Source organism: Ambystoma mexicanum, chromosome 11 (assembly GCF_040938575.1).
Source record: "Ambystoma mexicanum isolate Mex_15411 chromosome 11, UKY_AmexF1_1, whole genome shotgun sequence".
Taxonomy (NCBI): domain Eukaryota; kingdom Metazoa; phylum Chordata; class Amphibia; order Caudata; family Ambystomatidae; genus Ambystoma; species Ambystoma mexicanum.
The window spans coordinates 226,781,528-226,925,706 of record NC_090934.1 but is presented as its reverse complement, the minus strand read 5'-3'; the positions used below and the strand labels follow the sequence as shown (position 1 = coordinate 226,925,706).

At 47.9% G+C, this 144,179-nt stretch overlaps 1 long non-coding RNA gene across 1 annotated transcript; it reads left to right on the top strand.

Moving 5' to 3' along the window:
* The first annotated feature begins 50,018 nt into the window (after positions 1-50,018).
* On the top strand, positions 50,019-143,000 carry LOC138504688 (uncharacterized). Its single transcript, XR_011279901.1, has 3 exons — positions 50,019-50,154; positions 88,336-88,457; positions 142,663-143,000. It is a non-coding gene; the product is annotated as an uncharacterized lncRNA (long non-coding RNA).
* The last annotated feature ends 1,179 nt before the right edge of the window (positions 143,001-144,179 follow it).

The following is a 144,179-nucleotide window of genomic DNA, read 5'->3' as shown; positions in this document are numbered from 1 at the left end:
AATGCATGAAGGAACAAGGGTACACCCAGAGAAGTTAAAAAGTACTCACATGTCCCTGGTGTTGGCCACCATCTTGGCAGCAGAAGTAAGCAGGTGCAATCGTCTAAGGGGAGCTTTGCCCCCTATCAATGTGACCTTCTATAATTAATATTAACAGGCTGGATGTGGCCCATTTTAACCACAAGCCAAGTTGTATTGTCTTTTTTTGCCTGCAAGTTTAATTATTTCTGTGTGTATGCTTGTCACAGATGGCTTCAAAAATACCCAAACGCTAATGATGATTTCAAGGCAGGCTCAGACTGGCCTATAGGGCAATAGGTCCATGGCCGAACCAAAAACACAAAATGCTGGTGTGGACCTGTTTTTTTGGTCAAAATGGCCCACTTTTCTGGGCAATGTGTGCCAGTTTGATGAGTTACTTCACTATGCAGCTAATTATTGGACCAGTGTTGCTGAATAAATATTCTTTAAATTGCACAATTCGCATAACATTTTATCAAACAACTCCCCCATGGATACTTTTCAAACAGTGTCACAAAAGGAGTGAAATGCCATTTGCAACTGTGGGGCACTTTTTCATTGGTGAACGAGACAATTTTATGGCCCAGTCTGACCCTAGTTCAAGGGTGTTTATTTTCAATTTGATCAATTAGATGAGTAGGATGCAATGGTAGCAAGCTTGAGTATGTGACACTAAAGGCTGCCTCTCTCTCTCCTGTCCCATAGGGGTCCGCAACCCTTACCCAGGTGTCCTGTACCCCAGGTTGGATGCTAGCATTATGTAACACCTATGGTCTAAGGTTGTAGGTGTGGTGCGGCCAAAGCTTCTCTATCTGTCTCCCTCTGGGCATTGTCTATGTCTGCCCTGACCTACCAATTCCCAGGATTCTCAAAACAAGACCGAATGGATTAAGTGCCAGATCTCAAATGCACTAGGTTAGCACTCCTCAATTGCTCTCTTTCTCCCCCTACCTTGATCTCCCTATTCCCTCTATTCTACTCTCGCTCTCCTTATCCATCTTCTGTCCTTTCTCACTCCATCCGATATTCTTCCCACTCTGTCTCTCCTCTGTCCGGCTGATGTCCACTCTCTTCCTTCTCAACTTTACTCTGCTCTCCACTCTGCTCCACTCTTCCTTCTCTAATCTGCTCCACTCTCCCTTGTCTACTCTGCTCCACTCTTGTTCATCTACTCTGCTTTGCTCTCATCTCTACTATCCTATCTCCTCTCCACTCTACTCTCCTCCCTCCACCCTCCTCTCTGCAACCTACTCCTTTCTCCTCCCTCCTACTCTTCTCTCATATACTTCTTTCACCCTCTAAATTACTCTCCTTGCTCGCACTCACTTGTTTTAGCACACTAGCCAACTCTCTCGCCTCACAACCAAAACCTCAACTGAAAACGCTCCACAATATTCTCTGAATTGCTCTGCTCTGCCGTCTTTACTCCACCTAGTCTCTCAGTCGACCTCTGCTTAACTTGACCTCACCCATACCCTGCTCACCATGTGTGATTCCTGTGGGGGGTTTATGCCCCTACCTTCTCCTGTGACTGTTTTCCTCCCCTCCCGGGTGGTTCCTTTGATCACATGCTTCCTGGATCCAATCTCTCTTTCTGGTTTTCCCAGAAGTTGGGCCACACCAGCTGGAAGGTTTAAAAACCCTTGGCAGCCCTGGCCACTTATTGCACGCAGCGCGTAATCTAGTCTCTTTAATGTGGTCTCTTGGACGTCTGCTGCTAAAGCATAGATGTGAAGAGCCTGGTATTAACGATTAATTGCTTCATTGGGCCAGCATAGAGATCCTCTTTCTTCAGCAGAGCCGGTGGTTGTTTCCCATAGCCCGTGCTTTCTTTTAAATAACAGGTGGTTAAGATGGTGCATTTTACAGCACTTTCTGTGACAAATGGGAAAAAAACACACAATTTGCAATGGATTTGTATGATATTGCATGAAAAACCCAATAGATGCAAGTCACCAACAGTGCACAGGATCATGTTCCAATGCATTTTCATGATGCCTTTGCCCACAAAATATGCTAGTATATAAAGCATTTTCTGCAGGCTTCACCAATATATGCCTGTATTGCCATGCAAGAACACCCAGCCAGTAGAAAATGCCATTCCACATAAAGAAAGTACCAGACTGGCTTTACCAACATAGGCCAGTGTACCACATAATCACACTTATGTTTGCGTTTACCCTTGATGCCAAGTACTACAATGTCATGACACATAAATAATAGATGGCCAGAATTGTGCCAACAATCTGTATAGTGAGCCAATCAAGCACATACAACACTTTTTATGTTTCCTTTGACCTTGATGCCAAGTAAAAGGTACCAAATGACATGCCACAAGAAAGTAAATGGTTATCAGCACAAGAACATGTTCCCTACACGTTAATTCACAAACCAGATAGTTGTTTAGATAGTATATGGGCAATCACTTTACCTGAACAATTAATGAAGCTCTTCTTATCAACTTGAGAACTCAGGCAAATACATTTTATAACACATTCATTGAGTAAATCAACAATCAAATTTATTAACGTCACAAATGAAACTGAACAAAATAATAACTAGAGCAATATGAAAAAATATAAAACAGTCCAAAAGGACATTGTAAGACAAATGTACATCGTCGTTTGATGTTAAATGACACAAGGATAGTACCACTACATGCTGTCCTTTACTGCTCCTAACCGACCACCACCTGAAGGGACAAGGTCCCCTACTCTTGTTCTAGTATAAGAGGTAAAGATGGAGGGGAAAGCATAGAGCTAGTAGACAAATCCCAAGACCTGTGCTGATGACCTATTGTTCTCAGTTCCCAACAGTGATGGAGTTTTCCCTCATATGTATATTACAAGAAAGTAAATACACACTGACACCACCATTGTAGGCAAGGATAGCCAAATATTAACACTTATCATGTTTGCTTTAGTCTGGATGCCAAGTAAAAAAAGCCATGCCAAAGTAGGAAAGTACATGGAGACTGGCACCACTAATGTTACTGTGCATCAAGGTTAACGCCAACATTTATTTACATGATACATGTTATATCATTGCTAGATTGACAGTCTAGCAAAGTTATAATATTAATTATGTTTGCTTTACTATTGATGCATAGTTAATGTGCATCAAGGGTAAAGCAAACATACGTGGCATTAAGTGGCTAGAATGGTTTACATTTTATTTTGCCAGTGAAGCCATGTCGACACACTTGGCATGTTTGCTTTACCCTTACTGCACAACAATCAAGGGTAAAGCAAACATGATAAATGCTATTATGTGGACACCCTGACCTATGTACAATGTAGGCCAGCCAGCAATGTCATACCATTTCTCATGTTTGCTTTACCCTTGAGTGCTGTGCAGCAAGGCTAAAGCAAACATGCCAACGGTTTTGACATGGCTAGAATGGTTAAATTGAATGTAGACCAGTCTAGCCATGTAATAACACATATGTCTGCTTTACTCTTGATGGACAATACTGAATGGTAAAACAAACTTGATAAATGTTACTACGTGGATAGATGGGTCTACATTGAATGTAAGCCCGTCTATCCACATAACACTTATTTGTGCTTTGCCCTTGATGCACAGTAAAGTAGCTTTACTGTGCTTCAAGTGTAAAGCAACAATGAAACCATGCCACAACAGCCCACACCCCTTTATTTAGTTGCTCGGGCGTGGGGATGGCACACACACTTACATAAAACACGCCCATGCAGTCACACAGTATTCAATCATGTCCTTGAATGCACGCATATATAAAAACAAACACACCAATATGCAAATATACTGTCAAGCACTTTATCAAGCGGTATGGGATACCTGACCTCCCCTCCCCCCGGGCTGCCATTTTAAAGCCTTGACTTGTTAATATTTTTAGTTAGCTCTTACTGAATACTGCATTGTTAATAAATCGTGTTGCTAACGCTTTGTGTGTACATATTGTATTGGTGTTACTTGTGCATTTTACTGATCTGGACGCCGTACTATGGCTTAGTCCTCTTTTCACTTCTGAAGTGGGCGGTCTTCTGCCTCACTTCCTGATTCCATCCGGCCTGATTAAAGTGCTGTGGGATCGCCCACGAACAGGTTAAGGTGAGGCTTCCCCCCGGGCTGCCATTTTAAAGCCTTGACTTGTTAACCTGTTCAGTTAGCTCTTACTGAATACTGCATTTTCAATATACTGTGTTGCTAACGCCGTGTGTGTACATATTGTATTGGTGTTACTTGTGCATTTTACCGAACTGGACACCGTACTACGGCTTAGTCCTCTTTTTACTTCTGAAGTGGGCGGTCTTCTGCCTCACTTCCCGATTCCCTCCGGCCTGATAAATGTGCAGTGAGATCCGCCCGCACAGTGGATGGGCGCAGCGGACACACCGACAGCGTGCCAAAGGCATGCTTAAGGCAAGCCCGTCTGTGCCCATCAGGGCCAAGGGCGGGCTGGGAGGGCGGACTGACACTTTAGATCGCCTAGCACTTGTGTCCTTGGAGCCTCCTGAGACCATCTGGCCTTAGGCTTTCTCAAAATTCATAAGGTGTCTGCCACTTCCAGCACTATTAATAGACAAAGTGCCTCTTCCACATCCAGCAAACGTTTGCTTTGCTGTGGTCTGCTCAATACGCGTTCCCTAGTTGCGCATGCCTTAGACTGCCATGATCTTATGACTGCAACTCAGATTTATTGTTTCTAACCGATACTTGGCTAAGAGACTCCTCTGGTCCCTCCATTGTGCAAGCTCTTCCGGCCAACTATAGCTTTGTCCATGTTGACAGCCCCTCTGTCCATCCCGGTGGCGGCCTCGGAATTATGCACAAATCCTCCCTCAAAGTCTCACACCTAGTACCAGTACACTCGCTGAAGATGGAGTGTCTTCTTGCCACTATATCTATATCGGCAGTGACTACACTAACTGTCCTGCTGGTATATCGCCCCCGTGGGGCTGAAGTTACATTTTATACCGATTTCCCCAACTTGGTATCTGCTCTTCAAGTTAACCATCCCAATCTTTGTGTGATAAGGGATTTCAACTTACCTGCTAATTCTACGTCTGCTAGACAGGTTGAATACTTTCTTTCTTGAATGATGGACTTAAATCTTCCACAACTAATCCACGGACCCACTCCTTAGCTGGGGAACATACTGGACTTCATCTGTGTCCTAAGTCACTTATTGCTATTATCTCCACTTCCCCTGTACTCTGGTCCGACCACATTTTTATTTCATTTACTTTTGCTCTCCTGGGCCCTGCCCAACGTCCGCTCAAGCTGGCCACTCTGAAAAGGAATTGGCGCAAGGTGGAAACTTCTGTACTGTCTGCCTCTCTCCTCTCTCACTGTGCTTCTCATAATCCTTGCACTCTGGAGACATTGGGTAAGTTCTTTTTAGCTGTGGCCAACCAGCTATCGCCGGCCAAGCGCGATAATGAAAGAGCCCACACGTCCGAACCCTGGTTTTCAGATGAGTTTAGAACATTAAAGCTAGGCTGTCGTCAGGCCGAACGTAAGTGGAGAGCCAGTTACACGACTGATACTAGAGCCGCCTTTCGCTTGGCTCTAACAACTTATCAAAAGGCAATTCGAGCAGCAAAAAAAATCTTCTTTGGTGGAATGATTGAGAATGCTGTCATTAAACCCAAGGCGCTCTTTGAGTTAGTGCAGTCTATCTCAATCCCGACTAAATCAGGCTCCTTCATCGAGCCCTGACAAGTCCTCTGTGAATCTCTCTCCTCCTTTTTTCATTCCAAAATTGTAATTATATGTGAGGACATTAAAGCCAACTCTGCTGGGACTGTGACTAAGCAAGTCTCCCCTGACCTACCCACCCCTAATATGTCATGAGCCTCTTTTCCTGTTGCTTCTGAGCAGGATATTTTGAAAGCTATTCATGGCCTCAAATCAGCCTCTCCTGCAGATGCCATCCCTCTGGATGTGCTCAAAGCTGTCTCAACTGATATTATCACTGATATTACAACGGCAGTTAACTTTCAAGAAGGGCTAATTCTGAGGTCCTTGAAACACGCTCATGTGCTCCTCCTATTGAAGAAGCCCTCATTGGACCTTGCTGTCCTGGCTAATTTCCATCCCATCTCCCTTCTTCCATCCCCGATGAAATTCTTGAGGCATTGGTTTCTTCCCTCCTGTCATCTTTTATGGAATCTTCTGGCTACTTTGATATATTACAGTCTGGCTTCCGCCCTGGGAGAGGCCCCGAATCAATTCTCAATTCCGTATTTGACGATCTAACCCGCCTAGTCGATCAAGGCGGTGGGGGAGCCTTGCTCTTACTGGACCTGTCGGCCGCGTTCGACACGGTTGATCATCCTACACTGATCTCCCGTTTGTCGAGCGTGGGCCTGGGAGGCCAGGCAATGAACTGGATTTTTGATTTTCTGACTGACCGGTCCCAATCTGTCTTCTTGCCCTCTTTCTGCTCGGAGTCTATTGCATTTTTCTGCGGTGTTCCGCAAGGATCTGCGTTATCCCCTATCCTTTTCAATATCTATATCTGCCCTCTACTCCTTCTTATCATGTCACATGGTTTCTGTTTTTATTCATATGCAGATGATACGCAGATCCTAGTACGTCTAGATCTCTCTCATCCTGAAAATGCCGCCCGGCTGAGGAGCTGTCTCGAGGACTTGGGTGCCTGGATGGCAGCCAACTCGCTTAAACCTAATGGCAGTAAAACAGAGGTCCTGGTAGTTGGGACAACAAGACTCCTAAACTACTGGACCCCTGACTTCTGTCGTACAACTCTCGTCAAGTTCTCATCTTCACTGACGATGACTGAGCAGGTTGGTGCGGTCTGTAAAGCCGGCCACTTCAAACAGCGCACTCTGAGGAAGGTTCTTCCCTTCATCCCTGGTCATCTTCATGCCCCCGTGGTAGGAGCGTTCATTCTTACTACAGTTGATTACTGTAACTCGCTGTACTACAGCCAACCACGATATCTGCTGAATCGAATTCAAATGCTCCAAAATGCAGCAGCTCAAGCAGTACTGCGCCCTCCAGCACGCACTCATATGACCCTACTCTTGAAACAACTGCACTGGCTTCCGATCAAACAACGGATTTTGTTTAAATCTATGTGCCTGGTACACCGAGCCTACTAGAAGGTAGTATTTTCAGGACAACATTTGTTCACTATGTCCCTGCTTGTTCCCTTTCCTCACAGGCTGTTCTACTTCTCCAGGTTCCCCGTTTTAAACAAGCTTGTACTGGCGGTCGTGCCTTTTCTGTGGCAGCCGCTAAAGCATGGAACCAACTGCCCTGGGCCCTTCGTGCTACCTCCAACCATCTGGCTTTCAGGCGTGCCCTGAAGACTCTTCTCTTTTAATTTCAGTCTGCCTCACCTGCTCCTCCTAGCACCAAGATGCCTTCAGGCATATGTGTGCTTTATAAGATCATATACCATAACATAATATAACAATTACCACCTTAGGAAAAGATCTGTGGAAATAATACTGGAAGTGTAACCTGTTTTGGCATCCTCTTTTACTGCAAAACATACTGCATGCTCAGGAAAGGAGCAATTCATAAGAGTAAAAGTGGATTACTAGCACAATAGGGCCAAATAATCCATGGTAGCACCCATAAAAATGGAAATAGAAGAAATCACTAATTAGGGCATGGGGACAGCACATAATACAGACAGCCAATCAGCATGCACCTAGCCTCCCACCCAGGCAACCTATCAGCCTGCACCGCAGCACACACCCCTGGAAGCACATGAGCATGCACCCCTACATCAACCGCAGAAGGCCCAGACATATGCACCAAATCCTTCAATCCAGGCAACCCAGCAGCCAAAATGCAGGCAGGCAATGAACCTGCATCCAGCCCCCACCCCAGTTGGCCCGTCAGCCTGCAACACTACTGCCACACAAGGCAGGCCTTCAGCCTCCATTCAGCCTCCATTGCAGACAGCCCATCAGCTTCCATTCAGGCCTTCAGTCAGGGCAACGCATCAACCTGTATTTCGGCTTGTGTTGAGGAGTCACAATTGACTGTTCAGAATCCAGCCTGGGCAGCTCTAACTGTATGCTGCAGTGCATCACACCCTGCTTCTACCATGTATGGTATCATAAAAGCCACTCGGAAAGGTGATCCGAGGTTACCTGCGCTGTGGGCGGAGGAACTGGGGGAAGATGTGAACTTCAGATGTTGGCGGAGGTGCTGTGAGAACACTCGGTTGGTGAGTTTGGATTGGACCCTCAGAGCTTCTCAAATGAAGTTGTTGTTTAGGGCCTATTGGACACCAGAGAAGCTATTCAGAAGACAACTATTGGACAACAATCTTTGCTGGAAGTGTAAATGTTCTAGGGGATCTCTAAGCCACTTGATTTGGTCCTGTCCTAAAACAATGCAGTTCTGGGAAAAAGTATGTGAGAGTTTAAGTTTGGTCTTAAACATTGCAATCCCTATGAATGCCTCATTGCTGATTTTGGGCGATGACTCCTTGCTGGAGGAAATTGACATTGGTAAGAAAGTTTGGTTGCTACGTGCAGGTATGGTTGCTAAAAAAATCATTTTAAGGTCCTGGAAGTCAAGTAATTCTTTCAACATTGATGATTGGATAGAGGAACTTCTTACAATTTCAACATATGAAAAAGCCATTTACAAACTCACTGGTGATGTTGAGAAATTTTGGGACATTTGGAGCTGCTTTCTTGATGCCTATGGGTAGATCTGAACTCTTGTCTGGGACAATATAATATATGCCTATCCTTGTTTGCTAATGATCTGTATGATACCTATAGACTGTGTATTGGTTGTAACATTCTGTGTTTGTTGTTTGGGTTCATGCAATTAGAACTTTTGGTCTTTGTCTCCTGCATTGGCTCTCCTTTTTTCCTTTCTCTTCTTTTTCTTTTCTTCCTCTTTTTTCCTTTTTTCAAACTGTTCTATTTTTAATATTGATGATTTCTTTTTGAATTGGTTATGATGAATGTTTACTGTTTTGTAATAATTAACTATGTGTAGATTTAATGGATTATTGCTGTTCTTGTTTCTTTATGTGCAAATAAAATTTTGAAAACAAGAACCCAACCCAAACAGCACACCAGCCTGTACCCCAGCACCAACTCCAGAAATCCCAGCGGCCTGCACCCAATCCTTCAATCCAGGCAACCAGTCAGCTAGGACCCAGACAGCCAATGAACCTGCACCCCAGTACCCACCCCATGTGGCCCATCAGCCTGCACCCCAGCCACCCACCCAGGCAGCCCATCGGCCTGTACCCCAAAACACACCACTGAGAGCCCATCAACCCAGACCACAACCCCAGCAAGCCCAGGTCCGCCAACAGGGAGGGGCTTGTGAGTGCAATCTGCCCCATTTGTTCAAACTATATGCATATATGTATTTCTATATTTTCATTCTTTAATAATGCCTCATTGTACCTCCCGCAAAATTATTTTCATAACTGCTTTCTAAATATGGCATTCATCTACACAACTCTTCAAATAAGCTATTTTAACCATCAGCACCTTACTATCTATTGGTCTGTATTGTTTAGTCAATGAGGTTGATTCCCCCAACAGTGCTGCCGTACTGGGCAACCTCCACCACTAGGGCAGCCACCATTTTGTCTCCAACTGCTGTTTTCCAGTTTTGATTACCAACACGAACCAGTGCAGACCACAAAGCTATCCCTTCTTTTTTGTAAAAATGCATCCATTAACCAGGTACTTCCATTCAATGTTTCCTTTCATTGTCCCAATTACCATATTTTAGCAATTTATTTTGGATTCATCTCCTCATGGTTCATTGTGGTTTTCTATATTTATATATATGTCGCTGATAATTACTCATGGCCTACTCCATCCTTCTGCCTTTGTATTCGCTGCCTCCATTTGCTCCCCCTCAGTACATTTGGGAAATTACATTTTCCTATCTCAGTTTACCAGTAGCAGTTGTTAAGACGGATTTCTGAACTCTGTCCTGGTGGCGCAGAAGTTCAGCAGGCCAACCTAATTACTTGGAACAGGGTAACCTCTGGACGAGCCAGACCAATCAAGGTAGCGATCGCGGCGGTCAAGACTAGGTCTCAAGAGGGGTGAGGGTGACTGAAAGCCCGCAATGAGCACCCAAAGCAAGATCACTTACAAACTACTCCAAACAGTTGTTATATCAAAAATATATACACATTTATTTTTAGGCCTTTAAAACAATGACCGTAGCGAGAAAATCACAGTATCACAATATTAAACCAACACATACCATATCAACACAATATATATACAAATACGACAGTCGCAAGCGTTATATGCACGAAATGTGCAGTCCACCTGCAAGGGAAGGAAAACAGGCAGTGCGATACAATGCTTTAGACTCAGTTCGCCTTCAGAGGCACCTAACTAGATGGAAGTCCGAGCCCTGCGAAGAGTGGAGGCTTGTGCTCAAAAGTACCTGCACACGCTGGTGCCAACGGGCAAAAGGAAAGTCTCTTCTAAGGAAATCAGGCAGTTCAGTTCAGTGCACAAATGAAGGAGAACAAGTTCCGCGACTCAAGCGCAGCCTCCACAGTGGGCAGGAGCAGAGCGCGAGTACGGCAAAAGGGTGCTGTTTTACACAGCGGGGAAAAGCAATGGGCTCCTGCAGGAGGGCGACCAGATCCTAGCTATACTACTCACCGGTCCCCGATGCAAGCAGACCCAGGCTTCTCCGCGTCGGTTTCAGCAGCTGGCAGGTTCAGAAGAGCAGGGAAAGCCTCGTCGTCGTGTCGAGTAAAAAGACGTCCCAATCGAAGAAACCTGCACAGTTTTGTCACCACAGCAGGGCAACGGAGCGGCCGTGTGTATCTGAGCCAAATGTACACTACTCACCTCCGACCTGGGAACGCCAAGTGTACCAAGCGTGTGAGAGTGACAAGGACTCGAAATACTACACAACCTGGCAGCGGTTACAGAGCAAGACTCCCGTGTAAGCTGGTCAGTCAACTGGATGGCCAGAGACGCTTCCGAAGGCTTACTGGCAGGAGATGGTGAAGATGCCGAGAATAGCTGTTCCCGCTATTCCAAAGGGTCAAAGTACCAGTTCAGGCCTTCTGGTTCGATCCAAGGTGAAAAGGGTTTCACAAGGCGACAGCAGTGCAGAGGAGAAGTCCTTCAGCGGGTCACCAGCGATTCCTCGGTCCAGCCTCTTGGTTGCAGGATACTTGGCTCCTGTATTCCTTCGTTCGTGAGAACTCAGGAGATCGACATGGTAGTGGTGTTTCCAGCCCCCTCTAATCCACGGTTCCCTTCGCGCCAAAACGGAGGGGACCCAATGGGAGATCCGCTCATCAACACTCACACCATTCGTGGACCAATCACGGACCACGGTGGTCCCAGGCATTCACACCACCCTAGACTCTCTGGCACCCAGGATGTGTATTGGGACCAGACATCCCAGCCCACATCCTGGAGGCACACACAAGACATGTAGAAGCCCGCGAAAGCATCCGTGTTTCGCGGGAAAGTACATGCCCAAATAAGGAAGGCCCCGGGTCGGCTCGACCTGGGGAAGGTGAAGGGAGCAAGACAGTCAGCGGACAGGACAAAGGAGCCTCGTGGTCTGGCCATTTTGGGAGCCAGGCCACCATTTTGGGTTAAGCGCAGAAAACGCGCTTAGAACGCCAAAAGGAGCTCAAAATACAAAGAAACGATCGCTGCCACCATTCCCGTCCCTGAATTACTTGCACCGATCAAATACAATCCTAAACGAGTATCTAGGGCCTGTAGAAGGCTAGAGACCCAAGAGAGCTGTAACTTAGCTTACAGTGCCCTCTTGTGTCATGTTGCACGAAGGCCGCAACATGATAAAAGAAACTACGGGAAACAGCGTTCCCCGGTACTGACTGTCTTAAGGGCATGTCAGTTTCCCCGTAAGAAAGGAGCAAAAGCCCAGAGGAGTGCGGCAGAAGGCTGCACTTCTCTGGCAAAGTCAAGAACAAGGTGAAAAACAACAGCAAAAAGTTTAGGGGTTGCCACATGGAAGGAAAATTACCTACAATTACGAAATCTTTCCTAACACTCGCCCCTCCCAGACTATGGACAGGGGGAACTAATCCACCCCTGGATGAGTCTCTTGTTCAGGTCGGTTAAACATTCTGGACAACCCATCAGCATTGCTATGTTGGACACCTGGCCTATGCTCAATAGTGAAGTCGAAGCCTTGTAGACTTATGGACCACCTAAGCAACTTTGGATTCTCCCCCTTCATGTTCATTAGCCACTTTAACGGCTTATGGTCAGTTTGCACAGTGAAGTGGGTCCCATAGAGGTAGGGCCTCAGCTTCCTTAGGGCCCACACAACAGAGAAACATTCTTTCTCTACCGTGGACCATCTGAGCTCTCTGTCCTTAAGCTGGCGACTAATAAAACCGATAGGGTGTTCCTTACCCTTCTCATCTACTTGTGATAGTACAGCTCCTATCCCAGTGTCAGAGGCGTCCGTCTGCACGACAAAAGGTCTTTGATAATCAGGGGCCCTGAGGACAGGGGCCTGGCACAAGGAGTCTTTTAAGCCATTGAACGCCTTCTCACACTCGTCGGTCCAAGTTACCTTCTTGGGTTTCTTCGGAGTTGTGAGGGCAGTCAGAGGGGCAGCTATGGTGCCATAGTCTGCCACAAAATTGCGGTAATACCCCGTGAGTCCTAAGAAGGCTCTCACTTGGGTTTGCGTAGTGGGGGTAGGCCAGTCTTGTACTGCTTGTACTTTACTGGGAAGAGGCTGTATCCTCCCTCCACCTACTTCATGTCCAAGGTAAACCACTGAGCCTTGTCCAATCTGGCATTTACTAGCCTTTATGGTCAGTTGTGCTTTCTGAAGAGCCTGGAGCACAATCCCGAGGTGTTTCACATTGTCTTCCCAGGTGGCACTGAAAACTGCTATATCGTCCAGATATGCAAGACAGAATTCGTCCAACCCATTCAACACATGATTCACAAGCCTCTGGAAAGTGGCAGGTGCATTCTTCAACCCGAACGGCATTACCCGGAATTGGTAAAGGCCGTCTGGAGTAGAAAATGCTGTCTTCTCCTTGGCATGCTCTGCTAAAGCTATTTGCCAATAGCCAGCAGTGAGGTCAAACGTGCTGAGGTACTTGGAGGCACCCAAAGTATCCACCAGCTCATCTGTTCGAGGCAAGGGGTGTGCATCTGTCTTGGTGACAGCATTCAGAGCCCTGTAATCCACGCAGAACCTCAATTCAGAAGTGCCTGCCTTTGGAACCAAAACCACAGGGCTGGACCACGGACTACTAGAGGGTTCAATCACCCCAAGATCTAACATCTTGTTGACCTCGGTCTTAATATAAGACCGTACTTTGTCTGACATCCTGTATCCCCTACTTTTGGTAGGTACACTGTCTCCTGTGTCTATGTTATGTTTGCACCAAGGTGTCAAACCAGGCGACTGTGAAAACAGGGGGGAAAACTGCCTAAGCAAACTTTTCACCTCAGCCTGCTGATCAGAAGTCAGGTGAGGGGCCACTCGGACACCCTCAAAGGAGCTATCTGAAGGACCGCTTTGGAACAGGTCGGGGAGAGGTTCAGACTCCTCTTCCTCAACATCTGAAGCCAGTAGCAGTGCTGCGATTTCGACTCTTGGGACGAAAGCCTTCAGCCTATTCACGTGAAACACTTTTGGAGCCTGTCCAGGCCTTCCAAGGTCCACTAAATAGTTAACCTCACCCAGGGGCTCCACCACTGTGTAAGGGCCTGACCATTTGTCCTGTAAAGCTCGAGGCCTTATGGGATTCATGATCAGGACTTGCTGACCAGGTGTAAAGTTGATGAGGGAAGCTTTCTGGTCGTACCAATGTTTCACCAGCGCTTGTCCTGCCTTCAATTTATCACTAGCCAAGCCCATCAGAAGTACCATCCGTTTTCTGAGCCCTAGCACATAATCAACTACGTTGGTAGTAACAGGGGGAGTGGGCATCTCCCATCCCTCTTTGACGATGGCTAAGGGTCCCCGTACGGGATGACCGAACAGAAGTTCGAAGGGGCTGAAGCCAACACCCTCCTGTGGTACCTCTCGGTAGGCAAACAGTAAGCATGGTAAAAGAAGATCCCATTTTCTTCTCTGAGGTTCCTCCAGAGCCCCAATCATGCTCTTTAACGTTCTGTTGAAACGTTCCACCAGACCATTGGTCTGGGGGTGGTATGCAGAAGAGAACTTGTAGGTGACCCCACATTCTTTCCACATAGCCTGCATATACTTCGACATAAAGTTGCTGCCACGATCCGACACAACTTCTTTAGGGAAGCCAACCCTAGTAAATATGCCGAGTAAAGCTTTTGCAACTGACTTGGCAGTTACAGTTTTCAATGGGATGGCCTCAGGATATCTGGTTGCATGGTCGACCAGCACCAGGATAAACCTATTGCCTGAGGATGTTTGCGGGTCAAGGGGACCAACAATGTCGATCCCTACCCTTTCAAATGGTACCCCCACAACTGGGAGCGGTACCAACGGAGCTTGGATTGTCGCGCCAACCTTACCAGACAACTGGCAGGAGGCACAACTCCTGCAGTGACTTTCTACTTGCACCCCCATCTTGGGCCAGTAGAAGTGCATGGATAACCTTTGCTTGGTCCTCTTCATACCAAGGTGACCAGCAAGGGGAACTTCATGCGCCAACTGCAGGTGGAAGGGCCTAACAGCAAGGGGAACCACCAACCTCCTATGGTCTCCTTCTGTAGACTCTGTGGGCTCACTATACAGGAGTCCACCTTCCCAATAAATCCTATGCGTCCCAGGAGGTTCACCCTCAAGCTGGGAGCAGGCCTGTCCCCTTAGGCCTTCCAGAGATGGGCACTCACGTTGGCCTTTACTGAATTCGTCCCTATCAGGACCTCCTTCAACTAACAAGTCTTTTAGTTCAGGATGATCGTTGGGGTCAAATACTTCAGGCATCGCCACCTCCTCATCAGGCCCGGGCGATTGACCAACTTCCTCCACCGCAGTGGTAGGCGAGCTCGGGGGAATATTCTCTTTCCCTCGTCTTGACTTGTCGACTCCTTTCGCCTTGGGTTTCCCCTTCGGCTGGGGCGGCGTATTGGACTTGGCCAATGCTGCCCGTGCTTGAGACCGTGTGTAGGGTCTTTCGGCAGTGTCTCCTACGAGCCCTAAAGCTCTGAGATCATTACCTAGCAAGACCTTTCCCGGGACGTTTCTCTGAATGCTCACTGGAATCCTGACTGCTGTACCATTTAAAGTAAGATTTACAGGTATTACGGGAAACATATGGAGGGGGCCGTCAGCCAACTTAGTGGGCATCAGAGTAGCTCTGGCAACTTCCTCTGAGTCTACCAAGGTAGAATCCACTACAGTGCGACTGCACCCACTATCCCTAAGAGCTGGAGTATCTACTCCATTGATCAGCACACTGTCTTTAAAGTAGTGCTTGGTATTATCCGGAATCCTAGCATAAGCCTCTGCGACTTTAGGCTTCCAGGAACCCAGGGACACTAAAACTACCTCAGCCTCTATCCCGCTGGGAAATGAGTCTGAGGAGAAGGATGCTCCTGTAATCTCTTCTTCCTCGTAGGAGGAGAAGGCCAGATTAGCGGAGTGGACCCCCAAAGGTCTAACCTTACAACGGGGATCCCCCTTCACGTGGTCAGTTGCTCCACAAGCAAAACAAGATCCATTGGGTCTGTTTACATAGGGAGGCTTATGGTAACCAGAGTTTTGTTTCGGAGGCTGACCTCCACTACCCTGTGAGTTCTCTTGTGTCCTACCCTTATTTTTCTTTTTGTGGCCCTTATGGGAAGAAGATTTAGCAGATTCTCCACCCTCCATATCTTTGGACTTTTTCCCTTCCTCCTGCTTACCAGGATGAGTTTTGTCCTTATGGGACACTCGATGTGACACCCATAAGTCTGCTGCAATGGCCAGCTTCTTAGGATCTATCTCCTTCGAATCGGCCAAATGCTGCTTAAGCTCCGGGGAAGAAGAAGCAAAAATGTGTTCCAGCATGACAAGATTTATCATGCCTTCGAAGGTAGAAACCTTATAACCTTCGACCCAGCCAGTTAAGTTTTTCAAGGATTCAGTGACATAAGATACCCAAGTACCACCTTCCTTTTTCTTATACTCTCTGAAACGTTTCAAATATTGGGCCGGAGTCTTCCCAAACTTTAAAATGAGAGTTTGCTTTAACATTGCGAAATCAGCTCGCTCAGCCTTCGACATTTCCATAATGGCACTACAGCCAGAATGGGGCAGTCTGCTGAGTAACCAGGCAATCTTATCAGCATTGTCAACTTGTTGAACTTCGCATGCATACTCAAACGCATTCAGCCAGTCCATAATGTCATTCCTTTCCTCATACACACTGAGCAGATCTTTCGGAAACCGTGGATGAGAGGAGGCCCCAGACCCATGTCCAGGACCCTTGGACCCATTTACAACCTGAAGCTTGGCCAGTTCCAACTGGTGATCCCTGTCTTTCTGTTTTTCTGCCTGTTCGATTTTGAGTTTGGCTATGCTGAATTCAAGCTCCTGCTGCCTAAACCGCAGCTCTTGCTTCTTGAATTCAAGCATAGCATCCCCATCAACACTGGCAGAGGAAACATTAGACATCTCGTCCTCCCTGTCCTTGTGGTCGCGATGGATCAGTGCAGCGGCAGAACCGTCGATTCTACCAGTGAGAGCAGCCCCACCACCTTCCGCACTGTCCTCAGAAGTTATAGCGTCAAGCTGCGCTTCTTGCCACACCACGATTCTTTGGATCATTTCCAATTTCGTGCCTTGAGAGGAAACACCTCTCTCCGCACACATCTTCTTCAATGTTTCTGATTTGGAAGCATTTAAAGTTAACAAGGTATTTGTTTCCATACTGTTAGATAGGACTATGGCCTTTTTAAAGTTATACTACAACAATTCACTACGTGTCCTGGTTGGAATAACCTGAAATGCCTTAGTTCGTGCGCAACACTGGATACCTTCAGTCGTATCCCACCGCTGTACACCAATTTGTTAAGACGGATTTCTGAACTCTGTCCTGGTGGCGCAGAAGTTCAGAAGGCCAACCTAATTACTTGGAACAGGGTAACCTCTGGACGAGCCAGACCAATCAAGGTAGCGATCGCGGCGGTCAAGACTAGGTCTCAAGAGGGGTGAGGGTGACTGAAAGCCCGCAATGAGCACCCAAAGCAAGATCACTTACAAACTACTCCAAACAGTTGTTATATCAAAAATATATACACATTTATTTTTAGGCCTTTAAAACAATGACCGTAGCGAGAAAATCACAGTATCACAATATTAAACCAACACACACCATATCAACACAATATATATACAAATACGACAGTCGCAAGCGTTATATGCCCGAAATGTGTAGTCCACCTGCAAGGGAAGGAAAACAGGCAGTGCGATACAATGCTTTAGACTCAGTTCGCCTTCAGAGGCACCTAACTAGATGGAAGTCCGAGCCCTGCGAAGAGTGGAGCCTTGTGCTCAAAAGTACCTGCACACGCTGGTGCCAACGGGCAAAAGGAAAGTCTCTTCTAAGGAAATCAGGCAGTTCAGTTCAGTGCACAAATGAAGGAGAACAAGTTCCGCGACTGAAGCGCAGCCTCCACAGTGGGCAGAAGCAGAGCGCAAGTACGGCAAAAGGGTGCTGTTTTACACAGCGGGGAAAAGCAATGGGCTCCTGCAGGAGGGCGACCAGATCCTAGCTATACTACTCACCGGTCCCCGATGCAAGCAGACCCAGGCTTCTCCGCGTCAGTTTCAGCAGCTGGCAGGTTCAGAAGAGCAGGGAAAGCCTCGTCGTCGTGTCGAGTAAAAAGACGTCCCAATCGAAGAAACATGCACAGTTTTGTCACCACAGCAGGGCAACGGAGCGGCCGTGTGTATCTGAGCCAAATGTACACTACTCACTTCCGACCTGGGAACGCCAAGTGTACCAAGCGTGTGAGAGTGACAAGGACTTGAAATACTACACAACCTGGCGGCGGTTACAGAGCAAGACTCCCGTGTAAGCTGGTCAGTCAACTGGATGGCCAGAGACGCTTCCGAAGGCTTACTGGCAGGAGATGGTGAAGATGCCGAGAATAGCGTTCCCGCTATTCCAAAGGGTCAAAGTACCAGTACAGGCCTTCTGGTTCGATCCAAGGTGAAAAGGGTTTCACAAGGCGACAGCAGTGCAGAGGAGAAGTCCTTCAGCGGGTCACCAGCGATTCCTCGGTCCAGCCTCTTGGTTGCAGGATACTTGGCTCCTGTATTCCTTCGTTCGTGAGAACTCAGGAGATCGACATGGTAGTGGTGTTTCCAGCCCCCTCTTATCCACGGTTCCCTTCGCGCCAAAACGGAGGGGACCCAATGGGAGATCCGCTCATCAACACTCACACCATTCGTGAACCAATCACGGACCACGGTGGTCCCAGGCATTCACACCACCCTAGACTCTCTGGCACCCAGGATGTGTATTGGGACCAGACATCCCAGCCCACATCCTGGAGGCACACACAAGACATGTAGAAGCCCGCGAAAGCATCCGTGTTTCGCGGGAAAGTACATGCCCAAATAAGGAAGGCCCCGGGTCGGCTCGACCTGGGGAAGGTGAAGGGAGCAAGACAGTCAGCGGACAGGACAAAGGAGCCTCGTGGTCTGGCCATTTTGGGAGCCAGGCCACCATTTTGGGTTAAGCGCAGAAAACGCGCTTAGAACGCCAGAAGGAGCTCAAAATACAAAGAAACGATCGCTGCCACCATTCCCGTCCCTGAATCACTTGCACCGATCAAATACAATCCTAAACGAGTATCTAGGGCCTGTAGAAGGCTAGAGACCCAAGAGAGCTGTAACTTATCTTACAGTGCCCTCTTGTGTCATGTTGCACGAAGGCCGCAACATGATAAAAGAAACTACGGGAAACAGCGTTCCCCGTTACTGACTGTCTTAAGGGCATGTCAGTTTCCTCGTAAGAAAGGAGCAAAAGCCCAGAGGAGTGCGGCAGAAGGCTGCACTTCTCTGGCAAAGTCAAGAACAAGGTGAAAAACAACAGCAAAAAGTTTAGGGGTTGCCACATGGATGGAAAATTACCTACAATTACGAAATCTTTCCTAACAGCAGTTTAAAATGGTTCCCCTTACATTTTGTATTTCTGTTTATTGTTAGTTACCTAAATCTACCAATTGTGTATACAACGGTATGCAGTGATTATAACGAATCACAAAATAACTAATCCAATTACAACAAAACGAAAATAGGGGTTAGGAGTAGGAATAGTGGTTTTGGGATTGGGTGAAAACTATCAGGACCAAAACAAAACGGGGAGTTTTGGGGGGAACCCTCCCAAAAACAACGAAAAAGGAATTTGCTATTTTGGAATTCATTATTTTGGTATTAGTTGTAATGGGATTAGTTATTTTGGATTCGATTAAATCACATGTAACCACATCAACAATACAGCACGCAGAGGTGACCGGACACACATGGCTGTCACGACAGGGATGCAAGTGGACCTTAATATATATATCCCTTGTTCTCAATGCTGTGTGCCAACTATAATTATATAAGTAACATGTGAAAATGTTTACACATTGGAGCAACCCTATGGTCTGCGAAACACTTTCTTTATTATGTGTCTGTTAATAACTAAGTGCAGTAGTGAAATGCCCACCACAGTAAAGCTGTGTCTATTTACATGAGTCAACACCAAAACAATAGGAACGAAAGAGATGACATTACAGTATGTGTTTCTTTTACAGAATAACATGTACACTATTTTCCAGTTTTAGTGAATAGCAAGCACAACTTGTGTCGGTGCTCATGTGGGTGCATAGCCTTCCTCAATGGGGAGTGGCAGTGCGGTGGTCTGAGGGAGAAACAAACGGGACAACTGTGTGAAGACTGTCAGAGGCAAAGCTCCGGAGACCAGCACACCACCTAAAGCAATAACCTCACCAAACTAGAAACAAAGTACCAGGGGGATACAGGCATTTTCCTGATGTGTACCCAGGTAAGAATGGTCCACTCTAACCTATACTTCAGAAAGGACTGAAGACCCTACTGTTCAAAGAACATCTTACCAATCGCGCCACTCAACCCTATTTCTCCCCTAGTGGATTTCCCCCCCTCCTGGATCCCCTACCCATCCCAGCTCCTCTTCTTTCCTGGCACCCTACTTGTAACCCCTGCTAACATTCCCTTTGTACAACGCTCTGGTATGCAGCAAGGAGGAGGAATTGTGGCTCCCGTACACAGGACACATCAGGCAACTGATGGGTCTTACGTAACACTGTGAGTTTCTGGTGACACCCTGCTTTGGCAAGCTCATTGACCTGTATGCAATGCATCCAGGAAATAAAGAATCGCCATTTTTGAGAAAATAACAGATATACGGACTGAAGAAGGTGGCAGCTAATAATGCCCTGCAGGTCCCCAAGAGTGTTGTGAGACGACACAAGGTCGATCTCTGTTTAGGTCCTGAAGAAGGTGATGTAAAATTGTTTGCTTGTTCACCGAAACCGGTCCACCGACTTACCTGCAGATATACTTTTACAATAAGCTGTATACAGTGTTGGATTTGGCAAGCCTTTAGGAGTGCCGTACGTGGGTGGCACTTCCCAGTGGCATACTTGAATAGACAGTGTGGTACACACTTAAGAAGGGGGAGAATAAAGTAGAAGACATATTCCTGCCTGACTGTACCTCTTTTAGTATCTTTAGTCTACTTTTGCTATTGCGTCTTTGCTAATTAGCAATTTTGATCACACTTTTAAAGTGGCGTTTAGCTGTAGGAACCCTCTTTTCGGCTATCTCTATGAGACAGGCAGCACATAAGCTTGTTCTATGGATAGCAGTCTTCAAAGGGGCAGTTGAGTTCTTCTTGAGGGACTTGTTGAGTTTAGAAATAGGATTTTTTTTACGTTTATGTGAATCCTCCCCTTTTTTGTGAAACTTTATAAATTCCATACATACATACAAATACATTGCAGCAGTGCTCACATTGATCAGTTAAACATTGTCTGAAAAGTAAAACACTCTTACCTCGTGAGTTACTGATAATCTTTAGGAAAAGTCGTCTCATATTTTAGCCCATGTAAATTAGGCTATATGAGGAGAAAACGGAAAAACTGGTTTCCCAACAACACGAATATCTTTAACCAGGGTAAAACATCTTGGTCCATTCTAGAAGAGCCTGCAGATCTGCAATGCAAGGTGGGTGAGTTGTTGAGGTAACTAACAATACAAAGAAATACAAAATGTAAGGGGAACCATTTTGAGGACACAGAGATAAACTGCTAGTGGTAAACTGGGAATGTAACTTCCCAAATGTACTGAGGGGGAGCAAATGGAGGCGGCGAATACACGGGGAGAAGGATGGAGTAGGACATGAGTAATTATCCCTAGAGAGACAGAAGTATAAATATAGAAAACTACAATGAACCATGGAGAGACGAATATAAGATAAAGTGCTAACATATGGTAATTGTGACAATAAAAGGAAAAACTGAGTGGAAGTACATGGTTAGTGGATGAATTTTACAAAAAATAAGGGATAGGTTTGTGGTCTGCACTGGTTCGTGTTGGTAATCAAAAGTGGAGAACAGCGGTTGGAGAGAAAATGGTGGGCGCCCTATTGGTGGAGGTTGCCCAGTAAGGCAGCCATGCTGGGGGAATCAACCTCATTGAATAATCAATACAGACAATAGATAGTAAGGTGCTGATGGTTGAATTTGCTCATTTGAAGAGTTGTGTAGATGAATGCCATATTCACAAAGCAGGTATGAAAATAATTTTGCAGCAAATACAGTGAAGCATTATTAAAGAATGAAAATATAGAAATACATATATGCATATAGCTTGAACAAGTGAGGCAGATTGCACTCACAACTCCCCTCCCCCCGCTGTTGGGGGGCCTGGGCTTGTTACAGGACGCGTTGCTAGGAAGACATCATGAGCAATTACGGTAACTCATACTTCAATGGCCATCTGTGAAGGGCAAACAGTGCCCCGGGGAAGCAGGAGAGTGGTCATAAACCACACTAGGTTAGCACCACAACCCACTCAGCTCATGGGCGGGGGGCCTGTACCTCTGTGGCATGGAAGCACTTCTGTGTGAAGCTTCATGACTGGCTTTGACTATGGAGGTGTCATCTACTTTTAAAGACTAAATTGCATGGAGGAGACAACTTCTAATGGCACTTAAGTGCAAAAGGTCACCTGTGAACAAAGTACCCCCTTGCCGCCATGCATGGGATGGCAAAGTGTAACACACAGGTAGAATGTTCCATACAGCTATCTTTTCAATAACTTGCGAGGAAACGTGTGTTGCAGTAACTTTTTAGGTTCATATGGAGTGGAAAATATGGTGGTAAAAGTGCACCGCATTGGTCACATGAATGTCTGCGTGTGTTGGGGCAAGCTCATTCACACAACAGAGAAAAGGCAGAAACGCATGTGTCCGACCCCACACAAGCCCAGGGAGGCCATCAGAAGTCATGCCAAGCAGCAGATATATTGACACTATACAGCACAGAAATAAGGAACTCATCCTATTGCGGCAATGTGTACAGGGACGTCATTTCACCAAAATGCCTGGGGTAGCGGAAGTGACATCACACGACCCTTGACCCCCTGGTGACATCACAGGAAGTGATGTCATTTGACCCCACCCCGAAGTGATATCGCGGGATGCGATGGAACGTGACCTTTCAACGTGACCTCCTCAACACCTAGCCCATCACATCGCCAATCGCGCCACCTGACTGGCTAGATGTCGCCCTCCTCTATTCCGCTCTGTATCCTACCCCCTTTTGTATATCTGTTCTGCTGTTACCTCTTGAAAAGTGCTCCGTTATGCATCTGTACTGTTGTATATCTCTATAAAGCGCCCTGTTATGTATCTGTATTGTTGTATACCTCTGCAGAGTGCTCTGTTGCTTCTCGAAGCTAGGTCTGTGCTTAATAAATATAATAATAATAATAATGATAATAATAATAACACTGCAATGGTGATGTGACAACACTGCAGATGTGATGCCTATATCATACACATCATGGCTACAGCATGCAAAGAGGGCACGTATTGGCCCGCTAGGTAATGACATGACTACAATACTTGGAACTCATGCTATTGCACTTCTCCATTGACATGTGTTTCATAGGGCATGCTCATGCATCAATGGTTCGTTGTTGGATTTTGCAGCGAGAAACAATGCCTGCCCATGCATAATCATGCTCATGCTTTCCAGTACCAGAACACATCAATTTGATGGATGGTGACAGTGAACTGCATTCACGCTGCGAACACAAATGTCTCCATATGCACTTGAGGGATGCATGTAGACTTCCATGCTATTTCTATGGTGCAATCTTTCTCTTGTTATGCACCCACCCTATGTAACTCAATCCGACTGTTGGCTCGGAATACCCCTGCAATTCTACAATTTTGATAATTTCTCAAAACATGGCTCTTTCAACAACACCTTTCCAAGGACTAATTCCAATGGACGCACAGACCTCACAGTACTGCGCTCCCGTTAAAAGATGCCAGTCCAGATACTGGCTACACACTCTGTACAGCGCTCCTCTGCTCTCGAGCTAGGTCTGTGCTTAAAACAATAACATTAAGATAAAAAAATACACATATTTATGCTATGCAACATTTATTTGCTTCCCATTGACAGCTGTGAAAAGGTTGGGTGTTCCATGGTATCTGAAGGTAATTGACTCCTCATGAGTTTCAATGGTGGGATGCACTGACACTTTTGTCGACATCAACATGTTGGTGTTGCAGTGAATATAAATTCTGCCTGGTCTTATAGGCCTCATTAACTCTTCATGGTGCTTACAAGGGCTGAGGGGGGTGCTGTGTATGTAAGGTCTGGTCTAGGCAGGGGTCTCCAGACAGTGGGCTCATGTACATGCCATGGGTTCTGTTAAGTGTGTTTATTCCACCTGTGATATGGTCATGTCTAGCTCTCGGGTTCAGAGCAGTCAGATGGGACCCATTACAGTCAGATGGCATTGTACCATGCTATTGTGTTTAGAGGGCTGTCATAACAATCTTAAATTACGTGAATAGACTGTGATACAGATCACAGAGGCGTTCGCTTGGTTGGGTGCAATTGCAATAGTTAGGTGGTTGAGTGGAGGTGAGCAAACCAGTTGGTGGAAGGGTAGCATGGAGAAGCCCAGCCCTGGGCATATGGACTTCGCACAGACATGAATAGCCTATTTAAAGGGGGACTGGTGCCATTACAGGTTGTTGTACATAAATACATTAAGTGCATTCCTGTGCGAACCCATGGTAGGGATGTGTTCCAGTAGGTGTTGCTCTGTCCAATAATGTAAGGTGCCTGTTCAGTGGTCAGGGGGGGGCGAGTAAGGAGATGGAGATGGTGCATTATCTGTAGGAGCCACGGGAGATTGAAGACAGCCAGTGCCTGCTCCTCCCCCAGCTGTAGCTCCAGAGGCCCTCCCTGCAGTGTCTTGAGATCAGCTTCCAGACACATCCCCATAGATCCAGCACTTCTGGACCTGAGTCATCCTGCAAGATGTCATCCACACAGCACTTACATTCTGAAGGATGGCTTTCGAGATTATGCTACATAGGTGGAATAACATCTTGTGGCTCCACACCTAGGAGACCGGTCACTTCCCCCATGACACCACCCACCAGAACTGTCAGCTCAACATCAGAGAATTGTGTGCTTCATGACTGCGGTATGGTCCTGATGGGTGCCTGTTAGTGGGGGGCTACCTTTGTGGCATGCTGGTCAGGCAGGGAGGGATGCTCCAGATTGGTCTGGGGGTGCAGGGCGCGGGCAGGTAGGCTGGGGGTTCCAATGGAACAACTGAGGATGGGAAGTAGTAACACTGGGAAAACGCTGGAGGTTGGTGCCACGAGCAAGGGTACGATTGGCGAATATACAGGGCTAAGAGGTAGTGGGCAGCAGCAGGTTAATGCTGTACAAGGAAGCCATGGGGGCAGCAGCAGTCATGTGGGAAGAGCACAAAGGGGGTAGCAGGTGTTTTGAGGTGGACAGGCATAACAGGGAGGTAGCAGCAGTAAGGGGCACAAAGGGTGGGCAACCTCAGTCAGGGGGCAGAAGTGCACAAAGAGAAGCAGAGGAGTCAGTGGGAATAAGGGCCTAAAGGGGGACAGCAGTAGTAAGGGAGTAGAAGGGCACAAATTGGGGGAAGCATTCAGAGCACAACAATGAACAATGGGGAAGCAGTGTTCAAGGGGGGCAGAAGGGCGTGAAGGGGACAGCGGACATCAGAGGGCACAATGCGGGGGGGGGGCAGCAGCAGTTAGGGGAGCAAAAATTAACAATTGGCCAGGATCAATCAGGGGGGGGTGTGAAGAATCCTACGGACCCCTCACTGAACCCCTGACTAAAGTCTCCTCCCAGGTGGGCAGGGAAAGGCAGATGCTTCCTGATCCTGACCGAGGGGGTGGTGTACTGCGGGAGGGTCACCTGGAAGGAGACAAGGCCCAGGGTGGTGAGGGGATCCCGCGGGATGAGACACAATATGTGTCCTTTGAACGGGAACACTTTTCAAGATTGCCAAAGCAGGCAATGGCTTATTGACATTTTAATGTATCTGAACCACACATACAATATGTGGCTCTGGGCACAAATACCATGAAACTGGAACAAACGTTAATAACTTTCAAGGGATCGCAGGATAAAAACTCTCCTTACTCCTAAAGGTATAAGCTAAAAGGATCTAGCAATATTTCCTTAAGTCTATTGTCTTCCTCTGTAACAACTAATTCTAAAGGTTCCATTTTTCATGTTTTTAAGGGGAATGCATCTAGCCTTAAAATCACGAAATTCCTAAAAAAGAACTAACTTTCTTGTTGGGGACTACGAGTCCCATACTCCCATGAGTACTTGGACGAGCAAGAGGACTGAAGAGGCATGCTGTAGCAGTAGTCATGCAATTAAAGGGATAGTCCAGTAAAAAAATGTATTTTAAAAATAGATAGGGAACCGTGTTGTTTTTCTGCCTGCCTTGGCTTTCAATTTGGGTCTCCGGTGCTCCCCTGGGGAGTACCGGAGACCCAAAGTGATAGCCACAGCAGGCAGAAACACAACGCGGTTGTGTTTGAAAATGCTGCGGTTTTTCTTTCCGAGTTTCTCAGGCTCCTCCGAGCGTTTTCAAACACAACGTTGTATTTATGTTTGCGGTCGCTTCAAAAGCGACCGCAAACATAAATACAATGTTTTTAAAGCTGCTCTCCAGCCCGGAAAACTTATAAAAAAAACCGCAGCTAGTGCTTATTTTTTTTTTTAAATAAATAGCACTTACCGAGATTCAGCTGCAGCTTTCCTGCTCTGGTCTCCGGTCCCCGTCCTCCGCGTACAGCACCAATGAAGGAAAAGCCACCCAGCGGGAGCTTTTGTTTACTACAGCTGGCTGGCTTTTCCTTCATTAGTGCCGCAAAAGCAAAAGCCAGCACAGGTGGGCATCCATTTCACAAAATGGATGCGCCCATGTGCTTGCTTTTGCGAATTTTGAGCTTGAATAGCTCAAAATTTTACATAGGAAGTTTTTTAAAAAAAAGTGCTAGTATTATTTTTTTAATGTTGCCTATCTATTTTTAAAATAAACATTTTTACTGGACTATCCCTTTAAGCCTCACAGCCCACACCTAAAGGAACCTGGGAGGCATAAAAGGAGCTGGAACTGTGACTGGAGTGTGTGCTGTAGTAGCAGATACTGAAAGACGAAGACACAGTGTTGTTAATCCATGCAGAAGTGGGAGAACCTTAGGGATGCCAGAACGTTGATGCAGCAGATTTCACATGCTTGTTCTGTGAGTGTCCTTTTCCCCCAAACTCTGAGTTGAAGAGGCTGCGCAGCGGAAGGCATGCAGGAAGGCTACATTTCCCCATGTGAGCCTGTGCCAGAAGTATGTCGGAGACCGAGGTGAGGAGCTGTAGGCAAGCCATGGTTCTCAGGAGCGAGAAGGGCTCCTTTGTTGAGTGGCCGGATCAGAGACACTTTCAGAGAGAAAGGGTGCGGATCCCTGTGAAGCCAGAAGGTGTAGAAGTTTTGCCCGAAGTCGTGGAAGTTGTGCAACCCGCAGAACAAGGATTACAGACAACGGTGAGTCAAACCTGGCATTCTGATTCCTTGTGCGAGCACTGCCGGCAAAAGTATCCTGTCCTATCTTCACTCACTTATAGACAGAAGTGAGCTGAAGTTGTTCGTTGATATTTTATCAATGGGCCAATGAGAAAGTAGCACTCGCATGTGATCAGTAATTTCTTTTTACACTCGCATGAAAAGCAAACACTGCAGAAAGCCATTATTGAATGCTTTACACATTGTAAACTATATGAAGAAAGGTCACGTGTGCCTGATTTCACTTTTCCAAGAAAGAGTGCCCTTTACATCTTTATTCATTCAAACATTGAATGCTCATACAAGAAGTAAAGCATTTAAACCCTGTATCTACAATTGGTGGGAGAGCAAGGATTGTCCAAGCCAAGAGTATTCCCCTATTAAGCCTGAAAGCAGCCTTTCTTAAAGTCAGAAAACCATCTAACAAAGACTGTGAGCCCAAATCAAGTTTACCCTTGCCTAAGACACAAGTGTGCAAGAATTACCTGGAACTAAAAGAGAGCACCAAGGCGTCTTGGTAATTATTTGGGCTAACAGTTTGCAGAGAGAGGAAGGAAAAGTTGGGGAAGGGAAACTTGCTGTTCATGAATATTATTTGATGCAATCTATATTGTCAAACACTTTAAGCAACAGTGAGAAGTGGGTCATACAGGCAAACCTAAGTAGTTGTTGTGGCAGACAGACAAGCGAGGCAAAGAGTCTGCCCCTTTTGGAGAGAGAAATTCAGAGGAAGAATGCCTTACCTGTTGGAAGGTGTTGAAGTGCTTTAACCTACATTGTGTCAGAACTAAAAACTGTTTTGAATTACAAAGTATTGAAGCTGTGATAGCATTACAAAGTACTGAGACTGTGGTGGTTTATCTGCTTGTCAGCAGATGCAACATTTCAGTGGCCCAAGTGAAGTGAAGTACTATGAGACAAAGGAGAATGTTCTCATGGTAAACGTGAGTAGGATTGAAGTTTTTGAAGTAGAAGCAGCAGTACTGTGAAGTCATTCTGACCTACATACCTATTGTGAATCTTAATCTTGTGACTAATGGCATACTAACTGTTAACCAAGACCTGTGTCTCACTGACAGTTGTAGAAGTTGCAATTCTACTGAACTTTTGAACTGTGGCAAGGCTTCTTGGATTACTGGAAGAGGTGACAACGCATTGTGGCTGGGAATACTAATCGATGCTGTTCTGAGGAAGTGGAAAGTCCACATTTCACCAAGAAGAAAAGATGTGCTATTGTTGGAAATTGGTTAACAAAACTCCGCCTTGACATTGAACTATCAAGAACTTATCAGAGGCTATCTTACCTACAGGGGTTTCTTTGTTTCTTTCTTTTTCTGAACATTGGAGTTGAATTCACTTTGAATCCTGGGGAAGGGAACTCGCCCAGGTTTTTGAGAGGTTATCAAGAAACTGTGAATGTTGTTGATGTTATTTGAATTGGCATATATTTTCTTTGTATTTGATCTTTAGTGTGAGGATCAGTTATCCTGTGTTAGAGTGTTTCCCTTTAGTTTTGTTTAGGCAGGGAAATCCTCAGCAGAGTAATGATAATGATAATGATAATGATGTGTTATTTATATAGCGCCTTAATCCAAAGAGTAGGGACAGTGAGGCGTTTTATATCATTTATACTTTAATAAAATGACATATTTTGAACAATCATCAAACAGTTGTCCACCTCACATTGCTGACTCCTCACAGTGGGTAAAAATGTGCAGGGGTCAGCTTCTACAAAAGGCGGCTGAAGGTGTCAAGATCTGGGTGCAGTGGGTGTGAGTGGTTGCTGGTTCTTTGGCAGTTCTGGGTCTTGTGTGCTTTGCATGACTTATCCAGCACAATGAGATGCTCGTGCCATCTCTGCTCCGGCATACCATGAGGCTCGATGCGGAAATGACACGGTGCGTCCTGCATGCATGGCATTAATGCAAGCCATATACACCTCATTTAAATGCTAGATGCAGATTTCTGAAGAGGATCGTTATCCACGTCAGACATTTTTCAACTAAAATGAGAAATATATGCCACAGGTGGAAAATGGCAGAAACAGAGGCAGGATCCAGCATGCTATTTCTATGCTTTTGAACTTGTGAGGAATTTGAGCATTCGCATGTTGGATGTGCACTCGCCTGAGCTTTTAGAAATTTTTTATAAATGTAATGATGGTAGACCAACCTCAGGAAAATGTGTGGGACTAATCCACACACATTTTCCTATGCTCACACCTCAACAAATGCATAGACCTGTGTAATCTGGGTGGACACAACTTACAGGCATAGTCCGCCCTATCATATTTAGTTGAAATGTGACAGCCAGGAGAACACTATGTCATCTCCACGAAGGTGAAGCACCAAGCTCCCCCCTGCCCTGGCCAGCCTGATTAACTAACAAAGCCTCCATGGATCTGCCCTGCTCTTTTGTTAAGCCCTGCAGCTGGTGGCAGCGATGAAGATACCAATTAGATGTATGTCAAACAGGCCAGCAGGGGGCCTGGCTGCAGAGTTTAACAAATGAGACAGAAAACCCAACAACCTTTAAATATGTAACTGTGTCAACCTGAAGCCAGCTCCCGCCCTCAGTATCAATAACAGTGAGCTGTCATGTCTGGGACTCTGCTTTTACAGCAGGCCACCCCGTTAGGGGGACCGCATTTATAAGGTATGAGAATATGGTTTGCAGGAGCCAGAGAGTCTGGTCTCACCGCAGCTTCAACTGAGACCTGCCGCTTAAATCTAGAATCACATTAACCAGAGAGACTCTTTCATTCACAATAGGCAGGAAGATGGGTGGGACTTAGTATCACAGGTTTTCATCCCTTTACCTTTCCTTTGCAAAGCACTCCGGTTTTGACCTCATGCATACAGGAGATTATTAATAGGGAGCCAATATTGGTTCATTAAGGTAGGCATAGCCTACACCAATCACTGTGCCCACTTGGCTTTAAAGGAGGGCTGAGCCCCTCCTTTGGCAGATCATGTGACAACTTCACCAGAGGTAACAAAGAAGAACTCAACCTTGGACCTATGCTGAAGGTACAGTCTGCCGTACATCCTCTGCCAGTGACGGAAGGGCAGGGTTTCCTTAGAGGGAAGCAAGATCCCTCCCCTAAACATCTCCCAGGGAACAGAGGAAGATCCAGAACTCAGAGGACCATCAACCCATCCAGAACACAGCGTGCGTACCCTGCTAGTCTCTGCAGCAAGCTTCCTAGGTACAAAGTGCCAGAAGGTCTCTGAGCCTACAACAAGGACAAGGCAGCTGCCTGCAAAACACTCCACAGCTGTGGGCCGTCCGCCTTAAAGGATGACACAAGCCCATAGAAGAAGTTGGGAGAAGTGCCTCGACAAGCATCTACCGCTGTCCACTTTAAAAAAAGAATTTGAGCAGTTCAAGTTCCTCGAGCTACAACGAACTGCACAGCTGACCGTTGCCAAAAGACATCTCAGACATCTCGACCAGTGCTTCAGAACGCAGATCAGCACTGAGACAACGATTCCTGACCCGAGCCATTGTGTAGGCCAGCATGCATCCATTCGTCTAGCTTCGCTCGCTGAACCGTATTGCCGCCTAATACCCGCAGCTGACTCCCATCTTGAACTCTGTCAAAAAAGCCTGCAAAGTGCCCTAAAGCCGACTCAAACCTGTCGAGCACCAAGAACACCTACAGAATAAAATACAATGGGCCTCATTACACGGTAGGCGGTGGACCAAGGTGCTATTAACACCTTCGTCCATGCTGGTAAAATACCGGCTCCGCCTTGGAGGAAAGGGAAATTACCGCCCTATTCCAAGGTTGGCGGGGCGGTAATTCCCGTTTCCCCCATTGCCCTTCCCCATTCCCATTTTTGCCCCATAGGGCATAATGGGAATGGGGAAGGTGCTAATTACAGTACCGAAAATTGCGGTACCGTAATTAGCACCCTGGTCCCTTTGCGGGTTGGTTTTTAACGCCTGCTAAGAAGCAGGCGTTAAAGTACCAACCTGCAAAGGAACCTCGTAATCAGGCGGTAAGGGTTAACGGTCACCGGTACCATTACCAGTGACCGTTAACCCTTACCGCCTTCCGTGTAATGAGGCCCAATGTGGTTCTGTCCTCCTGGTCCTTCTGGAAGGCTCCTAGAAACATATTAAGACCCATTTTTCCCTTTTTGCTGAAGCCAAGTAAACGTAAACTGTTGTAATTATTAACCATACCGAATACCCTCCCGTCAGTATCCAGAGTGCATCTCCTTTCCTTCTTTGAAACTGTCTCTGTCCTCTGCATTCCTTTACATGGTTGGTTGTATTTCATAGTGTTGCTAGAACTGTCTGTTGTGATATAAATAAAGTAGATATGTTTGATACACCCTTGACTGGACAGTCCCTTTCATCACTGGGTATAATTTCGGAGATAAGCCTGCTGTTCCATCTACTTTACCAAAATTGGACAAGGAGGTTTATAATTTACTTGTTATTCCAATCTGTTTGGATCCCTTCAGGTGTATTAGAGTTGTGGTGCTGATTGATGGTTTAGAAACCGATATTCAACCCTGGACCACTGGTACCCCAGAAGTTGATTAATTGCATTAGTGGCAGATGGTTGGATCGAGTTGGAGCCTTGTGCACAGTTTAGCCACCCAATGATAAAAGTATTGTCCCAGGCAATGTTTAGACGCTCCTAGGTATTTGTTAAGAATCATGGATCTTGACATATAGACTGTGAAAGGCATGAGCAAGGATGTCCTGTGTGTCCTATGTCAAGAGAGGGGACTTCTCCACAGCCCCAAGATTAATAAACCCGAGTTGCTGACTAGCCTTCAAGCTTGGGTAGAAGCGAGGACAGCTGGAGAAGAGACCCCAGGGGACGTGCTAGGCCCTGTGTACCCCAATAAAGGAGAACGTCCAGGAGGGGTAGGGGAAGATGATGAGGAAAGCAGCATGAGTAGTGTTTCTCGCCAACTATCCCACCAGGTGGCAAATGTGATTTCTAAACACTCCAGAGTGTCTCGGAGGTCCGGGGCTAGTACGGCATCCAACAGTCCCAGACCTTGGCACACCCTCTAAGTGACCCAGTAATTGTTCTGGCTGTTAACAATGTAGCGGCTAGAAATCTCCTGTTGGAGGAGAGGAAACTAGCACTGGAGGAACAAACTCAGCGGGACAAGGTCGCCATAGAGCTGGTCAGAGCCACCACAGAGCTGGAGGCCAAAAGATCCACCTCTAGCGAGAGCAGCAGTAGTGGCTCACAACAAGGTGCCTGGTATAAGCCCAGGTGCAACATCCATTTAGTGCAGGCTTGTGAAGTGGGGAAGGATATTTTTGATTGGTTTAAAGTGCTTGAGCTGAATTTTCAGCTGCAGGAGGTGGAGGAGGTACTGTGGGGTGCAGCCCTGATGAGTCGCTTGCTGACCCAGGATGTCTGATGCAATGCTTCAGTTAACTCCTGAGGAAAGGCCCGTTTATGAGAGCATGAAGGTGGCCCTTCTCAGGAAGTTCTGTAAGACCCCAGAATAGTATTCCAAGATCTTTGAGAGCTCATAAGGAAAACTGGGCAGACATTTGAAGCGTTCACACACTTGTCATTGAAATATCTGAGCGGGTGGGTGTCTGGTGACAAAGTTGAAGGAGAAGAAGGTGGGCACCACAATGGCTTGATTACTAAATAATTTTGCTGCTGTCGGTTCTGCACGTGGTCCGAGTAAGGAGGAGCAAACTGAAAAAAGACCAGACACCTGGACCCAAAAACTGCCACAGAAGAAAACTGAGTTGAGAATACCCAGCTGATCAGTCGCTCACATACTGTGCCCCATCAGGGGTTACTGTTAGGTTCTTCACAAAATCGTGAGGTGTACATATTCATTCCAACTATCTTTCGTTTGCTATTATGCTTTGAAGTAACTTGCAAATTCTTAATCTTTTTCAAACATATAAGTAGCTTAATGTTTCAATAGAAAGGGAAGCACCTTGTAGCCTCTATATATCATGGGCTCACAAATAGGCCCGTGATATATAGAGGCTACAACGGGCTTGAAGGGCCTGTCCAAGCTAAATAAGTTTGCATCAGCTGGGGGCCCAGATCGGACTGACTTCTTCAAAGCCCATAAAGAGTGTGCAACTCTGTCGGGCCTGCGGAATCGGCCGTAGGAGCAGGCTAAGGGCAAGGAGCCCTGGACTATTCAAAGTGTACTAGAAGGATGGACTCCTGTACAGTGCCAAAAAGACTCTGAGGATCAGGGCCCCAGAAGGTTGGTGATTGCCCAATGCCACAAAGTTCATTTTGGATTTCGCTCACCAAATTCCTTTAGCGGATCAATTGGGGGTGACTACGATATCAGACTGGCTGCCTGTGCACTTTTGCTGGCCCCAGTTAGGCGTAAAAGTCAAGGAATTTGTCTGGCCCTGCCCACTTGTCAGACTTCTGGAAAGTCAGGCAGTGCCACAAAGGCCCCCTAATCGCACTACCCACAGCTGGGTGGCCTTTCGAGAGAATAGACATGGACATTGTGGGTCCTTTGGATCCCCAAACCAGCTCAGGGAACAGATACATCTTTGTGGCAGTAGACTACACCACTAGGTACCCTGAGGCTGTCCCTCCGAGGAGCATCAAATCGCCCATTCTTGCGAAGGATCTGATTGGGATATTCTCCTATGTTGGTTCCTCCAAGGAAGTTGTTTCTGACAAGGGAACAAACTTCATATTAGTGTATATGAAGGCTATGTGGGAAGAGCAGGGAGCCAGCTACCGGTTCTCCACATTCTTCCATCCATAAATGAACAGGCTTGTTGAGCGGTTCAACAAGACCCTGAAAGGCATGATAGGTGGCTTGGAAGTGCACCTGAGGAGAAAATGGGTTATTCTCCTGCCATGCTTACCGTTGCCTACAGGGAGGTGCCACTGAACAGAGTAGTATATAGCCCCTTTGTGCTTCTGTTTGGACACCCATACGAGGCCCCCTCAGTCTAGGGAGAGAGAGATAGGAGGATGAACCCTCATCTGCAACACAAGACGTGGTGGAGTATGTACTTGGCCTTCGGTCTACAATGACAAAGTACATGGATCAGTCAACAAGGAATCTTAAGGCTAGTCAGGAGCTGATGAAGCACTGGCATGACCAGAAGGCCACAGTGACAGTTTATTATCCAGGCCAATGGGTGTGCATTGTGGAACCTGTCAAACCCAGTGCCCTTCACGACAAGTAGACTGGGCCTTAGTGTGCGCTGGAAAAGGTCTGTGAGGTAAATTATCTCATTGATGTGAAAGGACCTAAACGGATGTGCTGGATCTGTCAGGCTAAACCCCCATTATAGCCGGAATGAGTTGGTCATGGCATTAGTGACAGATGGAGAGACTGAGGAGACCAATCCCCTCCCAGAACTCCTGCACACTGAAGCCACAGATGGGTAAATTGAAGGTGTTAACCTTGCAGCTAACTGGTCAGAACAGCAACTGACAGACTGTCGCTGTTTCCTGGGACAGTTTGCCTGGCTGTTTTCGCTGACTCCAGGTTGCACAGATTGGTGCACCCATGATGTGGACACTGGAGACAGTAAGACGGTGAAGAGCAGGATTCACTGGATGTCCCATAAGGTCAGGGACACCATCCAGGAGGAAGTCTGCACGGTGTTTGTTGTCGTGAATCATCACCCCTGGTTCTTGTGGTCTTCCTGGAGATTGACGCAACGGTTAACCAGTGCCATTTTCACTCCAACATGGCGTCCTCCTGTTCTGTGTGTAAACCCACAGTGCGCTCTATTCTTTTCAGTAGCCTATGAGCACCGGCTTTTGTTTCTGTTTTTTGCAAGATAAACATCACTTGTCTTGGATTACCAAAGGAAGATTCAACCCTCCAACATCAGTCTCTCCTGATCACTGCTTCTCCTGGTTTTCTCTCCTGGTGAACTGCAAACATCATCGCAGGGTTTATTATTTCCTTTTTTTATTCGGGAGGTTTTTCCCTGTTTATTTGGCTTTCTTCTCCGGAGGTCAACCGGCTTGGGTAATTGCATGACAGGCAGAGTGGCATCAGGAGAGTCTTGCCCTTACCTGCACGACACCGCTCCAAGCAGAGGACCCATCAAGAATTACCTGCAAGCAAGACCCCAGAGAAGAAGCCTCAGGTGAGCTCAACCTCAGATTCTGACAGTTCGAGACCAGCCGATCACAAAACCTGAGACCACGGATCCAGTTCAAGATCTTTTGTGAGTTATTCAGGAAAGAAAAGCAGAGAAAAGACAACATCGGGCTCCATTCCCTAGACCATCTTCAAATGTTCCTTATCCTTCTAAATCAGAAAACACTGCCACTTCCGAACCAAAACCCATGCAACTGGGTTCTCTTTGTGTTCTTTTAACCTGAGAAGAGAGAAGCAGCAGAATAGAGCAGAGCCTTTGTATATACTGCACCTCGCCTAATCGCACAGTGCGAAATTGTCCCATCATTCAGCCTCGGCGAGCTGGAAACGCAAGCTCCCGTTCCTAATGGAACATCCGAAATGGGAGATTGATGTCAGCTCCACTTCTTTGATTTCAGTTAAAACCACTTTATGGACTTCCTTAGTGGTATTATAGGTTCTACTGGTGCCGGAAGACATGGAACCCATTTCAGTGCAAGCTCTAGTAAATTGCAGAGCTATGGGTCTGTTCATAGATGATGAATGGGCCATATGGAACAAGATCCCTCGAGAAGCCAAGAATCAGGTTCAAATGGTTGAAAGAATGGATGGTAGACTTCTCTCTTCTGGGCCTACCACTGAACAGACCAAACCTGTGAAGCTCATGATCAATCATCATAATGAAGTCTTACGGTTTGACTTTATAAAGGCTGCCCATTATCCTGTGGTTCTAGGGATGCCTTGGCTAGAACACCATATCCCCTACATAATCTGGTCAGCTGGAACACTGTTTCTCGGTTCAGAACTTTGTTTATCTCATTGTCTTCAAGACACTAATGAAGTAGTGGCGAACGCTTACGTGGATTTTTATTATTATAAGTATTATAATTTCTTTTTTTATAACAAGCTTAATACCGAGATGGTTTCTAAGCACGGACCTGGAATTCGAACCTTTGTTGATCTGCATCGTTTTGCTTCCTCCATGAGCGCGTTGTCACTGAGCTACACTACCCATAGGATGTACAAAAGACCCAGTCCATGTCTCTTTCCCACGTAAAACAAGTTCTTAAAGACTACCAGGATTTTGCAGATGTCTTCTCTGAAACTATGGTCAAATCTCTTCCACCTCATCGCTCCAAAGACTGTGCAATAGACATTCTGTCGGATGCCATCATACCGTTTGACAGGATGTTTATTATTTCGGCACCAGAAAAAATAGCGAGTACCTTGACGCTAATATGAAGAACGGCTTAATTCGAGTATATAAATCTCCTGCACGTGCTTCCCTCTTTTTTGGACCTAAGAAAGAAACTACAGTTACATTCATGTCTTGTACCATTGCATCCGAATTAGATCAGGAGATGAGTAGAAAACAGCATCCCGCCACCATTTGGACATTTTGAATACCTTGTTATGTCGTTTGGTCTGATGAATGCTCCCGCTGTCTTCCAGCGGTTTATGGACCGGCTTTTTTCGACATGTTCTTCCAATACGTGATCATCTACTTAGATGACATTCTTATCTACTCCTGTAAAGCTGAAGAACACCATGAGCATGTGAAAAAGGTTCTAGCCCGCCTTTGTGAGAACCATCTGTTAGCTAACCCCCATAAATGCCAATTTAATTGCACTTCCATTCAGTATCTAGGATTCGTAATCAGTCCATCTGGTATAGCTATGGATCCCCGCAAAGTATCCGCCATCACTTCCCTGCCACAAGCCATGTTGGTGAAACAGATACAGTCTGTCCTGGGACTAGCAAATTTCTTTAGGAAGGTTATTCCAAACTTCTCAGCTATAGTTCTTCCTATTATCTATCTTCTTAAAAGGAACAGTCCCTATGTTTGGTCACAAGAGCAAGAAAAGGCCTTTCAACACAACGAAACAATTCTCGGAAGCTCCTATCATTTGCCTGCCAGACACTTCAAAACCTTTCATTGTGGAATTGGATGCTTCAGTGGCAGCCATAGGGGCAGTATTAAAACAAACCCAAGAAAATTGTGAAGAGCATCCTGTAGCATATCTATCAAGAACACTTTCAGTTAGAACAATACATTACTCTGTCTTGCAAAAGGAGTTACTCGCAATATGACAGGAGTTGCTTGATTGGTGCCATCTTCTCCTTGGTACAGTATATCACGTTCAGATCAGAACTGATCATTGTAATCTACAAGTACTAAAATCCATGGAGTGTTGTAACAGTCGACAAGCCAGATGGGCGTATTCTTTTCTCAGTTCTACTTCACTATCACCCATATACCCAGGGTCGGACTGGAACAAGAAATAGGCCCGGGCACCCAAAATAAAGTGGCCCCCACCTCGCCTCAAAAAAGTGCCCACCCCTCGCCTCACGACCCTTGACCTCTGATGACATCACCAGAAGTGATGTCATTTTACCCCACCCCAAAGTGACATCCTGGGAAGCAATGAAACACAACTTTTCACCCCTTGACAAAACAGGAAGTGGCATCAAATAGAATTGTACCTAAGTACACTAAATTACTGTGAATCCAAGCAGACGTCCATGGCCAAATGATAATATGTTATTGTATAACACTTACGCTTAAGCTCTTTTTTATAGAACAAATATGCACACAATATCACCCAACCTGTGTTGGTACGAAGGATGAAAGGCTTTTTGTAAGAAGGATGAAAGGCTTTTTGAAACAAAACAAAAAAGATTGAAAAAAAACAAATATATTTTTTTCCTTCCAAACCAGCCCAGGCATGGCCAAAAACCAGCGCCCACTTCCCAGGGATGATTTTGGCCCAGGCACAGGCCGAAAGGCTGAGTGGCCAATCCGACCCTGTACATACCTGGAACACAGAACATTAATGCAGATCTAGACATCCCAACCATCTGGATTCTGTACCTGTTTCTTATCCTACCATTCCGTAGAAAAAGGTGTTTCTTTGCCACGTGGATCATTTTCTTGAACAGGTTCACCATGACACTGTGCATTTGCAAGTTTGGCAAGACCTACATCTTTCTAAACCCTAGAGTTTGGAGGAAAAAAGATGGGTACATGTTCAGAAAAAGACGACTATATTTACCTTTGATAGCCACTTGAGATGCCACCCTTGGGATGTGTCATGATTATTTGCCTGCTGGACTTCAGGCAATAACTGCAACCCTACATAAACTTCAGAGACAATTTTTGTGGCCTGCTTCTGCGTGGTCTGTACCCAAAACAAATCAACCACAGACAAACCCATGGGACTATTGCACCAACCCTCATTCTCTACAAGACGCTGGGAAATCGTAGCCACGGATTTCATCGTGGACTTGTCCCCCTCTAGAGGTTGCACAACCATAACGGTTACAATTGACTCATTTTAACATATGACTCAACTCACGCATTTATCCAAGTTACCTTCCACAGCTGAAATGGCAACAGTATAATTTACTGATGTCTTTCGATTATATTGATTGCCTTCCTCCATAATATCTGACCGTGGAACTCAATATGTCTCAAAGTTTTGGTCACATCTCTGTCGGTTACTGGGAATAAAAAGAGCTATGTCTTCTGGATATCATCCTCTGAGCAATGGCATCACCGAAAAAGTAAACCAAACCTTAGAACGGTTCTTCTGTGTTTTTCTACACAAGTGGATGATGACTGGGTGTCATTGTTGCCTGTTGCAGAATTTGCATACAACAACACAACCCACTCTTCCTTCAAAACCAGTGCCTTCTATTGTTTGTATGGATTCCATCCTTTCAGTTTTTCCCTCTGTCATGCACAACAGATGTGAGATACCCTCAGAAGACAAGTGGGCAGCTGATCTAACTTCCATACACAAACAAGCTGAAGAACATCTGGAACAAGCAAGGGAGATTATTTTGAAGAATGCTGTCAAGAAACGGAAGGACAATTCTTTGTATGACATTGGAGATTTGGTATGGCTATCCTCCAAATACCTTCTACGACATCTTTGTCCTTCAAAATTGTCTCCTCAATATTTTGGTCCAGTCTCTATTGACAAGAAGATCAATCCAGTAGCATTTCATCTCTGTCTACCTGAATCCTGGAAGTGAATTCATCTGGTTTTTCATGTCTCCCTCTTGAAACCATACATTGCTTCATCTTCTACAGCCCACGTCCCCCCTCCGGTGGTATCCAAGGATTTACAGCTAGAATACAATGTCTCCCAGATCTGTGATTCCAGTTACCGGAGAGGCCGCCTACAGTATCTGGTGGACTGGAAAGTGTATCCACCCAGTGAACGCTTCTGTTTCTGGTTTTTGCAAGATGAACATCACTCGCATACGCCAAGACCCTGCATATCTACTCAAGGTAAATATTTTGCCTTGCTCAATGCTACTTTAGTAAATTCCTTGTGATTTCCTTGTTCTGGGTACTAATTACCTGTTTTTCTATGCTCTGTCTCCTGGACTGGACTTCTCCTTTTGCTACGCTCTGCCTCCTTCTAGCAATACTCTCCTCTGCAATTCTGTCTGTCTTTGGACAATATTCTCTGTTATTTCAAACCAGGGTTATCTTGGATTATCAAAGCAAGATTCAACCCTCCAACATCAGTCTCTCCTGATCACTGATTCTCCTGGTTTTCTATTCTGGTGAACCGCAAAACATAATCACAGGGTGTTTTCTTTCCTTTATCAATCGTGAGGTTTTTCCCTGTTTCTTTGGCTTTCTGCTTCGGAGGTCATCCGGCATGGGTAATTGCTTGTCAGGTAGGGTAGCATCCCGAGGGTCTCACCCATACCTGCACTACACCCGCGCCAAGCAGAGGACCCATCAAGGATTACATGACCCCACAGAAGAAGCCTCAGGTGAGCTCAACCTCAGATTTTGACAGTTGTCCCTAGGAGTGATAGAGCCATCCCACAGCCCCTGAGCTAGCCCAGTGGTATTGATCCCTAAGAAGACCTATGGCGGGAAGACTGAAGTCTGCTTTTTTGTGGACTAGAGGGGTGCTCAATTCTGTCATGAAGATTAATGCTCACCCCATTCCTCAGACAGATGAGATCATTGACAAGCTCAGCGCTGCCAAGTTCATGAGTACCTTTGACCTCACAGCAGGGTACTGGCAGGTTGGCTTGACAGATCGGGCGAGAGAGGGGTCAGAATTCTCAATCCCAGAAGGACATTATCAGTACACTGTGATGCACTTTGGATTGAAGAATGCCCTGCCACTTTTCAGAGGATGGTGACCCAGGCTTTTTCTGGACTGGAAAACTTCAGTGTCGCCTATTTAGACCACATTGCTGTGTTCCATCACACCTGGGAGGATCACTTATCCCACCTGAAACAAGTGGTACAGGAGCTACAGAACGCAGGTCTGACTATCAAGGCCACAAAGTGCCAGATAGCACAAGGCAAAGTGACTTACCTAGGCCACCTGGTCGGTGGAGGTAAGAAACAACCTCTGCAAGTTAAAGTACAGACTGTGAAGAACTGGGACTTTCCCACCAGGTCCTACCGGTCGTTTTTTAAGGGGTGTGGGACCATTGCTATGCCCCTCAATGAGGTAACGTTGAAGAAAATGCCTAAAAAGGTAACTTGGACCCCTGCCTGTCAAACCTCCTTTCAGAATTTGAAGGATTGATTGTGCAGGGCCCCAGTTCTGAAATTGCCAGACTATGGTCGGGAGTTCATTATCCAGACAGGTGCTGAACTCTCGAGAGGTAGAGCAAGCTGTTGCCTATATTAGCAGGCGATTGACAAAATGGAAAGGAACTGGGCCATATCGCTGAAAAAAAAGTTTACGCAGTTGTGTGGGCAGTTAAGTAGCTGAAACCCTACATCTTCATTATCCAGACAGACCACCGGCCTCTTAGATACTTAATGGCCATGCAAGAAGAGAATGCTAAGCTTTTGCATTGGGCCATATCTATACAGGGTTTAGCTATGGACATCCAGCACAAGCCAGGTTCCCAGCATGGAACTGCAGATGGCCTAAGCCAGTACTTTCACCTGGATGATAAACCAGAGCCTCAGTAGAGTGGTGGTTCGCACGTTGAGGCTGGTGGACATGTGAGGAAATTGACCATCCACATGGTGGGCATGCACTTGTCTGGTCTTTGTGACATTTTTCATTAAATGGAATGATGGTAGACCAACCTCAGGAAAATATGTGGTGCTAATCTATAAACATTTTCCCAGGCTCACACAACAACAAACGCATAGACCTGTGTACTCTGGATGGACAGAGCCTACAGGCACAGTCAACCCTGTCTTATTTAGTTGAAATTTGATTGGCAGGAGTACACTATATCATCTCCAGGAAGGGGGGAACAAGCTTCACCTTACCGTGGCCATCCTGATTAACTAATTAAGACTCCATGGAGCCGTCCTGCTCTTTTGTTAGGCCCTGCAGTTGGTGACAATGATTAACATGCCAATTAGATGTTACTTCAAACAGGCCCACAGGGGGCCTGGCTGCATAGGTTAACAAAGTAGACAGGAAACCCAAAAGTCTTTTATATGTAACTGTGTCAACCTGAAGCCACCTCCTGCCCTCAGTATCAATGACAGTGAGCTGTCATGTCTGGGACTGTGTGCTTACAGTAGGCTACCCCGCTAGGGGACCCCATTCATAAGGTATGAGAATGTGGTTTGCAAGAGCCAGAGAATTTGGTCTCGTCGCAGCTTCAAGGGAGACCTGCCACTTTAATCAGGAACCACAGATAGATCCATTAATCAGAGAGACTCTTTGATCAACAACAGACTGGAAGATGGGTGGGACTTAGTATTACATGTTTTTACCCCTTTACCTTTCCTGTTGCAAAGCACTCTGGTTATGCCTTCATGCATAAAGGAGATTGTAGGTAGGAATCCTAGGATTGATTAATTGAGTTAGGCTTAGCCTACACCAATCACTGTGTCCCACTTGGCTTTAAAAGAGGGCTAACTGAGCCCCTCTTTTGGCAGATCATCCGACGACTTCACCAGAAGTAACAAAGAAGAACTCATACTTGGACCCTGGCTGAAGGTACAGTCTGCCTTACATCTTCTGCCAGTAAAGTAAGGCCAGGATTTCCAACAAGGGAAACAGGATCCCTCCCCAAAACATCTCCCAGGGAACAAAGGGAGATCCAGAAATCAGAGGACCCTCCAGCCACTCCAGAACCTGTACCCAGCCAGCACACAGCATGCCCTGCTAGGCTCTGCAGCAAGCATCCTAGGTGGGAAGTGCCAGAAGATCTCTGGACCTACTGTTGAGAAGGAGAAACCATCTTCCCATGCCCCCCAGCACGTTGGTAGGAAACAGAGAGCTGTTAATGTGCAGTAGGGGATAGGGGAGGATACAGGGGGTTAGGGGGAAGTCGCTAGAGGCCATAGTGTGGGGAGGGAGGTGCATGTTTTGCCCTGGTATACATGGGGAATCAAATACCATCTTAGATAGTAGCAGCCATATTGGAATCAAGGCCCATTTTTGCGCTGAACCCAGGGCTGCAGGCCCGAGACACACATAGAAATAAAGTGTATGCATGTGGTAATAGACTGTAGCTTAGGTACCGGTGTGGCAGGCCAGAGTTGCAGAGATTCATATACCCTTCATTGTCTCATGTTGCCAACATTTCACATCCCAGAAGGAATGCGCCCTGCAAGGTCACAAGGGGGTTGAGAGATCACTGTGAAAAGCGATCCCACGAGAAGGAGGGCACAAGCCTCCAAACCTTTCTCTCCCAGCTCAAAAATAGCACCCGAAAGCCCCAGCCCCAAGATCCCCTGCATTCCAAGCTACCAGTTAGTCCCAGACCACCAACCATAAAACTCTTAGACCCTCAATCGATCAGAAAGAGATATGGAAACAGGGATTGGCTTCCTTTACCATATTTCAAGTGATTTGTGCTGCGAGGTGCCAGAAGGGATAAAACAAAATAGCTAAAAGGAGGGTGGGGAACTTGGTTCAGGGCCCCAACGTGTCAGGAATCGATCTATAGTTTGACAGAAGCGATGGCCTCGGAGTATCCTCTTGGCCCATGTCTGCAGTACCAGGTGCACATCAGGTTAAAGATAACGCTTGTATTGTTTTTCTTCACATAATTGCCAATCAGTGGTACCTTCACGCCCAATGATGCGTAAGGAGGAACCCACGTAGAAGAAGATGGACAGAAGGGACTGGGACTAATGCCCTGGCATCCCTTAAGGAGCAAGTAGCTTATGTATAGTGTCTCAACCAACCAGCCACGTGGGTTTGCACAGTATGTAATTTATGTCACAGACAATGCTGTCTGCCTACATAAAGTATTGTTTGCACTGCTTTTACCAGAACGTTCCGTGGCAGCAGAGTTATTTGCTGGTGCATTTCTATTTTGTGGAAATACAACTTTGTTTTCCTGGCAAGAGATGTGCTGTGGCTTTTTCCCTTGTGGGTTGTATTTTGACTGGTGTGAGAGTTGGGGGGCTTCTCTACACTATAACCAAGGACAAGGGCAGCTGCCTGCAACACGCTCCACAGCTGTGGACCGTCCACTTTAAAGGTTGACACAAGCCCATTGAAGAAGCTGGAAGAAGTGCCTCAACAAGCCTCTACCTCCGTCCACTTTAGAGGACATTTTCGAGCAAGTCGACTTCCTCGAGCTGCAACCGAATGCAATTGTCACGGATGGCACTCTATTAAGAGTAGCACAGGACACCCAGAAAGGGTTTGGGTTGTTGTGCCAAATAAAGTGGACAGACAAGAACACACACAGCGGAAAGGAAAGAGAACGAAGAGTTGGCAAGAGTAGCAAGGGAAAAGATACAGAATGAATACCCTCTTGGGGTGTATGCAGATATAGGAAAAGAGTATTCCATGTACCTTGGAAATACTCTAGCCTTCTGCACAGTTTGCTATAACAGAGGCCCACGCTGTTTGCTCATGACTTGGAACAGCAGCTATGGATGTCTGTAATATAGAAACGAGACAAGGGAAGGGGCAGAGGTTGACTGATGGGAACCAACAGACAAGCTCTGTACAAAAGGGTCTAAAAACAGTACAAGAGAAGATACTACAGACAAATCCAGGAAAGGAGGTGATAGCAAACTAGCAGAAGGAAATGAAGGGAAAGTCGTGTAACAGGATAGGATAGCAGAGGACAGTAAGGAACAAGGTTGAGAGCTCAGAGGAGCAGGGAAGCAATGAGTAAGCCCACAGGAGTAGGACTGTAAGGTAGAAAGCCCAGAGGAAAAGGGCTTAGGGCAGCAGAGTAAAGCAGACTGCACGGCAAGGATCCCGTAAGGGCCAGGCAGTAAGGAGTGAACCCTGAGGGACAGGGCCGCTGAACGTAGAAGGTAGCTGAGGACTGTAGAGGGCTGCTAGGCCGAGAACCCAGCGGAAAAGGTAGGTAGTAGGCAGCGGAGCGTGATAAGCTGCGAAGTAGGAAGGCCCAGAGGACAAGGGCTGTAGGTAGCCAGAGTGAGGTAGGCTGCAGAGCAGGGAGCCCAGAAGACAAGGGCTGAAGGCAGCCGGAGTGAGGCAGGCTGCAGAGCATGGAGCCCAGAAGACAAGGGCTGAAGGCAGCCGGAGTGAGGCAGGCTGCAGAGCAGGGAGCCCAGAAGACAAGGGCTGAAGGCAGCCGGAGTGAGGCAGGCTGCAGGGCAGGGAGCCCAGAGGACAAGGGCTTAGGCTGGAAAGCAGCAGAGCCTGATCAGCTGCAATGTAGAGGGTCCGCAGGGCAAGGGCGGAGGCTGGAAGGCAGCAGAACGTGATCGGCTGCAATGTGGAGAGCCCGGCAGGGCAAGGGCGGAGGCTGGAAGGCAGCAGAGCGTGATCGGCTGCAATGTGGAGAGCCCGGCAGGGCAAGGGCGGAGGCTGGAGGGCAGCAGAGCGTGATCGGCTGCAATGTGGAGAGCCCGGCACGGCAAGGGCAGAGACTTGAAGGCAGCAGAGCGGGATCAGCTGCAGTGTGGATAGCCCGGCATGGCAAGGGCGGAGACTGGAAGGCAGCAGAGCGTGATCAGCTGCAGTGTGGAGAGCCCAGAGGAGCAGGGCTGTGAGGCAGGGAGCCTGGAAGGCTATGGCTGGAGGAAGCAGGGTGGAGCAAGCAACAAGGCAGGGTCAAGCGGGAGTGAAGGTAAGCAGCATACAAGATCCGTAGGAAGATGCAAAAGGTGGAGGAAGGACTCTCAGATGCAAGAGGCTGAGCCACTGCAGGCAGCAGCCTTTATACTCCCTAGCCCAGCACAGAGGCAGGCTAATTGGTTGCACCTGGCTAAACACACCTGCAGGCAATCGGCCACCTCCTTTTCTGTTCCTGGGCTGGTGGAAGCAGGGCAAGTCTCTAGGGCTTCTGGGGGGTGTAGTTCCTTTGATAACCAATAGGAACAGCCAGGAATCGATGCTTGTAGCCAGGTGCATTATGGTATGCGTAGTTTGTTGGAAATAATAATAAAGCAGCAAAGTCTCGCAAATGGGAAATAAAGTTCCCAAAGTAAATATAGATGGATGCAAGAGTCTGTTGTAAATAAATGATAAACAAATAGTCCATATTGAGCGCAAATGGATTCGCCCATGGCGCAGGCATGACAGTATGCCCCTCTCCAGGCCCCTCTCCAGGCTCCCTGAAGACCGACCTACAAGAAGAATGTCTGTCACACCGTACAAGAGTCTTAATCCAAAAAGGCACATCATGAAGCACCAGAAACGGTTTAAGGTTGCAAGGTGAGAGTCTTGAATGACGGAGATAGTACCAAAGTTCTGAACTTTTGATGTAGAAATCAGAATAGACAAAGTCTTTGGAACACAGACCCCAACTGTGTGTGCATGAAGAGAGGAACTGCGAAAAACTGCTGCAGGCTCCATGATAGATTTTGCTTTGACGGGCAACAGTATGATATTGGAAGGTGGAGACATAGTTACAGCAGAGTTGGTAGCATTAGGAAGGTTTTCCAAGACATCCGGAGCAGCCATGACAACGTTAGGGTTAGCCGCTTAGAGTTCAGGAGTCACAGCGGCGGTTTTCCCATGATTAGTAGACAGTTCAGAGGTGAGATCTTGAATGGCTGTAGAGAGTATCGAGGCTGTAGCAACTGGGTGTGTGGGTGCCATGAGAGAACCAGCGGGCTGGAACGCACCTGAGACTGGTAGAGTAGAGTCTGGCAGTCTTAGTGCTATAGATACACCAGCAGGAACAACTGGAGCAGTAGTCTTAACAGGGCAACCCTTCGCTGACTTTGCAACAGTTAGCATGGCGGATGTAGGATCAGGAAGAGAAGGTGCTGAGGGATCAGGTTGTGTAGCAGAGGATTCTGCTGCAGCGAGCACAGCTGCGAAGGAAGTAGAAATCTGGGCATCGGGAGCATCAGAATTAGCAGTAGCTTCAGGAATCACAGTAGCTATAGCAACCTCAAGATTTGCAGCAGAGACCTGAGGAGTCTCAAATGTGGCAGGGAGTTTAGGAACCACAGCAGCAGGAAGATCATGAATTGCAGTTGGAAGTTCGGGTGCTGTAGCAGCTACAGATAGTTCAGGTGTTGCAACTACTGGTAAATCGGGTACCACAACCACTGGCGATTCAGGGGGTATCGAAGAAACTGAAGATGTTGATTGCTCAAGAGTGTTGTCTGATAGCACAGCCACACTTTGGCAAGCCCCGCTTGCCAACTCAGCATGCTCGGTGTGAACTGCGCCAGTCTCTTCAGCTGCCATTGTCATTTCAGAAGAGGTTGTAAGTGTGAGTACTGGACAATAGGCAAGGGTGAGGGCGGAACCATCCTTTGACTCAGAGGGATTTCCAATCAGAAGACCAACCTTGTTTTGTGGTGTAATGGCTGTGTGCGTGATTTGACCCACCGGAGGAGTTCATTCTTTTCTGTCAGTACAACAACCTGAGTTTCTGTGGCTGGAAGGTGAAAGAGCTGTGTCAGTCTTTAGAAGGGCTACATATGCTATATTTAGGTCTTCCATCTGCTTGGTATAAATCTGTATACTTTTCTGCATGGCAATTCCAGGCCTTATCATGTCGATCTCTAAAGATAAGATGTCAGGTGTTGGACATAGTGTCAGATGGTCTGGTGAATTGTGTCCCTTCATAAGATTCTTATAATGCAAATAAACAAAGTCATCATAGAGGTCTTCGGTCTTTCTTTTAAGGCGTAGGAGTTCTTCGTGTAGTAGGTAAGTATAATTAGTTTGATCTAAAGCTTCAGAAGCTGGTGTGGCAGAACATTCGGTTGTAGCAATGGGAAGACTGACCTTAGGGTTATTGTGGTTAGTAGATACTGTGGAAGCATTAAGACAACCGATGGTTAGTATAGGTCTTTTGTACCCAGGACCAGATGCACAAACCTCAGGATAATGACTGCCTTGCCCTGTCAAATAAGGGTTTCCAGCATTCTGGGAAGCTTGCCAAGCTGATCTTGCGCATATCACTCTGGCAACAGCGTATTCTCGTTTAGAGTCTCCCACAATGAGTGCTATATCCTTGGCTGTTGCGGTGTTAGAAGGCTTGTCAGAAGACGCAGGAGTGTTTTTCACTGTTTGGTTTAACAAGATCTGTAAGAATTCATTATCTTGCTGTAGCTCTGCAACAGATAAGGACTACGGATCATAGTCGCAAATGTCATAATAATTGTACATGGAAGAAGGGTCAGCTAGCCAGTGAGTATAGTACCGTGCTTGTAAATCTTTGTTTACTAAGGCGAGACTGTCCTTTAGACTAAGGTTCTTGTTTGCTGTCTTTAGGGAAACCATAGGTTTATGCAAAGGTTTCTTAACCCGAAAGGAAAGCATCTTTGGTCTGTGTGTGCCTTTCCGGCCTATGGAACAAGAACTTTTTGGCTCTTGCATTCTGTCACGGATGGCACTCTATTAAGAGTGGCACAGGACACCCAGAAAGGGTTTGGGTTGTTGTGCCAAATAAAGTGGACAGACAAGAACACACACAGCGGAAAGGAAAGAGAACAAAGAGTTGGCAAGAGTAGCAAGGGAAAAGATACAGAATGAATACCCTCTTGGGGTGTATGCAGATATAGGAAAAGAGTATTCCACGAACCTTGGAAATACTCTAGCCTTCTGCACAGTTTGCTATAACAGAGGCCCACGCTGTTTGCTCATGACTTGGAACAGCAGCTATGGATGTCTGTAATATAGAAACGAGACAAGGGAAGGGGCAGAGGTTGACTGATGGGAACCAACAGACAAGCTCTGTACAAAAGGGTCTACAAACAGTACAAGAGAAGATACTACAGACAAATCCAGGAAAGGAGGTGATAGCAAACTAGCAGAAGGAAATGAAGGGAAAGTCGTGTAACAGGATAGGATAGCAGAGGACAGTAAGGAACAAGGTTGAGAGCTCAGAGGAGCAGGGAAGCAATGAGTAAGCCCACAGGAGTAGGACTGTAAGGTAGAAAGCCCAGAGGAAAAGGGCTTAGGGCAGCAGAGTAAAGCAGACTGCACGGCAAGGATCCCGTAAGGGCCGGGCAGTAAGGAGTGATCCCTGAGGGACAGGGCCGCTGAACATAGAAGGTAGCTGAGGACTGTAGAGGGCTGCTAGGCCGAGAACCCAGCGGAAAAGGTAGGTAGTAGGCAGCGGAGCGTGATAAGCTGCGAAGTAGGAAGGCCCAGAGGACAAGGGCTGTATGTAGCCAGAGTGAGGTAGGCTGCAGGGCAGGGAGCCCAGAAGACAAGGGCTGAAGGCAGCCGGAGTGAGGCAGGCTGCAGAGCAGGGAGCCCAGAAGACAAGGGCTGAAGGCAGCCGGAGTGAGGCAGGCTGCAGAGCAGGGAGCCCAGAAGACAAGGGCTGAAGGCAGCCGGAGTGAGGCAGGCTGCAGGGCAGGGAGCCCAGAGGACAAGGGCTGAGGCTGGAAAGCAGCAAAGCGTGATCAGCTGCAATGTAGAGGGTCCGCAGGGCAAGGGCGGAGGCTGGAAGGCAGCAGAACGTGATCGGCTGCAATGTGGAGAGCCCGGCAGGGCAAGGGCGGAGGCTGGAAGGCAGCAGAGCGTGATCGGCTGCAATGTGGAGAGCCCGGCAGGGCAAGGGCGGAGGCTGGAAGGCAGCAGAGCGTGATCGGCTGCAATGTGGAGAGCCCGGCAGGGCAAGGGCGGAGGCTGGAGGGCAGCAGAGCGTGATCGGCTGCAATGTGGAGAGCCCGGCAAGGCAAGGGCGGAGACTGGAAGGCAGCAGAGCGGGATCAGCTGCAGTGTGGAGAGCTCGGCAGGGCAAGGGCGGAGACTGGAAGGCAGCAGAGCGTGATCAGCTGCAGTGTGGAGAGCCCAGAGGAGCAGGGCTGTGAGGCAGGGAGCCTGGAAGGCTATGGCTGGAGGCAGCAGGGTGGAGCAAGCAACAAGGCAGGGTCCAAGCAGGAGTGAAGGTAAGCAGCATACAAGATCCGTAGGAAGATGCAAAAGGTGGAGGAAGGACTCTCAGATGCAAGAGTCTGAGCCACTGCAGGCAGCAGCCTTTATACTGCCTAGCCCAGCACAGAGGCAGGCTAATTGGTTGCACCTGGCGAAGCACACCTGCAGGCAATCGGCCACCTTCTTTTCTGTTCCTGGGCTGGTGGAAGCAGGGCAAGTCTCTAGGGCTTCTGGGGGGTGTAGTTCCTTTGATAACCAATAGGAACAGCCAGGAATCGCCAAATTACCTTGTAGCCAGGTGCATTATGGTATGCGTAGTTTGTTGGAAATAATAATAAAGCAGCAAAGTCTCGCAAATGGGAAATAAAGTTCCCAACGTAAATATAGATGGATCCAAGTGTCTGTTGTAAATAAATGATAAACAAATAGTCCATATTGAGCGCAAATGGATGCGCCCATAGCGCAGGCGTGACAGCAATGCTGACCGTTGTCAAGAGGCAGTCGCTTAAAGACATATGAGACGTCTCGCCCAGTGCTTTAGAATCGCAGATCAGCACTGAGACAACGATTTCTGACACTGAGCCGTCGTTCGTCCAGCTTTGCTCACCTAATACCTGCAGCTGACACCCGTCTTGAAATCTGTCACAGAAGCCTGCAAAGTGCCCTGGAGCCGACTAGACCCTGTCGAGCACCAAGAACACCTACAGCACAAGGTACACTTTGTTTCTGTTCCCTAGTCCTTCTCAGAAGGCCCATATAGACATATTAAGAGCCATTGTTCCCTTTGTGCTAAAACCAAATAACATTAAACTGTTTTAATTATTAACCATACCAACTACCTTCATGTCAGTATCCAGAGTGCATCCCATTTCCTTCTTTGAAACAGTCTGTCCTCAGCATTCCTTTACAGGGTGGAATGTATTTCATAGTGTTGCTAGAACTGTCTGTTGTGATATAAATAAAGTAGATATTGTTGATGGTATGACGTTATTACAACACCAACCTTTTTTCGTGTGGTTTTTGCTGAAATTGTTCGGCTGAAAAAACTCATTGAAAAATATGGGGGGTGGGCAAGGAGATATAAGGGGAATGGGGGTGTTCGGAATAGAGACTAGATCATGGGGAAAGGGGGGATTGGAGGGGAACTGCCCCTAATATATATTTTTTTTAATTCAATGTTTTTTCAGCTGGAAATATTCACCAAAAAACTCTGCGAAAATAAACTGGGGATGTAAGAACATAGAAACATTTTTGATACAACCTTGACTGGACAGTCCCTTTTATCATTGGGTAATAATTGTATTTTTGCTGTGTTGCAACTAACCAATGATCCATAACCTTTCAGAGATAAGCCTGTCATTATGTCCATGTTACCAAAATTGTACAAAGAGGTTTATAATTTGCTTGTTATTCCAATCTTTTTGGATTCCCTCTGGTGTATTAGGGGTGTGGGGATGGCTGATGGTCTAGAAACCGATATTCACCCCTGGACCACTGGTGCCCCGGAAGAATTGTCACAGAACTTGACCCTCTTAATTTTTCCTTCCCTCGTTTGGGGTTTAGCCTGTGTGCTTCCTTTCAGCGCAGGCCCACATTTACCATTCCCTACAGTATTTCTGTGCTGTGAATAACTGAGAGCAGGGTAATAGACAAATGGATGGATGAACAAGATTGCAAAGAAAATACAGACCATTTACGACCTGTGCCCGTGCTGATCTATATGTTTATCCTTATGCACTATTCATGTCATTCAATGGAGGTAATTTCCCTATGGATACTGTTTGGAGGGGACAGGTTCTGTTGGCACTTTTGTGCTAAAAAAAAGTCCCCCCTGCAATAATAATCCTTTCCACTGAGCAGTGGAAAAGTATAGTGTGAAAGGCAAGCAAAATTGCTTTTGCACTTTGCCTTTGTGTGGAAAAGTGTAAATGCCAATTAACGATCGCGGGAGGCATTTGCAATGTATTCCAATGGAGACTGCCTGCCTCTAACAGGTGTAAAAGTCAAGTGGATTCAATAGGAATCCATTGCTTTAACGCCAACATGAAAGTGCATGCTGGTGTTGAAATGTGTTATTTTGAGGTGCAGCACCAGAGCATGATGATCAAGGTCAGCCCATTCAGTGCTCCCCCCTCCGCCACAAAATGAAAGCTCCACGGGTCGTTAAATGTGACTCAAAGACAGGCATAACACGATCTCCATATCTACAGTTACCCAAACTCTCACCTGTGCATCTCCAGCACAGGTAAGAAGCTCCAAAAAACATAATAAGGATAACCTTCACCCCTTCCTGGAAGGCACTGTCGCCCCCCTTCTCCAACAACCCTAACATTCTGGCAGCCATCTACAAGGACATCCTCACAAAAGCTATCGATGCCATAGCCCCACTCGAATGCAAAAAAGAGAAAAGGTCCTTGCATTCCAACTCTTGGTTCACTGAGGAATTACAGCTCTACGTGCTAGCAAATGTAAGGCACTAAATAACTGGCACGCAAACCCAAGTGACATTGCCAAGGAAAGCTTCAAACAGATCTCCTCCCAATATAAGGAAGCCATCACTAAAGCCAAATCGAATTCCTTCAACGCACGGATCACGAATGCCAACTCCGAAACCAAGAACATTTTCACCATCTTTAATGAACTCATCACCCCTCCCACTAACACAGATGAGATAATTAAAGATGAGGCTTGGTGTGCAAGTATACAAACGGCTATGCTCAATAAAATTGACTTACTACAAAATAAAATTCTGGATCACTACAAAGCCCTACCTCACCAGCACCTGCCCCCTCAGAAAGTCCTCAACCCCGCGAACCACAATGACCTGCTATTATCCTTCCGTGACATCACAGAACCAGAAGTTATCAACCTCCAACACCTTAAACCATCCATGTGCAAAGGTGACATTTGCCCCCCTAATATCATTTAGCATCGTGCCAACTCTCTCGCCCCTCTCCTGACGGCCTTTATTAATTCTTCTTTCAAAACAGGCACCGTCCTGACAAGCCTTAAAGAAGCATGGGTACACCCCCTCTTAAAAAAACCTACTCTAGACCCTGCCCTACCTAATAACTACGGGCCCATAACCACTGTCCCGTTCCTCCTAAAACTTTGGGATAAAGCGGTCCACAGCCAGATTCAACATTTTCTTGAAACTAATTCCATCCTAGGGAAAAGACAATCGGGTTCCGCAAAGGTCATGGCACAGAACCCGCCCTGGTTGACCTAAAAAACCAAATCACACAAATCATGGACAAAGGCAAGCCAGCACTTCTCTTACTCTTAGACCTCTCGGCTGCCTTCGATCTTGTAAATCACAAGAAACTCACATCACATCTCACCCATGCAGCTAAATTCTCCAAAGAAGCAGCGTCCTGGATTAGTTTGCTCCTTGCAGGCAGAGCTATGAAGGTTTTCTCTAATCAAGCCAGCGCAGCCCTCACCACCATCCACTGTGGAGTCCCACAGGGCTCGTGCACAACTCTCACACTCTACAACCTTCTCATGAAGCCCCTCTTCGACAAACTCAATGCACATGGTATAGCATATACTAATTATGCTGGCGATACACAAGTACTCTTACCACTTTCCGGCTCCTATGACCAAAACACCAAGGCCCTACACCTAATTTACGCCACTATCCAAGCCTGGATGGCGGCGAACGGCCTCTGTCTTAATGGAGACAAGACCGAGATCATTATTCTTGGTCAAAAAGCTACGCGAGCCAGAATTGACAACCAATACTGTAACTTCAGCATTGACAACACCATCATTCCTGAATCGTCATCAGTAAAGACTCTAGGGGTATAGATAGACTCTACGTTATCCATGACCAGGCAGGTCAGCACCATCGCTTCGGCCTCCGCTCATACCACTAAGCTCATTAATGCGTGAAACCCCACCTTTCCAAACCAAACTGTCTGCCAATTGCTAGAGCCACTATTGGGGCCAAACTAGACTATTGCAACGTCCTTCAACAGACTCCAAATCACTCAAAAGAATGCTCTAAGAGCGGCATTGAGTATTCCCAAAAGGGACAACATTACACAAGCCAGGCAGGCAGCACACTGGCTTCCCGTAAGAGACTGCATTACCTTCCAAATTCTCACCATCACGCACAAATGCTTAACTCTCACAGCCCCGTCATACCTATCGGAGACCATCGCACAAACCACCTCTACACGCCCCACAAGAGCCTGCTACTCTAACCAACTGTACCCCACATCAACAGGGCCAAAGCAAGTGGGATTGGATTCCCACACATAGCTGCTAAACTCTGGAACACGCTACCCACAGGTCACAGAGCTGAGGCCTCCATCCCAGCATTTAACACTCTCTCACCTACCTCCACTCCTCTCCTACAACTACCTGCCTCCCTCTTTCTAAGTGTTAAACCCTCACTGCACTGCAATTCTGATGTTCTAAATGTAAAAATGCATTATACTTTGTAACTAAGCTTCAGGTCTGTAGCAAGCGCCACGCTGCCTTTGGGCTGCTGCGCGCTCTATAAATGTGAATAAATAAATAAAAAACACATATGCACCTGCCTTAACACCTTTTTGGAACCATCTCTGGGACTAGCAAAATGAGCCCGGTGTGTTCCAGACCATCAATCCCTTTAAGGTTTTGCGATCGGAGTCTTACTGGTGGCAGGATAAAAGCCCCCTCGCCGTGACAATCCATCCTTGCACTGCTCATCGCTGCAGGGCCCCCACCGTGTGCGTCCAGTGCTCTAGACCCTGTGCCCCCTCCCTGTGCCCTCTGCGTTCTCCATCCTGTGCCCCCCCTCCCCCGCTTCCTCCCCACTGCGCACCTGCGCCCCCTCCCTCCGCCTCACCCGTCCACATCTTTCTCCAGCTCACATCAGCTCTCTGCTAATGCCACAATAGCCCACAGGCAGTTCCTGTCTCTTCAGAGGCTTCTGGCACTTTGCCTTGGTCCAGTGCCTGCCTGCTCCTGGGAGGGCGGCAGTGCTTCTGGAAATGCCTGATGAGAAGGGGGCGGGGGGTGGGGCTCGACTGGTGGAGGATGGGAATAAGGATGACATTGTACCCTTGTCAAAATGGAGACAGTCAGGAAACGGCCTGCGCATTCCACCTCACCGGGCGGCGCTGCGTGCGTTAGTGTGGGGATGGTAATTATAAGAATCTTGTCTCTGTTTGCCTTTCTTCTTCCTCCACCGACTAATGTCTGGTTGTCCCAGGAGGGGGCCCAAAAAGCAATTTTCTGGACAAGGTGCCCACTGCCTAAAGCCACGGCGGTGGTGATTGGCACACGAGGCATGAACGCTTTACAAAGTAACATATAGCTTCTGTATTGCGCTCGAGAAACTGCAAATGCACGTTGCTGTTGCCTAATTCAGCGGTCCTCATTTGAGTTACACCCTCCCAGCTGCGAAGCTGGCGAGGCATACGGGTTCCCTGCAAAGGTGGCACGAAGCCAAGACACACTGCAGGGATGTTATAGCGGAGTTCACGTTGCACCCCAAGCCGTACCAGGTGACCCTCTGATCACGCACCCTGCTAACCAGTAGGGATGGAGAGGCAGTGCTTAAAAAAAATATATAAAAAAAGAAGTGCCAGGGCCCAAATAGTTTCTAGCACTCCCTTGACACTGCAGGTGGGCACCACTGCTGCCACCTCCCATAGCTGCTCCCCACATGTCGACATATTTGGGGTTACACTGCCGCTTGCACCTACTCATTGTGGGTGATGGATGCACTGACTATCACCACTTCATAATTAAAGTGAGTCTGAGACAATAAGTGCTGGGACTCATAAGTAAGTGCCGGGGTGATCCCTGGCAAACACCCCCACAAATTAAGCACTGTATCAGATAGGGAGCAAGAGGAGGCATGGACTGACCCCGTGTGTAGAGCCAGGAGGGTGGAATATTGGCTTGGGAGGTGGGTGAAGGCAGCATCCCTTTGGATTTTCGTTACATGCCTGCCCTTAGACGTTGATGGTATGACCTCTGTCAGGATGATAATGACCCCAGTGAGGAAGAGTTTGCATCCAGAAGCTGTACTTTCAAAATTCTGAATATTTGGTTCCATGTGTGAATATCCCTGCAAAAATTAGGCCATACAAGAATGGCACCATATTTTTGCGGCAATATCAACCCATTAAACCTGCGTGGAACACCCCTGCAACTCCCATATTATTTTAAAGGGAGTGGGGGACACCGCTGCAACCCCTGCTCCCATTTACCCCAACATGATTCACACTAATAATATCGCCTATGGCCGTTCCCGATGACCATATATATGGCGATATTAATGGTGGGGGTGATATTACCTGATACCGAATATTTTTAGCCCATCCCCATTTCCTGCATGAAATATAAAGGGAGTCATTTTGTAAGGGGCGAAGCAGTAAACCAAGGAGTAAAAGCAAGGTGTAACGTCTGGTTTACCACTTTTTGGGGGGACATTTTCCTTCCCTTTGAAGGCAGGGAAGCTTCACGAAGAGGGATGAGCATTTAGACCATGCACTCCTCCCTTCTCCATCTTCCAAGTGCACACCATTACGCCTGCAGGAGATTTTCGTGCAGATTCAAAACAAATCGATTGCTATCAAATTCGCCCCCTTTTAGCACCTGCTGAGAACAGGCAGATTTCATATTAATCCATTGTAAATGCTGTCACCAAAGTGCAATTTGCAGCTGTCCTTTTCATTTTTTACAAATGTATAACAAGAGTAAAGGCGATTGGATGTTGTTCATTCTTTTGCAAGTGCTAACTTTGGCAATCACCTGCATGCAACCTTTTGCAAAATATCCCCCAATGTCTCCAGAGCCCATTTTGGCAGCACTCTCAACGTAGGCGGACATGAGTGAGACATCAGCACTGGTTTCCCCTTCCTTGTCTATTCGCAGTGAGGACACAAAGCCCAATGTGTCTTCAAGAATTGTGTTGACCAACAAAAGATCCACATGCAAAATGTTGCAGCCGTTTGCAGAGAGATGCTCAGAACATGTTTATAGCGTTGGGTAACAGCTGTTGGATTGGCCAAAATGGCAGCACTGCAGAGGAACTACGAAGCTACGTCTTGGTGTTCTGCTATAGCTAGTCCTGCTCTTAAGGTGAAACACCGCTGAATGTTATGTTATGTTAATATGCTTTTAAACTGCACCAAATTACTGCCGTAGCTTCAGAGGGCCAACGCTTATCTGTGGTGTGGCATACTGTGACCCAAAGACAAGGAGCACGGCGACAACAAAAGGATGGGGTAGTGAGAAATACGTGGTGCAAACAACAGTGAAGGTGGGATGCAGCAGGGAAAGAATCTTTCGTGATAGCATGTCCGCCTAGGTGGAGAGTGCTTCCCAAATTGGATCTGCAGACTTTGGGGGCCATTTTACAAAGCGTTGCAAAAGACTGAAAACATGAAATGGCCTTTACTCTTGAGTTATACATTATGTCCTATCTGCAAAAGAGAGGAGAGATAGGTGTCCTTAAATGTTTGGATAATTGGTTGCGTTTACAAGGCAAATATTGAGAATTGTAAGTTAGTAGACAATGGGCTACATTACAAGTACAGCAGTGCGGGTAAAAACAGCAGTAATTGCAGTACTGACACATTAAGCAGCACCATACTACAAGTTTGGTGTTAAGGTGGAGGATCCCTCCAGCTTAACCTTTGCCTTCCCGCCAAAAAGTGGCAAAATCGGCAGAATATGGAGTCGTGTGGACCCGGAAAATGGGGACTACCACTGCCCTACCACCACTTGTAACCCTGTGGTAAATCCGTGGGACCAAGTGGTGGTAAAAGTAATTGAGAAATATACCGCCAAATAACCACCAAACTTGTAATGAGGCCCAGTGTTTTGTTGGAAGAATCAGGGATGTGAGAGCGCACTTAGGCAATCCTGGATGTTTGGTGACTTATTTGCCCAGGCATCTCTATGTGTTATACCCCAGGTCAAATTCCAGAATGTTACTTCTGGGACTGCCAAGGCTGGACCAAGAGTGGCCTAGTCAAGAATAGACTCTGGATAAATGTGAATGTTGTTGGTAACAGAAGTTAAGGGACCGGAAATGGCTAAACTAATACAGTAAAATTGAAAAGGCCTGGCACCATGATATCAGAAAGGTCATTAGATTATTACTAGGTTGAGTTTGTTCCATGTCATATCAGGCTGGACTTTATTTTAGTTCACAGTGAGACAGTGCGATGCCTTACTTGGGAGTTGGCTAGCCAATCATATACAATACCTGGCCATCTATAATGAAAATCTGTAGCCTGAGATCACTTGGCTGGCTGTGTCCATTCCACTGTCTGAAAGGGAATGTGGATGTACGACTATCAGGGTAGGTTAGTAGGGAGGAAAGTGCCCATTTTATGTCCTCGTATATGTAGTGACAGTCTGGCACCCTTTTGTGTGAAATGATGATGTCAGTATGTATTTGGATCCGGGGCGGTCAGGCTTTTAATCCTTTCACAACACCAGGTTGTCATTGTGAGCCTGGGTTTGTTGAAACCAATCACAGGGGAAGAGGAATACGTGGTCAATAAGAGTTTGGGATCAGATAATGCGTGTTACAGTGCCTTGGAGATCTCTAACTGAATCCATCAACTTGGCATGGCCGCAGAAGGCTTCCTGACATCAAGCAGAGATGCTAACCTCAGAAGAAAAGATGGATCTGGCTCATGGAGCAGCTAGTATGGAAAAAATGTGGTGCTGATTCCATAGTTTTTGAGAAAAGTCTAGTTTCCTGCAGTTTTGGTGGGCACTAGAAACTGCGCCATAGTAGGTAAAGTCTTAAGTGGAGTCAGAAGCATTTCCATTTTTAATTTCGGCTATTGGGTGATGTTTATAAACTCAAACTATTGCTCTGGAGTACAGCTAGGACAGAGACAGGAGGAGATGAGGGACACAGATTGTGGGTGTTTTGCTATGCACTCACCCATTGACGGCATATGGCCATGCTTATCCCTTTGGCCATTCCCACTCACTACCTGTCCCTCCTCACTCAAAACACAGTCTCCTGGGATCTGAGTCAGCTAGCTCTTTCAAGCAGTAACATTAAACTTTGAGCATTATAGGGCATATCAGTGTTATTTCTAAGCAGCCTTTTTAGAGACAATGACGGAAATGTAGCTGTGAACCACCTCCTGGTGTAATGAAAATGCCTTAACCAAGTGTGCCTGTTGCTACTCAATTTTTAAGCAATATGCATGTCATTGCATCTGATCCTTGCACGGAGGTCCTGTTAATAAACAAGCATAGGCACTGGTGTCATATGATCAGATACTTGCACCATTTTGTATCTGTTGCCATCTTATGACTAGACAGTACCTTTATGGCATTGCCTGCCAAATGCTCATCCCATGCCTACACAAAAGCCCAAACTGCTGGCTTTTGCAATGCTTGCTGTCATAGTGGGGGCCGCTTGGATTCCAGTGGCGAGTTTTCTAGGCAATTTTGCAGTTAAAGCTTTGCCACTTGCTGGAGATACACAGGTGTTGGAGCAGGCAAAGAGGAGAGAAGCAGAAGGTACAGACGTGTGCGTGCAGTCCCTGTTGAGTTCCTTTTGCCACAGTTGAGTGCCATCAGCATGGCCATGGCATGATCTTAATGGAGTGAGAGAAGAGGTGGATAAGCAAACAGTAGGCCTAGCGATCCATTGAATGCCATGCCCTCCATTCCATGCTGGAGATTAAGTTCGCGCTGCAGCGTGATGCACTCAAATCCAGGCACTTCTTGTCAGCGTACCTGCTGTCTGCTTACCAGGATTGCATTGCTAATGCTGTTGTCCGGGACTATTTTAACATGCCTACATGCATGTTTGTGCAGTGAGATTTCATACCACTTCGCTGATAAAACCACCTGGTTTCAGGTGTTGTCAGTGGAAGACCATTAGCACACTGTGCGGCATCAACGGGCAGTGAGAATAGTTTCTTGAGGTTAGGGCTGTTATGAGTGCAGGGATCTGTTGTGTAGTCCTCCGTGTGGATACAGTGCTGGTAGTGAGAGAATGTTAATAAAACACTGAATTACTCCTACTCCTACAGTAGCGGCGCCCTCTTCTTCTTCTCCGGTGGTAAGATCGCCCTGGCTCCCTTAGTGCGGATGAGAGCATTTCAGGACGGTTTAGGTCTTTTATACGCCAGCTGTGAGGGAGAGGAGGTACAAAGAATAACAAACAAAAGCATTTTATAAGAAATAGTTCTGTCAGAAGGTGTATCACCTTCATGAATAAGTACTGTGACGAGGTCTAGGGTGGAGGAAATGCCTCCCGACCTGCGAGGTGCGTGGTGTTGCTGTAGCTCCAGGATCAGCGGCCTTGGGCTCGAGCTCTATAGGTTTTGGACTACAACTTCCATCAGACCTAGCGCGCACAGTCAATGACGAGGGATCACTGGAGTAAGAGAGACGCTCAGGGGTAGCTAGTTCAATGTAGGGGCCAGGCGAGCAAGTATAAACCGTGAAAGCAAGCTGCTGCTGCATCAGGCAAGCTAATAAACCCTGCTGGGAGAACGTAGACAATTATACATGACAGGCACATTTCAACGAAATACAGGCAACGCACCAGTCCAGGGCAGAGCGGCCTGTCGGATTAGAGCGGCAGACTAAACACAAGGCCGCGAGTGAGGAGCCGGGAACTTTCTATTTATAAGGAGGGGCTGGGCAGAAACATGTATTCTAAGTATAACAGCCAGGTCAGGCGGCCTGCCTGCAGGATGCTGACTCACAACCGCTAAGTATAGATCGCCATGGTGAGCAGGGGAAGGAGCTCGCATGCGCTGCTGGCTTGCGCAGTTTGTATGGCGGCCGGCCCTTTCATAGCAGTGAGGCGGAAGACCAGGGAGGCAGAGAGGAGAGGGGGAAAGTGGGGGAGTGTAGTATACACAACACCAGTACACCAAAAGGTTTGCTCGATATTTCCAACGGCTAATGAATGCCATCTTAGGCGCTGTAGGAGCAGAATAGTGTCTACAATGTATACAGCAACCAGTGCTAGTGCAAGCTCCAGCAATGAGTACACACACTCGAATGAGTACATTCTCTATCGGAAGGCCCGCCTGTGCACGCAGGTTTCCCTTTAATTGGTCCACGGATGCCTGCGTTTGGTGTGCTGTGACGTATGGGAGGCCCATGTGGTGTGCTGTGAAGTATGGGAGGCCGATGCGTGTGCTGTGAAGTATGGGAGGCCGATGCAGTGTGATGTGACTTATGGGAGGCCGATGCGTGTGCTCTGAAGTATAGAAGGCCAATGTGGTGTGCTGTAACGTATGGGATGCCGATGTGTGTGCTGTGAAGTATGGAAGGCCAATGCGGTGTGATGTGACGTATGGGAGGCCGATGCATGTGCTGTGAAGTATGGAAGGCCAATGCGGTGTGGTGTGATGTATGGGAGGCTGATGCGGCATGCTGTGACATATGGAATGCCGATGCGGCATGCTGTGATGTATGGGAGGCCGATGCGGCATGCTGTGATCTATGGAAGGCTGATGCGGCGTGCTGTGACGTATGGGAGGCCGATGCATGTGCTGTGACGTATGGAAGGCCGATGCTGCGTGCTGTGACGTATGGGAGGCCGATGCGGTGTGCTGTGACGTATGGGAGGCCGATGGGGCATGCTGTGATGTATGGGAGGCCGATGTGGTGTGCTGTGAAGTATCGGATGCCAATGCGTGTGCTGGGAAGTATGGAAGGCTGATGCGATGTGATGTGACATCTGGGAGGCCGACGCGTGTGCTCTGAAGTATGGAAGGCCAATGCGGTGTGATGTGACGTATGGGAGGCTGATGCAGTGTACTGTGACGTATGGAAGGCCGATGCGGCGTGCTGTGATGTATGGGAGGCCGATGCGGCGTGCTGTGATGTATGGAAGGCCGATGCATGTGCTGTGAAGTATGGAAGGCCAGTGTGGTGTGATGTAACGTATGGGAGGCTGATGCGGTGTGCTGTGACTTATGGGAGGCTGATGCCGTGTGCTGTGACATATGGGAGGCTGATGCGGTGTGCTGGCCAATGCATGTGCTGTGACGTATGGGAGGCCGACGCGTGTGCTGTGAAGTATGGAAGGCCAGTGTGGTGTGACGTGACATATGGGAGGCTGATGCAGTGTGCTGTGACTTATGGGAGGCTGATGCGGTGTGCTGTGATGTATGGGAGGCTGATGCGGTGTGCTGTGACGTATGGAAGGCCGCTGCGGTGTGATGTGACGTATGGGAGGCCGACGCGTGTGCTGTGAAGTATGGAAGGCCAATGCGGTGTGATGTGACGTATGGGAGGCTGATGCAGTGTGCTGTGGCGTGTGGAAGGCTGATGCAGTGTGCTGCGACGTATGGGAGGCCGATGCGGCATGCTGTGACATATGGGAGGCCCATGCGGCGTGCTGTGATTTGTGGGAGGCCTATGCGGCGTGCTGTGACATATGGGAGGCCGATGCGGTGTGCCGTAACATATGGGAGGCCGATGCGGTGTGCCGTGACATATGGGAGGCCGATGCGGCGTGCTGTGACATATGGGAGGCTGATGCGGTGTGCTGTGATGTATGGAAGGCCGATGCGGCGTGCTGTGATTTATGGGAGGCCGATGCGGGGTGCTGTGACATATGGGAGGCCGATGCGGGGTGCCGTGACATATGGGAGGCCGATGCGGTGTGCCGTGACATATGGTAGGCTGATGCGGTGTGCCGTGACATATGGGAGGCCGATGCGGTGTGCTGTGACATATGGGAGGCCGATGCGTGTGCTGTGAAGTATAGAAGGCCAATGCGGTGTGCTGTAATGTATGGGATGCTGATGCATGTGCTGTGAAGTATGGAAGGCCAATGCAGTGTGATGTGACATATGGGAGGCCGACGCGTGTGCTGTGAAGTATGGAAGGCCAATGCGTTGTGATGTGACGTATGGGAGGCTGATGCGGTGTGCTGTGACGTATGGAATGCCAATGCGGCATGCTGTGATGTATGGGATGCCGATGCGGCATGCTGTGATGTATGGAAGGCCGATGTGGCGTGCTGTGACGTATGGGAGGCCGATGCATGTGCTGTAACGTATGGAAGGCCGATGCAGCGTGCTGTGACGTATGGGAGGCCGATGCGGTGTGCTGTGACGTATGGGAGGCCGATGCGGCGTGCTGTGATGTATGGGAGGCCGATGTGGTGTGCTGTGAAGTATGGGACGCCGATGCGTGTGCTGTGAAGTATGGAAGGCCGATGCGATGTGATGTGACATATGGGAGGCCGACGCGTGTGCTGTGAAGGATGGAAGGCCAATGCGGTGTGATGTGACGTATGGGAGGCTGATGCGGTATGCTGTGACGTATGGAAGGCCGATGCGGCGTGCTGTGATGTATGGGAGGCCGATGCGGCGTGCTGTGATGTATGGAAGGCCGATGCATGTGCTGTGACGTATGGGAGGCCGATGCGTGTGCTGTGAAGTATGGAAGGCCAGTGTGGTGTGATGTGACGTATGGGAGGCTGATGCGGTGTGCTGTGATTTATGGGAGGCTGATGCAGTGTGCTGTGACGTATGGGAGGCTGATGCGGTGTGCTGGCCGATGCATGTGCTGTGACGTATGGGAGGCCGACGCGTGTGCTGTGAAGTATGGAAGGCCAGTGTGGTGTGATGTGACGTATGGGAGGCTGATGTGGTGTGCTGTGACTTATGGGAGGCTGATGCAGTGTGCTGTGACGTATGGGAGGCTGATGCAGTGTGCTGTGACGTATGGAAGGCCGATGCGGTGTGATGTGACGTATGGGAGGCCGACGCATGTGCTGTGAAGTATGGAAGGCCAATGCGGTGTGATGTGACGTATGGGAGACTGATGCGGTGTGCTGTGATGTTTGAAAGGCTGATGCGGCGTGCTGTGACATATGGGAGGCTGATGCGGTGTGCTGTGACGTATTGGAGGCTGATGCGGTGTGCTGTGACGTATGTAAGGCCGATGCGGTGTGATGTGACGTATGGAAGGCCGACGCGTGTGCTGTGAAGTATGGAAGGCCAATGCTGTGTGATGTGACGTATGGGAGGCTGATGCGGTGTGCTGTGACGTATGGAAGGCTGATGGGACGTGCTGTGACATATGGGAGGCTGATGCGGTGTGCTGTGATGTATGGAAGGCCGATGCGGTGTGCTGTGACGTATGGGAGGCCGATGCGGTGTGCTGTGACGTATGGAAGGCCGATGCGGTGTGCTGTGACGTATGGGAGGCCGATGCGGCGTGCTGTGACGTATGGAAGGCCGATACGGCGTGCTGTGACGTATGGGAGGCGGATGGGGTGTGCCGTGACGCATGGAAGGCCGATGCATGTGCTGTGAAGTATAAGGGGACCGTGCGGCATGCTATGGCATATGAGAGGCCGATGCAGTGTGCGGTGAAAGGCACAGCGACCCGTTAGTAACTAGCATTCCTCACCAACTTAGTAATAGACTGTCACACATCAATATAACTTCCCATTTTCCGTGGGACAGTCTCCCATCCGCCTGTGTTTTATTACAGATTCTACTGACTTGACCTTTCTGTGTTCACTGGCCTGGAGTCGAAGACGGGAAGGGGGGCTCATCAGCGACCATGGCAGGTTCACACAGTCACCGCCGAGTGTACCTACAGGAGGATTTGGGATTTTCATTACGGGGGCGAGGTTTGCTTCATTTTGCACTTACGGAATCCCTAACCCGAACGCTGCAAAAGTTATCACAGTGTGCGCCAACAAGTTGTAAACACCTTAAAATCGTTGGTTAAAACATAGAATTCTGTTGTAAGGTGTCTAAACGAGCATAGCACAATGATTTGCATTTCATTCAAGAGACTAGTACAAAGCATTCTGAATATAAAACACAGTTTATTAAGTTACCACTGTTACAGGTGATCTTTCCATGCACGTGTGTTTTCACGTACAGTTGCTGTCTAATAAATGTATCCATAATAGTGTTCATGTCCTAAAAGTCTAGTATATCACAATGACAATTTTAAATCAAGAAATACTGACAACCCACAATGTACCCAAAAGATGGGAATGAGGTAGGCCATAATCCAACCCCATTCAAGCCACAGCCTCCCAGCTGAGACAGCAAACAATGAGGTTCCGCTCTGCACAAATGTGCTGTGATTCAATATAAAGCACAAGCCAACCGCTGAGAATGGAAACTTGTGTCACACATGGAACCATTCCTGAGTTCTGTTCGATACCTGCATACATTAGAGTTAAACCAGTGCTCGTGGGGTGTAAGGGCCAGAGGCTTACGAGAAGTGAATACACGGCAATACAAAACTGCAGGGCATCTGAAAATGTATTATAGCTGGTGGGGTCCCATCCAAAAGATGTTTTCGGAGGCCCATTACCTACAGATAGAAAAAACAGTCCAAAGCACCCACAGCACACTTAACTTATAGTGGAATCAAAAGAATTCAGCAAGGGGGTCAATAGCTGCAGATTATCATGAACAGGCAGCCAGCGGAGAGCTGAAACACTAAAGGTCAATGAAAAGCTATGAATCACTATTTGACAGCAGGGTGCTAATGTAGAGGAAACCACAGTAAAATGAAGCAAGGTGATAAGAAGATTGCTTGATGCCGCAAGAGACCTGAGGGACGTGATGGCCTAAAGGGGTCAGCAAAGGCAACCTGTAATGTGTTCTGTGAAAAGTATAAATGTATTGCCTGAATTAAAGGTCCATGTTGATGTGTCATAAAACTGCCAACATGAACCTCCTGCGGCTCAGGGCTCATTTCAATTGAAAAGGTTGAAAGGCCCTGATGTTGTCCCTGGAAAACATACACAAATCTCTGGCTGTCAGAGTAACAGTTGGGAAGTGGGGTGAACATTACAATGATTGGATGGCCTTTCCTCAGCCCCGTTAAAAACGGGTCTCAGAGTGGCCTTGCACTTCAGAAGGCCTGTGGTTCTGATGCACCGTTTGGAGGGTAGCAAATCTCTTCCTGGATCCTTGCGGCTTCTACAGGAGTATTGATTATTTTTATGTTTTGTACCTTTTGATTCTCAGGGTTTCTGTCCGTGTGTATATGCACCCTGAAGGGACACTTCACATATCTACACAATCCCTGTATTTTCCCCTCTGCACTTGCATTCCCATACCCCCTTCAAACTCACTCTCCTTCCAATATTCCTCCATCCTCCTATTGCCTACACTCTCCCTTCATCTTTTCCCATCTGTCACTCCATCTTCTTCCCCTCCCTTCCTCCATCCATCTCTCCAACTCACACTCTCTGAGTCTCCTTCTCATCCCTACTTCACTCCCATAATTTTACTCCCTAATCCCTCCCTCATTCTTTCTTCTTTGCTCGCCCCAGTTACGTATGCTCTTCCTCATCCCCACACTGCCCTACATCCTTTACTCTCCACATTTCAATCTCTAGATCACTCCCTGCCTTTCTCTCCCTCCCTCTTTCTCTCCATGTCATCACCTACCTTTCTCCCTCTCTTACCTTTCTTCCCCTCCTTTATTTTATTTATTTATGTATTGAACATTTGTATGGCGCCTATACAGAAAAAAGTGTTTCCAGGTGCCACAAGACAAAAGGTGGGGGGCAGCTGAGAAAACAACAATAACGGACCTACTAGGCCTTGTGACATTTGGATCGTGCAAGCGCAGTGAACAAGAAGTGCTGCAGGAGGGGGCAGGTCAGGGCGGGAGGGCATAGGGGCAGGGGGAGGGGGAAGTGCAGGAGAGAGGGAGCCCTAGGGGCAGGACAAATGCTAAGGGGAGCACAGGAGGGCAAGTGCCGGGGGAACCAGGGTTAAGGGTCAACTAGTGGGAGGACAGGGGAGGACCAAGCTCAGTGGCGAGTCAGGGATGGGTGCCCGAGGGCAAGTGCTGGAGATAGGTGTGTTGGGGTAAACTGATCGAGGAGGGCCTGGCCCCTTTAAGACTCATAAGGGACCAGGGAGCCACTCGCTGCTGCAGCAGCAGCAAGGGACGGGAAGAGGGAAGGAGGAGGAGAAAAGGAAAGTCTTGAGAAGCTTTCGGAACGTAAGGAGATCTGGCTCAAGTCTGATAGGGGCAGGGAGGCCATTCCAGTGGGATGCTCGTGACGAAGAAAGAGATCTACCTCCCACTCTCTGCTTGAAGAAACGTCTGACGTGCAGAGAGTTGAAGCTGGAGGACCGAAGGACTCTAACAGGGAGGTATTTAGGGAAAATTGGATGTAGCGAGGTCCCAGTCCCCAGAAAGCCTATGGATGATGCAGAGGGTCTTGTATTTGATCCTTGCAGCCACCGGGAGCCAGTGGAGAGATTTTAGGGCTGGAAAGATGTGGTCCCTGGGCTTGCGGCCAAGGATAAATCTTGCAGTCCTATTCTGAATTAGTTGAAGAGAGCGGAGGGAGGAAAGAGGCAGATTGAGGAATTGGCTGTTGCTATAGTCGACCCTGGAGAGGTCCAGAGCTCTGGAGACAATTTGTTTCTGGGGGAAGGTGAGGAAAGGGAGAATGCCTCTAAGGAGGTGAAGCTGAAAGTGGACCTTCTTGGCAAGGTCAGCAATATGAGGTGAGAAAGAGAGAGGAGATGAAGATGACACCCAGGTTTTTTACATCACAAAAGGGTGAGGAGAGGGGGCCCAAGGAGGGCAGCCAGAGAGTGGGAGAAAAGGAGGGGGCAGGAGTCCCAATGAGGAGGATCTCGTTCTTACTGGCATTAAGGCAGAGATCGTTATCAGCACACCATGCCTGAATAGCAGTCAGACAATCGGAATGGGGGAGGAAGGAGTGGAGGTAGAGGAGGGAAGCTTACGGGAGAGCTGTGCTTTATCACGTTTTATCAACATAACACTGGAAATGAGCAAAGAAAGAGGAGATCAAGTGGGCAAGTGGGGCAAGGTAGATGTTGAAAATCCACGGTGAGAGGATAGAGCCCTGAGGGATGCCGCAAGTAGAGAGTGAGGTGAAGAAGAGAAAAGGGCCTAGTTGAACCTGGGATGGTCGATCAGAAAAGAAAGAGGCCAACCAATCAAGTGCCCGGTACATGATGCCGAGGGTATCACAGAGCAGATTTATGAGGGTGCAATGATTGACCATGTGGTAGGCAGAGGACCGAATGAGGATGAGGACAAAGGGAGAGTTGGATTCGACGTTTGAGAGCAAGTCTTCACAGGTGTTTAGGAGAGCAGTTTCAGTGCCTTTGGCTGCTTTGAAGCCAGACTGGTGGTTGTGGAGACAGCCAACAGATTCAGTGTGATGGATTGGGTGGTGACCAACTCCTCCAAGAGTTTTCCCAAGAAAGGGGTTGTGGAGATAGGGTGGTAATTTGCCGAGCAGGAAGGGTCCGTAGATGGATTGTTTAGGAGGGGGTGCACAAAGGAGTGGGAAGGAGCCAGTGGCAAAGGAATGGTTGCAGAACTCAACCAAGGAGGAAGCAAAGGAGGCACTGTTGTCCTTGAGATCTCTAGAGGAGCAGGGAAGCACCTGTTTGGAGGAGACTTTCATAGAGCAGACTGTCTTGGTAATCTCATCTGGTGCTAAAGGTGAGGAGAGAAGGAGGGAAGGAAATAGGGGGTCAAGGGAGTACTGAACGAATGTGGCAGAGGGAGGGGGTAGAGGAGAATTATGTCAGGATGTCCTGAGTTTTATAACAATTGTCAAATATATTATTTAATTTTGACTTTCAAAGTGTAGAACAGCCGACACGTGTTTCGACCTTTGGTCGTTATCAAGGCTGTACAAATCATTACATTCGTTCAATATATCATAAAAAAGAAAGAGAAAATTCAAAAAACCATACCATATAGTGCCAACATGTCAGATCAGGATATGGGAAAATTCACGCCATAAGCAAGATATAAAATGAAAATTCAAAGAAAAATAAACAAAAGGCAATGGTTTAGTTTTTCCACAAAAAAATATATATTATTTTTTGTAGGAGAAAGCCAATTTTGGATTAAAAATTTTGGAATGTTAAGACCATTGGAACATATGGTATGTTAGGAACATAGACTTTCAGGTTGGTGAACATTTTATTTTTAATTTATGTTACAATATGGGATAAAACGCTTATGTAATTCATATTATTCAATTTTAACCTAAAGGGTCTACTATACAGAGACAGAAGATATAACCTATTGACATAGAGAGGGTAAGTTGCAACTCTATTGTCCAATGATGTATTTGGAATATTCACATATTCTCTGGTCATGTTGGAATGGCGTCACAGGGTGATAACCAGTAATCTGTGTAACTAATATATTGGGGTTGAGTATTACTATATAATCAGATGATAATTGGACACTATGTTGAACACACAGAATTAATATATTTATTTATCTATGTATTTATATTTTTTGTGGAAAAACTAAACCATTGCCTTTTGTTTATTTTTCTTTGAATTTTCATTTTATATCTTGCTTATGGCGTGAATTTTCCCATATCCTGATCTGACATGTTGGCACTATTTGGTATGGTTTTTTGAATTTTCTCTTTCTTTTTTATGATATATTGAACGAATGTAATGATTTGTACAGCCTTGATAACGACCAAAGGTCGAAACACGTGTCGGCTGTTCTACACTTTGAAAGTCAAAATTAAATAATATATTTGACAATTGTTATGTAACTTGAGGAACTTTTGTACCTATTCAGAAGAATTTTAGCACTAGTGATAATAGGTCTTACAATAAGTTGTTGGTGTGAGCGCGAGATATCCTCCCGAACTCTGATTTCTTTGTCTACTTTGTACAAACTTTGTGGGAAGTTTGAGGGAGTGATATTACTTGCTGCCGACCCCTCCGTATTTTCATTATATATATTTTTTGAAATTTGAGAGTGGAAAAGAGCGCACGCAATTTGTTAGCGATCCCACAACTTTTTGTATTTCTGTCCTGAGTTTTGGTTGTGAAGTGGGAGGCCAAAGCCGAGCAGAGGGCCTGGGAAGGAAGAGGAGAAGTGGAGACTGCAGTAGGATTGGCAAGTTCCTCACAGATTTTTAAACATTCCGCTGTTTTGTTGGTGGTCTTGGAGATGCAGGCCTTCTCTCCTTAATTCCCTCTCCTCCATTCCTCTCTGCCAGTCTCTAAAGTAGCTGGAAACTCTGGTTGCACACACCGTTACATGGCAGGTGCATTAACATGCCAGGCTTTCTTATTCGTGTTTAACTGGTGGCCCCCGGTTTGAAACAGCCAAGGACATGTGACCTAAGAGTGGGTGGTAACTGACTCACCACTTAAGAGAGAGAGCAGGGCAGAAGGTGAGGGGACACGCGGGTGGACAAAGTCCACCCACTTTTTTCAGAGGGTGGACTCAGTCCCCCCATCTAAAATGAGAAACATTGAAAGTCTTCTTTGAATTTATGAATTAAAGCCGACATCGGGGATCGCAGTCGTCAGGTTTGCAGGCCGCACACTTCACCACTGCACTTTATAACCTGATGAAAAATAACAAGCAACTAAAGGTGAAATGTCCCATTTCGGTACTGCAAGTTCCAGGGAAAACATTTGTATTAGATCTTGGACTTTAAAACATGCCCATCTTTTAACGTTTTCAAAAAAATATCCTCTCTTGATTTTGTTTTGTGTGTTGATTTTATGAAAGGCAAATGCCATTCGTCCTGTGCAAATTGGGTGGTTATGCAAAGCCAATTTATTGAACTGTGCATATTTCACCTTAATATGCTATTTTCTGGCGAAGACACATCCCATTTCGTTCGTTGATGTGTGCCCCCACTTTTATTTTTAGGACTTTGACCCCTTAGAGAGAGGGAGACAGAGACAGCAAATCATGGGGGTAAGGCGATGCGAGGCAGAGGAAAGAATCAAAGGAAAAGGGAAGGTTGTAAGGTGAGATGGCTGGAAATTAAGCTTCAGAAAGAAGGAGATAACCAGGAAAGAAATAATAGAAATAAAGGTAAATGTAAAAATCAAAGCAAGAATAATTAAACAAATTAAAGCAGAGCAAATAGCAAAAAGAGAGCGAGTGCAGCATGCCCACTGCCCCCAGAATGAATGATGAGGTGATGATGAGACGGTCTTCTTCCCACTTTGAAGTGAGCAGCACTTGATAATTTTGCAAGATGCACGCGAACGCTTCACCAACCCTGGGCACAGCAGGAGAGGAGCCAGTGAGGAGGTAAACAGTCACAACGTGCTCGCCTTTTGTGACTGCCTTCGCTTGATCCCGATGTTTTGTTATTTTGGTTTTTGAATGGGGGCAGCTGTGCCCTTTGCCCCCGTGTACTCTGCGCCGGTGTTCCTGGTCACTAGAAGGCACCCTTGAGTCATAGGAATGAAAGTACTATTTCGGGATAATATTCGGAAGGGTTGTGCTTCGATTGGGGTTCTAAACCTGTTTTCCAGATGTCTGCCCTTGATCATAGCTAGGTCTTCAATAGGTCATGATTTTGCTCCTTGCTTCTCGCGCATGCGTGGGTTGATCTTTCTTCGCCTTTGTTTCACGTCATGTTTTTGTGGTCGAGGGGTTCCCCCAATGGGAATGTACTGGAATGATGCCAATCACCTTGCATGGAAAAGTACTGAGGCTGGTAAACAGCGGTTCGAGGTGTTCAAGGTGTTTCACTACTCACATAAAAACTAATAAATGGCTACTTCCGGTTCAACGTTTTGGCACGACAATTTGTAGTGTTTCCTTGAGAGACCTCATGAATCTTTCCACTTTCCCTTTGGCTGGGGACCACCGAGGGGTGATATTTCAGTGTTTCAGAAACAGTTGTTTTCGGAGTTCCTGGCCCTGAAATGGAGACCCATTGTTAGTTTTGATTTATTTCCTTGGGGAGACCATGGGAGCCAGTATTTGCTAGAGCTTGGCCAGTACAAAGTTGGCTACTAGCGAAGGTACTAGTTCTACATCTGGACATCGGCCACAACCAGGAGATGTCTATCAGAAACTGTGCACAAGTCTCTACTAACCCACTCCTATGGGACCGTGCTCTGTGATTCCGGGATGGCTGGTCGAGGTTTATCCCCACCACCATTGAGCTGCCACAGTGCATGGGCAGCTGTTTCATATTCCATCAAGGCATGTATTCATATTGACATTTTATTTGTATCGCGCTCATAAACGTGTTTCAGATCGCGACGGGGCAAGGGAGGGGAACAAGGGAGTACAAAAACAACGATCTTACTAGGCCCAGTGACATTGAGAATGCGCAAGTGCTTGGGAGAGGGAAAGTGGAAAGTGCATGGGAGGGGGGGGAGAAGTGAAAAGCGCTGAGCAAAGTAATACATATAAATAATAAATAAAGAAAGAAAGAAAGAAATAAATAGTAAAAGGAAACAAACAATGGTAGTGAAGCCAGAATGTGGCAAGTGCTAAGGTATAAGGCAACAGGGTGTGACAGATAAGTGCAGAAAAAAAGGGGTGGCTGTATGGTTACAGATACAGACCCCAGTGCGAGGGATCGCCAGGAGGCAGTGCAGGTGTGTGGCAGGGTGAGTAGGTACCTGGCCCCGAAAGCTGGAGGGTGAGCCAAGTGTGCAGTGCAGAGATAGAGAAGGTCAGCAGGGGAGAGGAGGAGCAAAGGCAGAAGCAAAGAGGAAGGTCCTAAGGTGCTTCTGGAACCAGCGATGGTTTTCCTCAAGCTTCAGAGTGGCAGAGGGGCTGTTCCAGAGGGAGGACGCAGTCGAAGACAGAGATATACCCCCAGCTCGTTTCTTTGAAAAACGACTAACCTTGAGGGAGTTAGAGGTAGAGGAGCGAAGAGCTTGGGAGGGAAGGTATTTACGGAGGGACAGCTGACGGTATTTTGGACCCAGGCCCCAGAAAGCCTTGTTGACAATGCAAAGGGTTTTAAATTTAATCCTTGCAGCCACTGGGAGCCAGTGGAGAGATTTCAGGGCTGGAGAGATACAATCCCAGGGCTTGAGGTCAAGGACAAGTCTTGCAGTCCTGTTCTGGATAAATTGCAAAGGGCGGAGAGAAGAAGTAGGTAGATTTAGAAAGAGGCTGTTACAATAATCCAACCTAGAGAGAACCAGGGCTCGAGAAACAGAGAGCTTCCAGGGGAAGGAGAGGAAAGGCAGAATACCTCTGAGGAGGTGCAATAGGAAGTTAGATTTTTTAGAGACATCAGAGATGCGGGCAGAGAAGGAGAGCATGGAGTCAAAGATGACCCTGATGTTCTTAGCCTCACAGGTGGGAGTAGGAGGAGGGCCAAGGGAGGCCGGCCAGAGAGAGACAGGAAAGGAGGGTGACAGTGTGCCAATGAGGAGGCTTTCCGTCTTGCTGGCATTCAGGAAGAGATTGTTGGCAGCACACCACTCCTGAATGGCAGATAGGCAGTCAGAGATGAGAGAAGGAGAGGAAGTGGCTGAGGGTAGCCTGGAAATGAGTTGTGTCATCAGCGTAGCACTGAAAGTTGGAGCAGAAAATGGCCATGCAGTGAGCGAGAGTTGCCAAGTATTGGTTGAAGAGCCAGAGTGAGAGGTTAGACGCCTGCGGAACTCAACAGGTAGAAAGGAAGGACCCAAGTTGGACCTGGGAGGGTCGATCGGAGAGGAAAGAGGTTAGCCAGGCCAGAGCCTGATCGGTGATACCCAGGTTTTCATGGAGACGGCTGAGCAGGATGGTATTGTTGACTGTGTCAAAGGCAGACGAGAGATCGAGTAGGATAAGGACAGAGGGGATGTAAGAATCAAGGTTGGATCTTCACAGATGTTCAGGAGAGCAGTTTCCATGCTTATGGCAGCTCTAAAGCCAGATTGATGGTCATGGAGACAACCAACAGAATCAGAGAGAAGGTTAAGCTGCGGATTGGCCAGCTTTTTCAGGAGTTTGCCCAGAAAGAGAGTGATGGAGATTGGGCTATAGTTAGCACGACAAGAAGGGTCAACTGTGGGTTTCTTGAGAAGAGGGTGCACAATAGGGTGCTTCAGAGGGGATGGCAAGGCTCCGGAGGTGAAGGAGAGGTTGCAGAAATCATCCAAAGCAGGAGCGAGGGTGTCATTGTGGTCCTCAATGGTTTTGGAAGAACAGGGATGGACCTGTTTTGGCAAGACTTTCATAGATCGGACTTGTGTAGAGACCTTATTGGGGAGAAGAGAGGAAAGGAGGAGAAAGAGGGTGGGGAGTGGCTGGCTATAGGAGGGCCAGAGATCAAAGAGGGAGAGGAGAGGGTGGACAAGATATCCTGGGTTATAGAGATGAAGTGAGAGGTAAGGGCTGTGTAAAGGGTCTGGGAGGCGACAGGAGAGTTAGAGACTGCAGCAGGGTTGGCCAGCTCCTTGCAGATTTTAAAAAGTTCGGCTGTGTTGTTAGATGCCGCAGAGATATGGGCTTGAATGTGGGCTCTCTTCTTAGTGTGGACAGAGAGTCAGTATTGCCTTTGGAGCAGGCGACAGGCCAGTTTGTCACAGGATGAACAAGAAGCCCTCCATTTCCTTTCAGCCACCCTGCACTTACGTTTAAGTGTAGCATGGTCAGAGTCACACCAAGAATTGCACTTGGCTTTGCGCTTCAAACAGACCCTCATGACAGGGGCAAGAGCATCAAGAGTATTGGAAATAGAGGAGTAGAGCATAGACAGGGCTGTGTCAGGGTGTGAGTCAGCTGGAGCAGGAGGGCTGGGAGAGAAGGCGGCGACGAAAGCCTCAACTGACACACGCTTCATGGGCCGGATGTCCGAGAAGGTAGGTGGCAGTGTTGGGGTAGGCATGCCCTGGGGGGAAGTAGAGGGGGAGATGAGAGGAGAGGAGGGAGTGATTGCTCCAATATAGAGGGGTGGTCAGAGAGATGGAAAGGGGGAGGTCAGAGGAGATCAAGACATCAAGTGCATGCCCTGCTGAGTGAGCCAGGCCAGAGGGGAAGATAGAAAGGGAGAGGGAATCACAAAGGTCATGGAAGAGTACAGAGGAGGAAGGAGAGTCTAGATGGATATTGAGGTCTCCAATAAGGAGGAGTTGATTGGTTGAGGCCAGGAGGGAGTAGGAGAGGTCCGCCCACTCAGAGAGAAATGAGGTGATCTGGCCAGGAGGCCGGTAGATAGTAGCAATGGTGAGAGAGTGACTGGGAGAGAGAGGGAGCCTGCAGACGAGGCATTCAAAAGAGCAGTATGTCTGCGTGGGAATGATAGAGGTATTAATCCACTCAGGAAAGTTCAGGGCTACACCCCCTCCGGGCCGGGTGGATCTGGGTACGGAGAGGATCTTGTTGCCATCAGGGAGGAGAGTGTCAAAGCTTGAGGCAGAGCTGGCTGTGTACCATGTCTCAGTAAGACCGAGGACATCGAGGTCGAGTTCTTCAAGGAGGTGTCAGAGGAGTGTTTGACAGCAGAGCAAGAGTTGAGAGTGGCAAGATGAAGTAGGTTGCCAGTCTTAAAGGCCTCCAGAAAGGGGTACAAAACAGAGGTACGCCCTGCGGAGGTGGAGAAGGAGCCTGAGGTGGGGCCGAAGAGGAAGGAGGAAAGAGCAAGGTAGCCAAGGAGGGGACAGCTGCGGATGGAAGGAAGTTGATGAGGTGAGGGAAGCGCCTATCAAAGAGGAGCAGATTGGCCAGAGGGTCTTGGGCCATAACGGTGCCATTATGGTAGACATTAATGATGACTATAGAAGAGTCGAAGAGAGCCATGAGAGCTCCCCAGCGGGTGCCACCATTAATAGGAGAGGAGGAGACAGGACAGAGCACAGAGATCATATGAAGAGTCCATAGATCTGGCGAAGGAACGACAAAGAGGATGTCGGTAAGGGTCTGTCTGGAGGAGGCGCTGAAATATGTATCAGCAATAGGGAGAACAGGTAGGTTTGGAGGCCAGGATATCCTTATAGATATTCCCAGAGACATGTCATTTCATGGATGGCTGCCATGGTCTTTAGAGTCTCCTAGGGTTCTGCATGTGCTAGCTGGACTACCCACCTGGTCATATTGAGAGGCAGTACAAGGTTATATTCATGAAAGCCATTGTCAGTGACTGATAGCTCATGTCAGATGGCAGGAAGTGCCTATAGAGCCCTTCTGGCCTCTGTGTTTTGATGATTCCTTCCCGACTGTACATTCTGATACCTTTAGGTCTGATAGGCCTGTATTGCAGTTTGTACTTGAATTTTCTCCAAGGAAAACGCAATAAACCCAGCAATATCCACCAGCATCCAAACATGTTCTTCAGTGTGAACAGCAATCGCTTGGGTTGTTGCAGGTCTGGGGTGCCCGGATAGTCTGTAGGATTTTGAGGAGTAGGCCGATACTTCACTTTGGAAGTACTCTTGCAGTTGTAAATCCCAATTTTCTATGCATGGTGGAGATCAGAGCCGTGGCATAGAGTATGCTGTTTGTGCTCAGTAATTACAGTAAAGTAATATTCATATCAGTAAAGATGGAAGTGCCAGCACCACCCTAGTACAGATGTGACCTCCTTTTCAGTCTGTGACTATTTTTGTTTGATAGGGGCAGGGCTGATTGGCATATGCAGAGGGGAGGATCTGCCCTGAGTGCAGGGTCGGACTGGGACGTAAAATTGGCCCGGGCACCAATCATAAACTGGCCCTCAATCATGAACTCAAATTCATTACTTTTCAGGAAGGTGGTTTGAGTACTACTCAAAGGGGAGTTTTGGGTAAACGTGATGTAAATAGTGCATTGTAAAGCCTATTTTGTTAGTAGCAGTGGTTAAAATGAGTGCAGTAACTCATTAAACTGACCCACTTTGGCCCAAAAACAAGCCCACATTGGAATGTTGGGCTGGCCCTTCGGGCATTGCCCCATGGGCCAGTCCAAGCAGGTCTGAGCGTCCATTTGAGGAGCCATGCCCCTAGCCTGCAAGGAATAGTGACAGCCACTAGTTCAGTTTCTCTCTTGGGATATTAGAATGCTATGCTGAGCTCACTGGACAAGGCTAGTTTAATCTCCTGAAATCCTTGTTCTTGACCTGGGCCCCCCACCTATTTAGACTGGCCTAAGGTAGTACATTAAGGGGTTCTGTGACAGTGGCTAGGTTTAGCATGAATCTACTGCAGTATGTCGCCTTGCCAAGAAAAGTATCTATTTGCTGAACACTTCTTGGGACAGCAGCAGCCTGAACATTTTTCAGATGGGCACACTCCTCTTACCTGAAATTATGTGAACAAAAAATGTCAGATTAATTTCATAGTATTCACCTTTGTTTCAATGCAAGTCTTCTGTCCCTCAATCTGTTCAACACCAACTGTAACCTTGTATGGTGTTGCTTTTTGTCCTCTGCTTAAATGAGTATGTCATTACACACACTTATAACTCTGAGAAGGTCAACTATGAACTCCGTGGTGGACAGTGTGAAAAACTTTGTCCGCTAAGGGTATTCTGAAATATAGTTGTTTGCTTCAACGAAGACCCACAGGCATCAAAACGGTGGAAATGTACCTGATGACCAGGGGTAATTGCAGGTGCCGGTACATGGCATTAAGTGTTGGGGTTATTTTCACTGTTGACAAAATACTTAATAAAAAGAAAAAAAAAAAAAGGTCCAAAACTATTCGATGTTGCTCAAGTCAGCCACAATTTCAACCATTGTGGGTGTGATATGCCTTTCTTGTTGGATAGCCTTATTCTGCAGTCTCATATCAACACATATTCTTACCTTGTCAGGTTGTTTGGCCTTTCTCGTCACCACCACTGGTGACACCCATGGGTGGGCGATGTACATTTTTAATAATTCCTTCTGCCACTATCTTTTCAATTTTGCTTTCGATGTGGAAGAGTATGCATGGGTGCTGAAGGGCTACAGGTTTCCCAGTGTCATTGACATGCAGTTATATCAATATTTCCTTTAATCAACCTACTTATCTGAACAGCTTAGTGTATTCCTCAAATAAGTCATCCAACCCACAAGCACTGATACTGTTCGCATAGCGTATGAGTTGTAGTTCTTTTGTCATATCATAGCTCATCAGTGTCTCTACCCCATATCAGTGACAAATTGAGCAGAACCATCTACGGTTCCAGGAAGCAACTCAAGACCTTCCTCTTCACTTCCGATTTCTCTCTTCCTCTCCCCTGCTGATGACCCGTCTGTTCCATGCACTGGTTCACCTGGCCACCCTATGAACCTGGGCCCAGATCCCTGCCTGTCCAGTTGAACCTTGCACTGCCTCTTGGCTCCCCCAGCACTTTTGGTCTGTATCTGTAACTCAGTTAAATTAAGGATTTGGAATGGCAACTTGCGCTCAACTCTCAAATAATTATTGAAAAATGAAATTTGATCAATAATAGTACTGGTGACAATTGTAATATTGAAGAAGCATATATTTAATTGCAGATGATGGACAGCTTGTCACCAATACTATTATTGGTCAAATTAAATTTTTCTATAATTATTTGAGAGTTGAGGGCAAGTTGCTATTGCAAATCCTTAATTTCACTGTTTTCCAGATCACAAACCCTGTGGGTGGTTTGTGGGAATAGTGAGCTTGCAGACACCCAACATTCTGTGCGTTATATACACTTTTCTCTTCTCTTCTCTCTCTTGTAACCTTACAATAAATAGAAAGTGGTCACTAGCACACAAAAAGCTTGGTCAAACCCACATTTTCAATACGTTGTATCTGTAACTCTGCAGTCCCCTCTCCCTGCACTTATTAGCCACCTGTTGGCTGCACTTTCTGATTTCCTGCACTGAGCCACCCGCTGGCTGCACTTTTTGATTGCCTCCCCCTTTTGTAGTTCTCCCCATCTCAGCGATTGCGCGATCTGAATGACTCAAGGTCTAGTAAGATCGTTGTTTTGTCCTCCATCTATTTCCCCCTCATTGTCTTGTCACGCCTAGAAACACTTGTGTACAGGCGCGTTATAAATTCCATATCATATCATAATAAATATTTTGGTTATCCCGCAATGCTGACCATGTTTGATTTCAGCTTTGAATGTGCCACTTTGGAAATGGGACATTCTTTCACAAACACCACATGTCATGTTGAACTTTGCCTTTCTTTTTGAAAATATCAACAAGTAGAATTGGGTCAACCATAGTGTCTTTTTTATGAGATGAGTTTGCTTGCTAATACTGTCCCCATGTGGGTAGCTTGTACATCTGAAAATGTGTGAAACCTCTCTAATTTCATAATATACTCTAGGGTCATCCCAGGTTTCCTAAAAAATAGTTATTGTAGTTTAGCAGATCAGCACTGTTGAATCATTTGCGCTCTCACCTCCTCATCAGAGTCATTGGTTGTGCATGGGCTCACCCGTTCTCACAGCTGTGCCTGGAATACCCTAGCAGTATTCTTGGAGATGTACTGACTTCGCAACAATTAACCCAACACACACAACAAAATCATCTGAGACATATGTATGGTGATTCACTTGCGTCAATCCAGACATCCTGGTAAGGACTGAACTGTACCGCGTCGCGCTCAGACAGAGCTAGGGGTATGGGCATGAGTCAAAACTAGATAGATCCGTGGGGACCAGCTTGCATCAGGCGCAGACTGGGATGTAGGGGCTGGCCGGAGTAAGAACAAAGATAGTATTGTAGAGATTAGCTAACACAACATATGGACAGAGAGATTAGAGACAGCCTTGCCATGCTGAAACCAGATAATTGTAAGGAAGAAATCTTGTCTAAATCTCAAAAGACACACAATATGAGTGTGCGTTTCTCCAGACAACAATGCTAATAACCAACCCTACTAAAACCTCACCCCCTCACACACCTCTCAAACTCTAACTAAACACAACCATACCTCTTAAACCACAGCAACCCGCACACACTTCACCACACCACAACAACACACAAACTACACAGAGCCTTACACAACCGCACACAACGGACTACGACCGGACACCATAGCAAAAAGCTCAGAAAACAGTGTTAACCAAACTGAAGCTGCCAAAACACCTCACAACTCCCTTGCTCTTTCTACAAACTTTGTCCTACTAACACGCCCTAACCCACTCCCCTTTCTTTCAGATCCGCCAGAGCGCCAGGGGACCACTACGGTGGTGATAGTGCACAGTATAAATATCCTTTAACATTAACATGAACTCTCCTGCACTTTTTTATGCCTGTCTCATAACAATTCTTCCATAATCAGCATTCACCTGTGGTTGTAAGTGAGTATTAATGGCCACAGCTAGCAGCATTATAGTCCTCTTCCCCTCCTGTGTTGTTAGGAGTCAGGAATAATTTTGGCATATCATCACCTGCCAATTATAGTAGTATGGAGCGTTTGGCTGCTGGCACTGTTTCTCCGGTAGCTCCAAGGTGAGGCCATCCACAGCTTCCACCTTTGTGCATTCCGTGCAGGTACTGCATGTGGTAAGGACAGGGGAATTTGGGCTACTGAGATCGCCTGTATGGATCTGGCCAACCTATCAGCCATGGTTCACTGTATCTTTCTGTTGTATTTTTTTAAATAGTTGGGCCATAAACCCATCAATCGTTGCCAGTGTTGTATGCTTGGAAATATCGCGAATGCAGGGCTGCTGTGAGCTTTGCTAAAACAAAAATGCACTCAATTGTTCTATGTTAGGAAACCTGCACAATGCATGCAGCATTCACTTGTATTGACTTCCGCGCACCATCGCAAGGGATGCACAACCTCCGGGTTTATCCCGGAGACTCAGGGTTTTCATGCTCTTCTCTGGTTCTCCAGGGAAAGAGCTTGGAGTCTCTGGGTTTTCGCAGCAGGCCCAGAGTAGCTGCTGCTCTGAGGCTCGGAACGGCTGGAGCAGTCAACATTGAAGCGGCTCTGGCGGGACTTGCCGCAACTGTGTCCCCGAAAAAGGTGTTTTTTAAATTTGCTGTGTTTTTCTAATTAAGGGTTACTTTTATTTGTTCCTGCCAGGGAAGCACTGATGAAAGGCTTGCTAAAATGTTAAAGAGATGTCTCAGCAGGACTATACAGGCTGCAGGCATTTCCCTTCATTATCTTTGTTTCTTTTAAGTAACCCAATTGGCATGTCTTATTGCAGACATTAGCAGACAAGTGTGTGGGAATGGTCCATTTCTCTATCAAGCCACAGCTCACTGGATGGGCTGCTTAACAGGGACATCATTTCACCAAAATGCCTGGGGTAGCGGAAGTGGCATCACAATGCCACGACCCCCAAAGTGACATAGCAGGAAGTGGTGGCATTTGAGCCGGCCCCCGTGTGATATCACAGGGAGTGGTGTCATTTGACCACGCTCCCACACGCCACCACAGGAAGTAGCATCATAAAGCATTATCCCTCAGTACACTAAGAAAAATACGGTTAGGATATCACTGTATTGTGACATTTCATACAAGAATGGATCATCATATGTAGCAGTGTGTCAAGGCTCATGATGACTTGGGAAGTGCATGAACCGAAATCCCCTCTTTTTGTAGATCTGCCCTGTTATACAGTGCGAAATCACATTCTGGGCAGACAGGGGCGGATAGGCGGTTATAGGGATAGGGTAAAACCAGGATAAAAGGGGAGAGAGAGAATATTTCACCAGAGAACATGTATTCTTGCAGTCGATGGCATCCACAATCTTTAATGATTTTGTCACTTGGACTTCATTACTCCTGCACAAAACAGACAGACGTCTCTGATTTTCATCTCCTTCAGAACCTAAAGCTAAGTTTAAAATGGGTTTGATTAGTGCATTGGCAAATACTGCTACCTGATCATCTTCCTGTATCTCTTCAAAGTGCTACCATAACTCAAGAGGAAAAAACATTTCAAGTTCTTGTTTCTATACATTACTAGCATCGCACTGTCAACCTTTAAAAACAAGTATAATTGGTTTGTTTCAGGTACACATCCTACCATACAAGGTCTGCAGAAGTTTGGAGTGTTACAAAACCTGAATACCAACATTGAAACTAGTCTGGTCCCACCCACTTGGGCAGTCCAGCCCTGGAATGGTAGGCAATTTGCCTCTGAACAAAAGTACCAACAGCAACCCCAGACACATTTTCGGCCTAGTTGGGACTCATCAATGAGGGGAAGCTGAGTCTCTCTATGCACAGTGAGCAAGGGGTCCACGTCGACATTACCCTGGGTAACTTAGGGTGAATCTCCAAGTCCCTAAACGTATATGCAAAAGTCTGGGAGCCTCTGTTAAAGGTGCAGTGAGCTGAAACGTGGTTGTAGACCCTCCTGAGTGGGAGAAATTCCATAGAACAGGGTATTTGACCAATGTTTTTTCTCAGTAGAGGGGCTCCCACACCCTTGTTTAATACACCATGATACCCTGCAAATGTGTACATTGGGTCATTTAGCATTGCCTCAGATGGTATATTTGGCATCCATTATGCATTAAAATGTTATTCTCTGAGATTCTATGATAGTTTTATAAATGGAGGAGAAGTGAGGAAAAGTGTCAGCAGTGCAATCTGAAGTCTGCTGTAGGCTGAGGCTGGAAGTGGAGATTGTGAACAATTAACGCTGGTGAAGGGCCTGTGGGAATGTGCCTATCCTTACAGTGCAGCGAGAGCTCTAGAAAGCAACAAAGCTAGCACATGTAATGTATAATCTGTGCAGCAATAGAATAATGCATTCTGCAGCGCAATGAAGGTGGTCGAATGGTTTTAAAAAGCCTGAGCACTCCCACACCCTGTGTCCCCGCCTACTTAGGGCTAAGCCCTATTTGACGGTCCTTCTGTAGGCATTTGGTCCCTTGAGAACCCTGGTGACTTCGAAGGCAGAGTAATGGATGATACGATCCCCTCAATAAGTGGCCTAACCAGGGCCAAGTCCTTAAAATTAAAGTGGGGGGACTCATCAACAAACGCACTGCTACCAGAAATTAGCATATTGAGGTGAAATATGCACATTTCATTAAATTGGCTTTGCATAACCATCCAAATTGCACAGGACGAATGGCATTTGCCTTTCATTAAATAAACACACACACAAAACCAAGAGAGGATATTTTCTTCTAATAATGTGTTTCTGAAAACGTTAAAAGGTGTGCATGTTTTAAGTTCCAAGAACGAATGCAAATGTTTTCCTTGGAACTTGCAGTACCGAAATGGGAATTTCACCTTTAGTTGTTTCTTATTTTTCATCAGGTTCAATAGTGCAGTGGTGAAGTGTCCAACCTGCAAACCTGACGACTGCGGCTCGATCGCGTTTAATTTATAAATTCAAAGAGGATATTCAATGTTTCTCATTTTAGCTGGGGGTACTGAGTCCGCCCTCTGAAAAAAGTGGGTGGACTCTGTCCACCCATGTACCCTCGACGTGAGCCCTGGCCCTAACCAAAGAAGACATTTTGAAAGCGGTACAGTCACAGACATTACTAAAAATAAGATCACTTCCTTTTTCAGTGTGCTGAATACGGAAAAGGGGACCACAGCACCAACGGCACCAGCCAGCAGAGCATGTCAGTGACTGACACTGAATTAATAATTGTAAGTACGCATGAAAATGTGGAGACTGCTGAAATGGAAGATATACTGGAGGAGAGCATAGCCTCTGATACACCGCTAACCCCGGAAAGGGGGATGGGGGATACAGCACTGTTATCTAGGAGAATGGCTCAACTACAAAATCTGTTAGAAAGGAGGAGTTCAATACATACGTGAAACAACTTAATCCCACTGATGATCAGCAAAATCAACCAGTCCTCCACGCACTAAATTATGTGCTATCCTCTTTTGTATGCTTATATGAAAATATAAAAATGGAAGTTAAGCTACATACAGCAATGTTCGAGTCGGTCACTAGTAAACTGGATTTACTAGCAAAAACAAATGAAATATGTGACTGCTTTAAAAGCCCAGTATTTGTAGCGACTAATATGGGTGAGTTTGCCGTATCTGCCCTAATTCCCCGAAACTGCCATTGTTGTGTTAGAAAGTGCGGAGCATACATCTGGTATACAAGGAGGGGTTGGAATTAATGATATGGCCCTTCACCCTTCATTCACAGCCACAATCAGTAACCAATTGGGGGCAGAGGAAGCAACATTCATAATAGAGTTTGGTGTTGAAGGCTCTTTGTGCGACAATCAGGACTTGCAACAAAGAAGGGACACCCAACTCGCAAGGAAATTAAAAAGGGGTAAGAAGCAGGAAAAACAAAGAACATTTCAGGTGGAGATAATCAACAGCGCAACTCGAGAACATTCTTGAGAATACTGCCTCAACTTTCCACACAAGTAACAACAAATAACGGAAATCCTAAAGGTCTGTTGGTATGTTCCAGAAAGAACTCTGGTAAAGATTTCCCAACGTGAGGACGCAATGATAATGGGAAGAAATCATGAGGAAGGGGCAGTGAGGCAGGACTGGGTCGTGGGCAGTAAAGACCTGCTGGATGGCCTATCCAAAGACTGAAAAATGATTTAGCACACATACTCCATCATCAGTTCAAAGAGCAACAAACTACGATTCAATTGGCCTTGTCTAGCCTAGAGCCAAACAAAGCAATGTGCCTTCAAGGTAACAAGTCTGCATCAACGGGTCCAGTAACAGTAGCACATAATGGGGGAGTCTGTCGTAGGGTGACCATATGTCGCGGTTGTGCTTGGACTGTCTCGGTTTTTGCTGCTCTGTCCCCCTTTCTCAAGAGTATGTCCCATTGGAAACTGCAGTGGTTCTGTTTTTTTGTAGTAGGTCTTCATAGCTGGCAGGCAGGAATGCAAAATATTGCATAGAAGAAATGCTGCATTTTACAACTGGAGATTGTGTTAGTGTCAGGAATAAGGCTGGAGCCGCAGGGGAGTGACAAGGTTTGCTCATTAAGCCGGTGCGGAAAAGAACTATACTTCCCAGCATTCCGTGGGAAGAACTGTAGTTTTACAAGCGCGCGTTGCCAGCTGGAATTGATTAAGGGCAGCATAAGGCAGCAACGCTCGCGCATGCAGGTGTGGCTTATTTTTTCCCGATGGGTGCGGTTGGAGCTGGACGCTGTTCGACTTCCACGGAATGGAGGTCTGATTACTGCTCGTGAGAACGCTGGAGCAAGGACGAAGCGGGGGGGCCGGCTGGCGGATTTCACGGCATTCTCTTCAAACTCCGAGTGGTCCCGTGGGGCCACTCGGAGCTCAGATAAGTACCGGGCACATTACGGGATGACAGCAAAGTATATTTAAAAGTGGATACTTGTTAAGACTTTGAATTCTGAATCCGCGTGTGTTAAAGGGCACACGGCAGATTGCTTCTACGCCCATCTGCTTTGTGTGATCAAACGAGCAATGAGTTTATGGCAAAAATGTTGAGTGCAGTTAACTCAGCAGTACACTGAAGAAATATGTTACAGGACACTCAGTAGTAAGAGTTTTTGGTGTAAAACATTACCCTTGTTCCTTGTCTGGGCATGTATATTACTGCTATATGTGTTTCCCGTGTTGCTTTAGTTTGCCCAATGGGCCATGTGTCATGTATTGCATATATGAAATATAATTCCATTGTTTGTGTTCATCCTTGCTTGCTATATGTTCATCTTGCTACATGTTTACACGTATTAAGGTGTGTTTAGATGATCTAGGAAGTAGGTTAGGAGTTAGGATTAATAGAGTATTACACAAGGTTTCGTATGAGTAATGAACTATATAGGGAGGTTTTTCCCTGTGCTTCCCCCTTCCCTATCCAATGTAGGAGTTCCCTAACGCTCTATCCGGTGTTCCTAACTTCCCCCTACCCTATCCGCAACCTCTCCCTAACTCCTCTTCCCCCCATTGGCTGCCACGTGGTGTCTTGTGTATTATATCAGGTGCCTGTGCCAACCACGGTGGGAGGGTCAAATTCATTCGGCTTCTGTGGTTCGGGGGAGAGTGTTGATTTCTCTCCTCCATTATTGTGTGCATTGTGACATAATAAGCTACCTCCATATTGGGATACTTACAACCACCAAAGCTAAATGGAACAGCCTCCTCCGCCTTTGGCCGATGTGCTAAAAGCTCTTCAAAATATTCAGTTAGAATTAGCACATGCACGTCAAGAGTCTGATGATTTAAAGACACAAGTACAAGGTTTGGTGGCTCAGCGAACCCCCTTGGAGGGGGCTAGTGGGTCTAATGCTAGAGAACCATCTACAAGTCAAAACGCTACAGTTATTGTTCAACCTCCTAGTAGTGTACCGTTAGCAGCACCCGAACGGTTTGCGCGTGATCCTCGGAAGTATATGATGTTTCTTACGCAATGTAGATTGCATTTTCTATGTAAACCCACAGCATTTGAAACCATTCAGGCCAGAACGGCATTTGTAATATCATACTTGACGGGGGATGCGGTGGCCTGGGCAATGCCCTTCGTTCAAAAGGATGACCCTTTGCTCTATAATTGGGATGGGTTTTTGATGGAATTTGGTAGGCTGTTTGATCAGCGGGAGATGTCTTTGGCACAAGATAAGGAATTATTAGGGTTAAAGCAGAACACTAAAGACCTGGTAACGTGTGTCACCCAATTTAATAGATTGGTGATTGAAACAGAATGGCCAGAGGCTAAACAAATGGTGTTATTTTATCAAGGATTAAAGGAAGAACTAGAGGATGCCATTGCTCAAATGGAGGCGCTACCTAAGACATGTACAGCTATGATAGACTAGATCACAGAATGAACGAGAGAAAAGGTGATAGAAAAAGACCGGAAGCTGCTCCGTTTGTGAGACTAGATAAAAGTAGAGGAGGAAGGTTGAGTGAGGTGGAACCCATGCAGATTGGTAGCATCAGAGGACCTCTATCAGCAGCGGAAAAGGAGAAGCGTAAAAGTAACAATTTGTGTCTGTATTGTGGACAGGCAGGTCATTTTATCCGCACCTGCCCTAATACTCCTCAGAGAGGGGTGGGTGGGGACAAGAGCCAGAAGGAAACGGTAAAAGAGATGGACCAGCCTTAGGGGGAACACAGGTGACTGGCCCGAGTGAAGTAAGGTTCCCCAGATGGGTAGCAAACACAGTTGGAAGTAAAACCTCTCACTTGTATATATTGGTGACATTGTGTTTTCCTTTGTCTAAGAAGGAGGTATGGGCAAAGGTTGATTCAGGGGCTACTGGAAAGTTTGTAGACATTACTTTGGCTGAATATTTAGGATTACCAGTACTGGATAAGGACAGGGTGGAAGGAGTGCAGTCAGTGGATGGTTCCCCGTTGGTATCAGGACCAATTTGGAAGCAAACAGAGAAACTAGAGATGGTATGTTCATCAGGTCATCAAGAGGAAATCCCTGGGAGAGACTCTACCAAGTCTTTAGCTCACTGTCCCTTTCACAGAGAAGACATTTCCCCGAGAGGCAACAGTTTCACCTCACTGATGATGCCCAACAAGGCTGAAACACGTGTATGGGGTTACTGATGGTACTCTTGTTCAGAGGAGAATTGCCTAGCATTTCGGCGCTGGACTGCCCCTGGGCAGGACAAAGGCTGATATGCAGGGAAATGTCTTCTCTATGAAAGGGACAGTAAGCTAAAGACTTGGTAGAGTCTCTCCCAGGGGTTATTCACCCAAGAACAGGTCATTGGGCTGTGTTTGTGCTGGTAGAGAGATTCCCAGACCCCCCTTTGTTTTGCATTAATTAACTTTGGGATTCACCCTAAGTTAACAGGGCGATCCAGATATGGACCCCTTGCTCACTGTTCTTAGAGAGGCAACAGTTTCACCTCACTGATGATGCCCAACAAGGCTGAAACATGTGCATGGGGTTACTGATGGTACTCTTGTTCAGAGGTGAATTGCCTAGCATTTCGGCACTGGACTGCCCCTGGGCAGGAAAAAGGCTGATATGCAGGGAAATGTCTTCTCTGTGAAAGGGCAGTGAGCTAAAGACTTGGTAGAGTCTCTCCCAGGGCTTATTCACCCAAGAAAAGGTCATTGGGCTGTGTTAGTGCTGGTAGAGAGATTCCCAGACCCCCCTTTGTTTTGCAATATAGTAGGGGAAGTCAAGACAATTATTGCCCCAGAAAAAGTCATTGGTGCAGTTACTAAACAATTAACTGACCAAATAAAGAAGGTTCTACCACTGAGTCAAATGCAGAAGTGGAAGGATAGTGATTCAACACGAACGGTGCGGGAGGGGTTGCCTTACCATCAGGGGCATTTGTACTTACCCACCAAGGAATTACAGGAAAAGGCATTGTATTGGTGCCATAATTCTCCTTTAGCAGGACATGCCAGGCAGAGGAAAATACAAATCATGTTATAGAAATATTTTTGGTGGCCTACATTGAGACAGTATGTGGAGAAGTATTTGTTACAATGTGAAAATTGTGCGCGTAACAAGGCTGAGCATGTTAAAAAAGGAGGGTTCTTACAACCATTGCCCACCCCTGAAAGAGCATGGACTCACCTGTCAATGGATTTTATTACTGACCTACCGCCTGATAATCAGTTTGATACCATTTGGGTGGTGGTGGATTTTCTGTCCAAACAAGCCCATTTTATTCCATGTGTTGGAATTCCAAGGGCAGGCAAGTTGGCAGAGTTATTTTTACAACATGTGGTCAGATTGCATGGCTTGCCAAAGAGCATTGTTTCAGATAGGGGCTCGCAGTTTACATCCAGGTTTTGGCGTGCTTTCTGTCGGATGTTGGGAATCAACTGTGCTCTGTCTACTAGTTATCACCCCCAAACTGATGGACAGACAGAAAGAGTGAACCAGACTTTGGAACAATACCTGAGAGGTTAGCCGGGGGATGGGAGAGACTCGTGGGTGCAGGCACTGTAGCTGGCAGAGTTTACATATAATAACACTTTTCACAGTTCCTTGGGAATGGCACCTAATGAATGTTTGTATGGGCATGAACAAAACATGATACCTGAACAACTACCGGATATGGAAAATATGCCAGTGTTACAAGAGCGAAAACAGTTGCTTCTGAAGGTCAGACAGAGGGCACGCACAAATTTGGAGAGAGCCAAAGAAGCATATAAGAAACAGGTGAATAAACACTGGCAAGAGAGTCTTCAGTATAACGTGGGGGATCGGGTTTGGTTATCAACATAAAATGTATCCTTGGTGGGATCACGTAAATTCATGCCTCGGTTTATTGGTCCTTATGAAATATGTAAGTGTGTATCAGATACTGCAATGAAATTGCGTTTGCCAAAAACTGTCCCGGACAGCCGGTATTTCATGTATCTTTACTTAAACCTGCAGCTCCCGGAATGAAGACCAAACGGCCCCCACCTATTGTAAAGGATGGACAAGAGGAATATGAGGTGAAAAGGATTTTGGATGTCAAAAGGAAGAAGCAGCAACTATGGTACTTGATTCAATGGGTAGGTTATGGACCAGAAGATTGTTCATGGGAACCAGCAGAGGCAGTACATGCCCCCAGGTTAGTGAAGTTAGTTCATTTGAGACATCCGGCAAAACCTGGTCCTGGGAAGAGGCCTGGGAGAGGAGGTAATGTCAGGAATAAGGGCTGGAGCCGCAGGGGAGTGACAAGGTTTGCTTATTAAGCCAGTGTGGAAAAGAACTATACTTCCCAGCATTCCGTGGGAAGAACTGTAGTTTTACAAGCGCGCGTTGCCATCTGCAATTGATTAAGGGCAACATAAGGCAGCAACACTCACGCACGCAGGTGTGGCTTATTTTTCCCAATGGGTGCGGTTGGAGCTGGACGCTGTTCGACTTCCACGGAATGGAGGTCTGATTACTGCTCGTGAGAATGCTGGAGCAAGGACGAAGCGGGCGGGCCGGCTGGCGGGTTTCACGGCATTCTCTTCAAACTCCGAGTGGCCCTGTGGGGCCGCTCGGAGCTCAGATAAGTACCGGGCACATTGCAGGATGACAGCAAAGTATATTTAAAAGCGGATACTTGTTAAGACTTTGATTCTGAAACCACATATGTGTTAAAGGGCACACAGCAGATTGCTTCTACGCCCATCTGCTTTGTGTGATCAAACGAGCAATGAGTTCATGGAAAAAATGTTGAGTGCAGTTAACTCAGCAGTACACTGAGGAAATATGTTACAGGACACTCAGTAGTAGGAGTTGTTGGTGTTAAACATTACCCTTGTTCCTTGTCTGGGCATGTATATTACTGCTATATGGGTTCTGTGTTGCTTTAGCTTGCCCAATGGGCCATGTGTCATGCATTTCATATATGGAATATAATTCCATTGTTTGTGTTCATCCTTGCTTGCTATATGTTCATCTTGCTACATGTTCACACCTATTAAGGTGTGTTTAGATGATCTAGGAAGTAGGTTAGGAGTCAGGATTAATAGAGTATTACACAAAGTTTCGTATGAGTAATGAACTAGATAGGGAGGTTTTTCCCTGTGCTTCCCCCTTCCCTATCCAATTTAGGAGTTCCCTAACCCTCTATCCGGTGTTCCTAACTTCCCCCTACCCTATCCACAACCTCTCCCTAACTCCTCTTCCCCCCATTGGCTGCCACGTGGTGTCCTGTGTATAATATCAGGCGCCTGTGCCAACCACGGTGGGAGGGTTGAATTAATTTGGCTTCTGTGGTTCGGGGGAGAGTGTCGATTTCTCTCCTCCATTATTGTGTGCATTGTGACAGTTAGTTTGTGATAAGTTAGTTATAATATGTGTTTCTTTGAACAGTAACACTTAAACCCCTTTCTCCTCCAAACGCTACTGAAGTGTAGTGCCTTTAGAGCCACTTTCAAGAATTAGTCCTACTTTTCTGTTACTTGCCCTACCCCGATTTTTCTCTTTTTAAATCTGGTCACCCTGTGACTATGGGAGAAAGCAGTGCGGGCACGAGTGCTGCTCACTCGTGTGCCGGTTTGGGTGGGGGAGCTCAGTTAATGCAACCAGTATCGGGCAGTGACTGAAGCCAAAGCAAAAGATCCCTGCAAACGGGTGTACAGCATTCTAAGCGGTGCTGCTGCTTCTACAAACGTTTGTTCTCTATACTAATCGACCGAAATTCAATAACCCTTGTCTTGGCCCACCACCACGTAACCAGTTAAGCCATCAGCAGAGGATAGAGCCCAGAGAAAATAGGTTGTTGCTGGAAGGCATTTTCAAGGATGACTACCCAGCTGCGATGAATAAAAGAAACATTCTGCTTCTGTTTGCCAATATACCAAACTCTGCCAACCAGATTCATGCCCGCGTTACATCGGTACACAATGCTGATGCTACCTACTCTGCTCGCGCCCTCCTGGTCGCGTCACATGGCGAATGCCCGAAATCCTTCCCTCAGGCTACATGAGCCCCGGCACCCAAGTGCCACCTCTCGTTTCACCAGTTCTACCAGACCACTGCCCCTTGAGGTAAGGTTCCGAACACACCGGAATGTGACCGTCTATCCTACCAAACTCTCTGACCCTGATACCACTGTGAGGCCTGCCTCGGCGGTCACGGCCGGCGCCGCGGCCCTGCAGGCAGGCACAGCGGCCCGTGACCAGCAGCACGCCACACGACGAGGAGAGGAGGACCCACCCCACCCAGCAGAGCACACTATCGACACCCTGCTAGTCTTCTCGCACTCGAGTCTTACCTTTTTTGCTTCTTTTGGAGCTATCTCGCAGCGCGAGGGAGAGAGAACCAGCAGTGAAGCACACAACACGTGCCTCTGCTAGGCGAGGCAAAATGGAGGAACCCACATGCGGCACCATGCTTGCTGTAGTAGCCACGCCCCCTCAGATGGCCTCAAATGTTTGAGTGTGCATATGGTGACAGGTAGGTCCTGCACTGCATCTTAGTTTGCAGAAGAGTGCAAACTGCCATCCATGGTTCTACTATGGATGCCAGTATGCACTCGTCTGCAAACAAAGATAAATAAATGCAGTGCAGGGCCCCCCTGTCTCGATCTGCACACCCAAACAGCACGTGCTTTTTTGTTTTCATCTCGGCAGCATTTTCGTTAAATAACGATTCCCTCGTTATTTAACGAAAATGCTGCCGAGATTCTGCAATCCGCCTGTTTCCATAAGAAACAGGCGGATTACAGGGAAAGCACTGTCGTGCTTTGCGAAGACGCCCAGGCCCACATGAGAATAGCAGTGGTGCCTGGGCGTCAAGAAATGGCGCAGTGAGTCGTGCTATTTAGCACCCTCACTGCGCCATGATGAGAATCGGGCCTTGAGACGCCCTGGGCGATAGACAGCAGCTCCCCGACATTGGCGACGAAGAAGGAGCGGTGGACCCGCTTGTCAGGTGCGGGGGAGGGCTGGTGGGTGGTGGAAGCATGCAGCATATCAATGCACTTCAAAGCAGAAGACCACGAGGAAGAAAAAGACTGTGAGCAGATGCATCAATCCAGGCACCAGGAAATTACAGAGATGCTGGAGGAAGCCCATTGGGCACACGAGCCCACAGACAGAGGCATCAGCCCAGGCAGCAGAAAGGGATGGATACGCTGAGGGAACCCCATTGGACACACGAGCACACAGCAAGAGAAAGACACACACATATCAGGGCAGCTGCAGCGAGGACCAGGACAGGGAGGACCACAAAAACCAGTGACATCTGACCTTAAAATAAATACCGGAAGCTACAGTGGAGCTGACGACGGAAAAATCAGCTCAAAATGGAGGAGGCAGCAGGTTAACCCCTGCGGGGTCATGCCGCCAGGACCTGGGACCATCCTCTGGGGGTCAAAAGGCGAGGGGCGGAAAGGCGCCAAAGGCCTAATGGCCCAAAAGCCCGCGAAGGGCGGAACAAAAGAAAGGGGCGGGGCCATCAGGATTTAAGCAGGCGGGACTGGGGTGCCAGGCATCTCGCTCCTGCACTGGGACCCGGTCGCCGCCTCGCTCGCAGATGGAAGGAATTTCGTTCGTATTTCGTTCGTGTTGCCGTGGTTGGGGAGGAAGTGTTGCTGCGGTCCGTTGCAGAGGGAGAAAGGTTCCGGTGATGTCGGTTTCCAGCGAAGGAGGACCGCCGTGGCAGTAATGAAGGAGTGTGGGGTAAGGAGCAGGACAAATAGAGAGCGGGGTAGCACTCGGCCGAAAGTGGGTGGCTGCGGCGGGTATGGCAGGATCAGGATGAAGTGAGGGCGGGTGCAGGAGCTAATAACGTTAACGTTATTAGAGTTAAAAGTCGGGGCTTGGGTTGCACTAAGGAGCTCGTGGCGCAAACGGTAGTGCGTCCGACTCCAGTGCAGAGGGTTGCGTGTTCAAATCACGTCGGGCTCATATTTGCTTCAGGGCCGGGTGCGTGATGAAAACAGGGGAATGTGCAATGACGTGGGGACGCCGCCTTTATGGCGGTGCTTGTTGATCCCGGGAGGATAGCTCGGCGGCAATGTGCGCGCTTTAAAAACAAAATGACACAAAGCAACACAGGTTCGACCCTCGGGTCCGTGCCTAGAAAATGTAAACTAAATAAATTCCTGGTTTCCCCAAAACTGAAATTGTTACAAATAAACCTTTGGTGGCATAAAGGGTAATTTTGCATCCCGGTTGGATCTGTGTGGGCGACGGTTGTCAGGAAACGCAAATAGGTGGGTCAGGAAATGCGTGCGAGGTACGCGATTATAAAGGCATGGAGGGATTTTTGGGCATCGTTCGCTGTCTCCCTTCGCCAAGCGCCTGGTGTATTAGCAAGCTTCATATTCAGGTGCAGTTAAATGTAAGGATAAGATTTGCGGGGATGTTCGAGTTCAAGCGGCCGCCGTATAGCATCAGAGTATATCTCCATCGTGAGTCCGGTCAAGTGGCTCAGCGAGTAGAGCGCTCGCGTTAGCATCTGTGCAGATCCGGCTAACACAGGTTCGAATCTCGGCAGGGCCAAGGTCAGCCTTTCATCCTTTTGAGGTCGACAAATGAGCACCACACACGGGGGTAATAATAAGCAGCACCTGGATACCCAGATTCGGAGCGTTATATGAACGCAGCAGTATTGTCTTCTCCAGACCGCAATTTTGGCCCGTCTCTTGCCACGTGCAGAGAGGGCGGTTGGGATTGTCCTAAAGTAGTTCCCTGGCACCATACCATAGTTTGTCGAATTCAATCAGGCGTGGGGGGGTTGGTGCAATCACGGCAGTGATGGGACACGTGTTAGTAAGTATGTTTCATTAGAATGACTTGGCGCCTGCCCCCAATTGTTATTTAGGGTTAAATATCCCCTCGTTGGTTGGATAACACACACGGGCAGAGATGCAGGGAGAGTTCCCCACGGGCGTTAGTATGTCGTGGTCGATGCACGCCTGGTTCCCCCAACCTGTGGGGACGCCTAAGCGGGGGTAGGAAGCTCACCAGCGTGGCAATATGGGGGCGGACAACACGCCTCACTAGGGACGCCAAGGGGGGTTATTGCCAGGAACCAGAATGAGAAGGGGCTATGTGCGGCTTAAGGAGGCGTGCATGGTTTGTGGATTGCGTCGCTCAGTGTTCCATCCAAGGTGGTGCACAGGCACAACAATTTTATTCGGCAGGAGTTGGTGCTTCAGGGGCTTCGGCTGGCAAATAGCTCAGTGAGGTGGCCGCCCGCCCGTTTGGGAGGAGAATGTGCATTAAGTGGCACACGAGAGCGGCGCGGGGGATTAACACAAATTAACGGGCTCCCAGCAAAGGAAGTGGTCGCAGGGACCTCCAAGTAGCAGGCATGGTCGTCTCCGAACAACCAACCCCCTAGCAAAGCTAAACGTTGCAACCACAATAGTATGAGAAAAAGAAAGGAAACAATTGATGCGGTCTGCAGTGCGCGTAATTTTGGGAGGAACTGACCAATGGTGGCAAAGGAGTATGGATGTGCAAGCGGCTAGTGGGAGGAACATGGAATCGTAATGTTTAAGTTAATGTTAAATGGGATAATTGAAGGCACAGGTAGTCTTGGAGGAAAAGGGGGTTATTTAAAACACTGGTTGTGTGGACACATGGCGCGCACTTGGGGAGACGCGCATGGCCGCATGGGCGGTTGGAAAGTACGGTCGCCGTTCCATATAGGCGCTCGAGCTGAATAGGGGACAAGTGTGATCACCTGCTTTACAAGCTTCAGTGGCGGTATGGTTCAGCACGGTTGGGGTAGAAGCAGAGAGGCACGTATGGGTTTGTCATAATGCGCAAGGTATTCCTTGGGGGAGTTATGGCCTCAGCTCCACGCGATAGGGGAAACGGGGCAGTAGAGGGTCCTTACATTGGTAAGCGGCAAGGGGGCTATTTGATGCACACTTGGCGCATGGACGGTGCAAAGGGTACTTCTATGGGTGTAGGTACGCCAGGTTACACAACCAGGCCGCGAGAGTTTTGAGGGCAGTCGTGTGGATTAAGGCCTCTTTGGAACACCTAATGGACGGGTTCGTTGGTCAAAAAGGTGTCCTTAGTGCAGGTGAGCCCGGCCTCTGGAGGCACGGAATGTAAAAAAGGTTGCAGGGTTCGCATTACTCAAGCAGGGTCGGGGCTCTCGTACACGGAAAGGGCGCAAGTACAACGGACCCCGAGGGCAGCCGTGGGTGGACCAGCGGCAATGCCACGTTTGAATTGACGAGGAAATTAATTGTTTGGCGGCAAGACTGCAATATTAATAACCTGCATGAGGGCGCGATACCACAAAAGGTCGCATGCTTCAGGACGAGGTCTGAAGCGGGCTGCAGACTTCAATAGCAGAGTCTAAGGACAGAGTCAGGTACGCGCCCCACCGAGCAAAGTAGAGGGTGGAGGGTACATTGGGGTAGAACCCATGGCCCACGCTGAATACGGTAGTGTAAGGAAAGGAGGCAGACCGTACGCGGCTACGAGTTAACGGGCAGGAGGGCTAGTTCTGTGTTGAGTCTTGAAATGACTCTGCTTACTGGGGAGTGTGCGCGAGTAGGCGAGTAAGACAATGACAAACGTGGTTCATTTGGCATTGACGGCTGGCCCGGGGGGCGGCCGGGTTTCCGAAGTGGTGAGTGAGGGCCATGAGTCAGGCATTACCATTACCATCTGGCATAACGTGGGGTACAGCGTTAAACATTGGGAGTGGGGTTTTAGTTGACCTGGGCAGTAAGACCAGCGCAGCCTTCACCCCTCTGGGATCGGAAAACAAGTAGCAATGTTCGTGGTTCATAGGGTAGATAGCAGAGCGGTTGGTAATAAGAAGCTACCTAGATGCCAGAAGGTGGGCCAAGGATGGCTGACGGGAAGCGAGGACAAGTCAGATGGGGGGGTCGGGAACAGCACCCCATCAGCTTGGTATCAGCTGCTGGGAGGCAGGCTGCTGGGTCTATGGCGGGAGAGCTTTGGCCGGCTGAAGGAATGGAACGGTCCCATCCGCAGATGAGGAAGAAGGGGGAAGCGGGCCGGACGTGACAAGGGAATGGGGAACCTCCCATTTAAAGTATCGGGGGACTATATCGTGAGCCAAGCGCAAGCAACCCGTTAAGGAGTAAGGCTCAGGGGAATTGGGCCAACATAAGGAATATGGAAGGGTAGATCCTCCTTTAAAGTAAAGAAAGGGATAAGAGTGAGAGAAGGGGCAATGGAGGCAAAGTGGTTTTGGGAAAGCAAGCAGAAAGAATTCAGCTCAAGCTCACCCGCCAGGAATGGCGCTCTCCCAACAGGGTGACTCTTGCAAGGGCAGGCGGAGCAAGGTTAAATTGGTGGGGGAGCCTTTTGCTGAACAAAAATAGTCAGGAACCTACTACGGGTGCAGTATGAGGAGCAAGTTGGAAAGGTGGCAGGGGCAGGAGTGTCCCGGAGCAGGCTCATCATGGTTAAGGCAGAGCAGGACGGAAAGGTGGCAGGGGCAGGGAAGTGTCCCGGAGCAGGCCAGCCCAGGCTATGGTGGAGAAAGGTGACAGGGGCAGAAGTGTCCCAGAGCAGGCTCATCCTGGGTAAGGCGGAGCGGAATGGAAGGGGGCAGGGGCAGGAGTGTCCCAGAGCAGGCCCTCCCTGGGTAAGGTGGAGCAAGATGGAAAGGTGGTAGGGGCAGAAGTGTCCCAGAGCTGGCCCACCCTGGTTAAGGTGGAGCAAGATGGAAAGGTGGAGGGGCAGAAGTGTCCCAGAACAGGCCCGCCCTGGGTAAGGCGGTACAAGGTGGAAAGGTGGCAGGGGCAGGAGTGTCCGAGAGCAGGCCCACCCTGGGTAAGGTGGAGCAAGATGGAAAGGTGGTAGGGGCAGAAGTGTCCCAGAGCTGGCCCACCCTGGTTAAGGTGGAGCAAGATGGAAAGGTGGTAGGTGCAGAAGTGTCCCCGACCAGGCATGGCCGGAAGGCATCAAAAAGTTGGGGAGATGGTCTTCAGGATGTTACAAACGATATATCAGGCCTGCAAAATATAGTTAACCATGCCGTTCCCTCCTTTTTGTCAGTTCACAGCAGCACGAAGAAGGAGGGAACGTACCGTGTAGGTAGTAGGGGCGCTCATGCATCTCAAAGGCTAATGCGAGCTGGACTCAACGGCAGGAGGCGCTGACGGCCGGCGAGTTCAAGAGTGAGTGGCACGGGGTGCCAGGGATGAAGTTGGCTCAGCTAGAGGGGCAGCTAGGAAAATTGCTGAGTAGGCGGCAGAAGCCGGAGGGTTGGTAAATACACTTGGGAGGGAACGACCTGACCAGCCTGGGGAGGGGTGCCCGGCCAAGGGACATTGCAAGCTCATTGCAGGAAATAGCAGCACAGTGGGGCGAGACTGAAATCGGGTGATCGGAAGATATTCCCCCGGCGCAAGGGGAGGGGGCAGAGAGCCATACAGCAGTTGAGAAGGCAAGGAGGAAGCTGAACAGGGCCGTTGCAAAATTCTGCAAGGGCAGGGGTTTCTGTCAGAATAGGCATGGCTTGATTAATGGGGAAACACCCGAGTACTTCCTATCGGTCGGAGGAAAAACTTGTCCACGAACGAAACGGAGCTCTTTTTCGGGGACATATCTACTGAACTACTGGAAGGGGAGAAGGAGACAGGAAGGGGAGCCACAGTGGGCGAGAACCCACTCAGTGGCGTGGCGGTGTTTGGGCAACCAAGCACAAAGGATAGACTCCGGACGAGCCAGAAGGAAACGGAATGGGTCTTCGCTCTTCCGGACCAGCGCCTCTTGGGGGCCTAAACGGCGGGGGCGTCTGGTAGGGACAAATAAGGCTCAGCTTCCCCCAAAAAACAAACGGCGCTCTCCCCGCCCACGGACACCTGCATGGGCAGGATTGGAACAGGTACAATGGGTCGGGGGAGTTGGGGGCCTACTATACCAAGGATAGGGGGAAGCAAAGGAAATCCGGCAAGCAAGCGCCACACGGACAGAATGAAGTTCACAAATGTGTACAAATAATTCTGTTGTCATGGAAATAAAACTGCGGCCAAGTTTGCCATTTGAAATTCTGTGTCATGCCAGTTTGTGGGGATAAGGAGTAATGCATTGGGGTGCATGCGCAAAGAATAATTGGCAGTAAAGGCAAATGGACGGCTGCAGGGGTTATGGAGCTGACGACGGAAAAATCAGCTCAAAATGGAGGAGGCAGCAGGTTAACCCCTGCGGGGTCATGCCGCCAGGACCTGGGACCATCCTCTGGGGGTCAAAAGGCGAGGGGCGGAAAGGCGCCAAAGGCCTAATGGCCCAAAAGCCCGCGAAGGGCGGAACAAAAGAAAGGGGCGGGGCCATCAGGATTTAAGCAGGCGGGACTGGGGTGCCAGGCATCTCGCTCCTGCACTGGGACCCGGTCGCCGCCTCGCTCGCAGATGGAAGGAATTTCGTTCACCACCCACCCACCCACGAAATACAAGCAAAGAGCAGGAGACCTGGGGGTTGCTGTCGCAGGACACCCAGGCCAGGATATGACAAGTTGGCGGTGTTTGGGCAACCAAGCACAAAGGATAGACTCCGGACGAGCCAGAAGGAAACGGAATGGGTCTTCGCTCTTCCGGACCAGCGCCTCTTGGGGGCCTAAACGGCGGGGGCGTCTGGTAGGGACAAATAAGGCTCAGCTTCCCCCAAAAAACAAACGGCGCTCTCCCCGCCCACGGACACCTGCATGGGCAGGATTGGAACAGGTACAATGGGTCGGGGGAGTTGGGGGCCTACTATACCAAGGATAGGGGGAAGCAAAGGAAATCCGGCAAGCAAGCGCCACACGGACAGAATGAAGTTCACAAATGTGTACAAATAATTCTGTTGTCATGGAAATAAAACTGCGGCCAAGTTTGCCATTTGAAATTCTGTGTCATGCCAGTTTGTGGGGATAAGGAGTAATGCATTGGGGTGCATGCGCAAAGAATAATTGGCAGTAAAGGCAAATGGACGGCTGCAGGGGTTATGGAATGGTGAGCCCCCAGGCCAACAAACGATATCTATATTGTGTGGAAAGAGGAGACTGAAACTCCAACCTAAAGGAGACTCAGCGCAAGGAAGCCTGCCAACTCACTAGGGCATTGCACCAATTACTGATAGTCAGGGAACGACTACTAGCACAGCTGCTGTAAGGATGAAAGTCAAAAATTCAACATTCCGCAGCATTGATATCAACCGCCACACCATGTTAGATCCTGACAACTTTGCAGTACCCGCCACACTGCAGGGAGGCCTTCCATCCAAATTGCCAGACAATTTGTCCATGCAGATCTCTGGAGGATAGCCAGGGGGGTATCTGGTCTTTGCATCTAATGCCTTTTCATCGAATGCATGTGCATTGAGGCATTTGCATCGAACAAAATGCATCGAACGCATTTTTTGGATGCTAAAGGGTTATTGTATTGTGGTGGGTTTTAAAGGTTAAAAAAACGGGGGTTGGGGTGGACCCCTCTGCCCCCTCCCCCAAAAAAAGGAAAAAAAATAATTTCATGCAATTTTTTTCGATGCAAATGTTTTAGATGGAAAGGCCGATGCAATGACTATAAACCATCAGGGGGCATCGCGCTCGTCTTAGAAACCTCTGGTAATTAAGCGCGTTATAAATAACCAATTACAATTACAATTGCCCAGCCATTTTGAGGTCATGGAGACCAGCACCATGGGGTCTAGATGGAAGAGGTGGGTGAGAGATTTTGCCGTTTACATACAAGCCATAGCCCCATTGGAACAATAATAATCACTGCCTATTGTCACTGGCCACAGGGCCCAACGTGAGGGACATTGTGGATGAGCTCCCGGCTGATGCCACGGACTTCTACACAGGCCTAAGGACCAGGGACGTCATTTGGGGGTCGCCAGAGGTCGCAAGTGCGACCCCTGAGGTCTCCCTTGCGACCTCTGTGGTTTTCCATGTAACCCCATAAAAAAAAAGTTTTTTTTTTCTTTTGCAATGCAAGTTCCTGGGCTGTGGCCAGCACCATGTCTCTCTTTAATTCTGGAGTGGCTAGCTTTCTTGTTCAGGCCCCTTACAAAAGAAGAAAAATAAGAAAATGAGGCCACAAGTCTAACACTTTCAGCACTGAACCTAAATAAGAAAGAATAGGAATGGCAAAAAATGTGTCTTTCTGGAATTCTATACAATAATTGCTAGACTCAATAAAGGTTTATTTCAGGCACACTTCAGTCACTGATTTAGTCTGTTCTCAAACGCCTCAACTCAGCTTTTCATCCTTATTTGGTCGATAAATGGGTACCAACACAGGTTGGGTGATAGTGGGTTTATATGTCTTCTATGTAAAGCGCTTAAGCGTAAGTGCTATATAATAACACATCATTATCATTTTGCCTTGAACGTCTGCTTGCAATCACAGCAATTTGGTAATATGGGCCTATACACACTGATCTTAACGATACATATGGCGATCCATTCAGGAATGAAATGTACATCACAGTGATATAGTGATATTGTAACCACATTTTTCCTAGTGTACAATGCTATGCGATGCCACTTCCTGGTTTGTCAACGGGTGAAAGGTTGTGTTCCATCGCTTCCCACAATATCACTTTGGGGAGGGGTCAAATGACATCACTTCCTGTGATGTCATCAGGGGGTCAAGGGTCATGTGATGTCACTTTCGCTACCCCTGGCATTTTGATGAAATGACGTCCCTGCTAAGGACATCACTCACTGACTATTTTACCCTGCACACTAAGATGGACTACAAGCACCACGTGTTCCACACGACTAAACAGAACAAGGGTGAGTGCATGGATGCAACACGACTGAAAAGAACAATGGTGAGTCCATGGATTCGTTTGTAATGTGGCTCTGTGTCTGGATAAACCACTGCGACTTCAACCATTATTAAAGTGAGAAAGACTTGTGATCGCAAATCATTACGGGATGTGAACCCCTGACATTCTGCAAACAACTCCTTCAGAAGCCTCGATCGCTGAATGAAATATTGAAGCTGGCCAGATCCGACACCATGCTGGGGCTACAAGTGGAGGCCACGGTCAACATGAAAGTATCTGCCCCACGGTCGGAGGCTATTCACAAGGTGACCAGGTTCTCGACAAATCAACATAACAGTGACAAGTTCTGCTACAGATGTAGCTATGAATTTCCATGAAGGTGTGTGCCCTACCCTTGGTCAACAATGCGCAGCATGTGGCGGAGAGAACGACTTCAAATCGGTATGCTGCATGTCCCGCAGCCAAGCAAGAGGAGAAGGTACAAATTCTGGGATGCCAAGACTGAAGGATAGTACGAGCACACTCGAGATGGGGGTGCCGACGCCATTCGAACCCCCGCGAAGACGTCCAAAAGACTGAATGGACGAGGGCCGTCATCAAGACAAACCAGTACCAGAATGGCGTTATCGTCGCTCATCTAGCTCATTGCAATAGAGGTGGCCCCAACCCTATGTTAGATACCTGGTAGAGCAATCCGCGCCTCGCACACTGGCACCAGCTACTCCTCGGCCGAAGAATCCAGGAGAAGACACAACTCCAGATAACCAGCACCGGAATAGCAAAAAAGAAAAGGATATCATGTACGCCCTGGGAAACACTACAGCCAAAGAACACAATTCTATTGCTACAGGTGCAAGGGCTGTCAGCGGAATTCCTAGTGGACACAGGGCACCCGTGAATGTCAATAGTGAAGAGGTATATGGCAAGATCCCAAGCGCCCCATACTCAAGCCGTCAGAAGTGAACATATGTCCCTATGGGTCCAAGACTGTCAAATCCCTGTCAAATCCCTGGAGTATCTTACAACTCCTTCCTAGCCACGGAAGCCAAATGTAGTTGACCCCTCCCACCTTGGTTGGCACGGGCTCCTGAATGTTCAGTATCACAGGTATCCTCGAGGCTGCCAATGGGGGGAAGAGAGTTAGGGAGAAATTGTGGATAGTTAGGGGGTTAGGGGGTATTTAAGGTAACCGGGAAAAAGATTTAGGGTTCTTGAATTGGATAGGTATGGGGAAGAACAGGGAAAATCATACCTAGCAGAAGCACACACTCTTGTACCTTGAAGACACCACCTACACTTACTCCTGGCATAGGTCTACACCCTTCCTAATTAGGATATTGCTCCTGGAAATCTTGTATCACACACCTCATCATTCCTAACCAGCAACTAACAGAAGCACATGATGTGTTAACAGGGTAACCTCCTGATATCAGCTTTGGCACACAACATGAAAATAACATAGACATTTGCATGTGGTAATGGCACCCCCAATTATTCTGATACCTCTCGCCTACCACTTGGCAGAGGTTGTTTCTCGTGGATGCATCTTGAATCAGTGACAGGTATTACACATATTCCTCCTTAGTAGGAGATTTTGACAAGAGCAAGCAGCCAAAAACAAACATGTTGCGTCCCTCACTCCGAGTTCACACACAGGGAATGCTCAAGAAAGCCTGAAAAGGTTCACTTCACGCAATGTGCACGTGTGCATAGACAAGTTTGTGAGAAACACTACAGCTAAAACTCACGTGGTTGCAATAAACACACTGTGTACCAGCGTGCCGGGAATAAGCACGTGTGCCTGATCAACATTAGGTTTGTATGCCCAAAAAGTTATAGAGTGTCCCTTCAGGACAACACACCCTCCCCAATTCCCAAGGAGCACTTATCTGAGGCCTGCAGGGGCTTGACGGCACCACCCCAGGCAATGCTGAATACTGCATTGAGCGGTCATGCCGCCATCCGTCTGCCTCTCTTTCCGCGAGAGATGAAGCTTCTCACACCCAGCATCAACTCTGCCACCTCCTTCCTGCCACGTTCTCACCACTGCGGCTTCAGTCCAAATACCTCAGTCACCTGCTCCCCTCTGGCCCTTGCCTGCACGCCAACAATCACCAACAAGTGGCACAGGCAGGGGAGGGGTTTAAATAGTCTGCGCACATGTGCGCATGCGCTGGACACAATAGCCCACGGCTTCATGGGAAATTAAGTCCTCGGGCCATTTAAGCCCTCAAATGCAGTCCTCGGCCCCCTAGTGCCAGCAAACAACCCCTATTCCTTACATTACCCCCTCCTCTAGGGCCCTTCCCAGGACCTGGCTTACCCATATAAGACCGGTGAAAAAGTCTTACCAGACGACGTGCATTAACTGCTTCCGAAGGTTCCCAAGAATCATCATATGGACCACATCCCACCCACAAAAGTAAATACTAAAGCATCTTGCCACACCATTTGGAGTCCAGAATGCGTTGCACTTCAAATTCTTCTTGACCATCCCGCATCACACTCAGAGCCTTCTGTGTCACCACACCAGAAGCTGCGGGTTTTACCAGAGAAAAGTGATCCTCATATGCGAAGGCAGACGCAAGCGCACCGCAGTGTCTGACACACATTTCACAACCATGTAGGGCCCAATAAAACGGGGCAAGAATTTTCAAGGCCCAAACAGCTTGATGTTCTGAGTGGATAACCACACCCGCCCGATCACCCACCACATACTTGGGACTGGATCGCCTCTTTCTGTCAGCATGCCTATTATAGGTCACCTTAGCTCTATAAAAATGTTGGTATGCCTTCTCCCTTATCGCGAGAAGCTCCTATGTGCGTTAGGTCACTGCCGGTATCTTATTGAACTCAGGAACCTCCTTGGGCAACATTTGACAATTTTGTCCATCCAAGCAGAAGTGCGGAGACATCGCCAGGGAATCATGTTTGGCGTTGTTATAACAAAATTCTGCCAGCCATAAGGACCAGATCCATCAGGTTTTATCCTCTGCCAGGAAACACCTCAGATATTGCTCCATAGTCTGATTTTCCTCTCTGTCTGGCCATCCGTCTGGGGATGGTAACTGGTGGAGAGAGAGCAGGAGATTCCAAGCAATTTGCAGAGCGCACGTCAAACCGGGAGGTAAACTTAGAACCCCTATCAAATACTATAGTTCTCGGCAACCCATGCAACCTCACTAGATGTTGCAAGACCAATCCCGCCAATGTGCCTGCATTTGGAACACCTTCACAAGGAACAGAATGAGCCTCTTTAGTTAGATAATCCACCAGCACCCAAATCGTATCAAAGTCTCCACCTCGGGGTAACTCAGTAATAAAGTCCATAGACAAGACACTCCCATGGCTCCTTGGGTGTGGGTAACGATTGTAACAAACCTGCTTTCCTCAAATGGTCCTCCTACGACCGGACACAGGTCTCACACCTAGCCACATACTCCTGTACATCTGCGGTCCATCCCTCCCACCAGAAATATAGCTTACCCATATGCTGAGCCTTCCTGACAGCAGCATGAACTGCCATGGGAGAATCATGGCACCAAAACAAGGCCTTCGTCCTCAAGGTCTCAGTGGGGAGAAACAACTTCCATTCCTGATAAGGGGAGATGGCCATTTGGTGACTGCCTGCACTTTCCTGTCATCCATCACTACTCCAGAGGGTATCAAATTAAATCCCAGGAATTCTACTCTGGTAGTATGAAACTCACATTTCTCCAGCTTTGCTAACAAATGGTAATCCTGTAACCGGGTCAAAACTGCCTTGACATGGTGTAAAGGCTGTTCATCAGATTCTGAGAAAATCAAAATATCATCAATATATACAATTAAAAACAAATCAAAATACTCTACTCTTCCGGGTTGCCGCTCTTTTTCCCCACTTAACAACCCCCGACCACCTGGTGCCTTCCTGGTTGCCGCTCTTTTTCCCCACTTAGCAAGCCACGACCACCTGGTGCCTTCCTGGTTGCCGCTCTTTTTCCCTACTTAAGAAGCCACCCAGCCTCTTTTCCTTTGCCGATGGGGAGCAGGTGCAAGTGGATCTAGGTCACCTGGCCTAAACCCCACCCACTTTTTTAGCCCAGCCTCTTCCTTCCTGCTCTTAACTCTTAGATCAAGGGCGTCTCTCACCTGGGTGTCAGAAGTGAAGGGCAGATGAAGAAAAGGGCAATTCCTGTTTGGACCAGGAGGAACAGGGCCCACACCTCTTATCAGACAGCAGGTAAGCATGCACCAACATGTGTTTACTCCCTCTGTCCCCACAGGCCATCCCTACCCCCTTTTGTCCCCCTGTGAAATTCCCTTATGCCCCCCACCCTTCTCGCACACAGGTGTTGCCTGTTTTGCTTGAATCTTCTACCCTGCTCCTCCTTAGTCCCCCTCCAGCCTACTTGTGCAGGCGTCTGTCCTGATACATTCTGGTTTGACCATCACTGTTTTGTGGCCAATGCTGGACTTGACTTTTATGGACTTCATTTTTTCACGGTGCGTCACCCTTTCTCAACTCTCATGCTGGACATCCTTTGCATCTTGTACTCATGGTGGCCCTGATTCATGCTGTTCCTATCTTCATCTTATAACCTGGCTTGCAACGTTATGTGTGACTACTGACTTCTGCAATTGTATTCGCTCTCCCCACTTGCTGCTCCACTCTTTTTGACTGCTTACTCTCTGTTCTCTCCTCCTCTCCCTTTCTCCCTTTTCCTATCTCCTCCCCTCCTCCCCTTACTTTCTTCTATGCACTTACTCATTCAGAATTGTCCCTGGTTCTGTTTTCATCCCCCCTCCTGTTACTTGTCGCCACCACCCCCCAAGCACTATCTGAAATGGCATCAGGCCTAGTATGCTAGTCGCTTGTTTTGTTCCTCCCCTCCCTTTCTGCACCCCTCTCCCTCACCTTTTGTTTTTCTCCAGCTCTACCAGAAATGTCGGCAGGCCTAGTACCGTAGTTGCCTGCCTGTTTCCATTTCCTTCCCACTCTCCCCCTCCCTTCCTTATCTATGTCTTAGCTCTTGCACTATCTGAAATGACGTCAGGCCTAGTACGATAGTTGCTTGTTTTGTTCCTCCCCTCCCTTTCTGCACCCCTCTCCCTCACCTTTTGTTTTTCTAAGGATCTATTAGAAATGTAATCAGGTCTAGTACGGTAGCCGCCTGTCTGTTTCCATTTCCTTCCCACTCTCCCGCTCCACTTGCACTATCTGAAATGCCGTCAGGCCTAGTACAGTAGTCGCCTGTCTGTTTCCATTTCCTTCCCACTCTCCCCCTCCCTTCCTTATCTATGTCTTAGCACTTGCACTATCTGAAATGTCGTCAGGCCGAGTACGATTTAATTTCACATCCTTAGTTAATTTCACATCCTTACTGTTCATGGCCTGTAAGAATGTCATTATATTTTCCCTTTTTCCCTCCCTTGCCTTGAAGCGCTTGGAAACACATTGTGACTAGGCGCTAAATAAATAAACTATCATATCATATCACTTGTATCACCAAATAAATATCAGTCGCACTCAGATTTGAGTCGCTCTTTCTTATTTACAAGAACATGCATTTACACACCACTCTAGTAGTGTTGCTGGTTGTAATATAACCGTACACGCTCTCCTGCACGGTTCACGGAGCTCATCAGCCTTACTGTGCACAAGCAGCACTGTTCTCTGAGAAGGCAACAAACAATTAAATGAGAGATGCAGTCGGCAACAATTGAAAACGTTATTTATTTAGACAGCTACAGTGGTGACTTTATCTCCGAAATATTGCATGCCACAAAGGTACAGAACATGACTGTTTGACACAGGTTCTGGCAGCGGTGAAGGCACAGACCGGTGCCTTAATTAGGAACAATTAGCAAGGTGAAGCGAGGGAGTGAATTCTTGCCCTTTGCGCAACTCCCATTGAAATCAGCAGAAACAAGGTCTGCAGGCAGGGACAGCGTCAGGGCCGTTCAACCTTTTTTCAAATGAAAGGCGCCCTTTGCCTCAGAAGGACCCCAAGCAACTGCTCCCATGTTGCCAGTCAGCATTCTTATAATACAGTTGTAGATTACTACATTTGCTGGAGACCTTCAGGTCGTTACATGCACTTTGCAACTCTCTGTTACAGGCTATAATATCCGCCGATTATCAATAGACGCTGGTCAGCAGGGAGCTGAAACACTAAACGCCCACTGAAAAGCTATAAATCCTTTTTTGACAGCAAGGGGCTAATGGGGAACTAGTGTTAAAAGGAAACGAGGTGACAATCAGTGGGCATTTTGTGTTGCAGGTCCCTGCTGGCTGTCAGTCTCATGATAATCAGCGGCTAGTAATAGCCGGGTGTATTTCTTCCTCTCTGTTTGACCCAAGCCCCGGTCCGCATGAAATGTGGGACGATAGAGGGTCTGGGAGTTTAGGCGCGGGGTGGGGGAAAACGGCGCGAAAGCGGAGGGAGGGGCGTCCGAACAGCGCCAAAAGAAACAAAAGCCCAGGAAGGGCAGGAAACAGCACCTGGGAAGGTGCGAAATGTAATAGCAAGGGGTCAGGCGGTAACCCGGCCGCCCCCAGGAAGGAACAAAAGGCCGGGGGGGTATAAGTAAGCCTGGAAAAGGAGAGGCGGCACAAACCAGGTAAGAGCTCACCTCTCTCGGGTAGGCTCTTAGTGCCAGGAGAAGGGGAAGGAAAAACGTTTGCTCTTGCGGGCTCACGCATTTTTCTACCTCTCGGAATTCGTCCTAAACACAGTGGCTACGAATCGCCCAACGGTGCCAGAGCAGGAGCGACCCAGAAATACCAGCTGCGAACAAACAAAGGACTTTCGCCGTGGTGAAACGGGAAGCGTGGCTGACAGAATTCAGACGGGAAGAATGGCGGAAGGAAGAGCAAAAAGGGCCCAAGAATTCTCAGAATGGGCGAGAAAGGCAGAGAAGGAATACAGGGCACAATGGGTGCTGGAGATAATGCAGAAAGAAGAAAGGGCGAAGACAACGTCACCTCTGCTGTTCATAGAGCCCAGCAGTAGCGAAGGAGAAGACGAGGTACCACAAGGACAGAAAAGGGAAAGAGCGGAGTCGGAGAGATCAGAGGAACAGACAGAGGCACCAACCAAGAAAAAGAAAAAAGATAAAAAGAAAGGTACTGTGAATAATAATGTGGGGAATAAAATTGTAAAAATGTTTTAAAATTGCGTCACGGTTTCGGGTAAGTCGCCCAGAACCAATGACAAGAAGAGCAGACGGGGGAAGGGATCCAGGGAGGAGCAGCAGGGGAGTTCCTCAACTGAAGCAAGCAGTGACGACGAAGAAAGGGATCATCTAAGGGCTTGGGTAAAATGGAGGGGAGTGGTGAGCAGGGAAAAACAGAGAGGGGTGGGGGGGGCAAGGGCAGAACCCAGGGAAACCCCGGTCCCGGCACCACAAGGGGCACCAGCAGGGCCAAACGTAGTGGCAGGGGACATACCACCGGGGGCAGCACCGACGGTGGCAGCGGCAGAAAATGGGGGGCCACTCATGACTAAATATGGCAGGCCAACCATGGGTAAAGATGCACAAGGCAGGTCAATGAAAGCGATGGCTTGGTACATAAATGACAAAGTAAAGGAAAAAATATGGAGGAAGGAATTGATTGATATCTTTAAATTGTTGGATTGTCAGAAGAGGGGGATGAATGTGGCCCTAGAGGACATGAAGGAGGACGAGAAAAGTTTACTTAAAAAGGGGCCAGTAGCAAGGAATTTAGATAACTGGATGTCGGCCTGCACCATAATGTCTACAATTATATTACAAAAATTCCCGGAAGACGGGGTAGCATTAGTTGCGTATCAGCAGAGGGTGCTGAAGGTACACGCAGCGTTTGGAGGTGACGCATGGCTGGAGTACGATCACGAGTTCAGAAAGGAGATGGACTGCTTTCCGGATATGGGTTGGGATGAAGAAAACTTTAATCTCTACATATTTAATGTGCTAAAAGAGAAATGGGATACCAAGGAGCAGAGCACAGGGGGGCAGCAGGGAAGGCAGTATTGAAGGATTACAAAGCAGATTATAGATACAATAGCAGTAAGTACGAATCCAGCTATGACGGAAATAGAGACCAGAGTTTGCAGAGCAGAAATTATGGGTCACAGAGAGGGTGGCAGAGCAGCCTGCCCCCGACAACACAGGGGGGAGGCAGTGGGAGCACAGGGACAACGTGAGCAGAACCAGGACAATGTAGGAGTTTTGAAAAGGGGGTACCATGTAGCTGGGGATGGAAGTGCAAGTTCAGCCACAAGTGCGAGAGATGTAAGGGTGACCACAGCAGCTCCAAGTGCACAAGGGCCGCAGCTCCAAGTGGCAGAAGCGATGAGACGCGGAAATAAGAACTGGGGCGGGAAGGGGGCCACGCCGGGAAAAATCGAGAGATGGAAAGGTGGCTCCAGAAATACACAGACCAGGAAACGGCTCAGAGCGATGCAACGGTAGCATATTCAGACTTCGAGGAGGCAGTAGAACTGGTCAAGAAAGCGGGAAAAGGTGCATGGATGGCATTCCGCCTGTTGCCAGTCAACATCAGATCACGAAGATGGTTATATAGGCATTGGGAGGGGGAATACTTCGTCGACAACTGCCTACCGATGGGGTGCGCCATCTCAGGCGCATATTTTATCGTGGAAATAACAAGCGAGTGGGGTTTTCCTCTGGTGGAGGAGAAAACGGGGGGCCCAACGCAGATTATCCAATTCCTAGGAAGAGAAATGGACTCAAACAAAGGAAGGTGTCGGATCCCGCTGACAAGATGACGGATCTGCTAGCGACAGTGAGAGAATTGCAAGCGCTGGCAGGAAAGCGGAACGTCGCAGGAAGAGTCATACCACAGTGGAGAGTGTTCCAGAGAAGTATTGAGCCGAAAACGAGAGGTGCTACAAAGGGGGCACCACAGAGTCAGGGTAGGGGGAGCAATCAAGAAAGATCTGGAAGTGTGGGAAGAACTGCGGAAATACTTCAATGGGTCGGTGATATGGCAATCACCGGTGAACGAGGAAGTTAAAAAGGTATTGTTCACCATGCAGCAGGTGGCCTTGGGTTGGGGCAATACTGGGGAAACAATGGTGTGCAAGCGAGTAACCAAAAAACATGGCAGGTGGCGGAATGGACAAAAAACATAACGCTGATGGAGCCCTTCCCGATATGGATCGCGTTTTGCGCATGGGGGGAAGAGCTAGGGAACAGGGAGTTAGCAGTATGGTCAGATAACATGGCGGTGGTGCACGTGTTAAATAAAGGAAGTGCATCAGGCACAATAGTGTTGGAATTAATGAGGGCAATCACGCTGGAAAGCATAAGAATGAATAGATGCATAAAGGCGAGGCATATCGCTGGAGAAGCAAATGTGGTGGCTGATGCAATCTCACGCTTGTAGTGGGAAAAATTTAGAGTGCTAAGAACAGACGCCGGCAAGGTACGAACGCTCACGCCGCGGAAGGCATGGGTCCCGTTGGAGGCACTAGAAAGGAAAGCACGGTTGGCCACAAGGTCGACTCAAAAGAAGTGGGAGATGAACGGAGAAAAGAAAGGGTCATCGACAAGCTGACCAGGAACGCCCTAACGTACAAAACGGGTAAGCAGTACGAAGAGCATGTAAAAGATGGGTTGTTGGAAACAGGTGTAAAAGAGGTGGAAAAAATTGCAATTGGAGAAAAGGTGTGAATTTCTGAAAGGGGCATTTGCCAAAAGGAAAAAAGTAAAGTGGTAAAAGAGGTGTTGCCGGAAACAGGCGTTAAGAGGTGGAAAAAATTGCTATTGAAAACAATGTGTGGATTTCTCAGAGGGGCATTTGCCAAAGGCAAAAAAGAAAAGTGGTAAAAAGATGTGTTGTAAAAGAGGTGGACATTTTTTTATTGATAAAGGTGTGAATGTCTCAAAGGGGCATTTACCAAAGGAGAAAAGGAAAAGCTGGTTGGTGGAAAGGTAAAAGAGGTAAAATTGCAATTGAAGAAGTGTGTGATATTCTTGAAGAGGAATTTGCCAAAGGGAAAAAGAAAAGAATGGCGGCGACGCACCACAAAAGTGTCGGGCATACGGAACCCAAACGACAGCACTAGAATAAAATATGCTATGAGAGGAGGGGCTAAATTAGAAGGGAAGAAGCCAGGTAACAGAAGGAGGGTGAGCTTTGCGAAGTTGATAATTCTGTTAAAAGTATTACGAGAGGCAAATAGCAGCACGGGCGAAGCCGCACGGTTCAGGGCAGCACCTTGTGCTGGCATATTACGGGGATTTCAGGGTAGGGGAGCCGGGGGCCAGTAATACAGTGGAAAAGAGACGGCCTGGCAAGGAGGGATGTTAGTATAGGAGACAAGGGGATGTCTATAATGCTAGAGAAAGCTAAAGAATACCAAACGGGGGAGAGCAACAGACCAAAATTGCAGGAGGGAGAAGGACCACTGTCCCAGAATGCATTACACAAGAATTCCTACACCCCCGACCAGAGGTCGACGGGCAGCTATTAATGCATAGGGACGGCAGTGATTACATCCTGGTGAGGCCTCCCGGGGATGCACTGGGAGGACATTCACGACTGGCTGTCGGACCGAATTGTTTTCAGGGACCTTCCCCCCCCCCCCGAGTACCGGGTTATACACCTCGGAGGGAACGACCTGGTGAGCACAAATAGGGGTAAATTACAGAGGAACATTTGGAGCCGCTGCATAACATAGCCCGCAGCTGGTGTAAAATCGAGATCTTTATGTCAGAAATAATACCAAGAAGGGTCTGGTATGGGGCACAGAAGAGGCATGCAATTGAAATAGCCAGAAAGAAACTAAATAAATCAGTAGAAAAGTACTGCAAGAGCACAGGGCTGCGTTTCATAAGACATGGTTTACACCGGAACAATCCGGACATGTTTCACCAGGATGGGGTGCACCTATCAAGGAAAGGGATGGGGTTTTTTTCCAACAACATTTTTAGGGCACTCCAAGAACGGGGTTGTAGGTAAGGTGCTTTTGGGGGGGGGCCTGAGCGGGCGTAAGGAACACCCGCTCAGGTGTGGCGGCATGTGCCTAGGAACGAAGGCCCAGGGATAACAAGGACTCAGGAAGAGCCTTGGGCATCTTCGCGACTGGACACAATGTGCCCAAAAGCATATGGCAGTGTAATTATTTTGTTGTGTTGTATTTTCTGTAAGAAAATAAAATGCCTACGGCCTACAACTTTTCCATACACATAAATGGTCTGTGATTTATTACTTAGGTAGGGATCTGGTAAGAGAAGCAAAGTGAACCCACACTACTCAGCCTAATAATGTCTGCACTCCACAGGTGCCTCAGAATGTTTTCGGCTCCGGGAGGAGGGGAGGAGTGGGGCGCAAACCATCATGTTGAAATGGGCCCACACACATCTTCAGCCTGGTCTGTTTGCAGGATCTCCCCCAGGTCTCATTCACTTGGATTGAAAGAGACAGCGCAAGACCCCTTAATTCCCTGCCTCTCGCCACTCCCTCGTTGAGAGAGGAAGGTGTTGGACAGCTGATCCCTAGCGTGGAACCAGGCATGTGTTTGCGGAAAAAGTAAGGGGTTTTGACCGGTGGGTGGAAGGGGTCGAATGGTTTTCAATGCAAGCCGCGTCAGAGTGAGCAGAGTTTTGCTGTGAAGAAGTTGTGAAACATCAGCGTAGGCTGATATGCGTGTGAACACAGTGTCATGGCTTGCTAGTTTTGGTCGGTAAGATAGCTGAGCGGGTTCAGCGCTCACTGTTCCAATCGAGAGCTGCAGATCGTAGGTTCCAACCCCACCGAAATCAGCGCAGCCTTTCATCCTTCCGAGGTGGATAAATGAGTACCATCCTCGGTTATGTTGACGATGATGTCTACACTTAGAGGCGTAGCGCCATATGAATAACAAATCATTATTTGGGCCAGTGTGTAATCATGCAGACCGGTTACATGTTAAAATAATGCATTGCAGCTGCCCGAGGCATTCCCAGTGTTTGCGATTAATTAAAAGCTTTTCTTCTTTTACTTTTTGTGTCACACAGAGTCTCTCTGAGAGGCGTTATGGCCAGACACAGTACCCTTGCTTAGCGTGCCTTGGGAACCAAGCAATGTCTCAGCCAGGGGCCAGAGACACGTCTAAAGATGCTTGTGTTTCTTTGTAGAGTGGACGTGGCCTAGCACTTGCGGGTGGACTGCCCCCATTAGCACCAGGGTGCAACCCGAGGGTCTAAGTATGCAGGTATAAATAATGTTTAATTGACATATTTGGTCCCGTTCTAGGATGGTGTATATGGCTTAAAACAGTGGCATGGACGCTGCCCATAAGTAGTCCCATTACGTATGATTAATTCTAAACTTTCTATCCATCAGATTATGTTTACAGCTTCGGTGTGCTTGGGCATTCCTGAAAGCATGGTGTTCTATTTTCCCGGGCATTTCTATACTTGGTACTCCAGGTCAAACAACAGAATCCAAGTTCTGGGACTGCAGAGTCGAGACTAAACTGTGTATAAAAGTGAATTTTGTTAACAGAAAATAAGGGGACAGATTGGGCCCGGGTTTGGTGCTTCTGTAGAAGCTGGGCGGGTTTAGGTTCGACCATAGCAGGGTTTGAAATAGGGTAGGTACGCGAGCTGGCGTGGCGGGAGGTAGTGCCACTGGTGTTGTGGAAAAGAAACAGAAGCAGATGCTCGAGTGTGTGCTTGGCAAGGTGGGTACTGCAGCTATGCCGAGGCGGGTGATTTCGCAGACGTTAGAGCAGCTGAGGTGGCTGGGTAAGTGCCGAGGAAGCTCGGTCCCTCCATGAACTTCTACAGAAGGTCACTGGCAGCCCTCAGCCAATTCCAAGGGTTTCCATGGAGACCGCAGACATGGAGTGCAGGCCCGGGAGACAAGGCTGAGTGCTTAATGTCAAAGGCGAGACACCGAGAGGGGACGAAGGAGCGAGGGAGGACTGAGGGTGAGAGACAGTGGGGGGCGGAGGAGGGGGGCGGTGGGGGAGTCCAGGGCTGACAGGAAAGTTCTGATTGGTGCTCGTTACTCATGGTTAAGCGCGCTTAGTTCTTCAGCCCCTTGTTTCATATGCGACCAATCTCCACCTATGCGCTACTCCGCCCCGCAGGGCCTCGCCTCTCCTGTTCCCGATTCTCCCCTGCAGGGACACGGCAGTGTTCAAACACGTCAACACCTGGCAGCGAGTTTAGGGAGATGGAAACTGGCCGGGGGATTAACAGTAGGAGCTGGCATACCAAGGAAGCAGGCTGCGCTTTCTCTCGCTTCCTGGCTCACTGTTTCCTTACAGACGTCATTCAGAGGGGTCATCGCTAGTCGCAAATGCGACCCCTATGGTTTCCCTAGCAACCTCTTTTCGCCAGAGACACGCAGCTTTCAGAGGAGACGTCATCCTATAACCGCGAGAACAAGTACCAGCACTTTTTTTTGTGCACCACAGGCATAGCTCTCAACCATTTGTGTTGCAAAGGCGGGTGAAATCACCCGATTTTGTTTTTGGCGGGTTAGACGCCCATTAGAATGAATGGGCGTGCAGGAGGCTTGGCGGGTGAGTCAGCCCTTTACAGGGCGGGTGACACCCTCCAAAAGCGGGTGAGTTGAGAGCTATGCCACAGGAATGACACAAGAAGCAGTAATGCACTTGGATGGTAACCGTGGCACTTAAGCCATTTGCCCACGTGGCAGTGGCGGAGTACGACCCGCCAGAACAAGCCGAGGCTCTTTGTGGTGTTATGGGGCCGGCCAGTCGGCCATTGGCACTGATGATGCCCTGGGGTGCAGGGTGGCCCGCTGTGCCGATTGCATTGATAATAATAATAATTTAGCATTTATATAGTGCTACAAACCCTCACGTATCTGAGTGTTGCTTATGAATCCAGCTGGGAAGGATAAAAGGCTGAGTTTGGCCCTGCCGGATTCGAACCTGCACTAGCGGATGTCAAAGCGAGCGCTCTACTCGCTGTGCCACTTGGCTGGCTGATGACAGTGTTGTTAAACGTTAAAGGTATTTGTACCACGCACCGTCACCAACGGAATTGTTCCCCAGGCGCTCAGGCGGATCTGTAAATAATAAAGGTGGGATGGGTTAGTAGGGTGAAGAAGGGAGTAGGATAGTGAGGGGAGTGGTGTTCTGTTGGCAGCTTCAACTCAGTATACACCGGGTGCTGAGCTTTGGTGCGGGTATCAGATCGGAGTCAGTCCGACTGTGCTGTTGTTCCGGCTTATGTGTTGTTGCAGTGTTGTGAAGTACGTGCTGCTTGTTGTGCGTGAGATGGTTGTGTGAGTTTTTTGAGTGAGATAAGTATGCAGAGTTTGAGCTTATATTGGTTAGTGGGTTACCTGACCTTTACCATGCTAACATTCACAATTCTGTCTGAGTGTGGCACTTGCTGGCCCTCACATTCCCATCTAGACACGGCGCAGGCCAAGGTTTAGGACTCCATCCAGGTGTGGGCATGCCAACATTCACAACTCCATCCGAACGCCACGCAGGCTGGTGTTCACAACTCTTAAGTGTGGCACATGCTAGCATTCACATTTTTCTAGGCGCGGGCATGTTATCCTTTAATCAATCCTATCCAGATGTGACGCAGGCTAACGTCTATCTAGGTGCGTCTGCCGGTCTGGATATGTTCATCCAGTATGTACGAGTGGGAGAGTCACTTGAGGGCTTTCGTCTGGGTCTAGGTATGTGGTCAGTCTCTGCAGCCTTCCTTTGTGGCTATTTTCCATGATGTCTTATGCTCTGTCGAGGGGTTGGTTCTTTGGTTTGAGTGTTTGTCCAATTTGAGAGTGGCCGCGGTTGGAGTTATTTTCATCATTGTTTTAATGTCTGGGCATTATAGTGCGTCTCCATTGTGGTTACGCTTTGAAGAGCCATGATTTGAGGAGTTTCCTGAATGCTAGGTGGTTTGTTGTATTCTGTATATTCTTAGGTAGGTAATTCCAGGTTTTGGGTGCCTGGTGTGAGAAAGACGATCCTCCGAGTTTTTTTCTGTTGTAGGGTTTTGGTTCCAGGCGTATGTCGGTGCTTGATCTTAGTGTTCTTGTCGATTGATGTAGGCGTAGTTTGTCGCTTAGGAATTCTGCGCCTTGTTTGTGTATTGCTCTGCACGTGATGCACATGGCCTTGACCTTTATTCGTTGTTTCAGTGGTAGCCAGTGTAGTATTTTTAGCGCGGGTGTGATGTGTTCTTTTCTGGGTAGATTGAGGAGGAGTCTGGCTGCTGCATTTTGTATGCGTTGCAGTTTTTTTAGAAGTCGTTCGGGTATGCCCAGGTATAGGCTATTGGCATAGTCTACTCTGGACATGATCAGAGCGATGATAGTAAGTGTTTTGTTGGCGAACGACAGGAACGGTAGGATCCTTTTTGCTGTTCGCAGGAGGAAGAAACAGTTATGAGGCTGCAATGACCACACGTGACCGTGAACATGTGACACCTCATGAGCCCTGTGGCTCGGCCATTACAGCATAGAATCCCATGCCAAGGGTATAAACCAAACGATGAACACAATAACAACAACGTGAAATAGCATGCATTATGATCACACATGAGAAAACCACATTGGTCATTTGGGGGCATTACTATATCCACAATTTACAAGAGGTCCACTCAACATGTGTAGGTTCAGTGTATTCGCTCGTGATTGAGGTGGTAACTACTCTGCACACAGGCAGTTCTAGCAAACAATGATGACATGGTATCTTGCAGGACCCACTTTAAGCGTAACACGTTTGCGGAATCACAGCTGGGTAAGCACGCATCATTGCTCATTGTCATGGTAGGAGCTTAGGCGCACATAAACATGTGTTTAAGCTACACACATTTAGAATCTTTACACTTTGAACATTTTATGAATCCAGCAAAGAGTCGGGAGCACCCCGCTAGCCGGCAAAGACTCACTGAGGGCACATCAGCAATTTGATCATGGGGACAGTCCCTCATTCGTGTTCCACAAAAGAGTAGGGAGCGCCTCCCTAGCCAGCAAAGCCACACCAAGGCCACATCAGCAATTTGATCGTGGGGACATGCAGTCCCTCATTCTTGTTCCACAAAAGAGTAGGGAGCGCCTCCCTAGCCAGCAAAGCCGCACTGGGGCCACATCAGCGGTTTCGTCATGGGGATGGTCCCTCTTTGGTAGTGCAGAAAAGATGGAGAGTGCTCCTTGAGCCGGCAGAACCACACTCAGGGATACCGGGGGCCACATCGGCTTTTGTCTCACCGACAGGTCAATGCTCAGTCTGGGCTTAGCACGCAGGTCATAGCCCGAAGCAGTGGCAGATTTAAGGAAAAGGGCCCAGTGGGCAGCACCTGACAAAGGGCCCTAATTGGCGGCGGATCATGGAGGCAGAGTTTAAGGTGGGCGGAGTTAATTGCGGTCGCAAGTGCACAATGTTGAACCTTTGGGACAAAAGTGAATTTTTTTAGGTTGCCTTTATTATTTTTACCTCTGTTTAGGGGTCTGACTAACTGGAAACAACTGGGCCTCCTCAGCATGCTTTGCTATCAATGGTAATATTGGATGATGAAGCCTGAAACTAATGCTGGAAATGAACATGTTCAAAGGCTAAGGGTACTAGCAGCTTATCAAGACCACACAATGTCCAAGAAAAATGGCTCTAAGAAGGTTAGTTGGATCCAATGTGTGATGACTGACACACATGGGTACGTAGCAGGGCAAGTCTTAAAAAGAAAAGCAAAGAAAAATGGGGGCCTTATGAACATGTGCAGTGGGAAGACGTCACAGGATGTGACATCACAATATAATTCCTACAGCATGCAGATCCATGCAGCATGCAGATCCAAAGGCGATGCCTTTTCTTTTCTTGTAATCCGAAGAGCTGACAACTGCAGGCAGCTCGTGTAACCGTGCAGCCGCTACACGGGCTGCCTCAGGTGTTAGCACGGCTGGGGCTAGTCGGGGTTGGGCCCCGGCTTGGGAGCCTTTTCTGGAGACTGCCGGGGCTCAACTCCAGCCCACTTGAAGCACTGAGGACGACCTTAAAAGTGAATCGCACTATGAGCTCCATTTGGAAACTGGTGAATTTTTTTCCATGATGTATGCAGGTTCTGCACAATGGCTTGTCTTTTTTTTTTTTTTACTTTGAATGTTGATCGCACCAGGAATAAAAAACTGCAAGTATGTGGGAATGCTAATGAGCAGGTGGCATTATTAGATGCCATTGTGTATCTATTGATCTCTTTTTACAATGTTAAAACTGTTTTTTTTAGCCTCACATCAAGTTTCATTCTGTAACCTGTATTTTTCATGTGTGATACAGTTTATAAAGATACACTCAATCTTTTTGCTGAACATGTTTCTGTAACACATCTGTATATCAATTGTGAGGTTGGGATGAGGAAGTTGTTGCTCTGGGGCGTCCTATCGCTTTACAGTTATGACTTCAACCTCAGCCCCACCTCCACCCATGCTGTCACTCGCATCAGGCCTCGAGTAGTTGAGGGTTCTAGAGTAAATTATTTCCATTCCAGCACTGCTGATAGTGCTGTGGGTTGCCTGCAGTAAATTTCAGCACTCAACAATTATTCTGGTAGACTAAGTCTGGCAAAGCATGCAATGCAGGGTATGCAGAACATATAACTCAGATAAAATAAAGAAAACGGAACATAGAGGTAAAAATAACATTTACTGAAAATAAAGCTACGCATGAAGAAAGCAAGAGAGCCTGGGAAGGGGTGGGGCAGGGCACAGGGGCCCGCTCGCCGTTTGTCTCCCTGGCGAGTGTTAAATCCGCCTCTGGCCCGAAGCCCCCGTTCCTATGGTTCCTGATGCAACAGGGTGATGCTTCTGGTGGGGCCTTGGTGGTTCTTACTACTTGCAGCACATAGTCAGGAGTTGACACCAACGTGTTTGGGCCACGCTGTATTTCCTGGCTCACCTTCTGTCTGACCACACAAGCACTTTCTCAGGAGAGCCGCGGTCAGGCCAACGATGTTTCACCCTTGTCAACTCCCCCAGGCAGAAGTTCATCTTGGCTGCGGTCCAGGTCACACCCTTCTCATCTTACCACAGGTGGGAGTTCGCTGTGGCTGTGATCCAGGTCGCGCCATCTGTGGGCTCCTCTCCAGGCAGGAGCGATTTGTGGTGATGGGTGGGGCACGGGAGAGGTAGTGGTCCAGGTTGCACCATCTCTGGCCCGGGGTCAACCCTTTTTACCCAATGCGGCAGCAGCGACGACGTGCATTGGCCTTTTCCCCCCCAAGTGGGTGAAGGTCCATCTACTGTATCGGTAGCAAAGATTGCGCTCTTGTTGTCTCCCACAGGCTTGAGTTCGCTCTGACTGCAGCCCAGGTCGTGCCATCTGCAGGCTCCCCTCCAGAGTGATTTGTGATGATGAGGGTGCAGGATAGGCAGCGGTGGTGGCTCATGGGCTGCGCCACATGCAGGTGTATCTTTGCTTAACAGAGAGGCAGGCCACTCCTCTGTCTTTTGCCCAGGCAGGAGTTTTTATTCTGTGAAGGCAGCAGTGTTCCTTGCAGCACCACATCCTCTCCCACAGGCAGCAGCATTGTAAAATGACTGTAGCGGAATAGGCCGCTCCTCTCCCCCAGATAGGAGCAGAAGCACTTTAGTCTGATATAGAAGGCCAGGTTGCTCCTCTCTCTTCTCCCCCAGGCAGGAGTGCATTAACAGGCAGCAGACCATACATCATCTTGACAGAGGGGCGGCAGGCCCCGTTCAGCCAAGCCACACGAGCACCCTCTCAGTGGAGCTGAGACTACACTGGCATGGTGGTTTGCCAGGCGGCAGGATGGCTGCCCTTGGTGGTCTCTCCCATCAGGTGGCATTGTTGGAATCCTTACCTCCACTCCCCCCCCCCCCCAAGGCTGGTGTACTTTAGCATTATGCAGAGGGGCAGGCCTCTCCTCTGTCTTCCGTAGGAGAGACAGCAGCATGCAGCAATAAGGTTCCCCCAGGCAGGAGTTAATTACATGTTTGCGGCGGTGGGAACTGTGAAGACTCACTCCCCCAGACCCAGAGCTCCGTGAAATGAAAGCTTAGCATCGGTGGGGCCGGCTGCACCACACCCTCTATCTCCCAGTCGGGAGGAGGTATTTACATAAAAGCAGCGGTGGAGGCCGCGTTTATCCTCCCCAAGGCGGGAGAAGATTCATTCAAAGTCTGCTGCGGAGGCTGTGCCCTCTTACCCCCATTCGGGAGATTTAAATACCTTGATGGGGCACCGCTCCTTGCTGCGCTGCTTCACTCTCTCTCCAAATGGGAAGTTATTTTTCACCGAACGTGGCGGAAGCCACACATCCTCCTTGTCCCGCCATGCAGGGGCTGACCCTGTCAAGCTGGGAGGGCCTCAAGGCAGCGGCACCCCATCCAGTAGCATAATTTCAAGGTTTTTTCGCGATGTCCCGCTGCGCCAGACAACGCTGCGTAGGCTGGGCTCCCCCAGGCAGGAGCTTCCAAGCTTGAGCCGGTGGAGCCGTCAGCAGCGCGTGAGTCATTGGACATGTGGAAGTGGGAGGCATGCCAAAATGGTTAAGGCCGTGTGGGAGACCCCAGGCAGGGCCACAGTTTTGGGCCAGGGAGTTAACAGACCCTGGTGTGGGTGCATTGTGAATGTGGACTGGGTCCCTCCTCTGGCAATAACAGGGAAGCAACACAGAAAAGTGGGAACATAAATGGAGGCGCCAAAGTCTTTGCAGAAATCAGGAACATATTTATTACATGCAGAGAAGTAGACTCATTGCCAGCAGAATCAATAAGACACACTGGCACGGGTGATTGTCTTCACTGGGCTGCAGACACAAAGCAGGGCATTGATGACAGGCATACTAGCTAGGCACACCCACTGACATGGAACCCGGGGGATGCAGAGAGAACGGTTGGAGGGGCAGTAGGAGGAGGGGAATGGTAGATACAATGAGGGCTGAGAGAGGGGGAGAAAGAAAGGAAGAGGGAGAGAAAGGGAGAGAGAAAGGGGGAGAGAGTGAGAGTGAGATAGGTGCACAGTGAGGGAGGCGCTCAACGAGCAAGGCACCTCGTGAGTAAGGTGCCCAGTGAGGAAGGGGCCCAGTGAGGGAGGTGTCCAGTGAGGGAGGCACACAGTGAGAGCGGTGCATAGTGAGAGAGGTGAGAGGCACACAGTGCGAGGCATGAGGTGCACAGTGAGAGAGGCAAGAGACACACAGAGAGAGGCAAGAGGCACACAGTGAGTGAGAGGCACACAGTGAATGGAAGGTTCTTGGTGAGTGGGAGGTTCACAGTGAAGGAGGCATAGGGGAGCAGGCACAGAGAGAAACAAGGATAATTATAGGATGTGAATTGCAGGGCAGTTAGGAACACATTCTCAGGTAATTACAGGGTTTGGGACAAATGGCCTCCCAGAACCCACCTCCCCACCCATGATGGACACAAGTGGAACTCGTTTTGCAGGTCTCAAGGAGGACAGGACAAGGGGAGGTGAAAATTACAGGTACAGGTGGTGGGCAGACATTCTCAGGTAATTACAAGGTGTAGCAGTCAGGGACAACTAGATGAAGAGGACAGGCCAGCTTGTTGGCTCAAGAAGAGATGCAACGGGGCACCTCTAGGTTGTAGTTTACACTGGAGGTGGTTTCTGGCTCAAGGAGGCTGAACAGGTTTTCTGACAAGTGGAGTTGGCCAGGCCTTTGCGAGGAATGTGATCCCTGGCTGTAAACGGTTTGGCTAGGACAGGGGAAACCGTTTTTTGGATGGAGTGGCGTCCCCACAGTGGGCAATGTCCAGTGTGCCAGAAACAAGCAACTATAGGGATTATGAAGGTACAAAATATAGTGATCTGGAAATGTTGGAACCAAGCACAGTGAATCGTTAATGCAATAGTTAAATACAGGACAAAATACACACACAGGGGAACATGCAAGCACTTGACAGAAATAAACAGCAAGCATAAACAGAGCAGAAACTGTAGTCACCGGTGAATGTACAGTGATATGCAGTGCAAGATGGAAAATACATTTGGTATACATGAAAGGCATGCACAGCCATTTTCACAGACCCTTCGTCGGCAGTGTTATGGGGCTGGGCCCATCGCGCTGATGGTTCCCTGGGATGCAGGGCGTCCGCCGGGTCCATTGTGGTGATGGCAGCTATGGGGCTGCAATGACCACACGGGACAGTAGCTTGGCTGCAACTGCTGAGTGGGAGACTGCTCGGTTCTTTTTATTAGCGCGGTTACCTGGTCCCACACGTGACCTTGAACATGTGACATTGCACGTGTTCAGCAGTGACATCATAACATGGAGGTACTACAGTGGTTATTTGATACATTATAAACACCTATTGACATAACATTCAAGGCCTACCAGGGGCTGTAGTGGCGACCCATGATCCTGCTTGCCACGCCTATCCCTGCCTTATATCCACTTCTGTGGTATTGGGAAAAGAGGACTCGGAGCCACTTCCTGTGGTGTTAGTCATGGGTCAAGGTCCATAAGGACATAGTCTGGCACTTCTGGCACTCCTATAGTTTTGGTGGAATTAAGCTAGCGGAGAGGTAGATGCAATTTCCACATTGGGTATAGCGAAGGATGGTTCTCAGCAAGTCACACACAATGTTGAATGCTTCCATAAAGTGTGGCAGGTAGCACATGCAACTAAATGCTGCAAATGCAGATAAGGACCTGCTAAGAAAGAAGCCAGGCGGAGACAGGTGCTTTTACCAGAGGGGGAGGCTTAATGGGACAAAGACCCCCTTCAGGAGCACAGGGATTGCTCAGCTCCCATCTAACGGCTTTCCTGTGCTGCTCTAGAATCCTTGGTGAGACTCTATAACGGCATGGTAAGAGCCATCATCATAACATCTCCCTCCTGAAGGCAGGCGTCCCCAAATAGCACAATCCTCCCCACAATGAGAGACAATAATGGACTCTCCCAGGATGGGAATAAGGCCAGGACAAAGTGCGGGTGAGCTTAAATGGGAGTTTATCAATCAAAATAGGGCATGCAAAGAACTCTGCAAACTCCGAAAGCACTGTGTCTGACAATAGCAAAGACAGGCGTATATATTTACAAAAAACGTCATAAGAACCTACATACTATAGGGGGCACAAGTTTGTGGGGATTGGATGGCAACGACTAGCTATAGGTGCTGTTGCAATGTGGTTTGCCGCGGCTGGAGGACGTCACTGGTTACCCTCGTGGGTTGGGCTGGGCCTGGCAGGTCAGCTGGGCTCATCCGGGCGGTGTTGTTGTGCCAACCGTGATCAGTGTCAGAGATGAATGTCTTTCCTGACTTTCTGTCCTAGGGCCACGCACACCGCAGTCATTCAACATTGCATTATTATCTTCCCTGGTAAATCTTCCAATAGGTTACTCTACAGGTTAACGCAACACAGGAGGAATGCACCTAGAGTGGGGTCTGTTGGCGATTCATCAGTACATGGTTACCATCGTCCTGTTGACCGGGTATCAGAGGTCATGGGGTTGGGTCTCGGGGCATGGGATAGGCGGTCCGTGTTATCATGTCTTGTTAGAAGTCATTACGGATGTGTTCCTGTAATGTTGCCATAATATTGGGTGTCCTAATTTTACAGGGGCCATTAACCTAAGGTGAGCCGCTGGGTCGTGGAGCCTAAGAAAGGGCGCCTTTGGATCTGTGTTTTAAGGCCAGGGTTTACTGCTGGGTTGTAAATAATTCAGGTGGCAGGACGTGGCCTTGGGTGCTGCGGGGGAATGTGAATGCTTGAAGCGGCTCCAACCGAGTTGGGGGAGGTGGAGCAGGGCAGCACAGGCCTCTGCTTTTTCGTCTGGCCGGCTTCAGTGGGAGGAAGGGGAAATGGCCTTGCGTGTGCTCACAAAGGTATTTTCCTCGTGTGTTGCAGACTTTAGGTGGAAGAGACATAAACATTCATATAATATACAATACTCATTGAGTCTTTCCAAAGCTCACGTTTTTGACATTGCTAGTGCCATCCATATGGCCAATTTGAGCACATTACTTGTACACTACGTTTTTAGCAACTATAACATTTTGTTATATGCTTATACATACATGGTAAGTGAGGTAGTAGTAAGGTTGGTGGAGCACGCAGGAACAACCCGCCACTGAGACTGGCAGCAGTGGCACATAGTGGGCTTGGACACACATATGGTGCATTTTCGTGCACCCCTTACATGAGCCCTCAATATGGTTGCATTTGTCTTCCTTTGCACTCTAGCAGCATTAGTTCAGTTTTGGCGCGGGACCGTGGGGTGCAGTCTTCTCGATAACACACATAACATGAAAAACCACCGGGACGCTTTTACCATTTGCGCATAGCTACAGGGATGTGGGTGCTTCATCCCTAATGTCATATGAGCACCCATCCTGCCATTTTCATATATTTTACAGGTTTTTTAGTCAGAGAGGTTGTGGAGAGAATGCTTTCATCACAGGTGGTTTGCTCATTAGTATTTGGGGACTTTGCTTTTGTCAGGGGACCATTGTACAGTTCTTGTCCACCCAGGCCCTGCTGGCCGGGTCATGCTGGAAACAGCGATACACTGCGGAAGGTGAAATGTTACAGTGTTGGTATCTAACACTAGCTCATGTCCGTCAGTTCGTGGGAACGGGCTCTTAGCGGATCTGCCGGGGAGCTGTGGCCACAGGGATAAGTGATACTTTCCAAGGATGGGGCCGCGCGGCGGTGCACAGGGCTCAAGCCATTTTTATTATACAAAATGGTTTCCAGGGCCTAGCTAAATTGAGCAGGTCGGGTCAATGTCTTCAGCCAGTACCCCACCCGCCACCTGGGCCCTGGTGGCAGGGAGGACAATTGACGAACCATGAACCTCACCGGGGGAGAAGAGGCAGGGGAGGGGGGTCTCCTGGACCAGTCCTCCCATACATTTCCCCCCTTTCATTACTTAAGTAACGAATACTTTAAATCCTCCAACCTCCTGCACTCTTCCTCGTCAGCTATAGCGTCATCCCATGCAGGGGTGCCTTTTATGGGCATCCATTCCCTGCACACCCCTCGCAGGCTTTCACCTCTCCTAGCATATTCATCTGGGGTACAGGTCAGATATATACAACCGCTCTCCCCTGCTAGGTCCACCCACACTTCCTCATACCATTCAAGTACACGGGGCTCTTTAATTGTAGTGTGCCATAACTTATCTACTATATCATTGTCGTGGTACATGGGCACCATCTGGAATCTTGATGTGTATTCTGTTCCCGTTTGTACCTGTGCTTCCTGCATAGTTTGTATTGTACCGCGGGCGTTGCTCATTGTCACCATCATCATTGCGCCATTCGGCACTGCGTTGGCACAACATCGAAGACCCACCTGGCATAGGCAAAAAATGAAAAGGAGGAACACTACAGCCGGCATCAAAAACTTGACAGTCATTCCCAGCCATGATGGGACCCAGGAGAAGATATTGTCGAACCATGTACTTTCTTCTGCTCCACCTTCCATTCTCATTCTTTCTCCTAGGTTATGTACTGCTTCGATCACATGGGACAGGGAGCCATTATCTGCGTCTTCAGAAGGTACGAAAGTGCAGCAGGCACTTCCGATTTTTTGGCAAACACCTCCGTCCATTGCTGTCAGCAGGTCCAAGACATACCTGTTCTGCATGGTCATTAGCCGTAGTGCTCGCAGTTCCACTTTTATTACGTTAAACCCTTCTGTAGTATCATTTGCCAGTTGGATCAGTTCCCAACGTGTGATTTGGAGCCACTTTGCATTTGCTCGTGCCTGGATGCTTGGGACGAGCGAGGCGAAGAACGTTTCTGCAGAGCTGAATAATCAATATTTATCTGGGATCTGTGCCAGCAGTTCTGATGATGCTTTTGATATGTAGTTCGATGATCGTCTGTTTCGGGACAGCGCCCCTTCCTTGTTTCTGGAGGACAGGACATATACTTGTGATTCTGCAGTTGGTTGGGCCCCACTCTGTTGAGATTTTCCTTGTGTCTCCTTGCCCCCATCAATGTGGCTTTCCGGGATTACCATTAGCGCGGAGTGCAGGGTGGCCAATAAACAGCTGCCACCCCAGGACTGTGGGAGGTGTAGGTATGCCTGGTTGCCACATACCCAATAGGTGTCCATTAGGGCCGCTGTCCCTTTTCTCATATCTGGGATGGCGAGGGTCTTGTTACAGTTCTTGTTTGCCCCCATGGTGGTTCTCCCGTCTCCCTTGAAACACAGTTCATAGTTTATTTCTTTCTGCAGCTTGAAGGGTTTTTGGATGGCCGTTACCCAAGTCAATTTTGAGATGTGTTCCTTCCATATGGGTGTGCATGTCTCTTCTATCCATTGCAGTTTCTCTGGTGCCACACCCCGCAGTGCTTCAGCCTTGCACATTATTTCTTCGTCCTTCCACTTGTTGTCCGAAAAAAGTGTCCCTTGTAGTATAAAAAATGGCTCCTCCAAACAGACCACTCCTACTGCCGTAACAGGTCTTTTCGTTCTGCAGCATCCTAAAAGTTACCTCATGTGCCTGGAAGGTGTTCTTAATTCTGCACGATGTGAGATGAAGGAGACACTGGGCATCGACAATAGGCAACTCTTTCGGTAACAATACTTTGGGTGTACCTGAAGCATGGGGAATGAGGGAGCAGACATAACAGCTCTCGTTCGTTGTTTGCTTAGCCGTTGCACTCATGTCCGCATACCATTTATTTGTCTGGTGGGGGTGTCGTGGGTCTTCCATTTTGTCTAATCCTAACCCATAATATTCATCATATTTCCTCCTCCCCGCCTCCCTTCCCAGTCTGTTATTCCTTTTTCTAAGGTATTTCCCGGCCTCATGGGCGATGGACAGTGTGGGCCCCCCTTTCTCCCTCTCGCCCCCCTTTGCCCAATCATCATATAATATTTCATATCTCGCTGTCATTTCTTCATTTTCTTTCTTTATGCTATCTAGCAGTGTGTTTTTGGTTACGGGAGCGGGCCTGCTGGTGGGGGTGTTATATAACCAGGATATAGCAGAGGGGTTACGATCATTCAGACTGCGGGCATTGTAATTGGACACTTTTGGCCAGGGAGTTGTGCTGTTTTGCCTTTTTTCCTTCAAATCTTCATTTTGCTTGATAGCAACATTAGATGGTGTCGTGTAATATCCCCATACCAGTTTAGTTCCATCCCATACCAAAAAATCGCCTTCTTTAGTATTTACAATTGCTGTTTCATTTGTCACATTAGTTCCGTTTATCCCTCCCCCCTCGTTCATCTCGATAGAGATGAACGCTATAAACCAATACGTAACCAGTCCAAACATAATTGTAAAAAATAACGTAATGCAAACAGACAACCCACACTCATACGAATATCTACATCTCTCAGCTAAAAATTCTCTATATCTGATAAATCTATCCGTTGCAGGCTGCCCGTTAGTTGCCATTGTAGTTCCTGTTTGAGATATAAAAGTGCGTTAAGTGCATGCATGTAAACATTTTTGTTGGCACTACCAGTGCCAAGGTATTATGGAAGGGGAATAGGATTGGGTAGGGGAGGGGGGTTGGGATGTACAGAGAAGGGAGCATACAACATACGTAATCTTCACATTATTATTTTACACATAAACCCATTATTATTATTATTATTTTTTTTTGCAATCCTTCATCATTATAGATAACCTGTAATATAATGTTTTTTCGTTAACAATTTTCTCTGGCAGGTATACTTCATCCACACACATTTTTGTATTCACTCATCATTTTCATTAGTATTGTTTGCTGTTGTCTGTGCCTCCTCATCCACCTCTTCCTGCACACTATTATATGCTTTTCGTACATCCGTCAAATGTATCCAGTACTTGAGGCCCTTGACTTTTACAGCCGTAGGGGTGCAAAATACCACTTCATATGGTCCGTGGAACCGTGGTGCATTCCACCGGCGCACAATGCTCCGCACATAAATGAACTCTCCCGGCATCAGTTGTACCAGTGTTTCGGGTTCCGTAGGGGACACCGTTGTGTTCCCTTCTTCCCTTGTGAATGGTGGTGAGAGCTGCTTTGATATTGCGCGCGCTGCCCTAGTTAGCTTTTTCAGGTATTCTGTGAACTCATCTCCCAATATCGCGGCGCTTCTGTGCGCGTCTGAGTGTTGGCGTAGTGGGGAGTGTGCTGTGTGCATTCGTCTCCCTGTCACGATCTTGTGCGGGGACAAATGGTGGTCCTTGCTTGGCTGATTCCTCAGCTCAAACAGCGCAAGGGGCAAACAGTAAATCCAGTTTTTCTTTAATGAGAAACACAATTTGGACAATCTTCCTTTTAGCAGTCCGTTCATCTTTTCTACCACGCCATTACTTTGAGGATGATAAATTGAGCACAATTTATGTTTTATTCCCAATAATGTCGTCACTTCTTTGAAGAGCTCGTTCACGAAGTGAGTTCCGTTGTCTGAGCGAATTACGTCGCAAATTCCCCAGCGCGGGAATACTTCCCTTACTAGGAACATTGCAGCGCTTTTAGCATCAGGTCGTGCACATGGGCCTGCTTCCACCCATCTTGAGAATGGGCATACAACCACAATCATGTAGCGCGCCCCATTACACCTTTCCCCCATGTCCGCGTAGTCTATGTGCAATTCCTTGAAGGGTCCTACTGGTTTTGGAATTGTTCCCCTGAGTGTACGTAACGTCATTCCAGAGTTGTATATCTGGCACGTTGTGCACTCCATTGTCAATCTTGATACGTGCTCCTGGTGACAGGGCACAAACCAGTCTTCTTGTATCTCTGCTGCAATGTGTTGTTTGGTGTTGTGTGCTGGAAAGTGTAATTGCTAAAACGCTATTTCTAATAGCTTGACTGGCATTACCACTTTCCCTGAGTTATTTTGTCGCCATAGTGAATCTGTTGCTGATTGGCTGCACCCTCGTTTTACCCACATCATCTTTTCATCGCCACTTGCTCCTTCCTGTAGCTCTAGTATTTGTGATATGGGCATCGCATTGTATCCTTCTGGGAGCTCTTCGTTTGTCTTGTGCTGCAGCATGTACTCACCTGTTTCATGTTTTTCAAAGTATGAAGCTTCCTTGGCAGCAGCGTCCGCTGCCGCGTTCCCCAAAGACACAACGTCTGTGTTTGGCGTATGTGCTTGGCACTTCACTATTGCTACCACTGTTGGGTCTTTAAGAGCCTCAATTAACTCCTTCAGCAATTCTGCATGTTGCACTGGAGTCCCATCTGCTCTTCGAAACCCCCTCCGCCCCCATCTTGCCAGACCTCCATGTACTGTTGTCATCATGTAAGCTGAATCTGTGCATATTGTTACTGCACGACCTTTAGCGGCATGTAGTGCTTCTATTAAGGTAATGAGTTCCGCTGCCTGTGCTGAGAAATGGGATGAAAGGCGATACTGCACTAGTGTCTCATACTCACCTTCTTCCAACCTCACCACTGCCAACCCCACATGTTTCTCTCCCGTGTCCATGTCAATTGATGCTGACCCATCCACAAAGTATTCCTGCCCCTCGCTCAGGGCATTCTCGCACACCACCGTGTCCTCCCCTGTTTCCCCTGTGTAAGTCGCACAATTGTGTTCCTGCATGTCCTCCAGTGTGCATGCTTCTGTGATGAATGTTGCCGGATTCACTGTCCTGCATCGTACCACATGGATGTTGGCACTGGACAGTATTATTTCATAGGCAGTCGCTCGCTGTGTGGTCAGTGCACTTTTTGATCTCTCAAGTCTTGCAAATAATGAGTGTTCCACAAACAATGTGACAGGGCATCCCATTACTATTGTGGCACTTTTCTCAATGGCGAACGCGGCGGCAGCGAGAGAATGCTCGCACCCGAAATGTCCTTGCATCACCGCATCCAAGGTGCCACTATAGTACGCCAGCGGTTTGTGTCCTAGAGAGGTCTTTTGTGTCAGTACAGCTGTCATGAGTGTTCCCTTACAATGTGAGAATAGGAAAAACTCACGTTCATAATCAGGGTTGGCGAGTACTGGAGCACTCGAAATCAATTCTTTTAGGGACTTGAATGAGTCACTCATCTCTTCTGACCATTCTATTTTCCTGTTCTCTTGTTGTGCCTCCTTGAGTGCTTGCAGTAATGGTCTCGTGTAGGCTGCATAATCTAATATCCATGCTCTGCAATAATTGCACATTCCCAAACATTTCTGCATCTCCTTCACTGTTGTGGGTTCTCTTACTGATCTTATTGCTTCTACCCTGTCAGGGATTATTCTCTTTCCGTCTTTCGATATTAGCTGCCCCAAGTATAAGACCTCTTCCTGACAGTATTGTAGCTTTTCCTTGTCCACTTTGTACCCGTTGTTTGCCAGCAGTGACAGGAGTGTTACTGAGTCTTTTCTGCACGTTTCTTCATTCTGTGCGCAGACGAGCAGATCGTCTACATACTGTATGATAGTGCTTTCAACTGATAAATTACCTAGGTCTTCGTGTAGTATGCGGTTGAATATACTTGGGCTCTCACAGTATCCCTGTGGTAATCTGCAATGTTCGTATCTCTTTCCCCCTAAGGTGAATGCCGGCAGGTATCTGCTTTCTTCAGCCAATGGGATGGAGAAGAATGCGTTTTTCAAATCGACCACTGTGAAATGTGATGCCGTTTTTGGGATACTGCATAATATTGAAGCAGGGTTCGGGACCAAAGGGAACTCTTTCTGTATGACGTCATTTAAGGGGCGTAAATGCTGGATCATCCTCCAAGCCCCTCCCTTTGCTTTTTTAATCGGGTAGATACAGGTGTTGCATGGTGAGTTTGAAGGCACTATTATTCCCTGAGCTAATAATGCATTTATTGTCTCTTTTATCCCTTCCTCAGCTTCACGGGACAATGGATATTGCTTTACTCGGGGCAGGATTGCCCCTTGTTTGAGTTTTATGACCACTGGTGTCACTTCATGCAACAACCCCACATCATGGGGGCCTGTTGTCCACAAATTGCCTGGCACCAGTCGCATGTCATCGTCAAAAAATGACGGTGGTGTTCCCACTACTGCCATCAATTGAACTGGAATTTGCCTAGCCTAAATCAAAATGTCACAGGGCATTGCTATTTCCATTATTATTTCACCGTCATTGTCTGAATCAGAGAAGAGATCCTCGTCAGATAAGTATCGTAGGGCAATATTGGCGTTGACGCACAGTACAGTGCGCCATTCACACCCATCTATGTCCATCCCAATCACTGCAATCCTTTTCGCTGACACCTGTACAGCATGCAAGTCTAATGATACCACTGACCCTGGTGCTATGTCTGGGCGCACTATTGGGCGGAAGATGAATTCCGCGGGTATTCTCCAATCCAGCTTTTTTAGCTCAGGAACCACTTGGGCCAGTGTTTTCAAACCTTCAATAAACATTCTTTCATCCACTGGCAGGCCACGTATTTCCGGAGCAGTTGTTTGAGCCTGTACTACCAGCATTACACGTAATGGGCATATTCCTGGTGTTGAACACACTATTCCTCTTTCTGTGAATGATATTGGGCCTCATTCCGAGGCTGGAGGTAAGGGTTAACGGTCACCGTTAATGGCAACGGTGACCATTAACACTTACCACCATATTCCGAGTTCCCTTTTGCGGGTTGGCATTTAACGCCTGCTTTTAGCAGGCGTTAAAAATCCAACCCGCAAAGGGACCTTGGAGTAAATTACGGCACCGTAATTTACCGTGCCGTAATTTACTCCTTCCCCATTCCCATTGAGCCCTATGGGGGCAGGAATGGGGATGGGGAACCGGTATGGTGAATGGGGAATTACCGGTCCCTCCAACCTTGGAATGGACCGGTAATTACTCCATTCACCATGCCGGATTTCCATGGAGTAAATAGCTCCATGGTTGCTTACCATGGTGCTCTTTACTCCATGGATAGCGCCAGCCTCGGAATGAGGCCCCTTGTCATGTTAAGCTTGCTAAGAAGGTCCCTCCCTAGCAAGTTTATTGGCGATTGTTCGTAATACAGTAAGGGTGTTTTTACAGTTTTTTCCCCCACTGTCACATCCAAAGCTTCTGTATAAGGAACTTCAATTACAGCCCCAGAGAACCCCTGCGTCTCTAACTTCCGGTTAGATAACGGAAACCGGCCCTCCCTAATGCATGATTTCTCCGCTCCTGAATCCATCATGAATATTAACTGCTTGTCTCCTATCTGCGCCCCTACCAATGGTTCCTCTGCTGCATCGTAGGTGGTAGATAGGACAGGACACGCAAGTGTTCTCTGTGGGCTGTCCTATGCGGGATGTCTCATTTCCCCCCCCTGGTTGAACACGCTCCCTGAAACTACTGATACCCCACTATAGGGGGCTGGTGCTGGGGCTCCATTTGCTGTTGTCGCTAAAGGGTTGCCTGGGGTGTAGTGCATAGTGTCATTGTTCTGTGGGTGATTCTGTGTTCTGTATTGGTGTCCCTGCCGTTGCTCATGGTACCCCTGCCCTGGGTCCCTTTGTTGTTGTCCCATTGGGAGACCAAATGGGCTTCCCGGATGAGGATGGCCATAGTGTTCTACCTCTGGAAACCTGTTGTTTGGTCTACTACTGCACTCTCTGGAAAAGTGCCCCCACCTCCCGCAGTTCCAACAACTTCCTTGTGCACCTCTGGGACCCTGCCATCCGTTTCCTCCCATTCCCCAATACCCTTGTCTACCCCCTCTTCAGCCCCTGTACCCACCTCGTCCCCCTCGAGGGGCCCACTCTTGCCACTGCGGACCTCCACTCTGCTCCTGCTCGTTCCACTGCCTCTGCCCTGCTCCTATCCAATTCGTTGCCATCCTCCCTTGTATTGCTACCAGCCCCTCCTTCTCATCATCTCCCTCCCTGCTGTGTGGGAGCGCGGCTACTGCTGCAGCGACCTTCACCAGCTTTGTCTGTACTAGTTTTGCTTCGTCTGCCAATCTTCTCTGCGCCACCTCCTTTTCCCTTTCTTTTATCAGTTTACATTGGTGAACTATTATGCTCTGAATTTCGGGCCAACCTTTTGCTTCAATACCTGCTATTTTGTCGAGTGCTTTTTGCACCTCTTTTGGGAGCCCCCTCTTTATTATAAAGTAGAATAATGATGTTGATTGATACCAGGGCGTGCCCGTTTTGGCTCTCCACATCTCTTGGACTCGAAAAATGTAATCCATAGCATCTTCCCCGTCATTCATTGTACATTGAATTACTGACTGCAAATCTGGGGTGTCTGGAAACGTTTCCCGTAAGGCATCCCACACCCTGGCACGTACTGTATTGAAAGAGGCACCATCATGACGATCGCAGTCTAACATTACTCCCGGGAAGCCAGCTTTTACCCATACTCTGTCAGCTTGATCCCCAACTGCTGATACTAGCAAACTCTTCACGTCGCCTATTGCTAGAGGTACCCCGGCTGTGTGTTTCTCAAAGGCATATATCCACTAGCTTGCCCCTCCTGATAGCGGGGGCAATAATTTTAACAAATTGGCCTTATCCATCTGAGCCCAGGGCATGTAATTCGGCCTCCCTCCTCCTCTATGTATTAATGGGAGTTGTAACCTCCCCTTTGCCGTTGTATCTGCACTCACCTTTATTCCTGATTTTCCAAATGGCGCCATTTTTCCCAACCTGTTCCTTAGTCACCCTGTCCACTCCTCGTCCATCGTTCTCATTGAGCACGCGCCATCCAACTCCTCGCTTCCCCCACCCATTGCCACACTTAGCCTTTCACCTTCTTCTAAGTCATCCCCTATATCACACAATAGCTCCTCTCTACCTCCTGTCGTCCTTACCTCATCACCACTACACCCCTCTCTTCCCCCTAGTTCAATTATCCGTGTTGGTTCTTCTTCTATCCTAAACAGTATCTCTCCTTTTTTCCATCCTTCTCCAAATGTCCTATTCTCACTCTGCGCTCCTGATGCAGGCTCTGATCTAGCGGCATTGATTGCAGTCCACTCGCATATACTTTTTATTCTCGAGAGCTCGTCTTTGGCTATAGAGAGTCTGGATTCTAGATCTCCTGTCAATTTCTCTATATCCACCCTTGGTGTACTTACCTGCTCTCATTCCCTATGACTCTCATCTGGTGGGGGTGCAGTTGGCCCTTGAGTGGTAGTGGTTGTCGTTGGGGGTACATAAGTTGGGTCACTATATCCCTCTGCGGGCACTGGCTTATTTAGTATTGGGTACAGCCTAGTTACCTCTATCGGTGGCTTCCCTTCTGGAAATACCTTGTCATCTTTTGGTATCAGTAATGGGTTGTCAGTAGTAGATGGTAGGTCAGTATCTAATTCCCTTTTCTTAGGTGGGGGTATTTCTTCAAACAGTCTCCATAGGTCTAATATTTCTCTCCTATTGTGAAGCTGCTTGCCCTTATATTTCAAACAAATGCATGTTGCTACCATATCTCAGACGCCCTTGTCAAATGATCCCCCTTCGGGCCATATCTGAGGTAATCCTTCCCCCTTCAACTCTGTGATCCACTGTTCATGATATTTCTTAATCCGTTCTGCGTACCCAGGTAGGCTCTTACAAATATGTGATAAGGGTGTTTCTGCCCCCATACTTCGTACTTACTGGATACTAGTGTACCTCTCTATGTATGTCTGTCTTTTAGTATGGACGTATCACCATATGAATTCACGTACTTATGTCTTATTGAGCATGGGCGTGTTTTCCCGCCACCTGTACAGTACGAGAATGGCTGCACACAGCCTCTATTCTATACTCTTTAGGGGGCACGTACAAGAGCAAACCATCAATAACTGTGACAATTGAGCCCAGCAGATCAAAGAAATGAACACTCACTTTACCACATTACACTCTTCTTTCTGATATTTCTCCTGGTCACACTTACCGTAACCATACCACAATTACGTATTTCTGACCACCTTTACACACTTATTATATCAAATATGTTCTGACATATACAATGCATACACACTCATAAGCAGCACTCTATTCACAGCCCAGTTTGTCCTCCCTTTCCTCCCTTGCCAACTGTCCCTGTCCGTCTTAATCTGATATATATATTCGTCTCCTAATTTTGATGTAAAATTATTTTTCTACTTACATTATATCTTTGTTTGTACTAACCCGCTTTTATTTTCCCGTAAACCCAGAGAGAAAAATAGAAATAGTAGCAGTCACTAATGTATTTTCCGTGTCTTCCTTTACCAGACACCTTTATCTCATATTCCACTTCTTCATATATTCCCAGTACTAGTCAAGATAGCACTATGCGGCACCGCCTTCCACCCCCTTGAGGAGCTAGGTTCCCGTCTCTTTATCTCTGTTCACCTCTTAATCCTAATGGCCATATGCAAAGAAAAAGCAAAGAAAGTTTAGGATGGTCCTTAGTAGACCCAAAGTGCCCCCCTTTCAACCAGCCTCGTTCCCTGTCCTATATTTCCTCCCTTACTCCCTTTATGGTCACTCGCACTCAATACTCACGTGCCCGTCTTGAACCGAGAGTCTCCGAAACTGGGTCAGTTCAGGCAGTTTTGCCGTTTGCTCAACGGTCGGCCCCGGCTCTGGCGAACGGTACTCAAAGGGGATTTTTCAACCGGGATCCCGTACCCTCTCTGTGGTGAGTGCGCACTTTTGAGCGTACCGGTCGCCGTTGGCGGGCAGCCTCCCGGAGCCGGCGCACCGTGCGTATCCCTTTTCGACCAGAGATTTTCGTGCCAAAGGGGACGGTAGGGATATATATATATATATATATTACGAGAGAAGTTAAAATCACGCTTTCGGGGTCACCACTGAAGGCAGGCGTCCCCAGATAGCACGATCCTCCCCACAATGAGAGACAATAATGGACTCTCCCAGGATGGGAATAAGGCCAGGACAAAGTGCGGGTGAGCTTAAATGGAAGTTTATCAATCAAAATAGGGCATGCAAAGAACTCTGTAAACTCCGAGAGCGCTCTGTCTGACAATAGCAAAGACGGCGTATATATTTACAAAAAACATCATAAGAACCTACATACTGTAGGGGGCACAAGTTCGTGGGGATTGGGTGGCGACGACTAGCTATAGGTGCTGCTGCGATGTGGTTTGCCGCGGCTGGAGGTATTGTTGTGCCAACCGTGATCAGTGTCAGAGATGAATGTCTTTCCTGACTTTCTGCCCTAGGGCCACGCACACGGCAGTCATTCAACATTGCATTATTATCTTCCCTGGTAAATCTTCCAATAGGTTATTCTACAGGTTAACACAACACAGGAGGAATGCACCTAGAGTGGGGTCTGTTGGCGATTCATCAATACATGGTTACCATCGTCCTGTTGACCGGGTATCAGAGGTCGTGGTGTTGGGTCTCGGGGCATGGGACAGGCGGTCCGTGTTATCATGTCTTGTTAGAAGTCATTATGGATGTGTTCCTGTAATGTTGCCATAATATTGGGTGTCCTAATTTTACAGGGGCCATTAACCTAAGGTGAGCCGGTGGGTCGTGGAGCCTAAGAAAGGGCGCCTTTGGATCTGTGTTTTAAGGCTGGGGTTTACTGCTGGGTTGTAAATAATTCAGGTGGCAGGCCGTGGCCTTGGGTGCTGCGGGGGAATGTGAATGCTTGAAGCGGCTCCAGCCGAGTTGCGGGAGGTGGAGCAGGGCAGCACAGGCCTCTGCTTTTTCATCTTGCCGGCTTCACTGGGAGGAAGGGGGAATGGCCTTGCGTGTGCTCACAAAGGTATTTTCCTCGTGTGTTGCAGACTTTAGGTGGAAGAGACATAAACATTCATATAATATACAATACTCATTGAGTATTTCCAAAGCTCACGTTTTTGACATTGCTAGTGCCATCCACATGGCCAATTTGAGCACATTACTTGTACACTACGTTTTTAGCAACTACAACATTTTGATATATGCTTATACATACACGGTAAGTGAGGTAGTAGTAAGGTTGGTGGAGCACGCAGGAACAACCCACCACTGAGACTGGCGGCAGTGGCACATAGTGGGCTTGGACACACATATGGTGCATTTTCGTGCACCCCTTACATGAGCCCTCAATATGGTTGCATTTGTCTTCCTTTGCACTCTAGCAGCATTAGTTCAGTTTTGGCGCGGGACCGTGGGGTGCAGTCTTCTCGATAACACACATAACATGAAAAACCACCGGGACGCTTTTACCATTTGCGCATAGCCACAGGGATGTGGGTGCTTCATCCCTAATGTCATATGAGCACCCATCCTGCCATTTTCATATATTTTACAGGTTTTTTAGTCAGAGAGGTTGTGGAGAGAACGCTTTCATCACAGGTGGTTTGCTCATTAGTATTTGGGGACTTTGCTTTTGTCAGGGGACCATTGTACAGTTCTTGTCCACCCAGGCCCTGCTGGCCGGGTCATGCTGGAAACAGCGATACACTGCGGAAGGTGAAATGTTACAGTGTTGGTATCTAACACTAGCTCATGTCCGTCAGTTCGTGGGAACGGGCTCTTAGCGGATCTGCCAGGGAGCTGTGGCCACAGGGATAAGTGATACTCTCCAAGGGTGGGGGCCATGCAGCAGTGCACAGGGCTCAAGCCATTTTTATTATACAAAATGGTTTCCAGGGCCTAGCTAAATTGAGCAGGTCGGGTCAATGTCTTCAGCCAGTACCCCACCCGCCACCTGGGCCCTGGTGGCAGGGAGGACAATTGATGAACCTCACCGGGGGAGAAGAGGCAGGGGAGGGGGGTCTCCTGGACCAGTCCTCCCGTACACTCCGCAGACAATAACAAGGAAAGAAGAAGGAAAAGAGGAGGGGGGCACAGGGAGAGAGAAATCAGAGAGGCAGGAAAAAGGAAATGAGCAGCTAGGTAACTGTGAAGAACATAATTCAATAATATACAAAGTAATCTCTGATGTTCGACGAAATCTTCCTTCTCCGAGTAGGCAACACAGAATCCCCTCTTTCTGCCCACTGTCTCAATCCTCTGTGGATTCCTGAACTTGGAATGTCATTTAATCACTTTGCAATGCGCTCTGACCCGGACCCAATCTCCTTCCCTAAACATAACGTCCTGGGTGGCTTTGACACAATCATAATAATCCTTGTATTTTGCCAGTTTTTCTCTCACTATCTCAGAATATACTCTGGCCCTCATCATGCAAACGGTTCAATTTCAGTTGTGAGTCATCCTGTACGCATGCAATGTCTCCTTAAGAGCATCTCTCCATGTAAGTGAATTTTCCACTGCCAACTGGATCATCCCCTTCATGAAACCATTCATGCGCTCCACAAGACCATTTGCCATGGGATGGTGTAATGACATGCACTTATGCTTAATCCCACAATCTCTCACAAATCTGTGCATGTCCTCAGAAATAAACTGTGCTTCATTATCAATTACTATCTCCTCCAGGCCCCTCTCCCTGCTGAACACTACTTCCAAAAATGTCACTATTTTCATGGCAGTTACATTCTCTTACATGATGCACCATTCTACCCATGTAGACATATAGTATATCAAGACCACTATGCAGACTTTGCATCTCTCCAAACCCTCAGACAGTCCTGCAATGTCCATCACAAGTTTTTTCCATACTGAATCTGGCACATGTACTGGTGTTGGGGTGGTTAATAAAGTTAATAAAGGTCTGAATGGGAAGGAGGATTTTGCGTTACGCGCACCATATGGGTGACTGGGGTGACAGCGATGTTGGCGCGATGCTGTAATTTAGCATGCATCTAGCGTAGTTAATAAGGAAGGGATAAGTGTTACTATTAGTGTTACTTTGTGTTTAAGTTGATATATTTTAGATTTGCATGCACACAGCAATATAATTTCAAATCTGCTAATGTAGGTGTGCAGCGTGCCACGAAGCACCTAAAAGATGAGCAGCGAGGAGCTTCATATGCACATGCATGATAGGAGATTTGAAATGGAGAAACCACTGTGAGAGGAGGCTGTAGTCTTGAACATACATGCACAGACATACATACATTGAGGTCTTCATGGAAATGTGTTTGGGACAGTTGGGATACACATGGTACATGGTGAATACACAAATCTGTAAGCTGTGAGTCCTCTCATAGCTAGGGATTGTGCAGGCCCAGGAACCTGGGGTGGTGTGATAAACTCTGTGTGACCAGGAAAGCTGGTTGCGCAAGGTTGAAGGCTGAGGAAATGCAGCAGGCAGCTGTGATAATATCAAATGGTCAGTTTCAGAGCAGGCTCAGGTTTTTACAACTTGGTACTATTGTGGATTGGATATGTAATCTTTTTAAGTACATGGGAGCCTGTTATTCAGTGTCCAGGGAAGTCTGGTCACCTGGTAGGGTCAGTTTGGGGCTGAGTAATGAACCCAGTGGAAGGGATGCTTAAGGGCAGAGTGAACATATGGTTTAGGGTTTTGATCAGGTTTTCAGGAATGACCAGGATGTTCCGAGAGGCCATGTGTGCTGAATTGGTAGTCATATTGATTAGTGTGAATTAAGGATACCAGCAAGTCTGGGTGAATAAGATATTTATCACCCGTTGAAAGGAAACTTGTTTGTTCCTCCCCCTCCTCATATTATTGAACTGTCCTTGCAAAAACCATGTGTTTCACGTTCGGGGTTAGAGGTGCCTAGCCAGTTGGAACTTTTAATGAATTATGTTTGTTGTGTGAATGTGTAACTATGAAACAATGTTGTGGCCTACTACAGAAAGATCCCAGAAAGGGGTGTGCTGTAAATATGAGCTGATGCCAATATATTTTGAAAGGAGATGTAGTTAAATAAATGTGTCGAATGAGAGCGTGGCAACTATGGGGGAGTACATTTCATTGTATAGGTTTGACAGACATGTGTAGGGGAGTGTTTTAACTGTTGCAAAATGTATATAATGTAAGATATTTGTGTGGTTCAGGGAGACTCGGGTTAGTTTGACTCAACAGCGTCATCTAGCTTCTTCCGGACGTTTATACAATAAACTTGCTCTACAGACAAAGGTGCACTCGTTTTTTAAGAGCTGGGCCTACTTTGGGTTATGGAGATCAGAGGTCCACCCCCACACTGGACGAAGAGGTGCAACATTTGCCCTTTTGGATTTGTCACTGAGAGCTCTCCAGTGCTGCTCTAGAAGAAGCCATGGGGAGACTCTAGAACGGCACAGGAAGAGCCATAATCATAAAGGACCTCCCATGCAGGATATGAAGGGTGTTCCCTGCTGACTAACAGGGGTCATAAAGAAAATCGGAAAGGCCCTAGTTCAAATTAAAGGTGACAACACATTTCCTAGAAAGGAATAGGTTCCAACTTAATTTACACATACAAAAGTAATTTTCCCACGTCACCAGTGTGACATTTCTGGAAGCCATTGGCACAAAACTCTTGTGAGGAGTGCTGGAAATTGTTCTTTTTTTACTGTGAGATCCAACCAGACACTGGGGTTTAAAGCAAAGTAGAAAAGGTGCAAACCTTTTAAACCTAAAAAGCCTGTACACAAATATGTCCTGTAGAGTACTGTCAGCATTAGCAGACTAAGCTCATTACCATGCGGGCCTTGAGTTACAAAGCATACACAGACTCAAATGACTGTGACACATACACTGCTAATGAGTGGCATTCTTCTTTATTCACGTCCCTCACATAACTGAAACTGAAACCCCTTTCCTTCCCTCATCCCGCACCCCTCCCTAGCCCAATGTCACTTCCCTCAACATTTGGGCATGCACATGAACCACCCACATAACAATGCAGGAGGACGCGGGGCTCGCACGTCACAACATGACATCTCCCCCTTTTTAACATGCTGTATCACTTGCACTTTCACCCCATCTCTTCAATTAGTCTTTGAGGTTTCATGCGGCATCATTGAGGCCTCATGGGGAGAAGGAGTTCCTGTATGGGTGGCTGTTCCCCTCCAATATTCTCTTCTCCTTCCGACTGCTCCCCATCTCCTTGATAGGGATCATCTGAGAGCGGGCCATCTGTACTGTCGTACGATTGTTCCCACCCGCGGGGTATAATGCCCGCAAGTCTCTTGAAATGGGAGGAGTTCCTTGTTATGGAGTGCTGGTGTTTTCCGCTGGCAGTTATCATGGTGCCCTTTTTGCTGGTTACTACCAGCCATTCAGGCACAAATGTTGGGTCTTCCTTTCTCACTGACGGCTGGCATACCACCACATGATCTCCTGGTTCGATTTCACACTCTTTCGCCCCTCGTCGTGTGTCGGCTCTCTCCTTCATTCTTTCCTTCTGTTCCTGGTCTCGAACCCTGACCTGTTGTTCTAGGGGTACGGCCTGCATTGGAACGGGGGCTTTAGGCAGTCACGTTCTCACAGCTCAATGAAACACAAGGTCAGATGGGCTAACTCCTGTGGTGCTGTGTGGCGTGTGGCGGTATTCAGTAGGAGTTGGTACAGCACCTGCTCGAATGGTTTATTGACTAGGTTAGCTATCTGCGGGGTTCTCTTAACATTGGCCATGAACCGTTCCACAATGCCATTGGCCTGGGGCCAGCACGGGTTTATCTTTTGGTGTTGTAACCCCATGTAGTGTGCAAAGTTTTCGAAGTCAAGGCTCATGAACGGTGAGCCGTTGTCAGACTTTATTACCTTCGGTATCCCATAGGTCGATAGCATGCGGTCTAGTGCTGGGATGACGCATGTCACAGCTGTGGATTCGATCAGTTGTGCATCTTGGAAGCAGGAGTGTTTGTCAATTAGCACCACCACATATGTTCCATTGCGTAGGGGTCCGAAGATATCCACGGCCAGTTCTTTCCAGAAGCTTTCTGGGAGCTGGGACATTTGCAGTGGGTTGGGTGCAGCAATTGAGCCACCAGAGCACAGATGTTGCACCTGCCGCCGACCTCCTCTATTGGGGCCTCCAGTATGGGGAACCACACCTTTTGACATAGGAGGCGTTTTGTGGAAACTACCCCCCAGTGTCCTTCGCTCGCCAGCGTGACTGTCTGTCCTCGCAGTGATGATGGAATGTTGACCTTCCAGCCCTTCATGATGATGTGATCGTTCACCACCGTCAGTTCGTCTTTCACCAGCTCCAGGGACCTTATGTGATCTCTCACAGACTTTTGCTCCTGTCTGGTCTGATGTGTGATGTGCGCCAATTTACCCGTTTTGCTGCAGTGGGTCACTATCGCTAGGGCTGGGTCGTTTTTTCCAATTCTTTTCGTAGGGTGGCCCAATCCACTGGTAGTAGGTTGCAGGTGATGAGTGACATAATTAATTTAGGCATCAACAATGGAAGGGCCCGCTTGTGGGGGACTCGTAGGGTGCCTGGATAGGTAATCTGTGGGGTTGCTTTCTTTGTCCGGGCGATGTACAATGTCAAACTTGAAGTCCTGTAGCCACAGTCCCGATCTGGCTATTCTGAGGGGCATTCTCGCCTTGGGGTCACCGAATATCATCAGGAGGGCCTGATGGTCGGTGATGACTGTTAACGCCATCCCATACAGGAAGAGGTGAAAGTACTTTCAGGCCCACACCACTGCCAGTCTCTCTTTCTCTGCCTGGGAGTATACCTGTTCAGTGGTCGTGAGGCTCCTGCTTACGTAGTCCACTCTGAACCTGCCGTTTGGGTCCGAGAGGTCCCGCTGCGTTAGAATGGCACCAAGACCGATTGGGCTGGCATCGAGGATGACTTCAGTCTTCCTGTCTGCGCTGAAATAGGCCATGTCCTCTGCCTTGGAAATGTTGTTTCGAATGGTTTCCCAAAGTGCGTTGGCAGTCCGCTGACCACTCGAAAAGCTGGTCCTTCCGTGTGAGTAGGGGGAGGGGCTTGCTGACTGTGGCATAATCTTGCAAGTACCTCAAGCAGTAGCTCGCTAGTCCCAGAAATTAACTCAATTCGGACACGTTTTGTAGTGGTTGGGTGGTGTTCAATGCTGCTGCCTTTTAGGGTTCTGGCCTCATGCCTTTCTCCGAGAATATGTGGCTGAAAAATCTGAGCGAGCCTTTTCTGAATTCACTTTTCGCTCTGTTGAGTGCCAGCCCAGCCGCCTTAAGTGCTGAGCAGACTTTATGTAGGGCCGCATCTTGTTCCTCTTTTGATTTGCTTACCTCATCCCGCTGCCTCCCTAGCCCAACGTCACTTCCCTCAACATTTGGGCCTGAACATGGGCCACCCACATAACGATGCAGGAGGCCGCGGGGCTCACCACCTCACGATGTGACAAGTGCAATCTTAGCAATGGATTGTGTTGATATCCCTTTTGAGGGAGTCTTGACCACGTCATGACATGCTCCTAGTAAAAGGAGCCTCAGACCAGCACGTGCGGTAGGTAGTAAGAGGCTGACCGGCCCCCATAGGGGGCGCTAGAGGGACAGCCTATATAGCAGGCTGACCCTCTGGCCACCCCCTTCCGGGGGTTGGTCTAGCCTCTACTCTTCCTCCCCTTGGGCGGAAGGGGCGTCCCCGGGGAACTGGCTTCCGGGCTAGTGGACCGGAGACGCTTAGAAGGGCAGGAGCCGCTGGTGCTCAGTCTCTTTGAGCAAGCAGCTCCGCCGTCAAGTGATCACCCACCCACCCGCTCCATATTTTAGAACAAAGGGACTGAATGCATAAGGAGTATTGGTCTGAGGACAACTGAGTTTTGCGTTAAGCTGTGAGTAGCCTTTTATGTACATATAAAATAATCTGTAGATTCATGGTGTTGCGTTCGCAGCACCGACAGTAATGGTTCATGTAGAAGTTGATTCAAAAGTACTGTATAAAAAATTAGTATTGTGTTGTGTGATGAGATGTTAATTTCTTTTGTAAATTTTCCTTTGTTGCAGGCGGAGTATCGGGGCGGTCCTAGCCATTGAGGGACTTCACGCTGCAGCTTCGGCGGCGCGGGATTGGCCGGGCTCGAGCCGATCCCTTGACGGGCACTGACTTCTCTTCCTTAGGGCTCTAGGCTAACAACCTCCTGGTCAGTGCCCATGAGTGTCATGCTGGTAGTAACCAGTGTTAGCTGGTAGTAACCAGAAGTTTGTTAGTTTTTGCTGGTGGCAAATAGGATGACATGGTTCACCTGTAACTTGACTTTAATTATTATGTGGCTGGCACCGTCCCAAATTATTGTCTTGCTCCTAATAAACTGCCACCGTGTACTTTCCAAAGATCTTACAAAGTTGTCTGTGTCTACTTATTCTGGTATCTGGTACACTGACCAAAGGAGGTGGGGGTGTCTAGTGGGGATCTCCCCGCTATGGCGCCGTACTCCATGAATGAAGTATCTGTGTCTTCTCAGTTGTTTTATGGAATGCCGTGTGATCATGGCACTGTCTGAGGGAACTCTGTGTGATCATGGACCCAGCCTGTGAAGCCCTTGTGATCACGGCAAGATCATTCCCCATGTGTGCCCACAGACTCCCCCACAACAGGGATATCACAGGGCTCCCTAACAGGGTCTGAAGTGGCCTTGTGTGTAACTGTCACTCGTAACCGTACGATTTGTGTCCCGGATTCGGCAATGAATAGCGTGTGTGGGTTTCCTCATGTTGGCAGATACAGGAAGTTCTGTCCCAATGCCAATCTTTCCTTGACAGGAAAAACCCCAATAACGAGATTTATTTTGAATGTGGGTCACCGTACTCGCCATGCTGTAGCCTGCATTATGTTTTCGTTTTGTTGTTGTTGCTGCCTGTCTGCTCAAATCCACCCTCACTTCGTGTGTGCATGCCGCTGCTGCCGGGCATTTCTCCCACCGCAGGCTCCTGCCTTGCTTCTCTCTCTTTGTCCGATTCCGCACCCCACCCCCTCCCCTTGCCCTTCCCTGCGGTGCTTCGCTAATGCCCCTTGCTCCCCCGCAGTTTTGATGGAGTGCGGGCAAGAGGAAGGCTGGCGGCTAGAGACGTAGGTGGGAGCTTGGCAGAGGCGACAGCATAATTTATCGGCGCAGCGGTTCCCGCAGTGAATTCACCAGACGAGGTTTATATTCCATACAGAATGAGCTTTCCGAATACCACCGGTTCCGGTCTCACCCGAGCGTTTCCCAGAAACCTATAGGTGCCGGATAGAGTTTTCCCACAAGGGCACAGCTGCCGAAAGATGAGCTTTACGTGAAAACCACACCCATTCTGTATTAGTACGCGGATGCTCGGCTGCAGCAGGGCTTTGAGGGTTGCCCAGTGTCATGCACGTTCACGCAGGGCCGTCACAGGTAAGGCCCAAGCCAAAACTATTGGTGAGGGCCCCCTTACTATTTGTTTGCACTGGCCCTGCAGCGCCACCACCAGGAGACATGAAAACTCTCCTTTGAGTTTATGGGCGAGGAACAAGCCATGTTCAAGTCAATAATCATGGAAAA